The sequence below is a fragment of the Anomaloglossus baeobatrachus genome, chromosome 5 (genome assembly GCF_048569485.1).
Source record: "Anomaloglossus baeobatrachus isolate aAnoBae1 chromosome 5, aAnoBae1.hap1, whole genome shotgun sequence".
Taxonomy (NCBI): Eukaryota; Metazoa; Chordata; class Amphibia; order Anura; family Aromobatidae; genus Anomaloglossus; species Anomaloglossus baeobatrachus.
The window spans coordinates 24,382,684-24,526,862 of record NC_134357.1 but is presented as its reverse complement, the minus strand read 5'-3'; the positions used below and the strand labels follow the sequence as shown (position 1 = coordinate 24,526,862).

Below are 144,179 nucleotides of genomic sequence, written 5' to 3'. Positions count from 1 at the left end.
AACTGAGAGGGAAGATCCCTGCATGCAAATAAACTGAAAATAACAACAGTAAATGACAAACTCAGATAAGAGCAAAAAGAACCAAACAACAAATAAAGAGCCAAGCACTTATCTGGGGTAGATGTGGTCTGGAGCAGGATGAAGCAGGCTGGTGTACAAAGAACAACTGACATCCGGCATAGCCTGCTAGCAGACCAGGGTTTAAATAGGCAGAGAGTTAGCAATGGAAACACCCATTGCTCAACACACCTGGTCTCTGTCCAAACCATTCCTGGCCACAAGAGGAAGCCTCACAGCAGCAAAAGCATAACTGACATTCACAACACCAGTCACCTCCCCGGCACCCGTACCGGCTCCCCGCCAGACCAGTGTGCGGAAGGTGCCCCGTCCCGGCGTGGATCCGACAGCGATCCCGAAGTGACCGCGCCAAAGATGACGACGGCCCCGGCAATCTGCCTGGCCAAAGCAGAGGCGGTTCCTGACTGGAAGCCAGCCCAGCGGGCAATGCTGGCCGATCCTAGGTTCCAGGCCTCGGCTGAGGCGCCGCGGGGTTGCAGCTGCCAAGCAGGCCATGACACAGCGGGGTCCCCTGTTGCCAAAGGTGCCGGTCATAGCCGGCATGGAGGGACTCCAGCTGGGCCCAGCCCCCGAGCACAGAGAACCGGAGCAGGCCGTAGATGCTCCGTACTGGGAGCGGCAGCAGCACCAGCTGGGCAAGGAGATCGCCGCCCGGGAAAAGAGGAAGGCGGAGGTCCTGTCCCGGACCTACACCGAGAAGGACAACCTGAGGAACGCCACGTTCCGGGTGAGGGGCCCAACGTACGAAGGCCAGGTCCGGCACTTCAACCCCCAAAAGGGATGAGGGTTCATCTTCGTGTCCCGGAGGGACATGGCCCCTCATCTGCACGTTGGCCATCCTGACCGGGACCTGGAACCCGGAGAACTGGTGACCTACATGAGGCACTGCGGCAGAGGGGGTGGTTTGCCCTGGACGTCAGAAGGAGGGTGAGAATGGGGGCCCAGCTGCACGTCCACCCCTCTCCGCCATTCTCCGGTCCAGAATTTGAGGAAGAAGATGATTAGATAGCGGAACCCGGCTAGCCACAGTTCATTCCCCGTTGGGACCATCAAATGTCCCGTTTTACAGTTTCCAGTTTTAAAAAAAAGTTAATAATAAAGACAATGGCTTAGAACTTGTGAGCCAGCCCATAAACTATTGGGCCTTGTAAATAGCCCCAGACCGACCTTTTCACAAACCGCAGTCTCTGGAGAGGCTGGTTGGAGGATGGGCCTGTGGTAGAGTAGGCTGAGGCCCTGTCACCAGCAAAACCGGTGACGACCCTCCGGGTCAGGGGTCCCCTGGACATTGGGCCCTTGAGAGGACTGCCGGGTAAGGAACTTTTTACCCGGCCCGTTTGGGCAACACCCGGACCTAGCCTGGACTTGGGCAAGGGGTTCTGGCCTGTGTTTTAGTGTCGGCACCAGGGCTAGGTTGTTTTGGGTGGGTGAAGTGAGGAGGTCCCGGTCCGTCCCGGTCCGTCCCTTCCCGGTTTTACATGTGTAACGTTTAAGTAATGTGCCTCCCGTAAGGGAAGAAGCCACAAATATTCGTGAATGTACAAATGTTATTATACTTGTAAAATGTTTTATTCCTTTTTTTTCTTTCAGTAAAAATAAACTAGTGGTGGTCGGACAGCCCGCGGACGGTCTGTGCTTAACCAAGGGGGAGTGTGACACCCTGGCAAAACCAGGTAGTCACAAATAGGCCCTTGCATAACACCTTCCCTCAAAAGAAAACACACAGCCAACCATTAACCCCTGCGGTGCCAGGGTAGGAGCCCTGGTGCCTTTGGCTAGGAGGCAGACGGTGGTCTCCATCAGCAGAAGATGGGAAGACGGCTCGGCAGAACCGAGGTGGACCGGGACACGGTTGTAGCCCGCGGGTATTAACACTGGGGACCCGACCGGAAACCGTGCACAAAGGGGGGTACTCAGACCCTGAAGCCAGCACCAGAACCTACTGGAACTGGTTAATTAACCGATTGAGGCCAGGACTAGAGGTCCTGTGCCACTCAAAGTCCCTCATAGAAGACAACAGCCCACCGAATAGGGATAAGAGGTCCCAGCCAAGGCCCAGAGATCCCACGAGCCAGCATCTGCGGGCACGGCTCCTTAGGCCACATCCAGCCGGGAGCGGACTCCTGAGTTTCATACCGGGAAGATCCAATCTACACAAAAGGTGCAGGAAAAGGATAGAGACCACCAGCCGGGTGGGGGATCCCGAACACAATCGGCCGCGGCACCGGCCACCACCACCTTGGTTTACCAGAGACTTTCGTGTTTTACTACTGACAGTGAGTACACCTACATTCCCCCCTGCGGCCGCCATCACTCACTGCACCAGATCCACCGGGTCCTGGGGCCACCATCCCTGCCCACGGAGGGCTTAACAACATGCTGCACAACATCTCCCCCGAGTGCCCCGTAACAGCAGCGGTGGTGTCCCACCTCACCACACACCGTAGGTGGCGTCACGAACTTGCTACGGCCCAGCCCGTACATCTACGTCCCCCCATTTATTCGGCGTGTCCGTGAGACCCCCGGGTCCGGAGACCCTCGAGCCACCACCCCTGAAGGCCTGGATCCAAGTAGCGACTGGCTACTGGCACGGGGGCGGCACACCCCCATAACCAGATCCAGACAGTGCCCCCATAACCAGATCCAGGTAGTGCCCCTATGACTGGATCCAGACAGTGCCTCCATAATCAAATCCAGACAGTGCCCCCATAACCAGATCCAGACTGTGCCCCCATAACCAGATCCTGACAGTGCCCCTATAATCATATCCAGACAGTGCCCCCATAACCATTGCTAGTCTGTAACTGTAGTCACTGATTGAAAATGACTATGGGGGGCACTGTCTGGATGGAAGTGCGATGGAGCTTTCACTGACTGACAATGGTTACGGGGGCACTGTCTAGCTACTAGTGTCATTGGGGAGATCAGAGCTTGTCACTGGTGATGGAGACACAGTATGGTTGGCAGTGTCACTAGAGGCGGATACTGTCTGGCTGTTTGTGTCACTGGGGTAACCAATGCCTGACACTGATTATGGGGGCACAGTCTCATTGTCTGGCACTGGTTGTGTAGGCACTGTCTGGCTGCTTGTATCTGAAACTGATTGGAGGGGCATTAACTGGAAAAGATACTGAAACTATTACACTGACACTGGTTATGGGTGCACTGTCTGGCTGGTAGTCACATTGCAAACAAGACAGTGTCTTTATATCCAATGTCAGATAGTGAAATAGCAGCCAGACAGTGCCCCCATAACTGGTGACTACTCCAGTGTCAGGGTGACTCAGTGCCCCTATAACCAGTTTCAGTAGTGACATAAATAGATAAAATAGATAGAAATCCTACCAATTAATAACACCCTTTAGTGAATTTCATGTGGCACTAAAGGTTGTTTAGTCTTTTTTAGCCTAATAAATAAATTGTAAAAAAAAAACGTTGTGGGGTCCCCCCTATTTTTGATAACCAGCCAAGGTAAACCAGACAGCTGGGGGCTGGCAATATCAGGCTGGGGAGGCCCATGGTTATTAGACCCTTCCCGGCCTAAAAATAGCAGCCTGCAGCCACCCAGAAGTGGCACATCTATTAGATGTTACAATTCAGGCTCTTTGCCCTGCTATTCCTAATTGTCCTAGTAAGGTGGCAATCAGGGTAGTGGTTTATGGCAAAAATTGAAGAAAAATCCAGCACCAGCGTATAAAATTTAGAAATGTATTAGTATAAAATGAAAAAGCCCATAATAAAAATATATTAGGGCATGTACAGAGCAAAGAAACATCAATGCGTTTCAAGCGAAAAAAGCTCTTTTGCTTGAAACGCGTTAACGTTTCTTTGCTCTGTACATGCCCTAATAATTTTTTATTATGGGCTTTTTCATTTTATACTAATACATTTCTAAATTTTATATGCTGGTGCTGGATTTTTTTCATCTTCAATTTTTTCCATTTACCTGTGAGCCGGATTAGGTTATCCGTGTACGACTACTCCTAACATTTCCTCTGGTGAGCTGTTTCTTCTCCTTTGCATAGTAGTTTATGGGGTTGATGTCAGCTGTAAATTCACAGCTGACATCAAGCTCTGGTGTTAGTAATGGAGAGGCATCTATCCGACACCCCCATTACTAACCCAGTAAGTAAAAAAAAAAAACAACAACCCACAGACATAAAAAATAGTTTATTTTAACAAACACTTCCAGACTCTCCCTGATCACCAATTTATTTGAAAAAACAAAACAAAACAAAAAACTTGCAAATCTAAAATAGTCCAGGGAATCCAATGTAGTCCACAAATGGAAACCTGAAAAACATAGCAGAGTTCCCAGGTCCAACGTAGTCAGCGGTTCCCACGATGTTCCTCAATTACAGAGATCAAAGGATATTGACCATCAGAATGAGGCTCCAGAAACTTTGAGCAGCAGCCACTCAAGGTTCACGCTGCGCTTGGCGTGACCTAGTGATTGCCACCACACCAGAGCAATCAGGTACAGTGCCAGAATTGATACATCTAATGGATGTACCACTTCTGGTGCGGCTGCGCGCTGCTATTTTTAGGCTGGGAAGGGCCAAATAACCATGGACCTCCCAGGCTGATAATAGCAGCCCCCAGCTGTCTGCACTGGTTATCAAAACTAGGGGGGATCCCACAATGTTTTTTTTAGATTTATTAGGATAAATAAGGTTAAACACCCTTTAGTGCCACGTGAAAGGCATTAAAATGGCAAGTGTATACTATGTAGGGGGGCTGTGAAATTATATATTTGCACAATATCTATCATCAATTTTTCTATCTATCTATTTATGTCTAGATAGTTTTTATTTTTATTATTGGTTGCCAGGATGGTTCTGGCTGTGAAGTGTGCATAAAAATCGGATGGTCGGTGTGCCGTACACAGTTGAGCACTGCCCCATTGAATAACATGAGCCAACGTGCAGAATGATAATTTCTCACATTGCACTCCTCCGTAATAGATAGTGTATAGTAATTATCTAACATTTCCAGCAGGTGGCAGCAGTGGAGCACTCAATATATTTATGGGGCGCATAGTGTATAAATGTATTTCTATACGTCGTCTATGTACAACACCTTTATGTTTGTTTCTAGCAAAGACAAAGGATGAGATATAAAATGTATCCAGTAAATCCCTGCGTTGTTATATCTTTTGGTGATCACTCTTACTCCCCCTTTCTGTCCTTTGCTTATGCGTTTGTCCCCATTTCTCATGGCTGAAGTCTATGGAGGTGGTTTGGGTTTGGATGAGAAACACAATTATTCCCTTATAGAGAAATGACCATGTGCCATTGATCTGTTTGAGAGACAGTGACTGGACTGTAATACTAGAAACACTATTTTATTATGTATGTTCTTCCACGTTGCAGACAAATATGTGGGTACTGGGGCTTTAAAGATACAGTTTTGAAAAAAAAAATATTTTGCAACTTTTATTTTTTTAAGAATTTTGTCCAGAATCGAAATCTTCACAAATCATTTTATTATTGATTTGTATTCACTTCTGTAAAAAAGAAAATTGCATGGAGAAGCCGCCAGGTATCTTCTTTCTGACTAGTCCCCTGTGCAGCTCAGGCAGCATTTATCAGCTGTCAGTGCCTGTTTCCTGGTTGGAGCTGTATACCTAGTGTGCTGGAGACAGCCTGCGGACGGCTGTGCGAGCAGACCTGGAGTGTGGAAGAGAGCCTACCAATTGCTGTGCAAGCAGAGGGCACGCAGCTGCGTGTCAGTGTATATAAACGGCTGCAAGAGAGTGAACTGTAAGCGGAGCAGTTTGTCCTGGTGAACCGTACCTGAGGACTTCCTACCGGACGTGAGACCTTCCTATCAGACTGTGACTTCTACTGTGATCTGTCCCCGTGATTGCCGAGCCCTGAGAGAACTTCTGAGGTGCCGAAAGTGGAGTGGATACCTCTTTGTACCAGAGATCTTTCTGGATAAATACGGTGGAACAGTAAGTCCTGAGCTTAGGCCTGGCCTATATATTTTTGTTGTTGCGGACAAGTGTGCACACTGGCTCAGTAGTGGTTTTGGCACCAAAACAGGTCTAATATATACTACGTAGCAGCTCCTGCTGCAGTACTGAATCTTACTGTTTGTGTATCTCTGCTAGCAGATGTTTAACCCTGGGGTACTTTCCTGTCTTGCTTATATGTGTGGGGGAAGGGTGGGGAATTAGAGGTTCTGCTAAGATTGTTAATTGGTGTGCTGGCCCAGGGACAGCTCCCAGTGATTTACATCTTCTTGTTTTTCCAGAAGTTCCTGGTTAGGTAAATTGTTCCTCGTGGTTCCTGTACTATTGGAACCAGTCCCTAGTCCAGCACGCCTATTCCTGGTTTAGTAACCGACGGTCTGTACATTCCTTTGTGCTGATATTTGCTTTCTACACTAGTTTCACTTCCCGTTTCCCATAACGGGTTATAAACTGTTTGCGTTTAAACCTAGTCTGGTCTCGTTCCTCAATCGTGGCTGTCACGGTGTCCTTCTTCAATATCACACAATCAAAAGAGCGAGAGATGGATGAACAATCCAAAAAACATGTATTCAAAGCAAAAGAGAAGGTCCATAACATAATCCACCATACAGAGGGTAAAATAGTCCAGTAATGGTATAAATGTCCTGGGGATGAATCACACTCCTCCAGCAGTCCTTCTCCAGGGAAATTGGGGTTTCTCACAGTCTCTCTGGGGTGTCAGCTTTTCCCTCCGAGGATCAATCTTACTTCTTCTCTCTTGTAAGTCTCACCCAGAATGAACAATCCCCCAGGTAAGCAGAGAGTTTAGGTGGATCCCAGGCCCCCCTCCCCCAGACCTAGGGACAGAAACACTACAGGGGGTGATTACCTACAGACAATACAATGTACAAACAAGGAATACACAGTGGACATAACACCATGCCTAAAATACAAACCTACACAACATAATACACAAGCCCTCATATTCCACCATCACAGTGACCCTCTGTATCCTGGGAGTAACCTCTCAATTTGACATGAGAGCAAACATTTGCACTGTTTCTAGTGTGATAGGTTGGAAGCTGTGCCTAATATTATATTTCTGCTATGCTGCGCCTTCGGCAATAACCTACACACTCTTCAGCTATCCAATGTGTAACCATCATGCTCTGTGCCACCATACAGTATGGAACCAACAAGCTCTGTGCCACTTTTCCCTGTGTAACCATCCAAGGCTTAGCAACAATCCAGTGTATAATGATTAAACTATCAGAATCTATAACGTCTGTAACCACCAGCTGTATGCAACTATCCAGTGTGTACCACCACCAAGCTCTGTGCAACTGTCCAACATGTCACACCAAACTGTGCAACTGTTCATTGGTAACTATCAGGCCCTGCTAAAATATAAAGTGTAACCATCAAGCTCTGTGATGAATGTCAAATATGTAACCAAACTCTATGCAACTATCTACTCTGTAACCTTGGAGCTTTGTACCACTACCCAGTGTGAAACCATCACGCTCAGTGCCACTATCCTGTATGTAACCACCAAGCTCTGTGCCACTATCCTGTATGTAACCACCAAGCTCTGTGCCACTATTCTGTATGTAACCACCAAGCTCTGTGCCACTATTCTGTATGTAACCACCAAGCTCTGTGCCACTATTCTGTATGTAACCACCAAGCTCTGTGCCACTGTCCTGCATGTAACCACCAAGCTCCGTGCCTCTCTCCTGCATGTAACTACCAAGCTCTGTGCCACTGTCCTGCATGTAACCACCAAGCTTTGTGCCTCTGTCCTGCATGTAACCACTAAAGTCTGTGCCACTGTGCTGCATGTAAACAAACCACTAAGCTCTGTGCCACTGTGCTGCATGCAACCACCAAGCTTTGTGCCACTGTCCTGCATGTAACCACCAAGCTCTGTGCCACTGTCCTGCATGTAACCACTAAGCTCAGTGCCACTGTCCTGCATGTAACCACCAAGCTCTGTGCCACTGTTCTGCATGTAACCACTAAGCTCTGTTCCACTATCCTGCAACTAACCACTAAGCTCTGTGCCTCTGTCCTGCATGTAACCACTAAGCTCAGTGCCACTATCCTGCATGTAACCACTAAGCTCAGTGCCACTGTCCTGCATGACACCACCAAGCTCTGTGCCACTATTCTGTATGTAACCACCAAGCTCTGTGCCACTATTCTGTATGTAACCACCAAGCTCTGTGCCACTATCCTGTATGTAACCACCATGCTCTGTGCCACTATTCTATATGTAACCACCAAGCTCTGTGCCACTATTCTGTATGTAACCACCAAGCTCTGTGCCACTATTCTGTATGTAACCACCAAGCTCTGTGCCACTATTCTGTATGTAACCACCAAGCTCTGTGCCACTGTCCTGCATGTAACCACCAAGCTCCGTGCCTCTCTCCTGCATGTAACCACCAAGCTCTGTGCCACTGTCCTGCATGTAACCACCAAGCTTTGTGCCACTATTCTGTATGTAACCACCAAGCTCTGTGCCACTATTCTGTATGTAACCACCAAGCTCTGTGCCACTATTCTGTATGTAACCACCAAGCTCTGTGCCACTGTCCTTCATGTAACCACCAAGCTCCGTGCCTCTCTCCTGCATGTAACCACCAAGCTCTGTGCCACTGTCCTGCATGTAACCACCAAGCTTTGTGCCTCTGTCCTGCATGTAACCACTAAAGTCTGTGCCACTGTGCTGCATGTAAACAAACCACTAAGCTCTGTACCACTGTGCTGCATGCAACCACCAAGCTTTGTGCCACTGTCCTGCATGTAACCACCAAGCTCTGTGCCACTGTCCTGCATGTAACCACCAAGCTCTGTGCCACTGTTCTGCATGTAACCACTAAGCTCTGTGCCACTGTTCTGCATGTAACCACTAAGCTCTGTTCCACTATCCTGCAACTAACCACTAAGCTCTGTGCCACTATCCTGCATGTAACCACTAAGCTCAGTGCCACTATACTGCATGTAACCACTAAGCTCAGTGCCACTGTCCTGCATGTAACCACCAAGCTCTGTGCCACTGTTCTGCATGTAACCACTAAGCTCTGTTCCACTATCCTGCAACTAACCACTAAGCTCTGTGCCACTATCCTGTATGTAACCACCATGCTCTGTGCCACTATTCTGTATGTAACCACCAAGCTCTGTGCCACTATTCTGTATGTAACCACCAAGCTCTGTGCCACTATTCTGTATGTAACCACCAAGCTCTGTGCCACTATTCTGTATGTAACCACCAAGCTCTGTGCCACTGTCCTGCATGTAACCACTAAGCTCCGTGCCTCTCTCCTGCATGTAACCACCAAGCTCTGTGCCACTGTCCTGCATGTAACCACCAAGCTTTGTGCCACTATTCTGTATGTAACCACCAAGCTCTGTGCCACTATTCTGTATGTAACCACCAAGCTCTGTGCCACTATTCTGTATGTAACCACCAAGCTCTGTGCCACTGTCCTGCATGTAACCACCAAGCTCCGTGCCTCTCTCCTGCATGTAACCACCAAGCTCTGTGCCACTGTCCTGCATGTAACCACCAAGCTTTGTGCCTCTGTCCTGCATGTAACCACTAAAGTCTGTGCCACTGTGCTGCATGTAAACAAACCACTAAGCTCTGTACCACTGTGCTGCATGCAACCACCAAGCTTTGTGCCACTGTCCTGCATGTAACCACCAAGCTCTGTGCCACTGTCCTGCATGTAACCACCAAGCTCTGTGCCACTGTTCTGCATGTAACCACTAAGCTCTGTGCCACTGTTCTGCATGTAACCACTAAGCTCTGTTCCACTATCCTGCAACTAACCACTAAGCTCTGTGCCACTATCCTGCATGTAACCACTAAGCTCAGTGCCACTATACTGCATGTAACCACTAAGCTCAGTGCCACTGTCCTGCATGTAACCACCAAGCTCTGTGCCACTGTTCTGCATGTAACCACTAAGCTCTGTTCCACTATCCTGCAACTAACCACTAAGCTCTGTGCCACTATCCTGCATGTAACCACTAAGCTCAGTGCCACTATACTGCATGTAACCACTAAGCTCAGTGCCACTGTCCTGCATGACACTACCAAGCTCTGTGCCACTGTCCTGCATGTAACCACTAAGCTCTGTGCCACTGTCCTGCATGTAACCACCAAGCTCTGTGCCACTATCCTGTATGTAACCACCAAGCTCTGTGCCACTATCCTGTATGTAACCACCAAGCTCTGTGCCACTGTCTTGCATGTAACCACTAAGCTCTGTGCCAGTGTCCTGCATGTAACCACCAAGCTCTGTGCCACTATCCTGTATGTAACTATCAAGCTCTGTGCCACTGTCCTGCATGTAAACACCAAGCTTTGTTCCACTGTCCTGCATGTAACCACTAAGTTCTGTGCCTCTCTCCTGCATGTAACCACTAAGCTCTGTGCCACTATCCTGTATGTAACCACCAAGCTCTGTGCCACTATCCTGTATGTAACCACCAAGCTCTGTGCCACTATCCTGTATGTAACCACCAAGCTCTGTGCTACTATCCTGTATGTAACCACCAAACTCTGTTCCACTATCCTGTATGTAACCACCAAGCTCTGTGCCACTATCCTGTATGTAACCACCAAGCTCTGTGCCACTATCCTGTATGTAACCACCAAGCTCTGTGCTACTATCCTGTATGCAACCATGAAGCTCTGTGCCACTATCCTGCATGTAACCACTATGCTCAGTGCCACTATCCTGTATGTAACCACCAAGCTCTGTGCCACTATCCTGCATGTAACCACTATGCTCTGTTCCACTATCCTGCATGTAAACACCAAGCTCCTTGCCACTGTCCTGCATGTAACCACTACGCTCAGTGCCACTATCCTGCATGTAACCACCAAGCTCTGTGCCACTATCCTGCATGTAACCACTAAGCTCAGTGCCACTATCCTGTATGTAACCACTAAGCTCTGTGCCACTGTCCTGCATGTAACCACTAAGCTCCGTGCCACTGTCCTGCATGTAACCACTATGCTCTGTGCCACTGTCCTGCATGTAACCACTAAGCTCAGTGCCACTATCCTGCATGTAACCACTAAGCTCTGTGCCACTGTCCTGCATGTAACCACTAAGCTCCGTGCCACTGTCCTGCATGTAACCACTATGCTCTGTTCCACTATCCTGCATGTAACCACTAAGCTCAGTGCCACTATCCTGTAAGTAACCCCAAGCTCAGTGCCATTATCCTGTATGTAACCACCAAGCTCTGTGCCACTGTCCTGCATGTAACCACTAAGCTCTGTGCCACTGTCCTGCATGTAACCACTAAGCTCAGTGCCACTGTCCTGCATGTAACCACTAAGCTCAGTGCCACTATCCTGCATGTAACCACTAAGCTCTGTGCTACTATCCTGTATGTAACCATGAAGCTCAGTGCCACTATCTTGTATGTAACCACTAAGCTCAGTGCCACTGTCCTGCATGTAACCACTAAGCTCAGTGCCACTATCCTGCATGTAACCACTAAGCTCTGTGCTACTATCCTGTATGTAACCATGAAGCTCAGTGCCACTATCTTGTATGTAACCACTAAGCTCTGTGCCACTATCCTGCATGTAACATCCATGCTCTGCCATTGTAACAGTTGAATCTGCTCTCTTTGAGACTTTGTAACACATGCGCTTTCCTTTCTGGAGTTACGTAAGATTAGTGTCAGTTACACCCTGCGGTGTCAGTGCTCCTCGCTACACCATCCTGGCGTGGGAGGTCGTATTTTTCGGTCAAGAAAGAAACACTGAAAACTGACCCACTTACATACGCCCTTGTTGGCAGATTGATATCCGGCAGACGGCTCTACAAGTCAGCGGTGCTGAACCACATAAATGATACACATTAATACTAATGGGCAAACAGTGGGCAGTTGTGACATATAGACCATGCATTGTGCCGTGGCCTCCATCTGTGTGTTCTGCAGAACAAGGGCGTCAATGCAGACAGTGAGAGCCGATGCCTATTTAGTGTGGATACGGAGCACCGGCCCAGGGACCTAAACTCGAGAAGGTGCCATCCCCCAGAAAAACAATAAAAAAATACAATTAGCTTAAAAACCTGATGACAATGTGCGATGACGCCCTCCTTTTGCACCACACAATCTCGTACTCTATGGCTCGGTTTTCATTTATCAGTTGTGTTCTATTATTTTTTTTAAAGCTTGAGCCTGACACAACTGATGCAAAGTTGTGCACTTTGTGCACCGATCGATCAGAAATCGCTGCACGTAGAGGCGCTAAAACCAATCCAGCACAATAACTGATAGACAGGGGATGAATGAGAATGATCTAATAGAAAGTAATATATAAGATCTGTCCCCACATCAGTTTCCCTGTTTTTGAATAACACATCAGGGAAAAAGCACTGGAAATGAGAACTAACTTATCATCCAAGTAGTTAATCTTTATCAGCATTCTTCAGCACTATAGGCACTGGAGCTTCCTCCACTTACTTCTGTAGCGCCCCTGAGACACTCAGGGTACTACAAGGAACTGCATCCTCTTGGGGATGCAGGACCTACCCCCTGGGACCTGGAGTACCAGTGCCGATACCACCAAAGCACAACTAAAATCCTAGTTCTCCACTCCACACCGGGCATAGAGGGTTAACCATGTGAGGGGATGGTCGCCATGGAGTCCCAGGGATTAGCCAGCCTGGTGAGAGGGGTCAGCAGTCAGTCGAGGGAAGTGTGGCACACAGGAGAGGTGTACGGATGTGCCTGAGCTGAGTTTGTGCAACGGTGACCAAAGGGGCACAGTAGAGAGGTCGCCAGGGCGGGTACCGGAGATACCGCTGGGACCGGAGCACACACGGGGCACAGGGCCCTAGATCAGGTGCCAGTTCTACACGGCTTGATAAATACCTGCCCGGTGAGGACACCTTCATGGACTTCATCGAACCAAATAATCCAGGGGCATCAGCAGTAAACTAGGATCGGGGTTCGGACACTTACCTCCCCGCAGGGTCCGCACTGCCCCCATACGGAGAAGGAGACTGTACCCCACAAGGGACAGTCGGGCACCAAACGCTCCACGCTACGAGGTCCCAACCAACAGAGAGTGCCGGGGACAGAGTAACCTGGGTCACTACATTGGCACTGATACTCCAAGGGACCTGAACCAGCAACTCCAGGGTCCAAGTGAGTAGAGACTGTTAAAGACAACCTGGTGTGGTCTCAGTTATTATCCCTCATCATCTCCCAGGCACGGCCCTACCTGTGGAGGGCATAACACCATTGCTGCCACCACCACCAGCTCTGGGAGTACCAACATTTAGCAGCGGCGGTTCACAATCCTTAACCGCATCCCGCAGGTGGTGTCACATGACATTGACTCTATTCACCCCTGTAAATACCCCCTTTTACAAAAGAAGCCACAGGGCACGGGATCGGGCAACGGCCACCAGAGTGACATTCCCATTTGCAACCGCCCGGGACCGAGTACCCTCTTCCCTGGGCGTGACACTTCCTTATCCCCTTCACTCCTGGGCGATTTTCCATTTTTCATGTTTAGTTTTTCCTCCCCTTCTTCCGAGACTCGTAACTGTTTTTTTTTCAGTCAATCTTGCCATATGAGGGCCTGTTTTTGTGGAACAAGTTGTACTTTTAAATAAAACCATGAGTTTTACCAGATAGTATACTGGAAAACGGAAAAAAATTCCAATTGCGTAAAAATTGCAAAAACAAAAAGTGCGATTGAACGATGGTTTTTGGGATATTTTATTCACCGTGTTCACTATATGGTAAAACTGATGTGTGGGTGTGATGCCTCAGGTCGGTACGGGTTCTTAGACACCAAACATGTATAGGTTTACTTTTATCTAAGGGGTTAAAAAAATTCAGATGTTTGTCTCAAAAAAGTGGCGCCAGCGTTCTCACTTTTTGGGATGTGGGTCTCAGTGATGGCTTATTTTTTGTGCCTGGAGCTGATGTTTTTAATGTTGCGATTTTGTGCAAAATTTGCGATGAACAAAAAAATTTTCTTTTGGCGTTTGGAATTTTTTTTTGCTGCTATGCTGTTTACTGATCAGATTAACTCATTTTATATTTTAATAGATCGGGCATTTCTGAACACCAAATGTGTGTGTACTTTTTAATTTTTTAACCCTTTAATTTTCAATGGGGCGAATGGGAGTAATTTGAACTTTTAGTTTTTTTTTATTTTTTGAAAACTGTTTTTTTTTTTTACTTTTTTTAAATTTTACTAGCTTTCCCCAGGAGACTATAAGGATCAGCAGTCTGATCGCTCATTCATTTCTGCTGATCACAGCTGCACAGCTCTGATCAGCAGAAATGCTGAGTTCCTGTTAGAGCCACTGCTCTGCCGGCTGTAACAGGACGTGAGTCATGGCAGTGACAGGAATCATCACATGACCCCTTGCTACCATGGCAACCATCAGCTCCCCGTTATTATGTAGGAGGGAGGCGAACTGCACCCTCTCCTACGAAAGTAGTGTCAATGTAATGTAATTGTAATGTATATGTAGAGCCGAACGAGAGCGCCGTTCGGCTCCACCTGGCGGTCATGGCTGGTCGTGTAGTTGGAAAAATGTGAATGTTTATGCGAATGTTTAGCGAACGGGCGGCAGGTCAACCTCAGACCGGTGGGACGTTGGGACTCAGAGACCCCAGCGGGACCTCGTACTGGCCAGGAGCGGCTGCGCGCCCGGACGGCGGCACAAGTGAGACACAGTAGACATTCCGGGGGAAAAGTTGCAATGGACTTAGCTGCTGGAGGACAGTGCTCAGGGCAAGTTGGCCTGAAGCGGAGTTTTTCCCTCGAGGTTAGTTGGAAACAGCACGAGTAGTCCTAGGGTACCTGAAGTACGGATTCAGAGCGTGCCACAATAAAGGAGTTTCAGTTGTTTTTACTAGAGACTGTCGTGTGATTATTTCCGCCATTCCCCCCCCATCTAAGATGACTCTCTTCCATCAAAGAGAAATGGAGGCGATCCCGAAGGTAACGGCTGATGCCTACGGTCCAAATGGGAGCCGCACACACACATTCACAATATCTGAAGCAGGAGAACGACCTGTCGGCCATCACCTGACTCCCCTCTTTAATTGCGTCACGGGGCAATCCTTGTTGCCTTCCTCCAGGGGCTGATGATCACACCAGAGGGTGGGCCAGGTGGTTGGCTCCGCCCACCGAGGAGTTCACAGCCCTGGAGGCAGGAAAACCAGGCAGGTAGAGTTTGGAGTTTGAAGTAGAAGGAAAAACAGTGGAGTTGTAGTGAGAGAAGGAAGAAGTGACAGAGAAAAGTGACAGCAAGAAGCCTGAAGTTGGTCCGGGTGTGTGCCCCGGACTAAGACAGCAAGGTTGGCAGACGGCGGTGACCGTCTCCAGGAGAGATTGCTCGGAGGTTGCCGAAAGGACCGTGGGCGGGTGGCGACCCGGCGGTACCGGAGCGGTATACAAAGAACAGTCAGCACCAGGGCAGGGGCCTTTCAGATCCCGGCAAGGCTAGGAGTCGCCATAATTTGCCAAATCCGTCAGTGAAGGGGACCACTGGGTCTCCCAACAACCAAGTCCCGATTGAAGGCAACAGTCCGACCGTTAAGGGGAGACACCGCCACCGCCAAGGCACCAGTTTCCCAGGGCCAGCGCCTGCGGGCAAGAGAGGGGCTCCTCCGGCTCATATCCAGGTCGGGGAGCGGGTTACCGGTGGGAATCCATCGCTACCAAAGAACCGTACTTAGGTGCAGGAAAGTGACCGTCACCGCTAACTGCAGGGAACATCAGCACCGTAGCCGTCCGAGGGACCCGTCCAACCAGCCGTTTGTTTACTGAGAACTGTGTTGTGTTTACTGGCTGAGTGAGTACCTCCGTGCCATGCGGCACAGCGCTGCCCCTGCGCCCCTGCACCTCCACAGGCCCCATAACCCGACTGTCCACCATCCCAAACCCCATCACTGGGCCCCGGGACAACCAACCCCCTACCCACGGAGGGGAGAACTAACAACTTTGCTGCTTCCTGTTACCGCTCCCGGGATTCCCATACAGAGCAGCGGTGGTGCCCCTACAATCACCACAACCGTGGGTGGCGTCACGGACAATAAACTATCCCAACAACCAAACCCCTTTCACTCACGGGCGAGGAGCGCCGCGCGAGTCCCCGGGATCCGGCCCATCGCTCGAGCCACCGAGCAGCAGCAGGCCGCAGCAGCAGCCAGACCCGAGCAGTGGGAGAGCGCAGCGTCCCCTCCTCCGCCCGCGACAACTTGGCGTCACGAACAGGATCTTACCGCTCTGCCGTTGGGTAGAGGTGCGCCTTGTGACCGCCGGAGGTGTCCGGTCAGAAAATTTCAGAAGCCGCCATCTTTGGCGCGAAGAGTTCCCGCTCGAGCGTCTTCTCGAGTAGCAGAGGCGCGAAGGCCAAAACCCCGCCCCGAGAGAGGAGGAGCCGGAAAGAGCTAAGGGAGACGGAATGGCAGCTGGCTGCATGTGAACGCAGCTATAAAAGCAGGGACGCCAGGACCCTGCAACCATCTTGTTCCTGGAAGAAGCCGCCAGCAGCATGTGGATGCCGTCCCGAAGCACCGTAGCCCCCGCGCCGGGAACCGGACCGGACCGCGCAGCTCTACCAGCGGCTGCAGGTCAAGATGCAGCTCCTCATGGAGGAGTGGGAGGCCGACATGGCGGAAGTGATAGCAACCGTGCGGAGACGCGAGGAGGAAGCTGAGGAAGGGAGGGTGAGTGACCCACGCCCCGATGCCCTTGAAAGGCCGGTCATCGCGGCTGCGGGACCCGGTCTAAACCCTCTCGCCCTGTTACCTCCCGCGCCACCCGTCTCGGAAGCCGTGACCCCGCCACTAGGCCCGCTGCCACCGCAACCGGTAGCGATACCCAGCATGCCCGCCCCGGCGGACCGACCTGTAGCCGGAGCCAGTAGCAAACCGGAGGTGCTGCCCTGGAAGACCCCGAAGTCTGAACCGGAGGCATCCCCTGAGAAGTCCCCCGAGCCGGAGCTGATCACCCGTTCCGGTCCGAAGGCCCAACCGCGGAAAGCCCCTGTGCCCATCCCCCACACCTCGGCTGAGGTTGCGCCGGGTTGCCACTGCAAGGCGGCGTCCAAGGCCAAGAAGCCGCGGGACCTGCTGCCCAGATCCCTAACAGTGGACAGCGTCCAAGATGTCCCGCGGGGCCCGACCAGTGTGCCAGAGCTCGCAGTAGCGCCGTACTAGGACAGGGAGCTGGTACCGTTGGGCCTGGAGATTGAAGAGAGGGAAAGGAAGAAGGCGGAGCTGGTGGCCCGTGCAATTAGAGAAAAAGAGAGTGTGAGACAAGCGACTTTCCGTGTCCGGGGCCCTCTGTATGAGGGACAGGTGAGGCGGTTTGATGTCCGCCGGGGCTATGGATTTATATATGAACCGGGCCTGGAGGCCGAAGTGTTTATAGCCCGGCGGGATGTGAACGCTCATCTGCCAGAGGAGCACCCCGGTCGGAACCTGATGCCGGGTGACTTGGTCCAGTACACCCGGCACTGTGGGGAGAGGGGGTGGTTCGCCCTCGATGCAAAGTTGAGGGGCAGCCAGGAGTCCCGTGTAAGTGCTGCACCTCCTCCCCCAGAAGAAGTCGAGGACTCTGAGTAGGGCAGCGGGACCCCGTTGTCCAGTCCCCGTTGGGACCACCAGTGTGTCTGTTTGCAAGTTGTTGAAAATGATGAAAATGAACAATTAATGGAAAAGTAACCTGATTGTCTACCATGATTGGGAAAACCGGCCGTTGCCGGCACCCTTGTCCCTGTGGGGACTGATTGAAATTGTTTTGCATAAGGAACTCCTTATGGACAAGCCCGTGAACTTGCAGGGCAACCACAGACGTTAGTGGCTTGTAAATAAGTTGTATTACCGTTACCGTTTCCGCAATTGCCGCCTCCGGAGAGGCAGGTTGGAGGGAGAGCCCGCAGTAGAGCAGGCTGGGGCCCAGCCGCCACAGGAACCGGTGGCTACCCTCTGGAGGGGAAGGACAGATCCCGCTCGGGTAACTTGGTTCAGGACTGGGGTCAAGGGGTGCTGCCTGTTTCTTAGGGGCAGCATCAGGGCCAGGTTGCTTGGGTGGGAGAGAGCGGAGACCGTAACCGTTAACCGTTTAAAACCGTAACGTTTAAGAAATGTGCCTCCCGCTGTGGGATGATGTTAGTATACCTGTATATATGTTACCGTTTTTTATCTTTTCAGAAAAACAAAAGGAAAATAAAACCGGTGTTGGACGGGCAGCCCGAGGACGGTCTGCGTTTTGCTAAGGGGGAATGTGACGCCCTGGGCAAGCCAGGGGTCACAGGTCACAACACCACATGCACCTCACATTCCCTGCAGGAACACCAAAGTCAAAACACAAATCCTTGTTGCCTTCCTCCAGGGGCTGATGATCACACCAGGGGGTGGGCCAGGCGGTTGGCTCCGCCCACCGAGGAGTTCACAGCCCTGGAGGCGGGAAAACCAGGCATATAGAGTTTGGAGTTTGAAGTAGAAGGAAAAACAGTGGAGTTGTAGTGAGAGAAGGAAGAAGTGACAGAGAAAAGTGACAGCAAGAAGCCTGAAGTTGGTCCGGGTGTGTGCCCCGGACTAAGACAGCAAGGTTGGCAGACGGCGGTGACCGTCTGCAGGAGAGATTGCTCGGAGGTTGCCGAAAAGGACCGTGGGCGGGTGGTGACCCGGCGGTGACTCGCCCACCCCAGGGCTATGGGACACCCGGTGCCGGGCCGGACTAGTCCGGTGGTAGTCAGTGGTGGCTGGGCCCGGCTCCGTGGCCCTGGTGGGTGTCAGTAGAATATGTGGCTTGGTGAATAAAGTTTGTATTCGTGACGCCACCTGTGGTATGCGGCTAATAGGCCGCCGCTGCTGTATGAGGCCTCCGGGGGATGATATGGCAGCAATGGTGGTACTACTCCCCACAGGTGGAGCAATGCCCCGGGGCACAGTTGGTGCTTGTGAGTGTCTATGCAGATGAAATAACAGAGGCAACTTCAAGGGTACAGTTTCAAGTTCTTTACTCACAATTCTTGTCACAGTCCTGCAGGGACCCTTGGACTGCTGGGACCACTGTCAGGGACCTCCGCCGTTTCTGGGTGATTCTGAGAGTAAAAGCCGGTACCCTTCTCTTAAGTGTCTCTGCCTTCAGCTGTCTTCCTTAGCCTTGCCTTGGTAGGTTGAACCTGGCTTGGCCTCCACAACAGCCTCCAGGCTGGGGAGTCACCTGTCGGCTGATTATCCCTTTTCTAGAGGTACTGCTGTGGGCTGTGGCCCGGGGAGTTTACAACATTCCCTGGGCCTCGGTTTTTACTGTCTGGAGATGATTTTGCACTCCTCCGGTTTCTAGGGACCGTCCCCTGTTGCAGCTTGATCCTTCCACCGATGTTCTTGTGGAACAGGCCACCGCAGCTCTACAGCTACCCGTGGCCCTGGGACCCCTTCTGTTCTCTGCTTGGTGTCACCTGGACCCTCTGAGTCCCAGGATCTTCACCAGGAAGCGTCTCTTTCTTTCCTTTCAGCTCCTGACTGACTTGGAGCTTTCTTTCCTTTCTCTTCTACTCCTTGCCTGCCTCCAGCAGGTCTCCTCCTCCTTCCCCACTCTCTCTCGTTCTCCTTCTTCAACTACATGCTGGCTCCTCACTCTCTCACTCTCTGAGGTAAAACTCCAACTAACTTGACCTTCCTTCCTCTATCTGCTCTCTGGTGGCTCCTCCCACCTCCCCAGTTGCTCTGTTCTACCCTATAGGAGCAGGGATGGGTCTTACGACCCCTCTCAGCATGCAGCATGGGAAGGTTTTCTGCCACTTTCCCTGGTCCCAGTGTGTTCCTAGCAATGGGTGTAGTGTGGATTTACCAGGGGACCGGAGTTCACTCCCTTCCTCTCCCAGAATGGGGCATCACACCGCTGGATGGGGTGCAATGACCTGTGGCGACGGAAGCCTCAGGGGCGCCACAGCGGTACCGGAGCGGTATACAAAGAACAGTCAGCACCAGGGCAGGGGCCTTTCGGATCCCGGCAAGGCTAGGAGTCGCCATAATTTGCCAAATCCGTCAGTGAAGGGGACCACTGGGTCTCCCAACAACCAAGTCCCGATTGAAGGCAACAGTCCGACCGTTAAGGGGAGACACCGCCACCGCCAAGGCACCAGTTTCCCAGGGCCAGCGCCTGCGGGCAAGAGAGGGGCTCCTCCGGCTCATATCCAGGTCGGGGAGCGGGTTACCGGTGGGAATCCATCGCTACCAAAGAACCGTACTTAGGTGCAGGAAAGTGACCGTCACCGCTAACTGCAGGGAACATCAGCACCGTAGCCGTCCGAGGGACCCGTCCAACCAGCCGTTTGTTTACCGAGAACTGTGTTGTGTTTACTGGCTGAGTGAGTACCTCCGTGCCATGCGGCACAGCGCTGCCCCTGCGCCCCTGCACCTCCACAGGCCCCATAACCCGACTGTCCACCATCCCAAACCCCATCACTGGGCCCCGGGACAACCAACCCCCTACCCACGGAGGGGAGAACTAACAACTTTGCTGCTTCCTGTTACCGCTCCCGGGATTCCCATACAGAGCAGCGGTGGTGCCCCTACAATCACCACAACCGTGGGTGGCGTCACGGACAATAAACTATCCCAACAACCAAACCCCTTTCACTCACGGGCGAGGAGCGCCGCGCGAGTCCCCGGGATCCGGCCCATCGCTCGAGCCACCGAGCAGCAGCAGGCCGCAGCGGCAGCCAGACCCGAGCAGTGGGAGAGCGCAGCGTCCCCTCCTCCGCCCGCGACAACTTGGCGTCACGAACAGGATCTTACCGCTCTGCCGTTGGGTAGAGGTGCGCCTTGTGACCGCCGGAGGTGTCCGGCCGGAAAATTTCAGAAGCCGCCATCTTTGGCGCGAAGAGTTCCCGCTCGAGCGTCTTCTCGAGTAGCAGAGGCGCGAAGGCCAAAACCCCGCCCCGAGAGAGGAGGAGCCGGAAAGAGCTAAGGGAGACGGAATGGCAGCTGGCTGCATGTGAACGCAGCTATAAAAGCAGGGACGCCAGGACCCTGCAACCATCTTGTTCCTGGAAGAAGCCGCCAGCAGCATGTGGATGCCGTCCCGAAGCACCGTAGCCCCCGCGCCGGGAACCGGACCGGACCGCGCAGCTCTACCAGCGGCTGCAGGTCAAGATGCAGCTCCTCATGGAGGAGTGGGAGGCCGACATGGCGGAAGTGATAGCAACCGTGCGGAGACGCGAGGAGGAAGCTGAGGAAGGGAGGGTGAGTGACCCACGCCCCGATGCCCTTGAAAGGCCGGTCATCGCGGCTGCGGGACCCGGTCTAAACCCTCTCTCCCTGTTACCTCCCGCGCCACCCGTCTCGGAAGCCGTGACCCCGCCACTAGGCCCGCTGCCACCGCAACCGGTAGCGATACCCAGCATGCCCGCCCCGGCGGACCGACCTGTAGCCGGAGCCAGTAGCAAACCGGAGGTGCTGCCCTGGAAGACCCCGAAGTCTGAACCGGAGGCAACCCCTGAGAAGTCCCCCGAGCCGGAGCTGATCACCCGTTCCGGTCCGAAGGCCCAACCGCGGAAAGCCCCTGTGCCCATCCCCCACACCTCGGCTGAGGTTGCGCCGGGTTGCCACTGCAAGGCGGCGTCCAAGGCCAAGAAGCCGCGGGACCTGCTGCCCAGATCCCTAACAGTGGACAGCGTCCAAGATGTCCCGCGGGGCCCGACCAGTGTGCCGGAGCTCGCAGTAGCGCCGTACTAGGACAGGGAGCTGGTACCGTTGGGCCTGGAGATTGAAGAGAGGGAAAGGAAGAAGGCGGAGCTGGTGGCCCGTGCAATTAGAGAAAAAGAGAGTGTGAGACAAGCGACTTTCCGTGTCCGGGGCCCGCTGTATGAGGGACAGGTGAGGCGGTTTGATGTCCGCCGGGGCTATGGATTTATATATGAACCGGGCCTGGAGGCCGAAGTGTTTATAGCCCGGCGGGATGTGAACGCTCATCTGCCAGAGGAGCACCCCGGTCGGAACCTGATGCCGGGTGACTTGGTCCAGTACACCCGGCACTGTGGGGAGAGGGGGTGGTTCGCCCTCGATGCAAAGTTGAGGGGCAGCCAGGAGTCCCGTGTAAGTGCTGCACCTCCTCCCCCAGAAGAAGTCGAGGACTCTGAGTAGGGCAGCGGGACCCCGTTGTCCAGTCCCCGTTGGGACCACCAGTGTGTCTGTTTGCAAGTTGTTGAAAATGATGAAAATGAACAATTAATGGAAAAGTAACCTGATTGTCTACCGTGATTGGGAAAACCGGCCGTTGCCGGCACCCTTGTCCCTGTGGGGACTGATTGAAATTGTTTTGCATAAGGAACTCCTTATGGACAAGCCCGTGAACTTGCAGGGCAACCACAGACGTTAGTGGCTTGTAAATAAGTTGTGTTACCGTTACCGTTTCCGCAATTGCCGCCTCCGGAGAGGCAGGTTGGAGGGAGAGCCCGCAGTAGAGCAGGCTGGGGCCCAGCCGCCACAGGAACCGGTGGCTACCCTCTGGAGGGGAAGGACAGATCCCGCTCGGGTAACTTGGTTCAGGACTGGGGTCAAGGGGTGCTGCCTGTTTCTTAGGGGCAGCATCAGGGCCAGGTTGCTTGGGTGGGAGAGAGCGGAGACCGTAACCGTTAACCGTTTAAAACCGTAACGTTTAAGAAATGTGCCTCCCGCTGTGGGATGATGTTAGTATACCTGTATATATGTTACCGTTTTTTATCTTTTCAGAAAAACAAAAGGAAAATAAAACCGGTGTTGGACGGGCAGCCCGAGGACGGTCTGCGTTTTGCTAAGGGGGAATGTGACGCCCTGGGCAAGCCAGGGGTCACAGGTCACAACACCACATGCACCTCACATTCCCTGCAGGAACACCAAAGTCAAAACACAAATCCTTGTTGCCTTCCTCCAGGGGCTGATGATCACACCAGGGGGTGGGCCAGGCGGTTGGCTCCGCCCACCGAGGAGTTCACAGCCCTGGAGGCGGGAAAACCAGGCATATAGAGTTTGGAGTTTGAAGTAGAAGGAAAACCAGTGGAGTTGTAGTGAGAGAAGGAAGAAGTGACAGAGAAAAGTGACAGCAAGAAGCCTGAAGTTGGTCCGGGTGTGTGCCCCGGACTAAGACAGCAAGGTTGGCAGACGGCGGTGACCATCTGCAGGAGAGATTGCTCGGAGGTTGCCGAAAAGGACCGTGGGCGGGTGGTGACCCGGCGGTGACTCGCCCACCCCAGGGCTATGGGACACCCAGTGCCGGGCCGGACTAGTCCGGTGGTAGTCAGTGGTGGCTGGGCCCGGCTCCGTGGCCCTGGTGGGTGTCAGTAGAATATGTGGCTTGGTGAATAAAGTTTGTATTCGTGACGCCACCTGTGGTATGCGGCTAATAGGCCGCCGCTGCTGTATGAGGCCTCCGGGGGATGATATGGCAGCAATGGTGGTACTACTCCCCACAGGTGGAGCAATGCCCCGGGGCACAGTTGGTGCTTGTGAGTGTCTATGCAGATGAAATAACAGAGGCAACTTCAAGGGTACAGTTTCAAGTTCTTTACTCACAATTCTTGTCACAGTCCTGCAGGGACCCTTGGACTGCTGGGACCACTGTCAGGGACCTCCGCCGTTTCTGGGTGATTCTGAGAGTAAAAGCCGGTACCCTTCTCTTAAGTGTCTCTGCCTTCAGCTGTCTTCCTTAGCCTTGCCTTGGTAGGTTGAACCTGGCTTGGCCTCCACAACAGCCTCCAGGCTGGGGAGTCACCTGTCGGCTGATTATCCCTTTTCTAGAGGTACTGCTGTGGGCTGTGGCCCGGGGAGTTTACAACATTCCCTGGGCCTCGGTTTTTACTGTCTGGAGATGATTTTGCACTCCTCCGGTTTCTAGGGACCGTCCCCTGTTGCAGCTTGATCCTTCCACCGATGTTCTTGTGGAACAGGCCACCGCAGCTCTACAGCTACCCGTGGCCCTGGGACCCCTTCTGTTCTCTGCTTGGTGTCACCTGGACCCTCTGAGTCCCAGGATCTTCACCAGGAAGCGTCTCTTTCTTTCCTTTCAGCTCCTGACTGACTTGGAGCTTTCTTTCCTTTCTCTTCTACTCCTTGCCTGCCTCCAGCAGGTCTCCTCCTCCTTCCCCACTCTCTCTCGTTCTCCTTCTTCAACTACATGCTGGCTCCTCACTCTCTCACTCTCTGAGGTAAAACTCCAACTAACTTGACCTTCCTTCCTCTATCTGCTCTCTGGTGGCTCCTCCCACCTCCCCAGTTGCTCTGTTCTACCCTATAGGAGCAGGGATGGGTCTTACGACCCCTCTCAGCATGCAGCATGGGAGGGTTTTCTGCCACTTTCCCTGGTCCCAGTGTGTTCCTAGCAATGGGTGTAGTGTGGATTTACCAGGGGACCGGAGTTCACTCCCTTCCTCTCCCAGAATGGGGCATCACACCGCTGGATGGGGTGCAATGACCTGTGGCGACGGAAGCCTCAGGGGCGCCACAGCGGTACCGGAGCGGTATACAAAGAACAGTCAGCACCAGGGCAGGGGCCTTTCGGATCCCGGCAAGGCTAGGAGTCGCCATAATTTGCCAAATCCGTCAGTGAAGGGGACCACTGGGTCTCCCAACAACCAAGTCCCGATTGAAGGCAACAGTCCGACCGTTAAGGGGAGACACCGCCACCGCCAAGGCACCAGTTTCCCAGGGCCAGCGCCTGCGGGCAAGAGAGGGGCTCCTCCGGCTCATATCCAGGTCGGGGAGCGGGTTACCGGTGGGAATCCATCGCTACCAAAGAACCGTACTTAGGTGCAGGAAAGTGACCGTCACCGCTAACTGCAGGGAACATCAGCACCGTAGCCGTCCGAGGGACCCGTCCAACCAGCTGTTTGTTTACCGAGAACTGTGTCGTGTTTACTGGCTGAGTGAGTACCTCCGTGCCGTGCGGCACAGCGCTGCCCCTGCGCCCCTGCACCTCCACAGGCCCCATAACCCGCCTGTCCACCATCCCAAACCCCATCACTGGGCCCCGGGACAACCAACCCCCTACCCACGGAGGGGAGAACTAACAACTTTGCTGCTTCCTGTTACCGCTCCCGGGATTCCCATACAGAGCAGCAGTGGTGCCCCTACAATCACCACAACCGTGGGTGGCGTCACGGACAATAAACTATCCCAACAACCAAACCCCTTTCACTCACGGGCGAGGAGCGCCGCGCGAGTCCCCGGGATCCGGCCCATCGCTCGAGCCACCAAGCAGCAGCAGGCCGCAGCCGCAGCGGCAGCTGGACCCGAGCAGTGGGAGAGCGCAGCGTCCCCTCCTCCGCCCGCGACACATGTACCGGAGACACGGGCACACGTAAACCCATTAAAATCAATGGGTTTATGTGCACACACGTGTGCAGCCATTGGCCCGTGCCTCCATGTGGAGCAGACGTGAGCCCGTGTGCTCCACACGGATGCATGTCCGTTTTTCTCCGGCCTGCACGGATGTAGTGTGGATGCGGTCCCGTGTGACACGCGCCGGAGAAAACTCAAGTATCAGAGAAAAAAATAACAAATCTTTACTCACCTTCTCCTGCCCTCCTGTCTCTGCTGTCACTTGCTGCCGACCGCCGCTCATTATGCTCATTTAATATGCACTTCACTGCAGCGGAAGCAGCAGCAGCGGAGAGTCTGCAGTGCTGGAGACCGAAGATCAGCACCACGGACAGCGACGCCAGGGACAGGTGAGTTGAAAGTTCTCAGTCTCCGTGTGTTATCACGGATAACACACGGAGGGCAAAACGCACCTCAGACATGTCCGTGCGTGATTTTCACAGACATGTGAAGGGGGCCTAAGGCTGGCACCACATGGGGATTACTGCGATCCTCTCGCATGCCACTCGGCTCATGCTGGCAGTACAGCAGAGCAGAGTGTCATGCAAGTGTCCCTGCGACTGAGGTCCGATCATGCAAGTGGACCTCAGCTGCGGAGGGGCGGGCCGGCTTCTGAGGAGGGGCGGGCCAGTGCTGAGGAGGGGCAGGCCGGCACTGAGGAGGGGAGGGAGGGATTTATCTCCTCTCTCCTCCGTAGCCGGCTATTGCCATTGTCGCCCTGCACTCGCAGTACACCGGTGTACCGCGAGTGCAGTGCGATTTTTCTCTTGCCCCATTTACTTGAATGGGTGCGACAGAAACAATGATCGCATTACACCCGCAGCATGCTGCGACTGTTTTCTCGGTCCGATTAGGGTTGAAAAAATAATCGCTCATGTGCACTGACACACAGTAGATTTTTTATCGCACTCTGTTCGCACCGTTTTTCTCGACGTGTGTCTTATCCCTAACGCTATCTCCGGTGCCATCTTAGTGAAGGCTCTCTCTTCTTTCATTGGACTGACGGATGCGCGATGCAAGGGAGGCGTATGCACCCTCACATCCTCTGTGTGACTGTGGCAGCACATGCGGTCACAAAAGAAGTGGAGACCACTCACCAAATCCCATGGAAGGATAAAAATAACACAAAAAACACAAACAAAATCCCCAAAAACATAAAAATCTAACAAAATCCATAAATGTATAAAAAAAAACCACAAACAACAAATGCTTACAACTTGCTAATAAAGTATTTGCTTCTCGGAAGATGGTGGTTCCAGTATGGATCATGATTTCGGGAATCTGGTCGGTGACTACCGCCGTCTCCGCAGCATAGGCCCCGGTTTTGGAGGTATTTTTGGCCCATGACCTTATTTCTCTCTGGGTTACAGTCAGGCAGAGGTAATGTACGTGCGTGTAGATATTTCCCTTCCCTCGCTCGGCGCTGACTTCATGCTCTTGATGATTTCATACGTGATTTGATGGCCCCAGATCAGCGGCTTCCTGTACACAATGGGAGGAGAAACGAGATCTTCACCCAAAGGAGAAGATACCACCAGGAGCGACACATCTGCGCCCCACATCCTGCAGGTAAGAAGCAAAACACTTTACTTTTACAAACTTTTTTTTAGTCTTCTAAACTTTTTGTTACATACAATTCTTCAAATGAAAATAAAAAAAAGCAAAAAAGAAACAGAAACCAAATTAAAAAAAAAATATTTTACAGTTGATAGAACGGACCAAATGGGAGTAAATGTAATCCCACCCGTCTTGCACATTTCTTAATTTCTTACTAAATGGATTTTATTTATTTTTATAGTCCTGATCTCACGTAGGATTTAGTTGTACTAGTCAAAAAAAACAATCGGCACCGACTAAAACCACCGAGGGTATAGATCAGAAGCAGAAAGTGTTATTTCACTAACAATAGTAGAGAAGAATAGTGAAAAAAATCACCAGTAGTAAAATAGATTAAAATAAGGCTAAAATACTTAATTTTCATGTATAAGAATAAATAATAATATAACTATAATATAAACACATAAATAATGAAAAAAATGATAATATTTATTATATATATATATATATATATATATCTTGTTTTCTACTTTTATAAAATCTAAGGCTTTTATATATACAGTATATATATAAATTTTATATATATATATATATATAATTATATATATATATATATATATATATATATATATATATATATATATATATATATATATATATATATTATATGAAACAACCAGTGCAGACCAGCTCTCTCTAGTGAGTCACCTTAAACCTCAGCTGACCTGGTTAACTCCGTTATACCCGGATCAGGATTGGGAGTCCATCCATATCAATGTGAACAACAGCAAGGCTATATCCAGCAATGACGTGAGCAATCCAGGGCGCTGTTAAAAATTTCTTGACTTTATTCATGAATCCATAAAAATGCAGTGGTCCAAGCGATTCAGAACAGCAAATTAATGCAGGAAATTAATGCAGACAGGATTACGCGTTTCGGCGGTTGTTTTCCGCATTCTTCACGGTCCAAAATCTGATCTATATACATATAGATAGATAGATAGAGATTATATATATATATATATATATATATATATATATATAGTTAGTTAGACTGTGTGTGTGTATATATATATTTATTTATTATATATATATTTATATAGCAATCATTACGTGCATATGTGTATGTATATACAGTATATGTATGTATATGTACATATACCGCATATATAATATTTTGTGTTTTTTTCAGTTTTTGTTTTTGATATCGTTAGTTTATTTTAAAAATAAATTAAAAAAAAATATATATATATATATATATATATACATAAAAGCTTTATATTTTATAAAGGTAGAAAAGAAAAAAAAGAATAAAATGTATTTAAAAATAAAATATAAACTAATGATACAGAAAAGAACAAAATAATTAAAAAACATAAAATAATAATAATGTGTGTGTATATATATATATATTTCTACTTTTAGAACATTTAAAGCTTTATATATATTTTTATTTATTTTTAAAATAAACTAACGATATCAAAAATAAAAACTGAAAGACAAAATATTATATATACGGTATATGTACATATACATACATATATTGTATATACATACACATATGCACGTAATGATTGCTATATAAATATATAAATATATATATATACACACACACAGTCTAACTATACATATATATATATATATAGTTTTTGTCTTTTTCTATATGATCACTTTTGTTTATACCTTTTTATTTCTACTTTTCTAACATATATTGGGCCCCAGTAGATTAGTAGATTTCATATATATATATATATATATATATACATATATATATATATCTACATATATATATATATATAGAGAGAGAGAGAGAGAGAGAGAGAGATAGATAGATGGATAGATATTATATTGTATTGTTTCTTTTATTAATGTGTTTGTCCTTTTCTATTTCATTAGATTTTTTTTTGTAAGTAAGTTCTTCTTTTCTACTTTTGTAACAGTATATATATATATATATATATATATATATATATATATATATATATATAGTGGATGGATGTAAGTATGGAGAGGATAGATTCCCCCGTCACTATGTGTCATTTGGAGGCAAATTAATGGAAACTTTAAGTCTCATTTAGACTAATTTTAATTGATATGGGTAGTAGTAGTTGTGGTGCTAGTAAAATACTAATTATTTATTTTTATTCTTATTATTTTTCATGATTTCTCTATACATTTGCTGTTACGAAGCTGTTTTGTACTTTTGTACCTCGGTTCAGAGATGTTTTTCTATTTTAAGGAAATCCAGACAGAAAACGAGCTTCAGTAGATGTGATATGTGATGTGTAATTGCAGTTTGAGTATTAAGTTGTTTGGAAAGTTCAAACGAGCATTTACCCCTGAAAGTGACCAAAAAGTCACTTTGAAATTGGGAAAAAAATTCAGCTAATTTTTTTTAATTTTTTTGAGAAATTAGAAAAGCCATTATCGAGGTCTATGGGATCTAGGACAATAAACCTAAACATAGTTTTCGGAGAATGTTTTTTTTTTTTAATTTTTTTTGCTATATATAATTAAAGTAGGCCAGGGGCGCCCACGCCTACACTATATATATGGGGAGGGGGGTTTTAGTGTTACAGCTACTTTGAATGCAGAGGTAACCGACATAACCTGTCCCTGGTGTCGAAGGGGATCCATAAAGACAATGCATTACACATGGCAGATAAAGGGGGGGCCTGCTCTTGATTTTGTATTGGGACACAGTAGATTATAGATACACCTCTGGGGGAGGGGTGGTGGGGTTGCATGGACCCCCAAATGGCCAATTTGTTGTAATTCTTCCCCTTCTTTCACTATTTTGTTATATAACCAGGATGTTGGAGCAAAAAAAGTTGCAAAATAAATAAATAATAATAAATAAATATATAAATAATAAATACATTAAAAAAATACATTTTTACGGCAATTTAGAGTAACATAATTACAAACTAATTTTCTAGAAATAACATTTTTTTTTGTCCCTAAATACATAAACCCCAAGAATGGCCACGTGACCTGAGCTTGGTCTCAAAAAGTCGTCCCGGTTTTTTTGTATTATTTTTTTTTTTTGTGACACCTCAAACGTGATGTGTAAATGACGATCCTAATATAAAGTAAGGATAAAGCAGAGTTAAAATTGTTATTTTTTTTAAGGATATGAAATGCCAATAAGTTTACCTGCAGTCCTATGTAAAATTGAAAACGCAGCATAATATAGTGCGCCACGCAACTGACTAAACTCCGTGGCACCAATAAAATGATCTCCATTCTGGCAATTGATGGGGGTCCTGATGCCTCAGTTATTTACCCTGGACCATTAACCCTTAAGCAAGGAAATGAAATAGACGCGCTAATTTTAGTGGACCTCATAAAGTGCGCTATATGTAATACATGTATTATACGACAGTAGTCTACTGATATTTATTCCCTTTAAATGTTTTTTTTTTTCTAAATATAATAGGTAATTTTTGCAGGTTTTTTTTTCAAATAAAAATACACATAAAAATGAGTAATAAATAATTTAAAATAAAAACACTGATGTTCAGTACAATAATACAGTACAATATTACCGTAGCAGATATATATACACAGTCACAATTAACATTTTTCATCTGCGTTTTGATTTCTTAATATAATTAAAGGGAACCTTAAGGGGATCTGGATATAGGCGAAGTTTGCAAAATTTAAAATGTAAAACTTGGGGATGGCTTTGGTGGAAGCCTACCGCAGTCATGAGCTTCTATATAAGCACGTGCACGGACACACTGACCCACCGGAGGATCCTTCAGTCTCCAAGGCTTGGACAGACTGACCCACCGGAGGATCCTCCAGTCTCCAAGGCTTGGACAGACTGACCCTCAGGAGGATCCTCCATTCTCCAAGGTTCGGACAGATTGACCCACTGGAGGATCCTCCATTCTCCAAGGCTCAGACAGACTGACCCACCGGAGGATTCTCCAGTTTCCAAGACTCGGACAGACTGACGTACCCAAGGATCCTTCAGTCTCCTAGGCTTGGATAGACAGACCCACCGGAGAATCCTCCAGTCTCCAAGCCTCGGATAGACACACTCACCAAAGGATCCTCCAGTCTCAAAGACTCAGACAGACTGACCCACCAGAGGATCCTCCAGTCTTCAAGGCTCAGACAGACTGACCCACCAAAGGATCCTCCAGTCTCCAAAGCTCAGACAGATTGGCCCACTGGAGGATCCTCCAGTCTTCAAGGCTCTGACAAAATAACAGGCCCCTGAGGTCGAGCAGAAGACAACCCCAGTTGGACTTTGGAGTAATCACAACCAGGTTCTGTTTCCTATTGGATGATCACATGTAACCTAATGATCTTAGTGCGTACAATGATAAAAGTAAGATTAAGATGCAAATAGTGGCTTCAATGCAAAACCACCAAAAGAACCATGACCTTTTAGTGTAGGGGCCAAGCAGGATTTTTGGGCCCTCCTAGGCTTCAAAGTCTTGTGGAACCATAACCATGGCTCCCTCTATCATTATGACCTTGGACAGTACATGTTCTGTATTGATGGAGGCTGGTCCTCAAGTGGGCCCAAGACCCCCAGTCCCAAACTATCTCTATTACGTAGGTATTCTCCCGCAGATGTAATGCTTCAAGGGTACATGGGTTGAAAAAAGACCTATGTCAATCTCGTTCAACCTTCCTCCACCAATTATATATTTTGTCACTAAATCATTCATAACCAACAATGCTGAGGAAATCATCCAGCCCTTTCCTCTTATCAAGACATGTCACAAATGCCTCTATGCCTCCATATTTACAGAGAGGTATGGAGATACACAGTGTTTCTTCTGGTGGTTTAAAGTCATGATAAGGTCAGTGAGTCTTGTCCATATGGAGGGTCTGGTGGAGTATGATCCTGGGTGCTCAATGCCAGGCAGCTGCCAACAATCCTCTCCCTACCTACATATGGAAAGTCTGGTGAAGAATGATCTTGGGTGCTCAATGCCAGGCAGCTGCCAACAATCTTCTCTACCTACATATGGAGAGTCTGGTGGAGCATGATCTGGGTGCTCAATGCCAGGCAGCTGCCAACAATCCTCTCTGCCTATGACAGGGCGTTTCAAACCAAGACGAAGTCCGTAAATTCAATCTTTGCTCCCGGTTAAGAAAAGTCTAGCTATAGCTGTGTCCATATCTATGATATATATATAGGACCTATGGAAACAAACATTTCTTACCCGCTCCCACGATCTGTAAGATCTGTGATCAGCAAACAACATAAGAACAAAAATTAAATTTGAGAGTCCTCAGTGGTTGATACCTTTTTTATTACGAAACAGATGGTGATAAATAGCAGCTTTCGAGACTTCTCAGATCTCTTCATCAGGATCAGTGTCACCGAAGAAGTCTCGAAAGCTGCTATTTATCAATATCTTTTCTGTTAGCCATTAAAAGATATCAACCAACGAGGACTCTCAAATGTTGCTTTTTCTATCTAGTGACTACATGGTATAAAGATATATTTTACCTTTAGAAAATGAAAAGTAATATCTGTTCCAGAACGTGTAGAAAAGCGCTATCCAAGATGGACACAATGGCCAAAATATTTCATCCACTCGCCTTTATAGGGTCTTACAAACTAAAACTGTGAGGCTCCACTGACAATGTTTCCCTCCCTGAATGCTATGTTATTTGCTCTTTATCTTATACAACGACGGGTGCACTTATTTTTAGTTTAGAGGTTGTCAATTAAAAAGTAAAACTGATTTTTTTCTTTGGTGATAAAAGCACAAAAAACATCGTCTGTGGCATTAACGTTCTTCTACTTGCACTGTTATGTGTTCTTTCTCCTTTCTGTTTTTGTTGGGGGTTTTTCTACGCTCTTGATCTGACCTTTTGGTGATTTGTACCAGGTTTTTGACATTTACGCTCTCGGGGTCTCCAGATCAGCATGAGCTTGTCGGTGCTGAAGACATCCCTTCAGAACATTTTTAGTTCCGTTGTGTTGACCTTCTTAGTCGCGAGGCGAGAGCTACCGTTCCCCCTGATTCTGCATCTGCTCTTTGGCCAATGGAAAGAGCTAAGGTTGACCTCATCCTGCCGATGCGAAGAATAAACTTACACAGGGCTCCAACTTTTTTTAAAAAAACGCCAGTCTAATATTTTTGAGGTCCGACCTCCGACAACACAAAAACTAATTAACAAAAAACAACGTACAGCGTTGGGGGCTCTTATTGTGATCCCCTCTTACGCAATCTGCAAGAACCAAAAAGTTATCTTTTATTCTTCCATTTCTTTTCATGGAGACATTTTCTCTCTCTCTTCTTCCCTTGTTCCATAAACTTTATTTTTGGGGATAGGGGTCAGGTTAAGACTGATCTGTCTTCATCCCGAAATGCTCTGGCTGCAATGGGCACCAAGCACAGCTATACCCTGCCCTTTTGGGTAAGCCCCACCCTTAGATCCCTTTAAATAAATACTTATTGTACTAAGATTGGAATTTATAAGTGATGGACGGATCCGGATTGTAAATGACTGGATGCGCGTGGTTTCAAAAGTATCCACGCGGATACTCCGGTTAACTCGAGCTAATAATCTGGGTTTGGCAACTCGGGAAATAAAAAAAATAAAACATAAAAATAAAGCAAGAGCTCTATATACTTACCAAGACCTGGCGCAGCTGTAACTGCTTCCGACCTGCTCACTCTTCTTCCAGGGCCTCTCATTATTGCTTATCAATATTCACTGCTTCCCCCGCCCAACGGCAGTCCTGGTGTGGCGCCCTGGACTAGCCAGGTCGTCACAGGTACTGCAACACTCACCCCCCACCCTCAGATAGGCACATCAGCCAGACACCAAATCATTGTTGCCTCCCTCCAGGGGCTGATGTCCACACCAGGTGGGGTGGAGCCAGGCGGTTGGCCCCACCCACTGAGGAGTTCACAGTCCTGGATGCGGGAGAAGGAAGTCAGTCAGTAGAGAACAGTTAGGGAAGTGAAAGAGTGAGGAGTAAAGTGGTAGTAGAGGAGCAAACTGACTGTGTCCGGGTACGTGGCCCGGGCACCGAGAGCAAGGTTGGCAGACTGTGGTGGCCGTCTGCAGGAGAGGCAGATCAACGCGGAACCGTAGGACCGGGGACGGGCGGTGGCCCGCCGGTACCGAACCGGGGAGCGAATTGAAGCCAGCACAAACCGGCAGGGCCTGCGGACCCCGACCAGGCTTGGAGTCGCCGTTAAACAGGTCAAATCTGTTAGTGACCGGAACCCCAGGGGTTTACAAACAGCCAAGACCCGATTGAAGGCAACCGTCCAACCAGCACAAGGGAAATACAGCTACCGCCACAGCTAGAGTTCCCAGGGCCAGAGCTTGCGGGCAAAAGGGCTCCTCCAGCCCATATATACGCTGGGGAGCGGGTTACCGGTGGGAAGCCATCGGGACCGAAGATACACAAAAGGTGCAGGGAAAGGCAGCCACCACCAACCGTCCGGGAGAAACCACAGCAGCCGGCTGCGGGACCCGTCCATCCAGCCGTTTGTTTTACCAGAGACTTTGCATCCATTTGTGGCTGAGTGAGTACAACCGTGCCGTCCGGCACCGCACTGCGCAGTCCAAGCAACCCTGCACCTTGCCCGACCCTGCCTCCCCGTCACCTCACCGGGCCCCGGGACCACCAACCCCCCTACGCACAGAGGGGAGAGAAACATCCCAGCTGCTCCCTGCCATCGTTCCCGGGATCCCCGTCAACAGCAGCGGTGGTGCCCCAACCTCACCACAAACCGTGGGTGGCGTCACGGACCAAATCCCCCAAACCACACTACCCCCTTTCACTCACGGTCGAGGAGCGCTGCTCGAGTCCCCGGATCTGGCCCACTGCTCGAGCCACCGAGTAGCAGCAGCGCCGGACCCGAGCGTGGTGAGCGCAGCGCTCTCCCCGCCTGCGACATTGGCATCTGTGATTGGTTGCAGTCAGACGTACCCCCAGCATTTGTGACAATGTCTGGCTGTTTGCAATCACAGACGCTGTCTGTGGGTCACTATTGTAGTACATAAATAAATTGGCGTAGGGTTCCCCTATATTATGATACCTGTTGTGAATACTGTCTGGTGGAGTTCCGCTCTTGGACTCCCTCCTGTGGTCACTGAGGTTAGTGGTTAGATTCTGTTCCCCAGTTCTACACACCTGGTTTGCAGCTCAAACCTTGATTTTGGCTATAGGTGTGTGCTGGCTGTTTATCTCTGCCAGTTGTCTCAAATTCCAGAGACTATAGGAGTCTGTCTCTTGTCCCTCTGGCTTTCCCGCTACCAAGCTAAGCTAAGTTCATGGTTTAGCTTCATACTTTTCTTGTGTTATTTGCTTATGCTTTTGTGAATTATCTCTGAAGGTTTTTTTGTAGTCCTCCGGCTGAGTTTGGGGCATCTAGGATTGTCAGGTATGCTGCCCGGCTACTTCTAGTGTGGTGTTAAGTTCAGGGCTTGCGGTCGGTATGTTATTACCTACGACTCTGGTGGATTGTGCTCATTGTAGTCATTGAAGATCGGACCATAACAGATACCCAGCACAGATAAAGCATACATCTACAGGCTGCAGTCCACAATCGTGCGCTTATTTTGGTTGTGTATCAAACTAAGAGGAACCACATGTGGCATTTTTTAAAATTATTTAAATTAATAATTTTAAAAAACAGCGTGCGGTCTCCCCCAATTTTGATACCCAGTCATGATAAAGCCGCTGGGGGCTGGCATTCTCTGGCTGAGGAGACACATGCTTATTGGGCCACCAGCCTAAAAATAGTAGCCTGCAGCCATCCAGGATTGCCGCACCCATTTCATGTGACAATCACAGAAATGTACTCGGCTCATCCAATTGCCCTGGTGCGGTGGTAATCGGGGTTAAGCTGCCACTAAGCTCTAGATTAGTAATGAGAGGCGTCTATGAGACCGACCCATTACTAATCTGTAAGTGAAAAAAATATAAACACAAACATCAAAAAAACAAATACAGAAACCCCCCTCTTTTCCCCCTTTATTAACCCCCAAAAGACCCTGGTCCAACGTCATCCACATGAGGTCACACGACGATTCTCGCTCTGCTACATCTGAAGGCACAGCGAGCGGCCATAGAACCTGACTGCATGCTGTGAGCCTCAGGCAGAGACTGAGCCTCAGCAATCAGCGGTGACGTCACTCAGGTTATTGGCAATCACAGCTGGAGGTTCCCACGGTCCTCTACCTGTGATCACAGATAACCTGACCTCAGGTGACCTCAGTAAAGTCAGTGAGCTCACCTGCATCTCCTGGCAGAAAACAGCTGTTTTTTTGCCAACAAATGCAGATTTGGTGCTGAAATTTTACACTATATTCCTGCAAACCATTCTACACCTCCTGGCAAAAAAATTGCTCATCCCTGCGGCTCAATCTCTGTCTGAAGCTCTCAGTTGGCAGTCCTTGTTCTATGTCCATGCGCCGTGCCTTCAGATGTAGCAGAGCTAGAATTTTCATGGAACCTCGTGCGGATTACGTCAGACCTGGGTGTTTTTGGGGTTAACAAATCGGTAAAAGAGTGTTTTTTGTATTTTATTTCAAATAAAGGATTCTTTCAGTGTTTGTGTTTATTTCTTTTCCCTTACAGATTAGTAAAGGGGGTCTCATAGATGCCTCCCATTACTAATCTAGGGCTTAGTAGCAGCTGAGAGCTGCCATTAACCCCTTATTACCCCAATTGCCACCACACCAGGGCAATCGAGAAGAGCCCGGTAAAGTGCTGGGATTGTACCATCTAATGCATGTGCCATAAAAAGATGGGAATACCCCTAGAAAACTGCATCTAATTCCGGGAAAGTAGTGGTAGGAGGACAGCGGTGCCTGCATGACTTATCCCAGTACAAATCCTTCCTGTGATCTAATGCAGAACAATAAGAATACAAACTCTCACAAAGGTTCCTACCATGAGTGATTCCCCTATTATTAGACCTCACCAGTGACAACGGTCTGTGGGAGTCTGTGACTCACAGAGTAAAATGATGAATGTGGAGAATCCCTGCCTGACAGTGATGGCTGAACCCACAGATCCACACATCATATATGTAGAGATGCTGGAGCTCAATTCATTCATGAATGTGATGTCAACATCATGGTGAATCCTCCGCACAACTAATCATTCAAAGAATTCACACTTAAAGGGCAGGTACTGTAAATAGTGTTACAATGCTGCCTGGCTGCTGTACTGAAAGTGTGGCTACCAGGAGAAAACAATCTTATTTCCTCCCAGGAGCAACCGGCTTTCAGTCAAAAGACTGTGTATGGAGCGATTATAGTCACCACTCACAGCACTACTCACTAAAGTGTGAGCACAGTCTCTAAGCAGAACTGTGCAGTGTGATCTGTCAATCAATGTGCTCCAGGCATGCTTAATTATAGTTATATTCTTGTACATAGGGGCAGTATTATAGTAGTTATATTCTTGTACATATGGAGTACTATTATAGTAGTTATATTCTTGTACATAGGAACAGTATTATAGTAGTTATATTCTTGTACAAAGGGGGCAGTATTATAGTAGTTATATTCTTGTACATATAAGTGAAAACTGTGGAAAAAGAAAGCGCAATAGGGTCTTACCCCAATATATATAGGGTGAAGCAAAGAATAATCCTACTCACCAATTCGGGTTGTGACAGTCACAACACCTATAGCAGCATGTAACACCAAGTCCCGGCAGCGGTCCCCAAGAGGCAGATAACAGAGAGTAGTAGAGAATGGGTTTCACAGCCGCGCGGCTGTGAAACCCATTCTCTACTACTCTCTGTTATTCTTGTACATATGGAGCAGTATTATAGTAGTTATATTCTTGTACATAGGAGCAGTATTATAGTAGTTATATTCTTGTACATAGGAGCAGTATTATAGTAGTTATATTCTTGTACATAGGAGCAGTATTATAGTAGTTATATTCTTGTACATAGGGGCAGTATTATAGCAGTTATATTCTTGTACATAGGAGCAGTATTATAGTAGTTATATTCTTGTACATAGGGGCAGTATTATAGTAGTTATATTCTTGTACATAGGGGCAGTATTATAGCAGTTATATTCTTGTACATAGGGGCAGTATTATAGTAGTTATATTCTTGTACATAGGGAGCAGTATTATAGCAGTTATATTGTTGTACATAGGGAGCAGTATTATAGTTGTTATATTCTTGTACATAGGGGCAGTATTATAGTAGTTATATTCTTGAACATAGGAGCAGTATTATAGCAGTTATATTCTTGAATATAGGGGGCTGTATTATAGTAGTTATATTCTTGAACATAGGAGCAGTATTATAGCAGTTATATTCTTGAATATAGGGGGCTGTATTATAGTAGTTATATTCTTGAACATAGGAGCAGTATTATAGCAGTTATATTCTTGAATATAGGGGGCTGTATTATAGTAGTTATATTCTTGTACATAGGGGCAGTATTATAGTAGTTATATTCTTCTACATAGGGAGCAGTATTATAGTAATTATATTCTTGTACATAGGGGCAGTATTATAGTAGTTATATTTTTGTACATAAGGTTAGTATTATAGTAGTTATATTCTTGTACATAGGGAGCAGTATTATAGTAATTATATTCTTGTACATAGGGGCAGTATTATAGTAGTTATATTCTTGTACATAGGGGCAGTATTATAGTAGTTATATTCTTGCACATAGGGGCAGTATTATAGTAATTATATTCTTGTACATAGGAGGCAGTATTATAGTAGTTATATTCTTGTACATAGGGGGCAGTATTATAGTAGTTATATTCTTGTACATAGGAGCAGTATTATAGTAGTTATATTCTTGTACATAGGGGCAGTATTATAGTAGTTATATTCTTGCACATAGGGGCAGTATTATAGTAATTATATTCTTGTACATAGGAGGCAGTATTATAGTAGTTATATTCTTGTACATAGGGGGCAGTATTATAGTAGTTATATTCTTGTACATAGGAGCAGTATTATAGTAGTTATATTCTTGTACATAGGGGCAGTATTATAGTAGTTATATTCTTGTACATAGAGGCAGTATTATAGTAGTTATATTCTTGTACATAGAGGCAGTATTATAGTAGTTATATTCTTGTACATAGGAGTAGTATTATAGTAGTTATATTCTTGTACATAGGAGCAGTATTATAGTAGTTATATTCTTGTACATAGGAGCAGTATTATAGTAGTTATATTCTTGTATATAGAGGCAGTATTATAGTAGTTATATTCTTGTACATAGAGGCAGTATTATAGTAGTTATATTCTTGTACATAGGAGTAGTATTATAGTAGTTATATTCTTGTACATAGGAGCAGTATTATAGTAGTTATATTCTTGTACATAGGGGCAGTATTATAGTAGTTATATTCTTGTACATAGGGGCAGTATTATAGTAGTTATATTCGTGTACATAGGAGCAGTATTATAGTAGTTATATTCTTGCACATAGGGGCGGTATTTTCATAGTTTGGCAGTCTAATACTTGACGGCTATATTTATTAGTTACTGCGGGTATAATGTCATCTGTAATAGGTTTGGCAATGCTTCGGAGGACAGCTTCTACCGCTGGAGCATGATGGGGGTGACATTCAGAATACATAATGATATTTCAGGGACCCGTTTCCTTACATAAATGACAAGGCCATCGATTTTGAATATTTAAACAAAGTGAAATCGCTCGTTAAATGTAAAATCGGAAAAAAGTTAGAATGATATATGGAAGGTTATACGAGTGTCCTCCTGAGATGGGGAACAATATGGTAATATTATGGCCGCTGTCACTTCGGGCACCTTGTGAGTTTTAATGATCCAAAGATTACGTTCTCTCCGGCAGAAGAATGAAGAAATGACGCTCCACAATATATACAAGAGATATATAAAAACGTGTTATTTTCTGAAGGGTCTTCTGGATCAGGGGGAGGTTTGGAGAATCTGTCTCATCCACTTCTCTCCCACTCCTTCCTGCTGAGAAAGCGGCTTCTATCCAAGATATAAGGCGCCTTCTTTGGGTGCAGGATTAAAGGAAGGATCCTTTATGATGACGACTTATCTTACGAGGATCTAACTCACAAAAGCCTGGCATCAAAAACACCGAGCTGAGGATGTCATCTCCAGATTGTGCCTTGTGGAGCCTTCCTGCCTACACCCGAAATAATACAGGGCCTTGCAAAAGTATTCATACCCTGTGAACATCTCCATATTATTTCACATTACACCCACAAACTGGGTGTATGGGTATTGGGTGATCCCAATGTATTTTATTGGGATCTTATGTGATACCAAACACTAAATAGTATTTGTGAAGTGTAAAGGAAATTATACATAGATTTCTAAATATTTTAACAATATAAATCTGAAAATTGTGATGTGCATTTGTATTCAGCCCCGGAGTCTGTACTTTGTAGGACCACCTTTGGCTGCAAATACTGCTGCAAGTAATTTGGGATCTGACTCTTCAGCTGATTGGGCACGGAGCTCTGATTTTGGGGAGAGGGAAGTCAGTGCTGATTGGGCACGGAGCTCTGACTTTGGGGAGAGGGAAGTCAGTGCTGATTGGGCACGGAGCTATTACTTTGGGGAGAGGGAAGTCAGTGCTGATTGGGCACGGAGCTCTGACTTTGGGGAGAGGGAAGTCAGTGCTGATTGGGCACGGAGCTCTGATTTTGGGGAGAGGGAAGTCAGTGCTGATTGGGCACAGAGCTCTGATTTTGGGGAGAGGGAAGTCAGTGCTGATTGGGCACGGAGCTCTGACTTTAGGGGGATGAAAGTCAGTGCTGATTGGGCACGGAGCTCTGACTTTGGGGAGAGGAAAGTTAGTGCTGATTGGGAACGGAGCTCAGAATTTGGGGAGATGAAAGTCAGTGCTGATTGGGCACGGAGCTCTGACTTTGGGGAGAGGGAAGTCAGTGCTGATTGGGCACGGAGCTCTGACTTTGGGGAGAGGGAAGTCAGTGCTGATTGGGCACGGAGCTCTGATTTTGGGGAGAGGGAAGTCAGTGCTGATTGGGCACAGAGCTCTGATTTTGGGGAGAGGAACGTTAGTGCTGATTGGGCACGGAGCTCTGATTTTGGGGAGAGGGAAGTCAGTGCTGATTGGGCACAGAGCTCTGATTTTGGGGAGAGGGAAGTCAGTGCTGATTGGGCACGGAGCTCTGATTTTGGGGAAAGGGAAGTCAGTGCTGATTGGGCACGGAGCTCTGACTTTAGGGGCATGAAAGTCAGTGCTGATTGGGCACGGAGCTCTGACTTTGGGGAGAGGAACGTTAGTGCTGATTGGGCACGGAGCTCTGACTTTGGGGAGAGGAACGTTAGTGCTGATTGGGCACGGAGCTCTGACTTTGGGGAGAGGAACGTTAGTGCTGATTGGGCACGGAGCTCTGACTTTGGGGAGAGGAACGTTAGTGCTGATTGGGCACGGAGCTCTGATTTTGGGGAGAGGGAAGTCAGTGCTGATTGGGCACGGAGCTCTGACTTTGGGGAGAGGAACGTTAGTGCTGATTGGGCACGGAGCTCTGACAACAGAAAATCAAAGCCAACTTATTGTTTCGCCTTATAATATATCTCTAGCCGCTTTCTTGCAGTCCCATGTACATTTAAAAAAAAAAAACACTTTGAAAAACAGGAACAGGAAGACCAGATGACAGGTTCCCTTTGAGCATCCACTCGTCCCATTAATATGAAGTGTGAGGTTTTACTAGTGACTGTTTTATGTCTGTAGGGTGACTGGCGCCAGTGTACAGCAGGTACACACATAGCGGAATACACTGGCATTGAGCTGTCTTTCACGCCCGTGTGGGTGGATGAGAAGATTTCTTCTGGAGGGATGTGGTGGGCTTCTAGCAGGTTTGAGGTTTGCCAAAGCTTCGCTCTGATTTACCCATCGCTTCCAAAAATCACAGGTTTCGTCACAACCGAGACCCCTCGAGTCAAAAATAAGATCTCAACAAAGAATCGGGTATAAATTAAGAAATAAGGAGCAAAAAACACATTAATTTCCTCCTCATTGATGATGCTCCATCTAAATATAGTTTCTCCGCTCACATCATAGTATATGAATCAAGCAAGGAAAGGGAAAAGCGTGCCATAATGGCTAGACCTACTGTCACGATCGTCTCCCTGCATGTTAAGACCAGTGAGTCTTTGGACTGCAGCCTCTCATCTGGCTCTTTTCATTTCTGTTGGCACTGAAGTGGTTAAGTGACAGTTTTGCTATTGCAGCTTTTCCAAAGCAGTTCCTTGCTGAGTGATCAGCTGCACTTACTAAGTAGTCACGCCCTTCAGCTTTAAATAGTGGTGTATCCCACCATTCCCTGCTGAAGATACAAAGTTATGTCCTGGCCACTTTTGAGGAAGGTTCTGCTAGTCTAGTTCCTGTGCTCAGGCTATATCCTTTGGTTGTTATTTTACCCCTGTTTGTCTTTACTTCCCTGGTGTGTTGTTAGTGCAGCGATGAGGTCTAGTGAACCCCACCTGCCCCTCACTAGTCAGGGTTACTATAGGGTCTTCCGAGGGTCCCAGGTTCCTGTTCAGCGGCAGTTGCGGAGACTGTATAGGGACTGGTGAGGAGCGAAGGTACAGTTGCAGGTGAAATTGGGAGTTGCCCACCTACCCCTCTCACTAATTCCAGGGCATCCCTTTGTTTTTGTGTCCCCTTTTCGTGTGTTTTTTGTTGTGCATCAGATGCCCAGAGGTCTTAATGCACCTTGTCATGCTTGTGTGAAGCCCCGCGAACGCTGTGTCGGTGCATTACCTTCAGGGACTCCACTCGGCTGGATCTCCGTCACTGGTAGGAAATCTTCTGTTTGATCGTGACGCCACTCTCAGTATTGCGGTCAGTGGGGACCGCCACTGCAGGTTAGGGGTGCCTGGGGCTGATGATATGTGCAGTCAGATGTAGTAGCCTCCTGAGAGTGAGGCATGCCCCAGGGTCCAGTGTAGATGCGTAGTACTACAAGTCGCAGAATGACTCACACAGGCAGAACTGTCTTTCAAGGGCTTTACTCACATTTGATGGCAGGGTGAGTAGCCCGGGCGTAGCTGAGATGAACCAGGTTGGAACCAGGTATCCTTCAGGCTGACTTTATGAGGGTGACTACCAACTCGCCTTCCTTAGCCCTTGGTGGTTTGGGGTGACCCCGACTTTTAGTCCCTATGGGGGTCACCCAGGGAAGTTGCTGAAGCCTCACTCCCCTTCGTTTGCCGTGTGCTTGTCGCCTGGGCCAGATCACTCCAGCTTCTTGCCTCCTGTGAGCTATGGGCCCTAACTGTGGCTACGTGGCTGCGGCTTTTTGTGGTGTTGTGGCGTGGGCTTTGAGAGCCCCACACCGGCAGGTTTAGCAAAAGAAAGCTGGATCTATCTCCGCTTCGGGATCTGCCGCCCGTTTGGGCCTGGTACTCTCTAGCAGTCTCCTTACTTCCCACTCCGTGCTCTCTCTTTAGCTGAAGATGGATTTCGGGTAGCACTCCTAGTTGACCGTTCTCCCCCGTCAGTAGCCACTGCGCGGGCGCTGTTAGACAGCAACAGCCCCACAGGTCTGCTCCTCACTGAGCCCTATGGAGTTCTGCTCTAACTGACTCACTGCCCCTCCTCTCCTGTTCTTGCCTACGCCACCTAGCAACCAGACTCTCTTACCACACCCCTTGAGAGGAGATGGAGGCTTTTGGCCCCCTCCACTATTCCAGTGAAGGTCAAGGCTTTTCCCCCTCCTGGGATCCCCAGGGGTCCTCTCATGGGTACATGTGTGAGAGCTGATTACTATGCGCCTGTGTTCCACACCCCTGTCAGCCTTCTGGATTACCTGTATTGTACTGTCCCCAGCATGGGTGCAGTACTCAGTGGTGCCTGACCAAGTCAGGGGCGCCACATTCCCCCTTAGTTATCACCAGCACGTCCTCGGGCTGCAAGACAACATTTTTTAAAAATGCATAAAACATTAAAACATGTAAAACATTTTAAAAGCACCAGGTACCATACATCACCACCCTCCACCCACAAGTCCGTTAACCCACCCAAACCCCTTTCACGTTGGCCGCGGCTTCAGCCACTTCTGGCAGGATGTAGAGGCGGCTTACATGGGCTGGTGGTCTTCAGGGCATACCTGGCCTGGTGAAGCCGCGCCTTCAGCCACTTCTGGCAGGATGCAGAGGCGGCCTCCACAGTTGGTGCTGACCAGGTACCCTCTTTGTGGTGGAGAGCCAGGCCCCATAAACAGGCATGCTCTCTGGTCGCAGGTGAGCCAAGGCCCTATATACGGACGGGCTCCTCCTGGTTGCAGACGAGCCAAGCCCCTAAACAGGCTGACTCTGGTGGCGGTGGTGCCCTTTTGGTGTAACTATTTACACTGCGAGAGTTTGTGGCTATAGCCAGTTCATAGCCTTAAGGTTTATGGTTTTTCTCACAATAGTTTTTGTGGGCACATTACTTGAACTTGAGAACGTTGCAAAACAAACTTTTTAAAACTTTAACTGGTAACTTCTTTCTTTACTTTACTCCTCCATTTCACCAGGGCTTGGGCCTGTTGGGCTGCGGCACCTGCTGCTTTCTTGCTCTTTGTCGTCGTCTGAGGTAGTTTCATCTGTAGGTTCCTTGTCTTTTCTTTCTTGATCTTCATCTGTTTCCTTTGTTGCATCTGTTTCTTTATCTCTGTCTTTTCTTTCTTCTTTGGGACATGGTGCTACATCAAGCGCATACAATCCTCTTTCGCCTTCATGCATAGTGAATTGTACTGTATTTCCCATCTTTAAGTTTCTGCCAGGGTGTCCTCTAGGCAGATGAGCGTTCACATCTCTTCTGTTGACAAATATCCCTTCTTTGATACCAGGGGCTACAATGAATCCATATCCACTTCTCAAATTGAAATCCTCCACTACTCCTCTGCAAAGGGGTCCTCTGACCTGGGCTTTGGCTCTTCTGAGGGACCGTTTTTCTTGTAGGTCTCTGGCTGTGACTTCTCTCTGCTCTGGAGACTGTGGTGCAGGGGACAGCGTTGTTCTGTTGCGACGCCTTGTCTTGCGGGCTGGGTTTTGCCGGGCTGTTACTTCAATGCCTGCAGGGCCCCAGGTGAGGTTTCTGGGCTGATCTTCGTCAGCAGACGGTGTCAAGTCCTCCTCATCCCAACGTGAATAGGGTAACATCTCCGGCTCTGAATATTGCTCCACTGCCGGTGGCTCCGGAGTCAGCTCCTCAGCTTCCTGGCCTCCTCTCCCCTTTAGTTCTTCGCTGCACTCTGGTTGTGGTAGCGCTGGAGATGAGTGGTCCTCAGCTGGTCTGGGCGGTGGACTCTCTGGCGCGGCTGCAGGGGTTGCCTGAATCTCCTTGGGGGTATGCGGAGGGAGCAGATACCGATCCACCATCTCTTGTGGGAACTGGGCCTCTAGGTCAGCCTTCAGCTTCCAGTATTCGGGGTCCTCTCCTATCAGGGTCTTCCTAGCAGGGACCTCTTTGGACTGGGGAGCGGTGTCTGCTCTGGCCTTGCAGGCCGGGGTAAATGATGAGGTAATCTCTTCTTGGCGGGCCGCGCCTGGCATGGCGGCGGCCTGGTCTTGGCGGGCCGCGCCTGGCATGGCGGCGGCCTGGTCTTGGCGGGCCGCGCCTGGCATGGCGGCGGCCTGGTCTTGGCGGGCCGCGCCTGGCATGGCGGCGGCCTGGTCTTGGCGGGCCGCGCCTGGCATGGCGGCGGCCTGGTCTTGGCGGGCCGGGCCTGGCATGGCGGCGGCCTGGATCAGTGTCGCTGTTGCAGGGGGCTCTGTGCAGGCTGGGCTGGACGTCGCTGCAGCAGTCTGGGCTTGGCGGGCCGCGCCTGGCGTGGCTGCGGCCTGGTTCAGCACCTCACTTGCGGCGCGGACGAGCGTTGCTGCGGCGGTGGGGTCTCGGCGGGCCGGGCCTAGCAGGGCGGCGGCCTGGGTCAGCGTTACGCCTGCGGCGCGGATGAGGGTCGCGGTGGCAGCCGGTTCTTTACGGGCCGGACTGGGCGTTGCTGCAGGGACCGGGCCTTGGTGGGCCGAGCAGGGCATCGCTGCGGCCGCTGGGGCTTGGAAGGCCGCACCTGGCGTGGCTGCGGCCTGCTTCAGCGTCGCCGCACCGGACGCCTCTTCGGGGACCGCGGGCGTGGCAGCAGGGGTCGGGGCACTTGCGCTGGCCGGGGCATCACTCGACTCACCCACCGGTGGCAGCATCGGGGTCTGCGTCATCGCCGTCCTGTCTGGCACTCGGCGCGCGGCTCTCCTTTCATAGGCCCGAACCGCCGCGGTCATCTCCAGCATTTCCATTCGTTCTTCCCGGATCTGCTCCACAACCCGGGTCTCCAGTCGGTCGCAGAACTGGGCCAGCTCCCGATACCACCAGGCAGCGGAGCCCGGTTCTGGATTCCTGCGGTCAGACGCCATTTCTTCTGCGCCGTCTTCTGCACGATCTCCCAGCCGTGGACTCGCCGTTGCCTCTGATAGCAAGCTGTTCAGTTTCTGCTCTGCCTCTTTCAGCAGCTCCTCTCCCAGCAGCAGGCTTGTGGCTCTCTTTCCTTCCCGCCGTCTCTGGACGCTTCCACTCTCATAGCTGGCAAGGTCAGAACTCTGCAGGGGATCTCTGGGTAGCCACACCTCTTCGTGGGCGGTAACTTCTTCCAGCGCGGGCTGCTGTTGTTTTTCAGCGCGCTTTTCATGGTGGCAATATGGCGGCGCTTCCAATTTTTCAAGCGGACCGCCCAGGCACATGGTCACCTGTCTGAACAGGTCTAGTCCTTATCCTGTTCGTGACGCCAGATGTGAAGCCCCGCGAACGCTGTGTCGGTGCATTACCTTCAGGGACTCCACTCGGCTGGATCTCCGTCACTGGTAGGAAATCTTCTGTTTGATCGTGACGCCACTCTCAGTATTGCGGTCAGTGGGGACCGCCACTGCAGGTTAGGGGTGCCTGGGGCTGATGATATGTGCAGTCAGATGTAGTAGCCTCCTGAGAGTGAGGCATGCCCCAGGGTCCAGTGTAGATGCGTAGTACTACAAGTCGCAGAATGACTCACACAGGCAGAACTGTCTTTCAAGGGCTTTACTCACATTTGATGGCAGGGTGAGTAGCCCGGGCGTAGCTGAGATGAACCAGGTTGGAACCAGGTATCCTTCAGGCTGACTTTATGAGGGTGACTACCAACTCGCCTTCCTTAGCCCTTGGTGGTTTGGGGTGACCCCGACTTTTAGTCCCTATGGGGGTCACCCAGGGAAGTTGCTGAAGCCTCACTCCCCTTCGTTTGCCGTGTGCTTGTCGCCTGGGCCAGATCACTCCAGCTTCTTGCCTCCTGTGAGCTATGGGCCCTAACTGTGGCTACGTGGCTGCGGCTTTTTGTGGTGTTGTGGCGTGGGCTTTGAGAGCCCCACACCGGCAGGTTTAGCAAAAGAAAGCTGGATCTATCTCCGCTTCGGGATCTGCCGCCCGTTTGGGCCTGGTACTCTCTAGCAGTCTCCTTACTTCCCACTCCGTGCTCTCTCTTTAGCTGAAGATGGATTTCGGGTAGCACTCCTAGTTGACCGTTCTCCCCCGTCAGTAGCCACTGCGTGGGCGCTGTTAGACAGCAACAGCCCCACAGGTCTGCTCCTCACTGAGCCCTATGGAGTTCTGCTCTAACTGACTCACTGCCCCTCCTCTCCTGTTCTTGCCTACGCCACCTAGCAACCAGACTCTCTTACCACACCCCTTGAGAGGAGATGGAGGCTTTTGGCCCCCTCCACTATTCCAGTGAAGGTCAAGGCTTTTCCCCCTCCTGGGATCCCCAGGGGTCCTCTCATGGGTACATGTGTGAGAGCTGATTACTATGCGCCTGTGTTCCACACCCCTGTCAGCCTTCTGGATTACCTGTATTGTACTGTCCCCAGCATGGGTGCAGTACTCAGTGGTGCCTGACCAAGTCAGGGGCGCCACACTTGCTACACCCGACGAGCCACGTACACTGAGAATAAAGGGACCCAAAGTAAAGACAAATTTGGGTCCTTGTCCTAGGTCTTCAGACAAGACCTCGGTCACCCAATAAACCTCTGTCTCCAAAATGTGCAGTTCTGCACGGTGCTCCATTTTTTTTGCAGAGATCTGGAACAGATGTTGAGGGATATCTTGCCAAAGGCATCCTTGACTATCATCCGATTCTTCCTCGTGTCTTTAGTTGGCACAGTTGTCACCTGTAAGCCAACTCTGGAAGAAATTGAAATCTATTTTCACCAGTTAAGAAGACTTTTACAAACTTATTCAGAAGCCCTGATTGGTGAGCAGGATATAAATTGTTTTATATAATTATTGATCAGGATTTGCAAGGTTATGATCTTTGTAATATACTCCATTACCTTATTTTGCTTCCTTTTGCCCCAATCTCAATGCTGAGTGTGCTGTTTTATATTCCTTGCTTATGCACTTAGTGCAGCTGATTTGAACTGTAGTTGTTCCAAAATTCCATACTTCAGTGTGAGCTCCTCTGCTCCCTCCTATCATGCTAGGTACAGGGAAGTACCAAGCGAGCAACGAAGGGAAAGGAAACCCTGTGTCTAGGGAAGGGGGAGATGGTGACCCCTGACCAAACCTACCGCTGGTCCCTGGGGTCCCTCACCAGGGGGATCAGCATATTTAGGAGGATAATTAAATGGAACCAAGAAGTGAAATACTTGTTTACGTGAGAACATACATTCTTCATCCTAGCCGTACACATATAAATGCACACGTGAAGCGAGGCAGAGGTACACCATGAATTCCCTCTATACAAGATGGAGAAGGAGATACATGGGCTGATGTGGTTTGTGGCTTCTTCTGCCCCCACCTTCCGCAGTCAGGGTCCTATGTCTCCATATACAGGGGCTTCACAGCAAGTGTAAATTTCCTGCACAAGCGAGGAGACCACAAGAGAAAGGAGCGGAGAATGTAAGAAATGAGCACAAAAAAGTGACTTAATATCTGTAAAACAGCATACGGTTTTATTCTTACCCGTTTATAGTTTATAAATCCTGGTGTCTTGTTTTGACCATTCTCTAAAAGCCAAAATGGGGCCGAATACTTTCGCAAGGCACTGTATATAAATATATTCTATGCAATAAAACCAGAGGTGTATATACAGTACCATACGCTCACTGTGAGTTCCCCCAATAACTAGCCGTCACCTTATCCGTCAATCAGCGGTCAATGCGTTTGCGGCAATTGGTGGCAGCGGTGGGATATCTGTGTGACCTCCTGGGCTGCCTCTTTGACTTCCCTTCCAAACTCATATGTTTTACACAAGGGCAGCATTTACAGTCATTGGCCTAGGCCAGATGATAGTATGAAGAGCTAATATCAAGTATCTTATCTACTAATCTCTTATCTACAGACTGGGACTTCTCCGGACACATTATAGATCAACAGGAAAAGTTTGCAAAGTCATTTCAGCTTTTTGCCATGAAGGAGAAATTCTATGGATTCTGCTTAACCTTCCTATGTTTCCAAACGTGTAAGTAAAGTAAAGTAGATGTTGTCACGTTGTATATAACTCCCTGTCATTGGATAGTAAGGTGGGCCTCCTGTGTACCCCATTCTCAGGTTTGCCCGATGCTTCTAATAGATTAGCTGTCATGATCCAGGACCGGTATTCCCCACTCCAGAGTTTCCCAGACCCGGTCTGGTCATGTCAGGGGTTAACTCCCATCAGCCTTGTTCTGGTTTCAGGAGACACTATATCTGGGCGCTGCACCAGCATTTCAGTGCTGGTTATAGTTTTGCTCTGCAGGCTATGACTGGCTCTGGTGAGATTTTCTGTTTGATCTGACTCCTTGTTACCATGCCCTGACCTGTACCCTCCCCCGTTTTGACGTCTGTCCCAGTCCCTGACTTCCCACTCTTGTCAGTTGTTTACCCATCCTGGTTCATCCTCCTTCCCTGATTTGTGTCTCCTCACCCTCTTGTCTTCTGTTTCCTGGACCCTTTGTGGTCCCTCTGCATACCTGATCTCCCGACATCTGACCTCGGTTCTGTTTTCTGACCTGATCTTGATCCTCCCTCTGGACTGACTTGACTGTCCCAGCTAGACCCTGACTGCTTGACTACTCTATTGCCCCCTGGTGGTTCGCCTGTGAACTGCCTACTGAAGTTACTCTGCTGTACTTCAGCCTCCTTTCTGTTACAGTATTACTTTAACTCTCCTTCACTACTCTGCTGCCACCTAGTGGGGAATACGCTGTACTACGTCTTACCAGCCCTTTGTACAGCGTGACAATAGCAAAATGAAATAGTAACTTATTGCTATTTTGTTTCAGGTCTCTCGTCAGCGCTCGGTGATAAAATCCTGGCTGAGATTGGAAATACAGTGTCTCTCCCATGTAATAAACCATCCGAAGGGGATGTCGAGTGGTTAAAGGGGGGAAAGACCGTTATTAAATATAGAGGCAGCAGAAAAACATTTGGTTCAGCGGCAAAAGGTAAAAGTAATATAGAAACCGCAGCACAGAAATATAAACGCATGTCCAGGTGTATACAGACAATATTCTGTTTTTTTGTTGTTTTTTTTTTTGCTTTTTTCACTTTTGTTTTATATCCCATATTCCAAAAACATTCACTTCTTTTACTTTTGTGGTGAAGTAGCCGGTGAGAAAAAAAAGATTATTTGTTGTGGGGTATAATGAAGAAAAAAAACTGAATTTCTTCACTAAAATGTAAATATTTCCGTTATTTCAAGTATGATTACAGTTGTTTATTTTGCTTTTTTTATTAGTTGCGCTGTGGAATATTTTGGCGCTATAGAAATAAAGATTATTATTATTATTAGTTTTACTTTTTTTTTACAGTGTTTATCACAAAGAATAAATAATTTATTTAAAATGTTTTGATTTTTATGGATGCAGTGATCTCAAATATCTTTATTGTATTATTTTTCTTTTTTCTTTGTATTTATTTATAGAATGAGAACAAGGAAGGATTAGAATTGTAATGTTTTTATTTTGAAAAGATTGTTAATTACTTTTAAACAATTTTTTTTCACAAAGAACTTCAACTTGTGATTAATTGATTTCAAGTATAATACATAGCAAAAATTTTGCATTGCCATTTAAGTTGAGTTGTCATTATCTTGCCCAATTTTCATCATTATGAAATGACTCTGCCCATCCTGTCTCAGTCTATACAGCAAAGCTGAGAAGTGGGGTGTTTGAAACACCGAAGCAACCACCTAATTTATGTGAAAATGGGAATATTGGAACATTTTTGTGTGGATAATAAAGAAAGTTGGTATTTTATAGTGAGTGATGTAGAACAATCATAGTTCCAAGACATCAGAATGTGTTAAAAAGACTTAGGTATATACTAATAGATCACCACAGACTGAACATGAGTCAACAGGGTGATGCAGCAGCAAAAAAGGCAAACACCGTACCGTATTAACAGAAGCATAGAGTCTAGATCATGTGAAGTCATTATCCCCCTTTACTCCTCTTTGGTCAGACCTCATCTGGAATATTGTGTCCAGTTTTGGGCACCACATTTTAAAAAAGACATCAACAAACTGGAGCAAGTTCACAGAAGAGTGACCAGAATGGTGACTGGTCTGCAAACCATGTCCTATGAGGAATGGTTACAGGATTTAGGATTGTTTATCTTGCAAAAGAGAAGACTGAGAGGAGACTTAACAGCGGTCTACAAATATCTTAAAGGCTGTCACTCTGTAGAGGGATCAGTTTTATTCTCATATTCACAAGGAAAGACTAGAAGGAATGGGATGAAACTAATGGGGAGGAGAAGAGGTTGGACGGACATCTGTCTGGGATGATTTAGCGAATCTTGCTTTGAGCAGGGGGTTGGACTAAATGATCCGGAGGTCCGTTCCAAATCTACCATTCTATGATTCTATGATCAGTTAGAAGCTGTTGAATAAAACTTTTTCCAAACTTGACGTACAGAATATGGACAATATTTACACATTTTTTGCACTTTACAATCTTGTTAATTTCAGATGCAAAAAGTTACAGCATCTTATCTGACAAAACCAACGACCTAACGGTGATGGACGTTAATCTCAAGGATTCAGGCACTTACACTTGTAAAATTCAAAATACTGAGATCAGAACGGTGGAACTCTTCGTCTTTGAAGGTGGGTTATGGTAGAAAAATACATCAGTTATTGGGACGGGAGTTCTCAGCAGAATATTTATACAGGAGATGTGGAAATCCACCCAAAAGTAAAGACATCTGTGAGTGAGGAACAGGCTCGGACTGGCCCATAGGTGTCCTGCTAGGTAGAGGGAAATACCAAGCAAATGGAGAAAGGGAAAGGAAACCTTATGTTTTGGGAAAGGGGAGATGGACCTCTAACCAAAGCTACCGCTGGACTCTGGCTTCCCTCACCATCCTAGATAGGTTCCGCACCTATGCGCCGAGATACCCGACCCTGGCTGACCCTGAAATAGGCCTAAATAGGGATTGGATGGGATGAGCGCTTAGTCAACCCCACTAAGCTCTAAAGAAGACACAGGGATAACAAATAGGGGGGAACTGAATTAATAACTTATCTCCAGATGACTCAGGGAGAGGAACTGCAACAACAACGTTCCTCCAGATGAATACAAGCCGACTGCTTGCACTGAAGACTTGTCAAGGGTATTTGACCTATCACCAGCACAGAGTAAGGTGGAATGAGGGTTTTTAAGGACACCAAGGAAAGTGCTTGATGAAAGCAGCTGAAAGGGTGAGGAACTCCGCAGGGTCCTAAAGGGAAAGGGATAAACTACAAGCAGAGGACATACATAAGATAACATATACAACAAGCAGGAATAATAGAAGGTTAGGGTACAGTTTATGCATCCAAACACTGTGACCTTCTATAGTCGGACACCACAGGACTGTTTGTCACCTCGTGATAGCAGGAGAGCCGGAGAATCTTCCGGTGGGCCCCTTGATAGAAATACAGTACATCCCTTACCGTCAAAACATAATCAGTATTTGACACAATACACTTGTTTCACTATTTACTGACAAAGGAACCATCTCATTATTCATTTTACAATCTACCCAGTATATTATTATATAGAAGCATAGGTACATTTGTGAATGTAATATTTACAGAGTCATTGTTACTGGTGGGCCCCTGCTGCCCCAGTCTGACAGTGGCAGGGAGTGTAGCAGGTATGGTCTGGGGTCTGAAATTTATTAGCTCACTGATTGGCAACCATACTGTCAAAGGAACATCAGTCAATCCCAGGAGCAGCACAATTGGACATTGGACCAAGGGATGGTGAGCACAGCACAGTTTGTTTCTTTATAATAACCTTCAGCTGGGGGCCAACATTTACTGAAAGGGAACAACTCCCCTAAACCTAGGGCTTTGGGTGTGGATATATTTTTAGGGTCTAGATTGGGTTATGTTGGGTTTGTTATGGCATCTGAATTAATTTATGGGATCGGGTGGGAATTATTTTGAGGTTCTTGAATCCATTAATCAGACTGGTTTGGGGTCAGAATTCTTTTTGAGGCCTCATTAATTTTGGAGACGGATATAGGGTTTGGATTTATTTGATGCCCACCATTTTTTAAGTATATGGCAGATACTGTGGGCGGTACGATTGCCCCGTCCGGCTCTGATCATCTAGCTGCTGTTGGATTTGGACCTTCATAAAAGATGTGTTTGGGTTTTTCTAGAGCAAGTTTGTTTACCCTACGTTCCTTCTCATCCAACTTTTTTGTTGTTTTTTCCCCGGCAGTCTCCGTATTCCCTTCTGACAATCTTCTCCCATCAGAAGACCTGGTGTTGGATCTGACACCATCATCGATTCCAGGACTCCAAGTGTCGTGGGAGAAGAATGGGATTGTGATGTCGAATAGTCCTAAACTGGAGGAGAACAATGTGCAACTGAACGGCGATTACGTGTGCCGCCTTACGATGGATGGTGGAAACAAACTCAACATCACCACACGTATCAGAGTTTCTGGTATTAGACTCTACCATCTCTATCCATGATCTGTGCCCGGGTGACCACAGTGTAATGCTCGCTGCCGGGGATGGTACTGCGGCGAGCAGAAGTGGACCCACTGGACCAAATGGTGGACCTGGGCTTACCCTTTGGTGGGAGGTGCAACACTAAGCGCCCACTGTGAAGCCGACGCCAGGTGCCACTCCCAGGGCAGTGACCGGGACTGTGGCAGCTGACCCTCAGGGCAAGGACGGATACAGGTGCAGGACACCTGAGGCTGATAGTTCAGCCAGGATGGACGGACAGAGTCACTAGTGTAGCAGATGCAGTGGGGATGGCTGAGGCTGATAGCACGCCAGGACGGGCAGTTACAGTCACTAGTGTAGACGGGGACCACCGAGACGGCTGAGGTAGATAGCATGACCAAAACGGACAGGTAGAGTCACTAGTATAGCCAGGGACCACCAAGGCGGCAGAGGCAGATAGCATGGGCAGAACGGACAGGTACAGTGTAACTAGTATAGACAGAGACCACCGGGAGGCTACGGCAGGTAGCATGGCTAGGACGGAGAGGTATAGTCACTAGTATAGACAGGGACCACCAAGACGGCTGAGGCAGATAGCATGGCCAGATCGGACAGGTACAGTTACTAGTATAGACAGAGACCACCGGGATGGCTGAGGCAGATAGCATGGCCAGGACAGACAGATACAGTCATGAGTATAGACAAAGACCATGGGGATGTTTGAGGCCGATAGCACGACCAGGATGGACAGTCATCAGGGTACCGGCAGGGCAAGGATACAGGAATGTACACTGGCTCGGACATAGACAGTGGACAAGGGGACCTGACAACTAGCTAGCTAGGGAACTGAACTCTAGCTAACTAACAACGTTGACCAGGCACCTCCTCTAGAGGGAGAGTGCCTTAACTATCCAGTGCCTCTCAGCGATAGGCTGAGAGGCACTTCCAGAAAATGACGCCCTGGTCTTGTAATAGAAAGGCAGCTGTGCGCGCACGCCCCAGGAGCACCTCCTGAGGACCTGTGTGGCATGCCCAGACTCCGGGAGGGGGAAACAGAGGAGGCCCATGTGGAGCAAAGCGAGGAAGCCAATCAGGCCTTTGCGGGTCAGCCATGGCAGTGAGTCGGTATCTCTGCATGGAGGAGAGCGAGCAGTGTAAGGGTGCTGGCGCTACACACAGTGTGCAGAGCTGTAATATCTCAGCTCTATACACCATATAGTGGCTAGTGTTGGTACTGCAGCTCAGCACCTATTGAAATAAATGCAGTACCGATAATGGCCACTAGGTAGTATGCGGAGCTCTATAGACTGAGTACATCTGACAAGATAACAGCTGATTGGTGGATGACCACCACCAATCTATTATGGATGACCTGTCCTGAGGATAGGATGAGTGTGCATGTCTACTCCAGGCAAATGTTGAGTTTCAGAATCCACATTCACAACCAACCAAAGCCCACACGCCCACCTACCCTCAAAATTGGCAAAAATCCCCTATTTACCATTTATACTCACTTTGGCAACTTTATATACGTGCTAGACAAAACTTTTTTTTTTTTTAATTGGATAATTAAAGGGTTATTTGTCATATTCCTATAGTATTCCTGTTGGTCTAGAGTGTTTTAAGTGGGTGATCCTTAATTTCTCTGGTGGTCTTGATTAATCAAAGGGTTAATATTGCCACCGGTGTTGATATAGAATAGTAATGGGTTAATATTTATTATCCCTGGAGATCTGGGGTGATTTATATTCGATACTCAGGTAAATAATAAAATTCTCGCTGCCTGTGACCACCACTAGAGGGAGCTCTAAGCAGCTCCCATTGAACTCACTGCCCGGTACCAGAAAGCCCCTTTCCCAAATTTTACCAATAATAAGAAGATCACCCTTCGATCTCCTTTTGATGATTTTTGCAGGATTCCAGGATTTTCCTTCCATAGTCTACGCCTCAAACAAAAGTCCGGTCACCATCCTGTGGATCTTCACCTTTGAAATTCGGAAAGGTCCCATGTCCTCCGATACCCACGTAGAAGAAGGGTCCATCAGTTACTCGTCCCAGATCCTCAATCAGCTCAGTGTCACGGAGGGTGCCGCCAGCTGGCCCGAAAAGAAAGAGGCGAAGGAAGCCTCCGAGAAACCCAATGACCTGAGTGTTCAGCTTCTCAACCCTAAACATGGCAGATACCAGCTGGAGATCCTGCTAAAGATCGGGGACAGAAGGAAGAAGCTGACGAGGGAGGTGTGTGTGGCCGGGCTCACAGGTAAGGCACATCCAGATATCTCTCCAGGAACGGATGTGGAGGGTTTGAGATCATGTGTTGGGGTCTCATTCTTCCTAACAACAGAAATATTCTTTTCAAGCTCTGCTTTATTATCTCACAACCCTGACTTATTATCTCACAGCCCTGACTTATAATTTTAAAACCATGACTTATTATCTCAGAGCCCTGACTTATTATCTCAGAGCCCTGACTTATTATCTCACAGCCCTGACTTATTATCTCACAGCCCTGATGTATTTGTCTCAGAGCCCTGACTTATTATCTCAGTGCACTTAGTTATTATCTGAAAGCCTTGACTTATTATCTCAGAGCCCTAGTGTAGAATCTCAGAGCCCTGATTTATTATCTCAATGCCCTCACTTATTATCTCAGAGCTCTGATTTATTATCTTAGAGCCCTGATTTATTATCTCAGAGACCTGACTTATTATCTAAGAGCCTTGACTTAACATCTCAAAGCCATAACTTATTATCTCACAGCCTTGATTTATTATCTCAGAGCCATGACTTATTATCTCAAAGTCTGAGTGTTGAATCTCAGAGCCCTGCTTTATTATCTTGGTGTCCTGACTTATTATCTCAGATCCCTGACTTATTATCTCAGTGCCCTGACTTATTATATCATTGGAGCCCTGGTATAGTATATCTGTATATGTAGTATCTCAGTCTTGATTTATTATCTCAGTGACCTTGCTTATTATCTCAGATCGCTGATTTATTATCTCAGAGCCCTGATTTATTATCTCAGAGCCTTGATTTATTATCTCATTTCCCTTGCTTATTATCTCAGATCCCTGAGTTATTATCTCAGAGCCCTGATTTATTATCTCAGTGCCCTTGCTTATTATCACGGATCCCTGATTTATTATCTCAGATCCCTGATTTATCTCAGAGCCCTGATTTATTAAGTGCCCTTACCTATTATTTCAGAGTCCTGACTTATTATCTCAAACCTCTGAATTATTATCTTAGAGCGCTGACGTCATTTTTTTGTTTTTTTTAGTTCATTAAAAAAAATGCGTGGGCTCCTGCTGCATTTTCTATTGCTAGCTAAGGGTAAGCCAAGCAGCTACTGGCTGCTAACCCCCACTGCTTAGTGTTACCTTCACTGGCAATGGAAAATCCAGGGAAGCCCTTTTTTTATCTTTTTTTAATTTTTTTGCCCAAAAACTAAAAAAAAAAGACATGGGCTTCGCCATATTTTTGTATGCTAGCAAGGTACAGCAGGCAGGTACTGGCTGCCCTATAATCCCCAGCTGCCTATTTGTACCTGGCTGGGAACCAAAAATATAGGGAAGCCCTTTATTTAATTATTTCATGAATTTTATGAAATAAGTAAAAAAAAACCCAAACAAACAAAAAAAAAGGACGTGGGCTTCGCCCAATCTTTATATCCAGCCGGGTACAACTAAGCAGCTGGGGACTGGAATCTTCAGTGCAGGGTGGCCCAAGCTTTCTGAACCCCTCCACTGAGAATTGCAGTCCGTAGCTGACCAAGAAAATGGCGCTTTCAAAGAAATGCCATCTTCTGGCGCTGTATCCAACTCCTCCAGCGGCCCTGGTGGCGGGTGGCACGCTGGGTAATAAGGGGTTAATACCAGCTTTGTTTTACCTGCTGATCTAAAGACCGAGATTCTTAATGTCAGGCCAAGTTTGACCAGGCCATTAAGAATCTCCAATAAAGGGTTAAAAAAAAGACACCACACAGAGAAAAAATACTTTATTAGAAATAAATACACAGATACACTTAGGGACTCCATCTTTATTACTCTCTCTCACCCTTCCATGATCCTGTTCTCCTGTCTTCTTCAACCTGGCGCTGGCAAGGTGTCTTGGGGCTGCACAATTTCCTCCGATCAGCTGTTCTCCTCTTCTGTTGTGACCGTGCATGCTCCCGCGGTCACAACAGAGCAGAGGATGCGAAGGCATATGCACCGCCCTCTCAGTTTGAAGATTAGAACAGCAGGGGGTAAGGCGGGCTTTAGAAAGATGGCGCCGGAAATAAGCGCTATGTGCAGGCGCCAACTCCGACACCATGTTACTGAAAAGAAAAATTAGCATAGAGCCAGAGAGAGGGAAGAACAGGCGGTGGTCGGGTGGGGGGCAGGAATCATGTGCATAACCCGCCCGGATTTGATCTGCAGCGGTGCAACTGTCAATAAAAAAGCTGCCAAATTTATAAGCTTCACTTTCTTGGATTTGAAAGCCTAAACATCCGAGCTGCCCACTAATGGTATGTAGATAAGCAGCCTGATAGCGCCAGTACAGCACTGGCTTTCGGTTATATACGAAAATCCTGATGACTGGTTCCCTATAAAGCCGGCTTATTTTATCACAAAAACATCTACTATGCTACAATTAAACTTATCTCAAAGCCTGACTTATTCTCTTACTGCTCTCCAGGCCTGACTTATTATGGTAAACCTTCACTTATTATCACATAGCCCCTACTTATTTTCTTCCTGCCCTCACTTTCTTTCTCAGGGCCTGACTTTTTATCCCAGTCTTCACTTATTATCTCAGAACCCTATCTTATTATCTCAAAATCCTGATTTCTTTCAGAGCCATAACTTATTTTTTCAAAGAGTTATCTTGAAACCTTTACTTACAATCACAGAGCCCTCACTTATTATCTCACAGCCTTCACTTATTATCTCAATATTTTGCTTATTATCCCAAAGTCTTATTATTTCAGAGTCCTGACTTATTATCTCAGAGGCTTCACTTATTATCTCAGAGGCTTCATTTATTTCACAGCCATCACCTATTATCTCAGAGTTTGACTTATTATCTCAAAGTCCTGACTTATTATCTCAGAGCCCTCACTTATTAGCTCAGACTTTTCACTTATTATCTCAGAGTCTTCACTTATTATCTCAATCTTTGCTTTTAATATCAGTCTTCATTTATTATTTCAGAGTCCTGACTTATTATCTCAGAGCCTTCACTTATTATCTCAGAGGCTTCATTTATTATTTCACTGCCATCACATATTATCTCAGAGTTTGACTTACTATCTTAAAGTCCTGATTTATTATCTCAGAGTCTTTGCTTATCTCAGAGCCCTCACTTATTATCTCAGAGCCTTCACTTATTATCTCAGAGCCCTCACTTATTATCTCAATCTTTGCTTTTAATATCAGTCTTCATTTATTATTTCAGAGTCCTGACTTATTATCTCAAAGCCTTCACTTATTATCTCTGAGGCTTCATTTATTATTTCACTGCCATCACCTATTATCTCAGAGTTTGACTTACTATCTCAAAGTCCTGACTTATTATCTCAGAGTCTTTGCTTATCTCAGAGCCCTCTTGTATTATCTCAGACTTTTCACTTATTATCTCAGAGCCCTCACTTATTATCTCAGAGTCTTCACTTATTATCTCAATGTTTGCTTTTAATATCAGTCTTCATTTATTATTTCAGAGTCCTGACTTATTATCCCAGAGCCTTCACTTATTATCTCAGAGGCTTCATTTATTATTTCACTGCCATCACCTATTATATCAGAGTTTGACTTACTATCTCAAAGTCCTGACTTATTATCTCAGAGTCTTTGCTTATCTCAGAGCCCTCTTGTATTATCTCAGACTTCTCACTTATTATCTCAGAGCCCTCACTTATTATCTCAGAGTCTTCACTTATTATCTCAGTCTTTGCTTTTAAAATCAGTCTTCATTTATTATTTCAGAGCCCTCACTTATTATCTCAGAGCCCTCACTTATTATCTCAGAGTCTTCACTTATTATCTCAGAGTCTTCACTTAATATCTCAGAGTCTTCACTTATTATCTCAGAGTCTTCACTTATTATCTCAGAGTCTTCACTTATTATCTCAGAGTCTTCACTTTTTATCTTAATCTTTGCTTTTAATATCAGTCTTCATTTATTATTTCAGAGCCCTCACTTATTATCTCAGAGCCCTCACTTATTGTCTTGCAGCCATCACCTACTATCTCAAAGTTTGACTTATTATTTTAGTTTTTGCTTATAATATGAGTTTTCACTTATTATCTCAGTGTCTTGACTGATTATCTCAGAATCCTGGCTTATTATCTCACAGGCCCACTTAAATATCTAAAAGCTATACCAATGATCTCAGAGATCTGATTTATTGTCTCAGAATACAGAAAATCCTTTTGAGTTTAAGAAAGTAGCCTTTAATGTCAGAGGACCTGACTTATTATCTCAGAACCTTACCTATTATCTTTGAGATAAGGGATATATAAAAAAAAGCAATTGTATCAGAGCTTAATCTATAATTTAAGAAAAAAATCCAATACTTTCTCCTGCTGTGACCACTGTCAGGCATCTGGCTTCTTCTTCTTCCTGACCACTGCAGCCAATCAGCAGCTGCTGATCAGCTGCAGCCTTGACGTTTCCTCTGAACTAGAAGAAGCAGAGTGATTGGCTGCAGCGGTTAAAACAGCAAAATAGAGCAGTGGTGTAAGCAGGTAAGTGAATAAACTCCATTAATGTATAAAATAACTTTATGAAAAGTGAAAACTATAATTCAAAATGTCACAATAACTTTCAATGAAAATCATCTGAACAATAGAAAAGCACAATTCTTACCTGAGCCGCAAAAATAAGTGTATGAAGTGCATAAGACGTTTCCATGAAATGATGGGATGCTGCCTATCGTTACCATGGTTACCAGAAAGAGATAATTAATAACAGCAGATCTGATCTCTCCCATGTCACGGTGAGGTTACCAAGGATGCAGCCGTCACTTTCCGACAGAAATTCTATTTCTAGAATCAATTCTCTTACATCTGCCATAATTGGGGAACTGAGAAGACGACGGGGAGAAAAATGTTCTCGTTATTGTAAAACCCAGAATGAATGAGAACATCAAACACTCGGGGCATGTTCACACCAAGGAATGTTCAAATGGATTTTTAGAAATATTCTGCATGAAATATTCCTGCCGCTTCCACTAGATGGTGCTAAAGAGCTATATGTATGCGAAGAGCTCCCTCTAGTGGTGGCCGCAGGTGATCAGAATTCCATCTTTTCTTATGTTTTGCTTATTTTCTAAAGTCACCATCCTTTTTCACAGTGTCCGATTCAGAAAGTGACGTCCCGGTGGACACCAATGTCCCTCTCCACTGTAACATCAACTGCATAGAAAGCAACCAGAAACTTTGTTGGCATCAAACAAATACCAATCGTGAGACGTGTGGACAAGAGGGGAAGGGATCTCTGATCGAAGAAGTCACAGTTGGAGATGAGGCTGAGAACACCTGGATCTGCAGTGTCAATGATGGGAAAAAGCGGATAATCAGTGCCAACGTGACACTAAGTAAGGGGGCCCTAAATATGTCTTAAGGGGTTTTGTCAAGTCCTGATTTTTGCAAATAGAGACAGTATTATAGTAATTACATTCTTATACATAGTGGCAGTATTATAGTAATTATATTCTTATACATAGGGGCAGTATTATAGTAGATATATTCTTGTACATAGGGGCAGTATTATAGTAATTACATTCTTATACATAGTGGCAGTATTATAGTAATTATATTTTTGTACATAGGAGCAGTATTATAGTAGTTATATTCTTGTACATAGGGGCAGTATTATAGTAGTTATATTCTTGTATATAGGGGCAGTATTATAGTAGTTATATTCTTGTACATAGGGGCAGTATTATAGTAGTTATATTCTTGTACATATGGGCAGTATTATAGTAGTTATATTCTTGTACAGATGGGCAGTATTGTAGTAATTATATTCTTGTACATAGGGGCAGTATTATAGTAGTTATATTCTTGTACATAGGGGGAGTATTATAGTAGTTATATTCTTGTACATAGGGGTAGTATTATAGTAGTTATATTCTTGTACATAGGAGCAGTATTATAGTAGTTATATTCTTGTACATAGGGGGCAGTATTATAGTAGTTATATTCCTGTACATAGGAGCAGTATTATAGTAGTTATATTCTTGTACATAGGGGGAGTATTATAGTAGTTATATTCTTGTACATAGGGGTAGTATTATAGTAGTTATATTCTTGTACATAGGAGCAGTATTATAGTAGTTATATTCTTGTACATAGGGGGCAGTATTATAGTAGTTATATTCCTGTACATAGGAGCAGTATTATAGTAGTTATATTCTTGTACATAGGGGCAGTATTATAGTAGTTATATTCTTGTACATAGGAGCAGTACTATAGTAGTTATATTCTTGTACATAGGAGCAGTATTATAGTAGTTATATTCTTGTACATAGGGGACAGTATTATAGTAGTTATATTCTTGTACATATGGGCAGTATTATAGTAGTTATATTCTTGTACATAGGAGCAGTATTATCAATCATCTGAATTGATAAAACTTTTTTTTATAGCGTTGCAGACAGATTTCTTGGACCTGTCTAACTCTCTGTTTTGGGTGACGGTTGGAGTGGGAATCTTCATACTTATATTAATTGTGGTCATCATAACTCTTATAATTGCTCGGAATCGCAGGATGGTAAGAATCACTGAAAATCATTTCTATTGTGTGAGAATACATTTCCATATTAAAAGGCATCATATCTACAATCTTTTCACCTTGCTGACAGTGACATCTCTCCCTCTTTTTATGGCGCTCTTGGTACATTCCAGGAGGAAAGGTAACATTCACTCCCAGTCTCAATTTGTCTTATTACTCAGAGTTTTCAAACAATCATTTTCTAATAATTATAATAACGATTTTCTAATAATACTTTATAACCTATTTAAAGTATTAAGATTGTATTATTTTGTAACCTCTTCTTATACTTGTGAGGAATGAATTGCTCAGTGGACAGACCCTTTAATATTTTCTTATGTTTTAAAGTGAAGCAACACTAATGGTACATCATGGTCATCAACATGGCCCCATCCCCAGTCCCACTCATTAACATCCATCACCCCTGCCTTGGAGCTATATGGTAAAAAATGTTGGCACAATCCATGCAAATTTAGGAATGTTGGCAGTAAGGGACAATGTTAGGCCTGCGACACACATCCGTGCCGCCGGTACGTTTGTCATTGTTTACACGTACCGGCGGCACGGAGACACGTTAAGCAATGCTACCCTATTGTAGCAGGCACACACACGTAAAACCACATGGAACGTGTGTCCGTGTGCGTTTGTACGTGTGTGCGCTTTTCACGTGAATGTGGCAGAGGCCTTAGGAAGTGTTGGGGAGGTAAAATGGGCAGTTGCCCCCCACATCCCCCCAAAAAGTACAACTTGTCCCGCAAACAACACGCCCTCATACAACTATGTGGAAGCAAAAATAAAAAAAATAAGTCAAAAACAAACGGAAAATCGTGCGTAAGGGTTAAAATCCTGCACCCGCCGGCTTGATTCCTCACATGTTCATGAAGGATTTACTAACAAACAAAAAAAAATAATCATCTCTATAAAATGTTATTAGGGTTGGGTGCCTCCTTAATTCCTACATTTGTAGCCAGTTATCAGACAGGGAGTACAAGGCACATTTTCAGTAGTGACCACATAACAGCACCAGGCAGGAAGTGTTGTCATAGCGATTTCGGAACACCGGAATGGAACTTAATAATTCAAATTTAACTTTTTTTGTGTGTAAAAATAGATTTTACTGTGAAGTACTGTATATATATATATATATATATATATATATATATATATATGTGATGACATGTATATATATGTGCTCTGTATAAATGTGTGTGTATACCTATGTGAGATCGGTGTATACATGTGTGCATGCATTTGTGTTTGGTTGTATGTGCAGTGTGTGCTTGGTGTATACATGCGTGTTACATACAGTGCTTGTGTCACATACTGTGTGTATGCCACATCCTCATTTATAAATCCCGGCAGCACATAGAGTTCCTAGGTGTAAACATGGCGGAAAACACCCAACGAATGACCACAATGCTGCTCATCATTGGGTGATTGGATTGTTTATGGCGGAACAGTCATCCGTGTTCTCAGCAGCACGTCGCCCGTTGCAGATTGCAGATGTGCTGCCGATAAGATGATCCTGTAGGGGACAGATTGATCCATAGTGATCGTTCTTTGTCCTCATTTTTCATCATTCTGTGTAAAGAGGCCGGAAACAAACACTGAAGAACTTGCATATTGTCGCTCGCGCTCATTTACCAGTCTGAACTCAGCGCATGTGAATATAACCTAAATGTGTGAGTGTGATGGAGCAATGTGTGAGCATTTAGCACCCCCACTTTAAACTTTTGCCCAGGGCCCCATCTTCTCTAAAACCGGCCCTGTTGGCAGCGATCATAGATGATAGCAGTGCCTGTCCGGGCCGAGCATTTTATAGACCAGTCCTGCCTAAAATGTGTCTGTTTGGAAGTTGTGCCATCCACACATACATTGTGACACTCGCTGCTTGTGTTTGCAGAGGCGGGCACGGCACCGGGCATGGCTGCTGGAGAACCTACACCAGAAGAGAAGATGTGAGTGTAAGGGGTAAGTGGTGCAGGAGGACGGGGAGGACGGGTGCTCTGCAGCGCTGGGGTCCAGGGTTCAAATCCCATCAAGGACTATGGTTGCAAGACATTTGTGTGCACTTGCTCGGGTTTCCTCCCATAGATATACTGAAAGGGAATTAAGTTCCTGAGCCACAAAGGGGTCAATAATAACAATTTTAGTGCATGGAGGATGAAGAGACAGATGTAAAGGAAGGACCAGATTTTAAGGAAAAATTAGAAGAGGGAACAAGGGAGAGTTAGATAGGGAAGTGAGGTGGGAAGCCGGTCTAATGAGGTGTGGAGGTTAAGTACCAGTTGGATAGTCCGGGGTAGTGGATTCTGGAGGTGTAAAGAAGTCTTAATGATGGAAGTGGGAGGATTGGATTATGGAGGATGTTACTCGTAGAGGACGTGTAGGTTGATAAATAAAGATGAAGGAGAACATGTAGGGTGGTGCAGAACTGTGGAGAGCTGTGTGCTTGAGAGAGATATGTTTATATTGTATATATGTTTATATTGATATGTTTATAATGAATGGGTAACCAGTGTAATGACTGGCACAGGGTGGAGGCATCGGTGTAGCGGCCGCATTCAGGAAGGATTGTAGATGGGAAGGTTTAGTAAGAGGGAATCCAATGAGTAGAGAGTTGCAGTAATCCAGACAAGGATGAATAGGAGCAATGGTAAGAGTCTTTGCAGTTTCAAAGGTGAGAAAAGGTCAGATTCTGGAGATGCTTTAAGGTGCAGATGCCATGAGCAAGTTAGTGATTGGATATAGGGAATAAAGGAAACATTTGTGAAAATATGACCCCGAGATAGGGACAGCGCTGCTGGGTAGGGGTGGGGCGTTATGGTTAAACCACCCAAGGAAATTGCAATATAAGGTATAGGGGTATATTTACGTTAGTGGAGGGTGGAACATGAGAACCATTTTGGAGAGATTCTGCTTCAGATAGAGGGAAGACATGATGATAGAGACAGAGGAAAAACAATCCTTGGTATTTTGTATTATGGAGGGTGTGATGTCAGGAGACTGCAAAGCGCCACAGAATATGTATGCGCTGTCTCGCAAATTCTAATCTCTAGTTTTGCTTCCCGCAGATTTGCACCCCAGCGGCTCCGAGACAACGTCTGATTACGTCTAACATCCTTCAGACCACATTGCACAGATCTCGACTGTCATTCACTTGCAGAGCGTTTTGCAATTCCTCGATGGAGGCCTGCAGAGGATCACTTACACGCAATGTTTGCAGGATGTCATATTCATCCCAATAATTTGGGTTTTTTCGGTGTGAGCTGCATGGCTGCAACGTGGCGTGAAACTGCTTGGTGCAAATCGGACGCAAGTCAGCAATGGAAACAATAAAGATCCAAACTGGTGATATTGCAGTTTTTTCTCTCCAGCATTGAGAAGAATGGATTCATCAGATTGTCGCGAGATTTCACCTTGAATTTGGTGCGGAAACCACCCTGAACTTTGTATCAAATCCAGTGTGTACAGATCCAGTGTGAACAGAGCCTTGCTGATGCTTCTAATTATCACTACATGAAGCTTTGTGCATTATATAAACCTGCAGAATATTTCACATTTATCCTGTGTGATTATAATATCCATCATGGATTGTCAGTGATTAAATACATTTATTGTGTGGCCTGTTTTTATTGTCTCTATTAATACAGTTAAATAAGAAATAAAACTGAAATGTCAGAAACAAAGAGGTTTTCTAACATAAAAAAATTGTTTAAAATGTAGCAAAAAATAGCACAACTCCTAGCTGAGCAACAATGTAGCAAATGTTGCAATTTGTGGCAACTGTTTTATAAAAGGACAAAGAGTGCCCAGGAGGGGGTGGTAAAGCAGACCAGACAGATTCACCATAATTTATGGCATAAAAGTGGTGAACACGGCTACAGAAATGAACTGAAGTCCCTGACCGGTGCACATTTTTTAAAGTGGCACATGGCAGCCGAAAGATGCACTAAAATTATTAGGAGGTTCATGGTGAATTTGGCGAATCTTATTCCAGCGCACCCTTCTTCATCCTTTCTCCAGCACATCTTTCTTCATCCTTACTCCAATACACCATACTTCTTCCCTTCTTCATCCTTTCTCCAGCACATCTTTCTTCATGCTTACTCCAATACACCATATTTCTTCCCTTCTTCAGCGCACCCTTGTTCATTCTAACTTCAGCGCAGTCTTCTGCATCCTCACTCCAGCGCACTGTTCTTCATCTTTCCTCCAGCGCACCCTTCTTCATCCTTACACCAGCGCACCCTTCTTCATCTTTCCTCCAGCGCACCCTTCTTCATCTTTCCTCCAGCGCACCCTTCTTCATCCTTACTCCAGCACACCCTTCTTCATCTTTCCTCCAGCGCACCCTTCTTCATCCTTACTCCAGCACACCCTTCTTCATCTTTCCTCCAGCGCACCCTTCTTCATCCTTACTCCAACGACAAATTCTTCATCCTTAATCCAGCGCACTCTTCTTAATCTTTCCTCCAGCGCACCCTTCTTCATCCTTAGTCCAATGCACCCTTCTTCATCCTTACTCCAATGTACCCTTCTTCAACCTTACTCCAGCGCACCCTTCTTCATCCTTACTCCAGCGCATCCTTCTTCATCCTTACTCCAGCGCACCCTTCTTCTTCCTTACTCCAGCGCACCTTTCTTCATCCTTACTCCAGCGCACCCTTCTTCATCCTTACTCCAGCGCACCCTTCTTCATCCTTACTCCAGCGCACCCTTCTTCATTCTTACTCCAGCGCACCCTTCTTCATCCTTACTCCAGCGCACCCTTCTTCATCCTTACTCCAGCGCACCCTTCTTCATTCTTACTCCAGCGCACCCTTCTTCTTCCTTACTCCAGCGCACCCTTCTTCATCCTTACTCCAGCGCACCCTTCTTCATCCTTAGTCCAGCGCATCCTTCTTTTTCCTTACTCCAGCGCACCCTTCTTCATCCTTACTCCAGCGCACCCTTCTTCTTCCTTACTCCAGCGCACCCTTCTTCATCCTTAGTCCAGTGCACCCGTCTTCATCATTACTCCAGCACACCCTTCTTCATCCTTACTCCAGCGCACCCTTCTTCTTTCTTACTCCAGCGCACCCCTTCTTCATCCTTAGTCCAGCGCACCCTTCTTCATCCTTACTCCAGCGCACCCTTCTTCATCCTTACTCCAGCACTCCCTTCTTCATCATTACTCCAGCACACCCGTCTTCATTCTTACTCCAGCGCACCCTTCTTCATCCTAACTCCAGCACACCCGTCTTCATGTTTACACCAGCACACTCTTCTTTATCCTTCTCCCAGCTCACCCTTCTTCATCCTTCTTCCAGCACACTATACTTCATCCTTTTTCCAGAGCACCATACTTCACCCTTACTCCAGTACATTCATCTTCATCCTTCCTCCACTTAACAATTCTTCATCCTTCCCTCAGTGCACCCTTCTTCATCTTTACTCCAGGACATCCATCTTCATGCATCATCCTTCCTCTGGCGCACCCTTCTTCATCCTTCCTCCGTCACACCCTTCTTCATCCTTCCTCCAGCGCACTCTTCTTCATCCTTCCTCCGGCTCACCCTTCTTCATCCTTCCTCCGTCGCACCCTTCTTCATCCTTCCTCCGGCTCACCCTTCTTCATCCTTCCTCCGTCACACCCTTCTTCATCCTTCCTCCGGTGCACCATTCTTCATCCTTCCTCCGGCTCCCCTTCTTCATCCTTCCTCCATCGCACCCTTCTTCATCCTTCCTCCGGCTCACCCTTCTTCATCCTTTCCTCCGTCGCATCCTTCTTCATCCTTCCTCCGGCTCACCCTTCTTCATCCTTTCTCCGGCTCACCCTTCTTCATCCTTCCTCCGTCACACCCTTCTTCATCCTTCCTCCGGTGCACCCTTCTTCATCCTTCCTCCGGCTCACCCTTCTTCATCCTTCCTCCGGCTCACCCTTCTTCATCCTTCCTCCGGCTCACCCTTCTTCATCCTTCCTCCGGCTCACCCTTCTTCATCCTTCCTCCGGCTCACCCTTCTTCATCCTTCCTCCGTCGCACCCTTCTTCATCCTTCCTCCGTCGCACCCTTCTTCATCCTTCCTCCAGTGCACCATTCTTCATCCATACTCCAGCTCACCCTTCTTCATCCTTCCTCCGGCTCACCCTTCTTCATCCTTCCTCCGTCACACCCTTCTTCATCCTTCCTCCGGCTCACCCTTCTTCATCCTTCCTCCGGCTCAACCTTCTTCATCTTTCCTCCGTCACACCCTTCTTCATCCTCCCTCCGTCGCACCCTTCTTCATCCTTCCTCCGGCTCACCCTTCTTCATCCTTCCTCCGTCACACCCTTCTTCATCCTTCCTCCGTCACACCCTTCTTCATCCTTCCTCCGGCACACCATTCTTCATCCTTCCTCCGGCTCACCCTTCTTCATCCTTCCTTCAGCGCACCCTTCTTCATCCTTCCTCTGTCACACCCTTCTTCATCCTTCCTCCAGTGCACTCTGCTTGAGGTCTTGAACTGTGAAAATGTGGTCAGAAGCCACTCACTGTATCATGGGCACTCACCGTAGCAGGTCCAATATACATAGCTATCTAAAGCAGGTTTTGGGGAGTGCAGAGAGGACCACCATCATTCCGTTGGCTTACAAAGTCACTACTCCTTTTGACATGGACAATCACAGAATCTCTAACTGTACAAACTATTGTGTGCAATAGTTGTGCCGCACACCAAAATATATAACAAGGAGCAGCTTCTTTTTATATATTCTGATCCCATCTAGGGAAGAGTCTACACTGTAAAGTGCACGCCGGTCACCTCAGGCAGCCTGCATTCCCAGTATGCACAAAGCTCGTCAAACTTACAAGTGATGCTCCATGTCCTGATCACAAGATCTGCAGTATCGCACATCGTTGTTTTACCAATATACATGCAGTGCATTTTCTCCCCTCTCAGACTCCTTACTGTGTGCACGTTTGATCTCTCGGCCTCCTTACTCTGTGCACTTTTGGTCTCTCTGCCTCCTTACTCTGTGTACTTTTGGTCTCTCTGCCTCCTTACTCTATGTACTTTTGGTCTCTCTGCCTCCTTACCCTGTGCACTTTTGGTCTCTCGGCCTCCTTACTCTGTGCACTTTTGGTCTCTCGGCCTCCTTACTCTGTGCTCTTTTGGTCTCTCTGCCTCCTTACTCTGTGCTCTTTTGGTCTCTCTGCCTCCTTACTCTGTGCACTTTTGGTCTCTCGGCCTCCTTACTCTGTGCTCTTTTGGTCTCTCTGCCTCCTTACTCTGTGCTCTTTTGGTCTCTCTGCCTCCTTACTCTGTGTACTTTTGGTCTCTCGGCCTCCTTACTCTGTGCTCTTTTGGTCTCTCTGCCTCCTTACTTTGTGCTCTTTTGGTCTCTCTGCCTCTTTACTCTGTGCTCTTTTGGTCTCTCTGCCTCCTTACTCTGTGCTCTTTTGGTCTCTCTGCCTCCTTACTCTGTGCACTTTTGGTCTCTCTGCCTCTTTACTCTGTGCTCTTTTGGTCTCTCTGCCTCTTTACTCTGTGCACTTTTGGTCTCTCGGCCTCCTTACTCTTTGCTCTTTTGGTCTCTCTGCCTCTTTACTCTGTGCTCTTTTGGTCTCTCTGCCTCCTTACTCTGTGCTCTTTTGGTCTCTCGGCCTCCTTACTTTGTGCTCTTTTGGTCTCTCTGCCTCCTTACTCTGTGCTCTTTTGGTCTCTCTGCCTCCTTACTCTGTGCACTTTTGGTCTCTCTGCCTCCTTACTCTGTGCACTTTTGGTCTCTCGGCCTCCTTACTCTTTGCTCTTTTGGTCTCTCTGCCTCTTTACTCTGTGCTCTTTTGGTCTCTCTGCCTCCTTACTCTGTGCTCTTTTGGTCTCTCGGCCTCCTTACTTTGTGCTCTTTTGGTCTCTCTGCCTCCTTACTCTGTGCTCTTTTGGTCTCTCTGCCTCCTTACTCTGTGCTCTTTTGGTCTCTCTGCCTCCTTACTCTGTGCACTTTTGGTCTCTCGGCCTCCTTACTCTGTGCTCTTTTGGTCTCTCTGCCTCCTTACTCTGTGCTCTTTTGGTCTCTCTGCCTCCTTACTGTCTTCGTCTGGAGGACGGATGTAAATATTGCTTTACTTTCGGCAGTAATGTAACGGTCTGTATTACACCTCACATTTACTGAAACCACCACCAGCAGCAGCAGCAGCAGCAGCGCTCTCCCAGAAACCTCGCGTCTCACCTCACTGTGCACTGATGAGTAACAACCTGAATTTCACTTTGACGTAAGGGAGGAATCCACTGTGCACCGGGGATCCGCCACCGACTGCAGCAACGTGAGCTCAAGGAGATCCCTGCACACATCACCTTCACTAACTCACACGAAACTTTCTTTTTGATACGCTATTGAAATTTGGCCCCCTGCGGTGAGAGCTTATGTGTGCGAGCCACAGGCCCTTATCACTATGAGCGCTGTAAATAATCAATCTACATAAAAAGTTTAAACACTTACATATATTACATTACTGCTACTGAGTTACATTCTGTATTATACTCCAGAGCTGCACTCATTATTCTGCTGATGCAGTCACTGTGGACATACATTACATTACTGATCCTGAGTTACATTCTGTATTATACTCCAGAGCTGCACTCACTATTCTGCTGGAGCAGTCACTGTGTACATACATTACATTACTGATCCTGAATTACCTCCTGTATTATACTCCAGAGCTGCACTCACTATTCTGCTGGTTCAGTCACTGTGTACATACATTACATTACTGATCCTGTACTGATCCTGAGTTACCTCCTGTATTATACTCCAGAGCTGCACTCACTATTCTGCTGGTGCAGTCACTGTGTACATACATTACATTGCTGATCCTGTACTGATCCTGAGTTACCCCCTGTATTATACTCCAGAGCTGCACTCATTATTCTGCTGATGCAGTCACTGTGGACATACATTACATTACTGATCCTGAGTTACATTCTGTATTATACTCCAGAGCTGCACTCACTATTCTGCTGGAGCAGTCACTGTGTGCATATATTACATTACTGATCCTGAGTTACCTCCTGTGTTATACTCCAGAGCTGCACTCACTATTCTGCTGGTTCAGTCACTGTGTACATACATTACATTACTGATACTGTGTTACATCCTGTATTATACTCCAGAGCTGCACTCACTATTCTGCTGGTTCAGTCACTGTGTACATACATTACATTACTGATCCTGAGTTACCTCCTGTATTATACTCCAGAGCTGTGCTTCCCATTTGGAATTTATTTGTTCTAATATGTCAATGACCTATAGAGTTACAAATCATTTCTCAAAGAGGATAATAAAGGTAATGCACTGTGCCCTGTGCATCATGCTAATATGTTAATACATTCAATGGATTTTTTGCTGTTTTCATATACCGTATTCAGCCATCCTTATGATAAAGGCCAGGATAACACTTTGATATTAGTAATTATCTGCAGTTATGGATAGTCCATCATCATGTTAAAATAATTAGGGAATGACCTTCCCTATGGTAAAGTTTTCAAAACTGAATCTCTTGTAGTTCTATTTATGGCCACTGGGGGCAGCAACACTTCTCAATTAAAACATTTGCAAGAAAAAGAATTAGATAAAGTCAAGCGTCGGAGGAATTGTAAGAACATTGTCAAGAGATTATTAGATGACTTTATTGTTAACAGATTAAAAAAAACAAACAATAAAGTATAATAAGAATAAACTTCAGAGACTGAGTGATACTGTGAGAGAGGTCCAGGGAAGGGGCCGGCGGGTGAGGGCGGCTGCTGGCTATACTGGTTATATACTGGTTATATACTGAGGGATCAGATGAGGGCAGAGATGCACATTATCTATCAGAGCACTGTACTGCACTATTGTCAGGACCCAGCATGGCCCGAGTTATCAGGGTGAGGTATCACATCATTTATTTGGGCACCTTATGGCGCTGTACGGTATTTTTTTGTGCTGGATTGTACTTTTTATCTGCATTCTGAATACTGTATGGCTCTAAAAACCATAGGATTCGTTCAGAAATGTGTGAACCCCAACGAGTTGCTGTATTTTTTATGCCTGGAACAGCCATTACTAGGAGGGCCATGGGTGTGTACGGTATAGATGATCGGCTTCTCATAGTAGTGTAATGATCAGAGATCCGAATGAGATCCAGCAAGTCACAAACTGAGGCCCAGGCAGAAATGTCCCAGCACTGTATTTGTGATGCCCCTGGCCTATCGGGTCGTCACAGGGTATTGTGCAATCTGCCCTCCCATGCAATATCCACCTCCTTCTTGGTTATGGGTCCCCAACTACATGGTGTTGCCTACATCAGCTAATCAAAACCCTAGGAACACTCTGTACCACACCCACTAGACACACCAGTGGACGGCCTGAGTGGAATAGGGTCGTCCACTTGGGAGGGTTGGAGAGGGGAGGTCAGGAGTGTCAGGAGTAGAGAGTTGAGTGTTGGAAGTGAAGGAGAGAGGAGGTCAGGAGCTGGGCTCCTAGGAAGCTATCTAGGTGGCAGACGGTGGTCTGGGCCTAGAGGAGCTGGACCCCCGGTCGCAGGGGATCATGGCAAGGGGCACGGATCTGTCGAGGAGGACAGCCGGTGGCCTTGCACCATCACCAGGCTGGGACCAGGGCACGACGGGGTACGTGGACCCTAGATCAGGGAGTAGCTTCAGGCAACCTGACAATTTACCCGACGAGAACGGAGCCTTCAAGATCCGCTCTCCACCTGCTCCAAAATCGGGGAACTAGCGCAACGAGGGGGATAGGACTTTCCACTAAACGGTCCAGAAAATCCCAAGTGTGAACCCTGAGAGCAAGCTCCCACACTTAGCGACAGTGGGGAGCGGGGCCCGACTAGTTTCATTCCACCGGGACCAACAGAGAAGTAAACTTAGTGCCAGGAGGAAGGTCACGGATCACCAAGCAGCACCATTGGGGACGGGACCCGAACTAAGCTCCCCTCAGCGGCAGCGGTGTCCAGAACTTTGGTTTACCAGGTGTCGGTGTCAGCTAATGGACTGAGTGAGTACGAAAGTGACCCAAGTGCACCCAACGGCACTCCCCCACCATCACCGAGCCCCGGGGCATCCCCCCTACCTGTGGAGGGTCACAACACCTGGCTGCCCCACTCCATCATCCCCGGGTACTCTCAACTGCAGCGGTAGTACTCTAATTACCACATATCACGGGTGGCATCACAAACTTTAATGCAATCCCCTGTAAATACCCCCTTCATTTGAGTGGCCGCACGACCCCCGGGTCCGAAGACCCCTCGAGCCACTGTGGATCCGGATCCGAGCGGCTCAGCTGCTGGCACGGGGGCGGCACATATTTACTGGAATAGGGGAGAGGCTCAAAGGGAAAATACGTTTACAATCTCTCCCCAGTTCCTGCTATATTTATACACAGAAAGGCTATACGCCGCGGTCAGGGTGTTGGCTCCAGAGATCTTTCCAATGTGTATCACCAACTGCAGGCACAAATTTACCTACGGACCGTACGTGGCACAAATAGACTCCCTAATCATTCAGCAGACAGGGTGTAAATTCAATGGGTGCAACTTAGTGTAGGTCTCTAGAATTAACACACCGGCTTACGATTTACAAACACTAAACGTCACAACTGCAAGCGCAACCTATGTAAGCTTCAACTGTTGGATACCTGGGTATCGTTAGTGGTACCGTGTTACTGACGGAATCCAATACAGTCCTGTGGTATATCCCACCTGCAATGGATCCGGATGGTCTTTGGCGCCAAAACCCACGAGGAGGAATCACAAGTCGCACAAAAAGAGTCCGTGTCTCTGCCTGCAGCGGGGCCCTGCACATTCCCATTCACCGTCCACTCTGTCAGTCCTGCAAGATTCAAAACACTGCTCAGGGTGTCACAAATGCTCTGCTCCGAGCGCCTTATTCCCAGGCAATGATTCACTTGGTGGCTCAGGGTCCCGGCCGCTCGGCCCAGTCAGCGTCCGCTCTCTGCAGCCTCAACCACCGACCTCCATAAAGCTCTCACCTCCTCACAAACTTGCTAGAAATCCATCTCCTCTGCTTCCTGCGTTTCTCTCCTCACGGCACGCACTGTCCTTCCTCACAAACAGACCCCCACCTTTGGCAGAGAGGAGTTCTCCAGGTCCTGCTGCTCTCACAGATCTCTCCACACACAGTAATGACAGCGTCCCCAAACTTTGCAGCCTGTTAGACTATGCTGATCCAGATGAGGATGGTGAATTATACAAACTCTGATAAAGGAGTTCTCTTAAGGCTATCACGCTGCACAGCCATTTTCACACAAAAATAGGGAAGTCAAAATGGAGCTCATACAACAGCTTTTGCTCTGTAATGCTTGATGAATGTTTATAGAGATGACCCCAACACCTTAGAGATGGGATGAAGATGGATCTAACAGACTGTGACAGGTGTGCATGTGCAGAGAACCTTCTTTATTGGAGCAGAAAATAATGACAACTTACTAGTGATGAGCGAGCACTGCCATACTCAGGTGCTCGGTGTTGCACAGCTTCTAGCTTCCCAGTTGCAGAAGAAAGTTCACAGAGCAGATTACATGGGATAACAAACTCTTTACTTCTGGAAGAACATGAGATAATGATAAGTACAGTCATACAGCATTGCATCAGACAGAGAAATTGAAACCAGAAAGAAAAAACAAAAGACTTCTTACAATTCAGTGAGTAAGGAAACTTTACACAACATCGTCATCTACTGTTAGATCATATACACAGTCAAAGAAGTCCTTGTCTGCTGCATATACCAAAACCCTTTCTCAACAGTAAGGACTTATTCAGTTAAGCCTAATTTCTTCATTAGTCTCTGATGTCTTTCAGAATTCAATGCTTTTGTGAAAATATCTGCAGTTATTTCTTCAGTTGGACAATATTCTAATTTCAGGATTCCTTGTTCCTGGTGATCCCTCAAGAAATGATACTTAACATTTACCAAGTCTTTGATCCTGAAATGTTGATTCAGAATTCTTAGTATATCCTCTTTGCCCCTTTCTTTTTCAAAACAAACTAAAATATTATCAACATATATGAGTACATAGATCCATCTGTCCATCAGTTTTTTTGTGTATAGGCAAGGATCAACTTTGCTTTTTTGACATTTTTCATTTGTGAGCACTTCTGTGATTTTATCATTCCACGCTTTAGCAGCTTGTTTTAAACCGTATAAACTTTTCTGTAGTTTACAAATCTTGTTCGGGTTACTTGTATCTTTGAATCTGGAGGTTGTTCCATGTAAATATCTTCTGTTAAATCTCCATTCAAAAATGCTGTCTTTACATCCAGATGCTTCAACTCCATTTGTTTCATTGCTGCAACTGCAAACAAAGTTCTTATTGTAGTATATTTGACAACTGGAGCAAAAGTTTCATCATAGTCTTCTTTATATTTTTGAGAATAACCTTTAGCTATGAGTCTTGCTCGGTATCATTCAGCTTTGCCATCTGTTTGGTATTTTACTTTAAAAACCCATTTACATTCTATAGCTTTTCTTCCTTTTGGTAATTCTGTCAGTGTCCATGTGTTTGAGTCATGCTTGGATTTTATTTCTGTTTCTGTTGCCTTTATCCATTTATTAGCTTTTTCTTCAGGAAGTCGAGATATGTCTTCCTAAGAGGTAGGCTCATACATTTTGCTTGTACTTGCCTTGTATAAAAGACATATTGGTGGTTTTCCTTTGTTTTTTCTTATTGAACGTCTTGGTTCTGTGTCTGTAGTTGTATCTCTTCACTTTCAGTATTCTGTTTTTCATGAATTTCAACTTCTTTTTCATCAGATGTTCTTTCAGCTATATCACTGATGTTTTTCTCATTTTTTGTTTCTAGTGAAATCATAGTGTCTTCATTTAGATCCTCAATGAATGTCACACTGTTACTCACCGTAACTCTGTCTTTTTTGGGCTCTAGGATTCTATATCCTTTGCAATTTTCACTATATCCAACAAATATTCCTTCTATGGATCTAGTTTGGAATGTTTTTCTGTTGGAATAAATACAAAAACTTTACATCCAAAAACTCTTAAATGATTCACACTTGGATTCTTACCCTACCACAGTTCATATGTTTTTGGTTGTTTTTTTCAGTTTTGTAGAAAAAAGTCGATTTTGTAGGTAAGTAGCTGTCATTGCTGTTTCACCCCATTATTTCTCTGGTAGTTTGGAATCTGTTAGCATACATTATACCATTTCAGTCAGAGTTCTGTTTTTCCTTTCTGCTACCCCATTTTGTTCAGGTGTGTATGGAACAGTCTTTTGATGCTCTATATCATTTTGTCTTAAGTAGTTTTCTATTTCGTGTCCTGTGAATTCACCTCCATTATCACTTCTAATGACAATTGGCTTCCTCTGCAACTTGTTATTCGACTTTGTCAGGTAGTCTACTAATTTATTGAAAACTTCACTTTTGTTCTTGATCAAGTATGTGACTGCTATTGCCTCCTGATGTAGTCCCTTTCTTGGGTCCACATACGTCAGTATGCACCAAATCAAGTGGTCTTGTGCTTTTCGTCTCACTTTCTTTAGGTATAGATATTCTTGTAGCTTTAGATTTTATACAACATTCACATCTTACAGTAATTGAGCAATCAGATAACAATAGATCCTTTGTCAATTCTTTCTTTTGTAGCTCCATTATACTTTCAGGATGTCTGTGTCCTAGACGTCTATGCCACATGTGACTACAATTCTTGTGATCATGTGTACACAACATCATCTGTTCCTTTAATATGTCTAGATGAAATAATTGTTCATCTGCCTTGACATTGGTTATTATTTTATTTCCCACTAGGATTGTACATTCATCATCTTTGAATTTTACAGTAAGTCCTTTAGCTGCTCCCATCTGAAAGATAAATGGCTTCCTTCTTATTTAAATCAAGTTCAGTAAAGAAACTTTTATTACTTGTCATATGACTTGTTGCTCCTGAGTCAATAAACCAACCTGATGACGATTTCTTATCAGTTACTTTAAATGTGCTATTCCAATCATTTACACATGAATCAGAAATTGTGTTTTTCACCTTCTGTGTATTCTCTTTATGGTGTAATTTCTATTGTTCTGCTTTCCATATAGTAATGTCTTTCTTTAAATGTCCCTTTTTTATACATCTGAAACAGTCTTTTATCTCTTTATTATAGGGTCTCTTTGATTCTGTAGATTTAAGAGCATTTCCAGCATCTTTTTCAGTAGAATCATTTGTTTGCTGTTTCCTTCTTTGATATTCATCTATGAGTCTGGTCTTCACAAACTCTAATGTAATGTCTGTTTTAGGTATTGTCTCTAGGGCATTTATTAAAGCAGTGTATGAATCCGATAAACTGCACAATAATATTGCTGCTATGTGACTATCTTCACCAATTGATCTCAGCTGTGATGTCACTTCCATCATAGAGAATATATGCTCATGCATGTCATTGTCTGCACTCAGTCTCATACTGTAAAGCTTTCTTAGTAGAAATAACTTGTAATTTAAGCTGGAACTTTCATGTAGCTTTCTTAATGCCTCCCACATTCCCTGTGCTGTATCCTCATTCCTTATGTGGATTAATTGAGTTGAGAATATTACACTAATAGGCTGATAGTAGCTCTTGATTGTCTATTTTTCTTATTCCATGTCTGATTATTATCATTGGGTCTATCTGTAGTGATTACTTCGCATAAATCATCTTCAGACAATACCATCTCCACTTTGAACTTCCATAACTGATAGTTCCTATTATTCAGCTTAGCTACTGTGAGTTTTAGCTCTGTGCTATTCATTATTATTAACGTGTCTTACTTGTTTGGAGAGAATTGTTCTAAATAATTCTTCTGCATTCAGCAGGGTCTTGCTGAGCTTCTGGTGTCCTGGATGTCTGGGATCTTGGGTGTCTGGGATCTTTGGTGCCCGGAATCTTTGGTGCCTGGTATCCTGGGTGCCTGGGATCTTTGTGTGCCTGGAAATCTTTGGTGTCTGGTCTCCTGGGATCTTGGGGTGCCTGGGCCCATAACCTGTTGCACAGCACAGCTTCTAGCTTCCTAGTTGCAGAAGAAAGTTCACAGAGCAGATTACATGTGATAACAAACTCTTTACTTCTGGAATAACATAAGGTAATGATAAGCACAGTTATACAGCATTGCATCAGAAAGAGAAAGTGAAACCAGAAAGAAAAAAACAGAAGACTTTTTACAATTCAGTGAGTAAGGAAATGTTACACAACATCACCATCTACTGTTAGATCAGTATAAAGTCCTCCTTCACACAGTCAAAGAAGTCCTTGTCTGTTGCATATACCAACACTCGATACTCGAAACTAGTGATGAGCAGACACTACCATGCTCGGGTGCTCGGTACTCATAACTAGTGATGAGTGAGCACTACCATGCTTGGGTGCTCGGTACTCGTAAATAGTGATGAGTGAGCACTACCATGCTCGGGGGCTTGGTACGATGGGGAACTACCATGCTTGAGTGCTCGGTACTCATAACTAATAATGTCTGGGCACTACCAGGCTCAGGTGCTCAGTAGTCATAACTAATAATGACCGGGCACTACCATGCTTGGGTGCTTGTCACTAGTTACCAGCTCTGAGATGTCTTCATGGAGGTTGGAAGATGATCCAGCGGCTTTTGTGAAGCTCTAGTGACCTTCATGTCCAAGAGAGTTAAGGCCGTGCTGGAAAATAATGTGGCCACACAAAATATTGACAATATTGACAGCAGCAAGAGCAGTAAAAGACACTTTAATTAGAAGAAGTCAGCCTTTATGGGGCTTTTAACAATGAAGAATCTTCAGAAAGGAAGATAGATTTTTTTTTTCACCAAATCCGACACCCTGCATCTCCGCCAATCAGCTATTCACGGTGCCGCCGGCGGTAGCAGGCAGCCGGAAATGCTCAGTTCGGAAGCTGCTCTGTCTTCTGGTAGTGGAGAAGGACAGGTACTGCACATCCGCCTCCCATTCAAATCAGTAAGAGGTGAATTTGCAGTACCTGGCCGCGGCCGATATTAGTTCATCGGGTTGCTCCAGAACTGAGCATTTCCGGTCGTCTGCTACCACCACCGGCAATGTGGTCCACTCCATCCGCCTCTTGAGTTCATGTAAGCCTATTGTGTGATACCGTTTGCTGAGTCAGTGGATCTAAAGTGATACTTTCTCAGAGAAGAGAAAACAAAAAGTTTATATTTACTTTTTGAAAACTTTTTAAAAACTTTTTCAAGTATTTTTAATCTTACAAGTCCACAGGTTCCTCGCTTCCACGGATGGCAGAGTAGCCGTGTGACTTGTCGTTGAGCGTGTTTACGTCTTGTCATCGCTCATGTCTCAGCTGTTCTGAGTCTGTCACCGAATGATTTGATGCTGCCCCAGATCAGAAGCTTCCTGTGTGCGGTAGGAGGAGGATACGAGGTCTTAACCCAAGGAGAACACACCGCGCCGGGAGCAGAGACATCTGTGCCCCAGATCCTACAGGTAACAAGCAAAAACACTGACAGTTACTTTATATCAAATTTACTACCTGTTTTGTTTGTTGTTTTTCAAGCTGCAAATTCTTTTTCTTTCATTTTATTTATTTTTTTATTTATTTAACTTTTTTCTTATTGCTTCATCATTTTCTGGTTTTATTTTTATTCTATATTTTATTTTAATAAACCTTTCAATTTGTATATTCATTTTAAAAAATGTAGAAAGTATCTGATAATTGTTGTATATGAACATTTGTTGCAGTTTTTGTTAAAGTTTTGAAATTTTAAGCAAAATATCAGGTTTATTGTTTACGGTATTTTTTAAGAATTCACATTGAATAATTTAATTGTTTATTAGTATAAGGAAATTGCGCCAGATAAGTGAGAAGTAATCAAAGGAGATTTCGAGCATAAGAAGTGAGGGTGAGAAATAAGAGATTATCCCCCCAAAAAGCAATGTTACTTTGTAACTGACAAAATTGACAGATCTGGCCTATGTCGTGGATTGAAAAATATGTACAGAGCACAAATTACAGTCATAATCTGGCTCCAGGAACACGTATGAGCCTAGAAAAGTAATTTGCCCAAATTGAGGACTCCATGATGATAGGTCACAAGGAGCCCAATATTGTATGGAGGCCAAAAAGCTTCATATTATTTGTATAACTAGCCTAAAAAAAGAAAAACCTCTTCGATTTCGTTTTACTTGATCAATAAAATTATTAACATATAAATTGTAGAATAAAATCATTAAATTTGTAAAGGAAATAACGCAAATTTGATTTGACATCGCGGGTGACCTCCCTCACGTACAGGCCGATGTCACATTGTAAAATAAAGACGTGTACAGTGGATTTTACAAGTATGAAATGTACCCACTAATAATAATAATTAATTATTATTACCATAAAAATAATAAATATTTAAAATATTTATATTTTGTGCCGCCACCATATTACATAACGCTTCTGGTCCGTTTGATAATTTGGTGGGTGCAAGGCCGCTGTCCAGCCTGGTCATGTAAATGTGGATAATATAAATGTATTATGTTTTATGATATTTTAAGAAAAAAAAATTAAAAATGTAGAATATATCAGAACTAAGCCCCGACCACTATAGAAACTACATGGAAGTACTGAATATATTTTGGAACAATTACACACTTCTCTATATATATATTTTTTTTTATAAATTTCCTCAAAAGTAAGTGATGTTTACAAGTTTTTTTAAATTAAATATTTTGCAAAACAAAAAATTAAAACTAAATAATAGTAATAAAATAATAATAATAAAAAATTATAATAAAAATAATAATATAATAAAATATAATAATAAAGAAAGGATTATAAAATAAATAAATAGTAAAATAATAATAAATGAAATATAATAACAAAAAACCCCTAATATATATATATATATATATATATATATATATATATATATATATATATATATTTTTTTTTTTTTTTTATTATTATGTTTTATTATTTTATTATTATATTTATAGCAAAAATAAAAAAGAAAGGATTAAAAAAAATCAAATATACCCAAAAATAAGTCAATAAGCAACCACAGAGGAGACGATAATAAAGTAGTATAACACAACACGTATTAAAATCATCAACTGTCAGTTCTTTTATTTTATGCAGCAACGTAGGACTCTTGGTTTATATATATATATATATATATATATAAACCAAGAGTCCTACGTTGCTGCATAAAATAAAAGAACTGACAGTTGATGATTTTAATACGTGTTGTGTTATACTACTTTATTATCGTCTCCTCTGTGGTTGCTTATTGACTTATTTTTGGGTATATTTGATTTTTTTTAATCCTTTCTTTTTTATTTTTGCTATAAATATAATAATAAAATAATAAAACATAATAATAAAAAAAAAAAAAAAAAATATATATATATATATATATATATATATATATATATATATATATATATATATATATATATTAGGGGTTTTTTGTTATTATATTTCATTTATTATTATTTTACTATTTATTTATTTTATAATCCTTTCTTTATTATTATATTTTATTATATTATTATTTTTATTATAATTTTTTATTATTATTATTTTATTACTATTATTTAGTTTTAATTTTTTGTTTTGCAAAATATTTAATTTAAAAAAACTTGTAAACATCACTTACTTACACAGACATGGATATAATTCTTAATATTTATAAAGCACCTTTGATTCCAGTTATATATATATGTATATATATATATATATATATATATATATATATATATATATATATACATATCTATATTAGGTATTTTCAAATTGTAATGCTAATTACATAATTAGATATAAAATGTAATATTTCTAAGTTATAATAAGATTAAATCACCTTTGTATTGTACAAAGCAACCGATATATTTTTTGTCCATGTGGCAGCATTAGAATTCAGCATGGAGAGTAAAAGGAAATCATCTCCATGTTGTATTTAACACATTCTCTGCACATTTAAAATGACTGATGTAAACTTCTTCCCAAAGTAAATGTAAAAAAAGCAAAGAATCATTCAAAAGAAAATGTAAAAAAGTTCTCAATTATTTAGAATTGTCCAAAGATATTCAGAAATTGTCTATGGAGTAAGATGAGGCTCGTTCCCTCTTTCTATGGATGAGCGGACAACAAATGCCCATTGTTATGGGTATGGGCGGCTTCACATCCAGAGCCAATACTTGGAGCTCATGCGTCCCAATGTGAATCCGGCCCTGTGTAGCACCCTCACGTTTTGGCCCCGTCACTCTCCGGCGTTCCGGTGTATTTGTTTCCTCCCCGGTCAGGGAGCTCTACCGTATCGTATGGGGATACCGGGATTGAGACGCCTTTATTTTTGGTTATTTTTCTTTACACGATTGAATGTAAAAGTGAAACAGATGAATGTCCGCTTCCTGATACTTCAATAAGTCGTCACATGATTTGTCTATAATCGTCTTTTTGTTTTTTGTTTTTTTTTTATTCTTTTTCATTTCTTTTGACCTTCTTTTGATATTTTTATTTCACGCTCTTCACTTTTTACGTTATTGATTGTGTTGAGTGAGATGGATTGAAGAGCGGGGGAGGGTGGAAAGTGTTACATAGAAAGGAGGGAAATTCATTCAGAAACTGCCGGGTTTTCCTCACAGATTCTCTTTAGGTTTATAAAAACAAAAAATAAAAGGCCTTTTTTTTTTAGTTATTTTGCTTGCGCCATCATATTCCTTAGTGCTTTACATTCATCATCATCACTGTCCCCATTGGGGCTCATAATCTACATTCCCTATCAGTCTGTATAGTGTGAGAGGAACTGAAATACCTGGAGGAAACCCACACAAACACGGGGAGAACATACAAACTCCTTGCAGATGTTGTCCTTGGTGGGCTATGAACCCAGGACCCCAGTGGTGCAAGACTGCAGTGCTAACCACTGAGCCACCATACAGTGCTACCCACTGAGCTACCGTATAGTGCTAACCACTGAGCTACCGTACAGTGCTAATTATGGAGCCACTATATAGTGCTAACTACTGAGCCACCGTACAGTGCCAAACACTGAGCCACTGTACAGTGCTAACCACTGAGCAACCATACAGTGCAAACTACTGAGCTACCATAAAGTGCTAACCAATGAGCCACTGTAAAATGCTAACCACTGAGCCACCATACAATTCTAACTACTGAGCTACCATACAGTGCTAACCAATGAGCCACCGTACAGTGCTAACTACTGAGTTACTGTACAATGCTAACCACTGAGCCACCTTACAGTGCTAACTACTGAGCTACTGTACAGTGCTAACCAATGAGCCACCGTACAGTGCTAACTAGTGAGCCACTGTAGTGCTAACCACTGAGCCACCATACAGTGCTAACTACTGAGTTACCATACAGTGCTAACCAATGAGCCACCGTATAGTGCTAACTACTGAGCCACTGTAAAATGCTAACCACTGAGCCACCATACAGTACTAACCACTGAGCTACCATACAGTGCTAACCAATGAGCCACAATACAGTGCTAACCAAAGAGCCACCGTACAGTGCTAACCACTGAGCCACTGTACAATATTAACCACTGAGCCATTGTACAATACTAACCACTCAGCTACCATACAGTGCAATCCAGTGAGCCACTGAACAGTGTAAAAGTGCTAACCACTGAGCCATCGTGCAATATAATAATAATAATATAATATTAGGAGAAAAACGTCTGAAAAATTTACAGGGGTCCTCGTCGGTATTTTAAGACAAGTAGCTTGATACTTTGAATTTTGGAAAGGAACAGATTGGTATTGAGTGTGAGTCAAGGTGAGCAATTGCCAAGGATCACTTCTAATGGTTCTAACAAATGTTGGATAATGGCCGCAGCATGATGAGGTCTGTCTACATCGTGTACATGGAGCCGCGGTGATGCCACGGCTATGTGTACACTTGTGTTTAGTGCGGGGTTGCATTCTCTACTCTCTCCTTTTTTGAGTATCGACAGACAACATTTTGGGGAGTCACATCGGCTGTCCTCGAGAAGGTCCAGGGTCACAGCTCTTATATCTCTGGTAGCTTGGGGTGTCACCATCTCTGAAGGGACTCTATCTGAAAATTGGGAGCAGCTGGTGAAGCCCCTCCGGACGGTAACCGGTGGGTGTCCACATGTCCGGTCATGATATTGTAAAGAGAGCACAGAACTATCGGAGTGGATTTTGGGTTCAGTTCATACATTAGTACATTTTGTATTATTAATCCTCCATTTGTACATTTTTGGGAATTGTGACCAAATTGCCATACATATTCCAATAAATCTCCCATAGAAGAGGGAATGTTCGAAAATCAATAATCGGCCATTACCTTTGTGTTGCCACTCTAGTAGTCCCTGCCGGTCATGCCGTGATGATGTCCCGTCCATAATTCATGGGACCTCTGCAGTCGATAACTGTACTTGGTGATATCTGCATAAACAGCTTGTGATTGCTGACACCAGTGATTGTCTGCAGTGGTCATGTTACTGATGGACAGGATATCATGACTATCGTACCAGTATGGACCACAGTGCTGGAGAGGTGAGGATTGACTGTGTGAGTTTTATTTCTTTACTTTATAACATTCCCTCCCTTAGGGCCAATTTTGTAAAATTTCGTAAAACTTTTAACTCGTAGGAAATGTTATCAATGGTCATCGCCGAGGAGTAATAGACTATAGGAACTTCATCTTTGCTGTTATACTAGTGTAAGAATGACCCAAAAGACATCAGTCCTGGAGGAAACATCTGATGTTACATAAAAAAATCTAAAAAATAAAGTGCCCGTCTCCCTCCAATCCCAGTTTTTTCTTATAAATTAATATTAAATTGTTAATGTTCCCTCCCAAATTACATAGATTTTTGTAAGAAAAGCTTCTAGGGAAAAATATTGCTACGTGCTGCCATATAGTTCCTCCGTATGACACCGTAATAGTGCTGTAATACAGTGCTGTCCCGAGGCTCTATATACTGACACATGAGTGCTTAGTGTCCTATAATATGGGGCCGTATTGGAGCACTATATGGCAGCACACAGAGTGTGTATAGTTTTATGATTGGCGCTGTTTGGAGGCTTTATATGATAGAATGACTGTGGTTCTGTCACTTGCTTATTATCGGTCATAATGAGGAGTAGGTGCATTAATGGGGTAAGGAGACCATAGATAACACAGGGGTGAAGACTCTACATTGGTGACTGTGAACTTCATGATGGGTGATCTCATAAATAACATGGTCATAATGTGCCGAGTGGATCTTTTTTGGCATGTTTGGATCCTTTTTAAAGGGGACATGTTTGTATTAAAGGGGCATAAGCTCCTTCTGCTCCTCATGTGTCCCTGATATTATACGTTGGCTTCCACTTTTATTCCATATGGATCTGGCAGAATAAAACCCATCATGGCGGCTTTATGTGTCTCCGTGCATACCTGGGTAATCCCAGTGTTGGCTCTCGATGTAGCTGTGCGGCTTTACACTATGGAGGTTCTTCGCATTGTGCACCGGTCCTATGATTGCTTTTAAACAGTCGCAATTTTGGTAAATTTGGTAACTTTTTCCAAAATTGAAGTAGATATTAAAACAGTAAAGCCTTTCTTTTTCTAAAATGATGGGATCTGCTCTCATTTTTGGCCAAATGATAACTATTGGACTGTAATAGAGCTGCAGGTATTGGGTGGTCTTGTAGGGTCAGGATTGTTAACCGCCGAAAATATTCGAGCACCGTGGGACCAAATCATCCTACATAAAGTTTAGGTCACCCTATATTTAAAGGGATTTAAATGGGTGCCGATCAATGTTATATCAGCGATTAACACTCGTGGGAAGAAATCTGCAGAAAGCGATTAAAGGATGTGGGGGTGAAGCTCGGCAGCTCGGACAATAAGACATAGTTTTCATTATTAAGGCGGCCACTAATGGCAGCTGAACCTGGGAGAAGCCGACCATCCAATGTGTATAAGGCTGTCCTGATTTCAGCCAATGACATATGTTCCAAAAAGAGAAGGATCAGGCAGTTGGTTTTCAATCTCAGGCAGTTGGTTTTTAATATTAGGCAGTTGGTTTCTAATATCAGGCAGTTGTTTTTTTAATATTAGGCAGTTGGTTTCTAATATCAGGCAGTTGATTTTTAATATTAGGCAGTTGGTTTCTAATATGAGGCAGTTGGTTTTTAATATTAGGCAGTTGGTTTCTAATATCAGGCAGTTGGTTTTCAATATGTCCAATCCTTTTGTTTTCAAGGGAGAAAATACTGTTAGCTGCCATATCCCCTCTTATGGTTGAGAACACATGCACATTAGGTCAGAAGGAACAGCTGTCCGCTAAATGAGGGCTGTACCATTCTTAAGTAGACCCCTTAAGGAACTTGAACCCATGACCACTTGCTTGTCCATTGGTGGACACAAGCAGAAAAGGGCGCCTATGCAAGGACAGTATATGGGCCTTTTTCAAGCCAATAATTCCTCAGATTGCACAATTCTACCTGCTTTGGAGGTAGAAAAGGGCCCCTTACCTCTTGGGCCCCTGTGCGGCTCCATCAATGATATGTCTGCCCCTGTGCTTGCCTATGTAACACACTGCAATACTAAAATAGTGCAGTGTATTGTGACTTTGACGATCTCTTCATAGATAAAATAACATGGCAGAACCAGGGACGTTCAGCAGGACAATCGGCAAACCGCACATCACACCGATGACCGACAAAAAATGGTCGTCTGCCCTCCATTTCCCAAAAATAAATAGCTACTAAATAAAAGGTCAAAAAATAACATACTTGTTATTGGCTCACATGTAATTGGCTGAACTAATAAAATATCAAAATATTTATCCCATACGATAAAAGCCGAAACCACTCAATAAGAATCAAAGTGGCAAATTAAACAATCTAAAATGCTATCAATAAAGATTACAGCTATCGTGAAAAAACATTGTCCCGGGTACAACTCTATCAAAAGGTAAAAGAAAAAAAAATCCAATTATTTATATATATATATATATATATATATATAGGTCTCAGAGTATGACGAACAAAACCAAATTTTTCTTTGTAAGTCTTTTGAATTTTTTTTAGTAGTTGAAAAAAATAAAAAATATATTTAGAGACAGCATAGCTGTACTGACCTGTAGAATAAAGTTACCAGGTCATATTTACTGGAAAGTAAAGCTGTAAAAACAAAACGTAAAAAAGGAATGTCAACAATTTTTTTTTCTTTTTTTTTTAAACACACCTGGATTTTTTTTTCCATTTTTAAGTAAAATGAGAGGTGTCATTCAAAAATGTCAACTCGCCCTGCACAAAAAAACAAAGAAGCCCTCATATGTCTACATTGACAGAAAAATACAAAAAGGTGATGAATAAACTAAAGTGAAATAAAAAAGAATAAATAACGACTGCATCTCCAAGAGGCTAAAGAAATAGATTTCTTTGAAGATAGTGCCCCTTTACTAACCCCCCATCCGCTTTGAAAGCCCTAGTTCGGAACGGCTGTAAAGGCTTATTTCAAATTTATCAAAAAGTGCAACTTTTTTTTACGTTTATGATGATGGAACTGATTGCACAGAATTTGAATAGGATTGTTCCCGTTTGTCTGACTAGACTGGGATCAGAAAACGTTACATGTGGGTACGGCTGCTAAACGGGCGCACAAACCTAAACAAGTCAGGGTTCTACTGGGTTTATGGAGATTACAGTTTGGCTTTGTAGATTGTAATGATCAGTAAATACTCTAGAGTAAAAATATTTATTGTTCTTCCAGATGTAACTGATTGTGTAATTTAATTTTTGGAGGACATAATTATTTTTTGTCTTAGGCTGCTTTTTAGCACCTGTATTAGAGCCCCATCAATAGACTTCCAAGTGTTATTCTTAGCCTGACACAGAGTAAGATGATCTGAGGTCAGTTTGTAATTTACTTACATTCCAAAGACATTCCAATGGGGAATGTAGAGTGTTAGCCTCAATGGGGACAGTGATAATGATGTCTGGAAAATGCTGTGGAACATGATGGTGCTGTATAAGAGAGAAAAATAATATAATAAATATATATATATATATATATATATATATATATATATATATATATATATATATATATATATACTGCCCGTAACTTCCATACTAAACTTGTTGAGATAATAAGAATATTTTTTAAGGTTACCCTTATCCCATTCAGAGCAATAAGTTTTATATCAGTATCGTCTTGTTTTTGCGAGATGAGCTGTGTTTTTTAGGTGCCATTTGGTCATACACATGTAAGAGCTTCGTTGCTTTAAATCTTTATGATGAGTTAAATGGTAAAAAAATAAGTAATTGTTTCATTTTAAATTTCTCACATTTACCAATCACCATGAAGACCAGTTACAGCTTCATGACATCTGTCTATTATCACTTTGCATGTTTATTTAATATAGCAAATTATAGGTGTGTGTATATTGCAATTGTTTTTACAATTATTTTTGCAATTTACCAAAATTTTGCCAGTATTTTTAAGTAACTGTACTGAACAAAAAATTCTAACATACTTTTCAGCTTTTTTTGTCCTACTTTTATCAAGCTGTCATATATAGCTATATCTGTATGTCACATTAAAAAGATGTCTATTGAGACTTTTAGATAGCGAAAATCCTACCATAGACAGTAGTGAAGCCTGCGGTTTACTGTTAGTTTTTCAGTTTCAATTTACAATGTGGACCTAACGGTGGTCATGATAGAGAGCAGCTAAAAGAAGTAATGTAATTTTATATATATATATATATATATATATATATATATAAAATATATATAAATAAATAAATATATAAATGTATATATATATATATATATATATAAATTTATTATATTATATTATATATTATACAAATAATTATATATAGAGGCTCCCCTGGATCTCTGTAAAGAAACAGAAGTGTGAGACTTCCCGCAGACACAATATATCACACACAATGTAGGAACATGGGCCGCTTCTGTAAAGTTTCTTTTGCTGTTTTATTTATGAGAAACTACCAAACACAGTAATTGCAGAGAGCAGTAGTGAACCCTCCACAAGCCAGGGGACCCCCGACCAGGGGTGTAAATAGAAATAATGGGGTTCCATTACAAAAGTTCTAATTGGGTCCCCCTCCCCTAAAAAAATATTTTGCTGGGTCACTAAGAGCATATGTAACTTATTAGCACTTTCAAACTAATTCACCTTCTATTGAAGCCTCTAGACTCCCCTCTCATTGCAGCCATAAAGTATGATGCTAACAAAAGGGCCCCCCAAACACTGTATGATCCCCCACACTGAGTTCCTCCACAGTATCCTCCCCACGCACAGTATGAAGACTCTTCCCTACCCCCCCCCCTGCAAAGAATGGTGATCCCAACACAGTATAATCCCAAACTGTGACAGACCCCCCCCACAGCCCTCCATGCAGAATAACGGCCTCCAGACCTCTCCATACTACTGTATATAAAGGCTCCCACTAGCCCTCCAAACAGTATAATGGTCCCCACACAGCCCTCCATGCAGTATAACGGGATTAGATACAGTATAATGTTCCCCACACAGCCCTCCATGCAATATAATGGGATTAGATACAGTATAATGGTCCCCACACAGCCCTCCATGCAGTATAATGGGATTAGATACAGTATAATGGTCCCCACACAGCCCTCCATGCAGTATAATGGGATTAGATACAGTATAATGGTCCCCACACAGCCCTCCATGCAGTATAATGGGATTAGATACAGTATAATGGCCCCCACACAGCCCTCCATGCAGTATAATGGTATTAGATACAGTATAATGGCCCCCACACAGCCCTCCATGCAGTATAATGGTATTAGATACAGTATAATGGTCCCCACACAGTCCTCCATGCAGTATAATGGGATTAGATACAGTATAATGGTCCCCACACAGCCCTCCATGCAGTATAATGGTATTAGATACAGTATAATGGTCCCCACACAGCCCTCCATGCAGTATAATGGGATTAGATACAGTATAATGGCCCCCACACAGCCCTCCATGCAGTATAATGGGATTAGATACAGTATAATGGCCCCCACACAGCCCTCCATGCAGTATAATGGGATTAGATACAGTATAATGGCCCCCACACAGCCCTGCATGCAGTATAATAGGCCTATATACAGTATAATGGCCTCCACACATCTCTGCATTGTATAAAGGCTCCCACTAGCCCTTCAATAAGTATAATGTCCCCCAAACACACAGTATGACGGACCCCACACAATCCTTCACACTGTATAATTGCTTGTATATAGTCTAATGGTCCTCAAATAGCCCTCCCTAAAGTATAAAGGCTTCCACATAGCTATTCAAATATTATATTGGTCCCCACACAGCCCTCCAAACAGTATAATGGCCCCCACACAGACCACCATGCAGTATAATGGGCTTAAATAGAGTATAATGGCCCCCACACCTCTCCACACCGTATAATGGCCACTACTACCCTTCCAAACAGTATAATTGCCCACACAAACCCTCCATGCAGTATAGTGGGTCTTCACACAATTTAAAGGCCACCAGACCTCTCCACACTGTATAATGGCTCCCACTAGCCATTAATTGTTTGGAAATATAATTAATATTTAGTGAAAATTGCGAAACTCTAATCAAAAGCCTCCAATTTAGAAAATATAAAAAAAATTTCCGCTTTCTCCTCCACTTCCAGCGCAATTCTTGTTAAATATAATTGCGTTACGATTCTGGTTGTAAACATTATTTAATGCCCTGATGAAAAAAGAACATTTGTTTATCGCTCGTGGAACCCGTAATCAGCTCCACCGCAACAAATAATGTTCATGAAGCAATTAGCACAGCGGGATCTCATCAGAGGCTCATACGGGGAGCGGGAGCAGCTGGATCCCTCATCACCAAGGTCAAGATACTAAACAGCGCTGATTTATATATATATAGAGTCAGACTAGATTATAACAAGACATAAAATAAACGTCATTTTATTATTATTATTATTATTATAAACAAAATAAAAGAGATAAAACAGAGCCTTGCAAAGGTACTTGACTCCCTTGAATTTTTCAACCTTTTCCCACATTTCAGGCTTCAAACATAAAGGTAAAAATGTTAATGTTCTGGCGAAGAATCAACAACAAGTGACACAATTGTGAAGTTGAACGAAATTTCTTGCTTACTTTAAATTTAAAAAAAAAAATAACTGAGAATTGGGGCGTGCAATATTATTCATCCCCTGTAAGTTAATACTTTGTAGCGCCCCCTTTTGCTGCGATTACAGCTGCAGTCTCTTGGGGTATGTGTCTATCAGTTCTGCACATGGAGAGACTGAAATTCTCGCCCATTCTTCCTTTGTAAACAGCTGGAGCTGAGTGAGGTTGGATGGAGGCGTTTGTGAACAGCAGTTTTCAGCTCTTTCCACAGATTCTCGATTGGGTTCAGGTCTGGACTGTGACTTGGCCATTCTAACACCTGGATACGTTTATTTGTGAACCATTCCATTGTAGATTTTGCTTTATGTTTGGGATCATTGTCTTGTTGGAAGACAAATCACCGTCCCAGTCTCAGGTCTTTTGCAGACTCCAACAGGTTTTCTTCAAGAATGGTCCTATATTTGGCTCCATCCATCTTCCCATCAATTTTACCCATCTTCCCTGTCCTTGCTGAAGAAAAGCAGGCCCAAACCATGATGCTGCCACCACCATGTTTGACAGTGGGGATGGTGTGTTCAGGGTGATGAGCTATGTTGCTTTTACGCCAAACATATCGTTTGGCATTGTGCCCAAATAGTTTGATTTTGGTTTCATCTGAGCAGAGCACCTTCTTCCACATGTTTGGTGTCTCCCGGTGGCTTGTGGCAAACTGTAAACGACACTTTTTATGGATATCTTTGAGAAATGGCTTTCTTGCCACTCTTCCATAAAGGCAAGATTTGTGCAGTGTACGACTGATTGTTGTCCTATGGACAGACTCTCCCACCTCAGCTGTAGATCTCTGCAGATCATCCAGAGTGATCATGGGCCTCTTGGCTGCATCTCTGATCAGTCTTCTTTTTGTCTGAGATGATAGTTTGGATGGACGGCCGGGTCTTGGTAGATTTGCAGTGGTATGATACTCCTTCCATTTCAATATGATCGCTTGTACAGGGCTTCTTGGGATGTTTAAAGTTTTGGAAATCTTTTTGTAAATAAATCCGGCTTTAAACTTCTCCACAACAGTATCATGGACCTGCCTGTTGTGTTCCTTGGTCTTCATGATGCTCTCTGCACTTTACACAGAACCCTGAGACTATCACAGAGCAGGGGCATTTATACGGAGACTTCATTACACACAGGGGGATTATATTTATCATCAGTCATTAGGACAACATTGGATCATTCAGAGATCCTCATTGAACTTCTGGAGTGAATTTGCTGCACTGAAATTAAAGGGGATGAATAATATTGCACGCCACAATTTTCAGTTATTTATCTTTTAAAAAAGTTTAAAATAAGCAATAAGTTTCGTTCACCTTCACAATCGTGTCCCACTTGTTGATTCTTCACCAGAACATTACATTTTTTAGCTTTATGTTTGAAGCCTGAAATGTGGGAAAAGGTTGAAAAATTCAAGGGAGACGAATACTTTCGCAAGGCACTGTATATATGCATAAAAAAATTATAATAAAATGATAGAAAAATACATAAAAATATAATTAATAACTATAATATAACAATTTAATAAAATATTATTTCACATAAAATAAAAAGGTGTAAAACATTTCCATAAAATAGTATGCTAAAAGTGTCCTGATGGTTCCCTACTGATATATGTTGTATTCTAAAATGTTAAATAAAGAATTAAAAAAAAAAAATAAAAAAATAGTATGCAAAATTATTATGGTAAAAAGCAAAGAAAAATGGAATGTTTAAAGTTTTAAATAATAGTATATTAATAATGCTAATAATGATGATAATAATAATAATAATAATAATAATAATAATAATAATATAATTTTTAAAAATTATTTTGTAAGGGAATTTTGGTTTTTATATCCCGGCACGGACCTGCACAGATGGGACCCTGCAGTAATATCTAAGTGCCCCCTGTAGATAAACAAATAAAATATCCTTATGCAATGATTTAGAAAAATGATATAATGTTCTGGATATTATTTAGTATTATTGGAAATATTCTAAAAAAGAAAAGAAAATAGAAAGAAGTATCTAAAATATTTGCATCGTCAAGTACAAATAGTTCCTGATTTTTGATGGTGCAGACGTCTTAAGGGGGTTTTCAGACTGTGCAAAAAGAAGAAGTTGGTAACAAAGTGACTTAAATATGAGGAAGAAATTCTTCATTTTATTTATTGGTTGCAAATTTTGAGACTTTATGTAGCCAAATAACTAAAGTTGCATCATAGTTATCATCACTGATGTCCTGCAGATCTGTGACCACCGCCGACCCTAAAGGTTAGGTCAAGGCGTCTCATAGTAATTAATTTAGCCTTAAGGTCATTAATGGAAAAAAAAGTAACTTCTATAAAAACTAATTTAAAAAAAATCCAACATCGAGATGTAGCAGAGCTGAGCCGATTTTTCACCTTTTTAATTCATGCATCGAGAAAACTCAAGTATGTCAATGATTTTTATAGGGGCATAAAACACTGGATATTTAACAGGTTAAATTTTTTTTTTACCGTGGAATAGGTGAGCAACATGCACTTGAAGGGTGTTAATACTTTTGAATTTGCCCTTTTTTTCCCCACTAATGTTCACTTAAAATATCAAAATGAAGCATATAACGGATACTTTCAAAGTAAGAAACAAAATAAGGGATCATTTTTGAAAGTTGCAAAAGTTTACACAACCTTTAAAGATGTAGATGATTTTTAAAGAGGCATAAAACACTGAATATCCAACAGGTTCAGAAACCATTTTACCTTGGAATAGGTGAGCAACATGCACTTGAAGGGTGTTAATACTTTTGCATTTGCCTTTTTTTCCACTAATGTTCATTTAAAATATCAAAATGAAGCATATAACAGATACTTTCGAAGTATGAAACAAGATAAGGGATCATTTTTTAAAAGTTTACACACCCTTTAAAGATGTAGATGATTTTTAAAGAGGCATAAAACACTGAATATCCAACAGGTTCAGAAACCATTTTACCTTGGAATAGGTGAGCAACATGCACTTGAAGGGTGTTAATACTTTTGCATTTGCCTTTTTTCCACTAATGTTCATTTAAAATATCAAAATGAAGCATATAACGGATACTTTCGAAGTACGAAACAAGATAAGAGATCATTTTTGAAAGTTGCAAAAGTTTACACAACCTTTAAAGATGTAGATGATTTTTAAAGAGGCATAAAACACTGAATATCCAACAGGTTCAGAAACTATTTAATCTTGGAATAGGTGAGCAACATGCACTTGAAGGGTGGTAATACTTTTGCATTTGCCTTTTTTCCACTAATGTTCATTCATTTCAAATATCAAAATGAAGCATATAACGGATACTTTCGAAGTATGAAACAAGATAAGGGATAATTTTTTAAAAGTTTACACACCCTTTAAAGATGTAGATGATTTTTAAAGAGGCATAAAACACTGAATATCCAACAGGTTCAGAAACCATTTTACCTTGGAATAGGTGAGCAACATGCACTTGAAGGGTGTTAATACTTTTGCATTTGCCTTTTTTCCACTAATGTTCATTTAAAATATCAAAATGAAGCATATAACGGATACTTTCGAAGTACGAAACAAGATAAGGGATCATTTTTGAAAGTTGCAAAAGTTTACACAACCTTTAAAGATGTAGATGATTTTTAAAGAGGCATAAAACACTGAATAGCCAACAGGTTCAGAAACTATTTAATCTTGGAATAGGTGAGAAACATGCACTTGATGGGTGTTAATACTTTTGCATTTGCCTTTTTTTCCCACTAATGTTCATTTAAAATATCAAAATGAAGTATATGACAGATACTTTCGAAGTATGAAACAAGATAAGGGATCATTTTTTTAAAAGTTTACACACCCTTTAAAGATGTAGATGATTTTTAAAGGGGCATAAAACACTGAATATCCAACATGTTCAGAAACTATTTAATCTTGGAATAGGTAAGGAACATGCACTTGAAGGGTGGTAATACTTTTGCATTTGCCCTTTTTTCCCTCACTAATGTTCATTTAAAATATCACAATGAAGCACATAACATAACAGATACCGTCGAAATAGGAAACAAGATAAGGCATTATTTGAAATAGTTGCAAAAGTTTACACACCCTTTAAAGATGTAGAATCTATTAATAGTTATCAATATAAGGGAAATTGTGCCGTTATGAATGTTTTGCTGCGTGACAATCCCAGCTCTGCTATATCTGAGTATCTCAGTCAGTTGTGGATGCAGATGACTCTTAGGTCCTCTTATGTCTCATGATTTGGGGAGCTCTTTGCAAAATCCTAAATTGTGATATGAAAGGTGATCCAGTGCCGATCTATGGGGTCCTTAGATTTAGGGGTCCAGCCTTGGTTTCTCCCTTTTCTACTGGATGTGCGGAAATGAGAAGGTGTAAAGTCGTCTTGGCCCAATTAGACCTAATGTCTTGGAGGTAGAAACAAATGTGCAGAGCAAAGAAGTATAAAACTTAAGACTCTAAGTGCAAATGTTACAAAGTATCAGTTTCTTGATGACGTGATGGTGAGATTTCCCTTTGCTTATTTCTCTTATGACGATGAGTAATTATTAATCAGAGGATGTGAGTAGGTTCTCGGGGAACAGAAGGAGATCCCTGCGAGCGGAAGCCGGCGCCGGCTCATGTGCGGGGACACAAGCGCCACAGAGAGAAGAGATCCTTCCAACTAGTGACAGGTTCTCGTCCCATCACGTCACACGTTGTTCTCTTCAGTTTATTCCTTCATTTTAATTACAATTCTCACTCCACAACTAAACACAACTTTTAGTTTTTTCCCTTCCCCCATAAACCTTCTTTTCACGCTGTTTCTTTAAACATTATCTGATCATTCTTCCTCCTTGCTTCCTTTTAACACTGAGAAGCAAAAGGGTAACAATGTTTTGCACTTTTGACTTTCAGGCTCCATATCTCACCGTCCTCTACAGCTTTGAGCGTGAGACGACCTTCATTTTATAGACAATCACCTTGGATATCTCATACATAAATGTGACTTGCAGATATTTAGCATATGATTAGTTATGCAGATTCTTGTCATGTCACTGCATTGTTACCGTTTTGCTCCTAAAAATATAAATTGTAATTTTTTATTATTTTGTTAGTATTTTGTAAATCCTCCTTTGGCTTTAACCTCTGCCTGAATCCTTCTCTCCATCAGATTCAAGCATGTCTCCAACGAAATTTTCTCCCAGGTCTCTTCTACACGTTCACAATGTTGGTGTATACTAGTCAGGTCTCTTTTCCACGTTCCCAATGTTGGTGTATACTGGTCAGGTCTCTTCTTCCCGTTTCCAGTGTTGGTGTATACTGGTCGGGTCACTTGGGGATGTATACAGCTTTTTATTCACCCACAAGTGCTGGATTGGGTTGAGGTCTGGGGACTGTGAGGACAATCCAGCTCCTCTACTTCATTGTCATTGACCCATTTCTTCCCCAATCTCGCCGTATGCTTCGGGTCGTTCTCCTGCTGGAACACTATGTCGTCCTTTTCATATCCATAGTACTCGAGTGTATGAAGTAGCTTGTCTTGTAGGATCCTCACTTATATCTCGGCATTGAGACCACCATTGATCCTGGTCAAGTATCCAACACCTTTGGCAGTAAACACCCCCATATCATCAGACTTCCTCCACCCAACTTGACAGTTCCTTCAATTTCTCGATCCATTAGCCCTTTCTTTCCTTGTTTCTTCCAGACACATTTCCCCCCATCAGAGCCATCTATTGACTTTCGTCTCATCGCTCCAAATCACCTGTTTCCAATCTTCTACTTTTCGTACTTCTTTAGAAACTCAAGCCAATGCTTCTTATGATGATATTGAAGTTGAGGTTTCTTCACCTTTTTTTGGGCCACCATTCCAGACTTGTGTAACGCGCGTCGCCTGGTGCCTACATGGACATCTGTGATCTCACTATTATGGAGCAGACGAGCCGCCTCCACTGCCGGGTGTCTCCAGAACTGATAGACCTTGTGATGAGCGACTTGTTGACGTCGATATTTTGCCTGGACGTCACCTCTTGGCTTTTGAATGGACGGACAGACTTAATTTCTTATTCTTCCAGCTCTCATGGCCTCACATGATGCAGTTTGCCATTTTTCTTGGCCAAGAGACCGCTATCGTTGAGATGGATGACGCTGTTTCTCTTTTCTTGGGAAATCTTCATCATGGCGGCTCCTCAATTTGAACCGGTGATTTTTGCTTGGGAATCCACCTAATTGTCTATAAAATGAAGGTCGTCTCACGCTCAAAGCTGCAGAGGATGGTGAGATATGGAGCCTGAAAGTAAAAAAAAAAATGCAAAACATTGTTACCCTTTTGCTTGTGAGTGTATATTTTTTTAACCCCTTTTATTTTGCTTCTCTTTATTGACTATCCCACTTCCTCTGCATCTTCACTTTTTTTGTCTGTCCCCCTCCTCCTTAAAGGGCGTTTCTCTTAATTATTACCACCCCTTTAACCTTTATAAAGCTTGTAGCTGCTGCATCCTGCTCATTTGGGTTTTTTGACCTTGAGAAAGAGACCGAAACGGGTTGGTGCGAATATAAACCTTATTTGAAGCTCTAAGTCTCCTCATTTTTGGCAGCACAGCCCACCTAACAGGATTCTCGTCATTCTGGTCAATGCCCTTCTAGAAGATATCTACTCCAGCCACGGGGCAGCAACAACACCATCAGGTGAGCGCAGCCACCACCCCAATGGTGCTCTTTATAAATGTACAGCCCTATGCCTATTGTGGTCGCTTTAGTCCCTCTCTAGAACTCTTCATTAAAAATAAGGAAAATTTGCCAATACGTTGTTTAATTTACCTTGTATCCAATACTCCTAAATCCATCAAAAGCTGCTGTCAAAATTCTGCTTCTCAATAGCACAGAGCCGAGCAGCCGGGTGATCAGAAGACAAGTATATTCGCTAACAGGGTTTTCTGGGATTTAAATATTGATGTTCTTTGGATAGTGAACAATGTAAGATTAGAAGGGGCCGTGGTTGCCCCCAAACTGGCACGGCTCCATGCATTCAGTAGTAGCCGTCAATGGTATTCAAGCTAACAATCACAACTTCTGACACCCTCAATCAACTGATTGTGGCGGTGATGGGTGTCGGACCCCAACAAATCTGATTATGATGATCTAGCCATCGATATTGTTACTTATTATTATTATTTAACGGCCTTCAGCTCAATCTCAACCCATGGCGACTTTATGGATGAACATTTTGTAGGTAGATCGATCTTGTGCAGCCTAAATAGGTTCCCCAGGATCTTCTCTGCCTAGATAGAACCATCAGGGTCTTCTCTGCATAGATAGGTCGACCAGGGTCTTCTCTGCCTAGATAGAACCATAAGGATCTTCTCTGCATAGATAGGTCCACCAGGGTCTTCTCTGCCTAGATAGAACCAACAGGGTCTTTTCTGCATAGATAGGTCCACCAGGGTCTTCTCTGCCTAGATAGAACCATCAGGGTCTTCTCTGCATAGATAGGTCGACCAGGGTCTTCACCGCCTAAGTAGGTCCAACAGAGTCTTCTCAGCCTAAGTAGGTCCACCAGGGTCTTCTCCGCCTAGATAGGTCCATCAGGGTCTTCTATGCCTAGATAGGTCCACCAGGGTCTTCTTCATCTGGATAGGTAAACGGGTCTTCTCTGCCTAGATAGGTTCTCCAGGTTCTTCTCTGCCTAAATAGCCCACCAGGGTCTTCTTCTTCTAGATATGCCCCTAGGGTCTTCTCTGCCTAGACTGGTCCACAAGGTCCTTCTCTGCCTGGATAAATCTACCAGGGTATTCTCCGCCTAGATAAGTCCGCCAGGGTCTTCCTTGCCTGGATAGGTCCACAGGTCTTCTCTGCCTAGGCAGGTCCTCCAGGGTCTTCTCCGCCTAGATAGGTCCACCAGATATTCTCTGCCATTATCTTGATTGTATCATGCCATAGGGTTGCTGAACTTCCACTTCACCTTATTCCTTTTATTCTTTTGACCATGATGTCCTTCTCCAGTGGTTGCTCTCTTCGTATGTTGTGTCCAAAGTGGGCAATTCGTAGCTGGGTGATCCTTGATTCAAGCGACAGGTCTGTCTTGATTTGTTCCAAAATTGATTTTTTTTTTGTGCCATCCGTGGTATTCCAGTAAAACCCCTCATGTCTAGGTCTCATGTCTGACAGCCAGGAAAGCTAGACTGGGCTTGACTCGAGTACCGGGTATAATGGAAGTTAATGGGGAACTTGAGCATTTTTCCAGAAGATCGCCCAAGTGTTTGACCTGCTTGTTTCGAGTACTGAGCACTTGAGCATGGCAATGCTCGCTCATCACTATCATCTATTGCAACTACCCCTAAACCCTGCAAAAATCCTTGAAAATTCCCACATGGAACAATGCAAATATTCCATAGGACTGAATATTGCAAAGATTGGAAGGGATTTCTATAAAAAGGAGGTAGAACTGGGGATCATTATCACTGCGAATTAGGATTATGCAGTGGGTTTACCTGCAGTTCTATGTAAAAACATTAAGTAAGGGTAAGCTGGGCTCAACTGCTTCAATCCTGGTGCTCGGGAGAAAAAATAGTCCATATAAAGATAAAGAACCCCGGCACACAGTATGGAAGGAGGATAAACAGTCAATAGTTTTTGTAGTATGTTCGAGTTTTATTCAAAAGAAGTTTTCACAACAATTGGAAGTTGCAATACAGTCCTTTCACAACAACAAGGAGTTGCAATATAGTCCGACGTTTCGGCTCTTAAACGAGCCTTCACCAGGGACATAAAGGTACCGTACTGATGTTGTACAGAGTGGGTCCTGTGCACAACACTAGGAGATGAGAAACTGGAGAATTCAATAGATTACATTCAATAGATTAAGGGTCCTCGTGGCTCCAAGTGAAAGGAATATAGTAGCTGGATGTAGGTAAGTGCTATAGGAGGCAATGAGAATCGACGTACTATATGAATGGGTAGAGGCTCATATATAGTAAAGATGCAAGGTGTGCTTGGGGCACTTATGTGATGCGCACTATGTAGAGGGGTTGCTTCAGGAGTAAAGCATAGGTCTAAATTCCATAACCAGGCAGTGAGATGACTGCCCCATAGGTTATAAGAAGAAGGGGGCTACAATGGCAATGAGACGGTTAATTGACCAAGGAAAAGCCTGAATGCCCTAGAAAAGCCTGTGGTTCGATTTGTGGGAGCCCGTACGGGCGCATCACATAAGTGCCCCAAGCACACCTTGCATCTTTACTATATATGAGCCTCTGCCCATTCATATAGTACGTCGATTCTCATTGCCTCCTATAGCCCTTACCTACATCCAGCTACTATATTCCTTTCACTTGGAGCCACGAGGACCCTTAATCTATTGAATGTAATCTATTGAATTCTCCAGTTTCTCATCTCCTAGTGTTGTGCACAGGACCCACTCTGTACAACATCAGTACGGTACCTTTATGTCCCTGGTGAAGGCTCGTTTAATAGCCGAAACGTCGGACTATATTGCAACTCCTTGTTGTTGTGAAAGGATTGTATTGCAACTTCCAATTGTTGTGAAAACTTCTTTTGAATAAAACTCGAACATACTACAAAAACCATTGACTGTTTATCCTCCTTCCATACTGTGTGCCGGCCGGGGTTCTTTATCTTTATCTTTCTATGTAAAAACATTTCGTACCACATGGCAAACCTAGCTCTGCTACACCGGCGTGTTTATAAATAAGCATCCTGATAATAAATGACCTGATACTGGTTAATCTGGAGGCAGCTGAGAGGGAGGGGTCCTTATAATAATTTGTGTAACAGCAGCAGTGATGGCTTCAGATTCTGACATCTGTTGCCTCGATGGTGTCAGCCCAGCAGCATGCTTCTCCTAGTCTTTGATTGATTAGATCACGGCTGCTTGTGTGGGTCCCATGCCGCATTATTAGAACCTCACTGTCGTAAACGGGCTATCCACTCCTTAAATACTGATAATATAGCCTTAGAATAGACCATTAACCACTAACGGGAGCCACCAATTTTTATTTTGGGGCGTTCGTTTTTTTCTTCTTTCTCTTCCTCATTCTTTCCATCAACATAGACATAGAAGGTTTTGTTCATTTGTTAGGACGAGTTGTAGTTTTAAATAACAAAATTCACTTTATCATATAATGTGCTGCAAAAAAGTTCCAAAAGACCAAAGAAAAAAAAAACAAACAAAAAGGTCAAAATTGTTATAACTTCTATTAAATACATATAAGACAAAACAGTTGGCTGGAAAGATAGGGCGTCACAGACAATTGTATATAGCCTGGATAAACCACTTTATAATATCGAGTAGATAGGGGCTATTTATATAATAGGGCTATGTGCCCACAGGACAATGTACCCGCGGATTTTGTCGCAGAAAACCCGCGGATTTATATGGATTTTCTAGATAAATCCGCAGGTTTACGCAAGTACAGACACTCCCCATGTTACCCTATTGGATTTGGGGAGTGCTGTATAAGGCTTAGACCCCACTTTGCGTTCACCTACTTGCAGTTCTAAACGCACGTTTTTGCCTTAACTGATTTGTCCAAATTTGCCTTTTCCAGAAATTTAGCGCTAAAAACGCATGCGTATTTACCGCGTTTTAGATGCGTTTTCAGCGCTTTTTACCTGCTTTTTCACCTGCGTTTTGACAGATGTGTTTTGAACATCGAGGCACTCCTAAATAAAGTTTACACAGTCAAAGAAGAATGAAAAAAGAGAAAAAAAACCAATACATATATATTTTGAGATTTAATAAAGAAAAAAGTAATATTTCATGAAATTATAGCGGTTTTATAATAATGCTAAAATAGCAATAATATCATAATTTTCTTCAATTTAATTATCGGATTATGTGCGTGTGTGTAAAGGGACATATTATTCCATTAATTTAATGTTTAAAAAGCATGCGTTTTGGTAGTCCAAAACGCATGCTTTCTGCACCAAAAAAGCAGGTAAAACGCAGGAATTTTGAAGTTTCTTGGTTTTTGCCATTTCTCATTGACTTCAATGTTATCAAAACGTACCCAAAATGGCAAAAACAATTGACATGCTGCTTCTCTGAACGCATGGTTTTTGCCACAAAATATGCAAATTAAACGCAGCGTTTAGAAACGCAAAGTGCGGTCTGAAAATCACCATTTTACATAGACTATCATGGACAAACCAAATGCATGCCTTTTGGCATGAAAAAGGTGCAGTTCAAAACAGACCTAAAATGCACCTGAAACGCAAAGTGGGTTCATAGCCTAAATGCTGCGGTATGTGCGGCTGCGGAATACGCTGCGGATTTCCCGAAGCCGCGCGTAAATGCATGTCAATTATTCATACGGAAATATCTGCGGAATTCCCGCTCCTCCACTATGGAGATACAGGGCGGGAATTCTGCAGGTATTTCCGCACTTGTCTCGCAGGTTTACCGCAAAAAAAATGCTCGAAACCCGCAGCAATGGATAGCTGCGTACTCCGGGAGCAGCTGCGGGAAACCTGCGGACAAACATGTGGCAAAATCCGTGGGTACATTGTCCCGTGGGCACATAGCCTTACAGTAAAGGCGAGGTGCAGAATTAAATACAAAACACCCCTGACTAATCAAAAACCAATCTACAAATAGAGGGTAATAAATATAAAGTGTTAAGTGCGATGAGGCAGTTGTATGATTATCGTTCACAATATGTGCATGATTGTATATGTATCGTAGTTATACAAAAGGGGCGCACAATATCTCAAGAACATCAAAAACATCAAATGTGGTAGGTACAAAAAGGTTCTATCTAGGCCATGTGAACTGCATTAGTAGAAACATGGTACCAAAAAGCAGATCAATATATGCAAATAAAGGGTTAATCTCCAGATACGTAATAACAATATACAGATAGAGAGCACTAACCGCTATACAGCGGCTGAAATCACTCAATGTATATGTAAAGACACACAATGGCAGTATACAAGGCAAACAGCAGAAACCGCTCGAAGGCCTCGGTTCCACTGCGTCTGCGAGTGCAATCCAATAAAACGGATTGCGCTCGCACCAGTGCAAAACTATGGGGCAGCGTCCATCTGCGCTTGATTTCTCATGCCATAGCGGCATGTGGAATGAATTGCTGCATGCTGTGTTTGGCAGCGAGTCTCGGATCACGCACCCCCATACAAGTCTATGGGAGCGTGTGAGACATCGCACTGCACTCATATGTCATCCGACTTCAGTGCTGTGCCCGCAGGCACAGGCAGCGGAGGAGATGGGGAGACAGTGCTCCCTCCCTCTGCTCCGCAGCTGGGATACGATTGCAAGATCGTATCACAGTCTCATGACCCTCGGCTGACACATAAGAGGGTAATTAGCATACCGCTTCTGATGCTCTCGTATGGTAAACTATATGCTAGTGGAACCATACCCAAACTGTATATAGAGGTACATAGTGGCAGTGTACATCACAAGGGACATTAACCTTTGTGCAATAGCACAACCATTCAAGAAAATTATGGAGGTACGCATTGGCAGTATAGATATCCAAGAAATGTTCACCTAAGCACGATAGAAGCACCAGGTCAGTAACTGTGACACCCACCCCTACGCGCGTTTCGGTGCAACCTTTTTTTTAACATTTATGTGATACTGAAAAAAAATCCAAGTAAAGTGAATTGGTATAAAAAAAAAAATTAATAATAATAATAAAAAACAAAACAAAACACAATTCCTTCATTGTTTTTGGGGGGTTTGTGACAGCTAAAGGTGATAGCAAATTTATGCTATTTTGTTTTTCCGCTGTTGCTTAATTAATTTGTTTAAATACCTGATTCTTTAGGTTACTAAAATTACAGTGATGCCAAACTTGTATAATTTGTTTTGTTTTTTAATTCTAGTGTCTTAAAAAAAAATAGAACTTTGTAGAATAAAATCTTAAAAATTATTTTTAGAAACCCTTAACTTTTTCATTTTTCCACTGATAGCGCTGTGTAAGAGCTTATTTTTTGCACACTGAGCTGTCATTTTCATTGGTAACATTTTGGGGTACATGCAATATTTTGATCCTTTTATATTGCATTTTTTTGGAGAAGGTGCTGCAACCGGTGCCAACACCACACCCAGCACCCTCACCGATCTGGCACCGGTTGTTCTCAGACCAAATTCACTTAATCCGGATCTGGGCTGCAGTACCAGAGAATGGCCACCAGGCGGTGAGCGGAGCTGTTCTGGCTCCGTACACCGCGCACTTCTGGACACTCCCAAGCAGTAACCAGCGATAGTTCCCAGTGCCGGACCCCAGCAGACATGGTACCAATAGACCATAAATATTTAATTTGTTAACAACCCCTTTAATGCAACCAGGATTCCAGCAGAATTACGATTGCAGCTCTGGATGTGATCAGAATATAAGAACATACATTTACATTCTGTTGTAAGAAGGTTGTGTGTTGTCTCATCTTTATCCGCCACCGTCACTTATTGTAAAAAGACTGAACCTCACCTAAATCTGGCTAACAAGCATTTATAATGGCGCTGACGGCAAATCACATATTTCTCGGTTATTTGCTGCGTGGAAAGTGCTGATCTGTTTTTCTGGGGAAGCGACAAATAATATCGTGCGCAGTGAACTGAATCCGTCACCGTATAGGAAATAATGACCAGACGCTCGCAACTTGTCACAAAAAACTTCCCAACAACTGTTAAAGGGCTGAGCACCCCCGATTTGTCATTTATACTGCCCCTGATCTGTATAAAACCATGGCTGCATAATATATGTATATATATCATATAAGTATAAAAAGACATGAACCGCACTTCCAAAATCATACTGTGATCTAATGCCGCCAGACAAAAATGTATACACCTGAACATGAGGCTCTCGGTGTAACATTGTGATCAGACGGTATGAAGCAAGTGCCAGATCACGGAGAACCTCTGAGGGTCCAGAGCGGCATTAGATCAATGTATGATTTTTGAATGTGTGACCCATGTATTTTTCTACAGTTATGGCATAAAATATATATATATACATTCGATTACTTCTGTTTCTATTAAATTTGTGACTAACTATCCATTGTTGAACTCTTCTGTTAGACCCTTTGTTATCCCCATTGTCTCTTTAGTCTTTTATTGGGGACTTCTGCATGGGTTATTTAATCCTTTGGAAGCTTTGGGTCTGTTCCAGTTAACTCCTTCAGTGTCGGAATGAAATCTGAAGACGGTCCAATATCTTCATATTTCTATGTGCACAGGCACAATATGCTAGAATAGATTAAGTGGATTTTTTTTTTACGTATTCTGCAATGATGTGCATAGAGTTAGTAAAATAAAGTAATTATTTACTTTAATTTTGAAATTTATAAGATTAAAAAAAGTGTGCAAAAATTGTTTGGTACTAAAATAATAATAATAATAATAATAATAGCAATTTATTATCTATTTATTGTTATTGATTTATTATTTATGATACATTTGAAATCTAATAATAATAATAATAATAATAAATAGTAATTATTATTATTATTATTATTATTATTATTATTATGCAAGGAGTTTGTATGTTCTCCCTGTGTTTGCCAGGGTTTCCTGCGGGTTCTCCGGTTTCCTCCAACACTTCAAAGACACTGATAGGTAATTTAGATTCAGTGTCAGAATTAATTAAAAAAAAAAGTGTGCAAAAATTGGTTGGTACTAAAATAATAATAATAATAATAAAAAAAAATAATATTCATAATTTATTATCCATTTATTATTATTGATTTACTATACATTTGTAATATGTAATAATAATAATAATAAAAAATAATGATGATAAATAATAAATATTATTTTTTATTATTATTATCATTATTATTATTATTATTATTATTATTATGCAAGGAGTTTTTATGTTCTCCCTGTGCTTGCGTAGGTTTCCTCTGGGTTCTCCGGTTTCCTCCAACACTTCAAAGACAGTGATAGGTAATTTAGATTCAGTGTCAGAATGAAATCCGAAAACGGTCCAATATCTTCATATTTCTATGTGCACAGGCACAATATACTGGAATAGATTTAGTGGAATTTTTTTTATGTATTCTGCAATGATGTGCATAGAGTTAGTAAAAAAAAAGGAATTTAATTCCTTTAATTTTGAAATTTATAAGATTAAAAAAAAGTGTGCAAAAATAGTTTGGTAATAATCCTAATAATAATAATAATAATAATAATTTATTATCTATTTATTATTATAGATTTATTATTTATGATACATTTGTAATATATATTATTATTATTATTATTATTATTATTATTATTATTATTATGCAAGGAGTTTGTATGTTCTCCCCGTGTTTGCGTGGGTTTCCTCCGGGTTCTCCGGTTTCCTCCAACACTTCAAAGACAGTGATAGGTAATTTAGATTGTGAGCCCCAATGGGGACAGAGTTGCCAATGTATGTAAAGCGCTGTAGAATTAATGGCGCTATATAAATGAATAAATATTATTATTATATATTTTTTGTATTATTGGTATTAGATTTTTTTTTGTATTATTATTATTATTACCATCATTATATTTTTTGTATTACTGTTATTAGTGTTATTGTTATATTTTTTGTATTATTACTACTATTATTTTTATTATTATTGTACCAAACTATGTTTGCAGACTTTTTTTAATCTTAGAAATGTCAAATTAAATTAATTAATTACCGTAAATTTTCCAAAATGTGACATAATAAGGCCACACTTACAATCCATTAGAAATTATATTATAGACAATAAAAATGAACGAATGCCTGGAGCTACCATAAGTAATATGTAATTATTATTATTATTAATAATAATAATAATAATAATAATAATAATGACACATGGTAGCTCATGCATTCCATTATTGGTATTGTCTATTTTATATAATATAATTTCCAATGGAAATAGCTTGAAAGTGTGGCCTTATATGACCTCACATTTTGAAAGAGGCAATAATAAAAGAAATATCTGAAATATAAATTAAAGAATAAAAAATGAAATATGCTTTTTTTTAAAAAAAAAGATAAAAATGTCCATGTCTCCTGCGATGATTTTAGGTATTTTACAATGAGATTCTGCTACAATATCGAAGCTTCAATTTTACTTTCTGCTGAAAGTTACTAACTTGTATCTGGCGCCCTCTTCTGGTGAGTTGGGGTATAACAGCCCTCCCTGTGATGACACCAAAGTAGGGTAACTAAAAAAAACTAAATTTCATCAGAACATTTGAAGACGAAAGTAACAATGTTTTCATTTTGATATTTATGTTCAGACAAATCTATTTTATGCGGTTGTACTTTGCTTTGACCATTCACCCTATAAGGATATTCCAATTCATAGCAAGGATGAGGCCTCCTATGATAAGCAGGGATATATTAGGGTATGGAATAAAACATAAAACACTGAAGTATATAGCTAAAAACAGTATTATTTTATTAAATTCAATCAAATAAAAAAGAAAAGTACAAGCTGAACACAGAAATTCTGGGTAATTCTGATCCCCCTGAAAAAGCAATACCACAAACATGCGAAACGCACGTTGGGGCTTTTCTTTATTGATATCTGGGTCTGTTGCATTTTATAGGTAAGGTTTCATGTATGTATGCTAGACATTGTCTTATTGTACCTACTGTGGTCTTTAGTATTGAAATGAAGTCTCTGCTTATTGTAATCACAATTATTGGATTCTCTAAGTAATTTAATTGATTGATTTAATAAAATAATACTGTTTTTAGCCATATACTCCAGTCTTTTCTGTTATTTTGCATCTCTATTCATGGAGTGGCTCACGGATCCTTTTCTTTCTATTTTGATACTTTTGTGATCCTAATATTTTTTCACAATATGTACCAACTGGAATTTATATTTCTCATTTATTAGGGTATGTTGTATTAATAGGATCTGCTACTATTTATTAATAAGTCACCATTCAGGAAGTCTCACTCATTTTTTATTTTTTTCAGAAACAGCGCCATGCTTGTCAATAGGTTATCTCTGGTATTGCATCTTAGGCTTAATTAATTAAATGGGGTCATAGGGTGATACCAATCCCAGTAGTGGTGATGTGTGACTTGTAAGCCCTTTTACTGTGTAGACAATTATTATAATTCATAAAAAAGCACAGTTTTATGTGAGCCCAGCAGCCAGTGTCAAGGCGTATCTCATTTTGTGGGGTACCTACCTACTAAGAAGGTATCACTGGCTGCAGAACCTACAATCTACTGATACAAGAATTTCCCAAAGTAGGAGCAATGATTGACCCCATTTAGGCTCCCAAAGTCTTCTATGGTAACCGGTATATTAAATAAGGCCAGCAGCCAGCATCAAGGCGTATCTCATTTTGCTGCTAATGCCTCTACCTTGGCTAAAAAAGGCAAAACTTTTATGGGCAGGCAGATAGCTGCTAATAGAAAATTAGAATCACCTTAAGATGTTGGAAAGAAGTGTACTTAGTCAGAAGGCATGACCCTATAATCTAAAATGAAAAAACTGATGGCATTTCCTAACAGATAAATGTGAACAGGTGCAAACTGAACATGCAACATTTGTTAGAATATGTTGCATGTTGAGTTTGCACCTGTTCACAATTGTCTCTTAGGAAGTGCCATCAATTTTTTAGTTTCAGGTTATAGGGTCATGCCTTCTGACTGAGGACAATCCTTTCCATCAGTTTAAGGCGATTTTAATCCCCTATTAGCAGGTTCCTGTTTACCCTTAAAATTGTTTTTTTTCAGACCAGGTAGAGGCATTAGTAGGCAGGGACCCGACAAAATGAGATACGCCTTGATGCTGGCTGCTGGGTCACATAAAACTGGCATTATTTATTATAATGGTTACCATAGAAGAATTTGGGAGCCTAAATGGGGTCAATCATTACTCCTACTTCAGGGAATTCTTGTATCAGTAGATTGTAGTGGTACCTTCTGCCATCACTTGATTTTGGGTGTATAAACCAAGCCTATACTGTGAAGTAGAGATGTGTAGGTGGATGTAGACGTCACATTGTGCCGCTCTCGGGGGGATGTGGTGGGCTCCTGGCAGGTTTGATGTTCACCATAGATGTGCTCTGATTTACCACTCGCTTCCGAATATCACACAAGTTCTACTCATATCCCCCCTTATTTCTTCCCGAGACCCTCAGCCGCAGCGTCAGGTTGAAATACTTACGGAACGTAACTGGAAACACAAAGAACCAAAATGAATTGTTTCTTTAACCGACATACACAACTTTGCCTAATAGAAGCCTTTGTAGAATAGGTCGGATAACAATCTCCCCTATAACTTCTGGCCGCTCGATCACTATTCATGACGTTACCACTGTATGGCAGAACGTCAATGGAACACAAAGTGTCAATTTATTATACAAAAACAAAATACAATCTTGTAACAAAATTACATTTCCTGACTCCGAATGTTATTTTGTTTCACAAAAATCTATTTTATCATATACTAGCTGTAGTGGCCGGCAATGCCCGGAATAGACACTGTCCTTCTCCCACGCACGTACGTACGCACACACACGCATGTACGCACACACTCTCCCTCTCTGTCTGTCTCTCTGTCTGTCTCTCCCCCTGTTTATCTCTCTCTGTCTCTATGTCTGTTTGTCTCTGTCTGTCTCTCTGCTTCTGTTTCTCTCTCTCTTTCTCTCTGTCTTTCCGTCTCTCCACTGATATCATATTACCTCACACATCAGCTTCTTATACTAACAATGTCCTTCTTTGCCTTTAGCACCTGATTACAGTTCCTATTAATGACCTGTAGCTCCCAGCTCCATTCACTTTAATGGAGGCAGGTTTTTGGCGAATAACTGTAAAGCGCGGGGTTAAATTTTCCCCTCAAAACATAGTCTATGACGTTCCCTGAGTCACATGAGGTGTCTGTGCAAAATTTTGAGATTGCAAATGCGCCGGTGCGGATTCCTTTAGCGGACATACACACACATACATTGGGTATTGAAAAGTATTCAGACCCCTTTAAGTTTTTCACTCTTTCTTTCATTGCAGCCATTTGGTAAATTCAAAAATGTTCCTTTCTTTCTCATTAATGTGCACTCTGCGCCCCATCCCCCGTCTTGACAGAAGAAAAAAATAAATGTAGAAATTTTTGCAAATTTTTTAAACAAGAAAAACTGAAATATCACATGGTCATAAGTATTCAGTCCCTTTGCTCAGACCCTCATATGTACGTCCCATGCTGTCCATTTCCTTGTGATCCTCCTTGAGATGATTCTACTCCTTCATTGGAGTCCAGCTGTGTGTAATTACACTGAAAGGACTTGATTTGGAAAGGCGCATGACGCACCTCTCTATATAAGACCTCACCGCTCACACTGCATGTCACACCAAATGATGATCATGAGGGCAAAGGAACTGCCCAACGAGCTGAGAGACAGAATTGTCGCAAGGCACAGATCTGGCCAAGGTTACAAAAGTATGTCTGCAGTATTCAAGGGTCCTAAGAGCACAGTGGCCTCCATAATCCTTAAATAGAAGAAGTTTGAGACCACCAGAACTCTTCCTAGACCTGGCCGTCCAGCCAAACTGAGCAATCGTGGGAGAAGAGCCTTGGTGAGAGGTAAAGAAGAACCCCAACATCACTGTGGCTGAGCTCCAGAGATGCTGTAGGGACATGGGAGAAAGTTACACAAAGTCAACTATCACTGCAGCCTCCACCAGTCGGGCCTTTATGGCAGACTGGCCGACAGAAGCCTCTCCTCAGTGTAAGACATGAAAGCCGCATAGAGTTTGCAAAAAAGCACATGAAGGATTCCCAGACTATGAGAAATAAGATTCTCTGTTCTGGTGAGATGAAGATAAAACTTTTTGGGGATAATTCTAAGCGGTATGTGTGGAGAAAACCAGGCACTGCTCATCACCTGCCCAATACAATCCCCACAGTGAGACATGGTGGAGGCAGCATCATCCTATGGGGGCAGGGACAGGACGACTGGTTGCAATTGAAGGAAAGATGAATGCGGCCAAGTATAGAGCTATCCTGGAAGAAAACCTCTTCCAGAGTGCTCTGGACCTCAGACTTGGCCGAAGGTTCACCTTCCAACAAGACAACGACCCTAAGCACACAGCTAAAATAACAAAGGAGCGGCTTCAGAACAACTCTGTGACCATTCTTGACTGGCCCAACCAGAGCCCTGACCTAAACCCAATTGAGCATCTCTGGAGAGACTTGAAAATGGCGTCCACCAACGTTCACCATCCAACCTGACGGAACTGGAGAGGATCTGCAAGGAAGAATGGCAGAGGATCCCCAAATCCAGGATCCCAAGAAGACTCATGGCTGTACTAGCTCAAAAGGGAGGGTGCCTCTACTCAATACTGAGCAAAGGGGCTGAATACTTATGCCCATGTGATATTTCAGGTTTTCTTGTGTAATAAATTTGCAAAAATTTCTACATTTCAGTTTTTTTCTGTGAAGATGGGGAACGGGGCGCAGAGTGTACATTAATGAGAGAAAAATGAACTTTTTTGAATTTACCAAATGGCTGCAATGAAACAGAGTGAAAAATTTAAAGGGGTGGGAATACTTTCTGTACCCAGTGTACACTCAGTTTTGATTTTTTATATATATATAATTGTGACATTTAGCAGAACATTTTTGACTGAGACACATGGGATCACTTTGGCTGATGTAAGCACGCGGCCGGTAGAAATGCTGTATATTGTATATCGCACAATATTCACAACTTAGTGGCCATTCTGTGATATAAAAATTACATTTTTGTGATATAATTTCCAGTTGGCGACACAAAATAGGTGTTTTTGCTCTTCAGAATCACTGTAAAAAGCTGTTTCTTTCCCAGATACAATACATTGTGATTTGGGGTCTTCTGGATGGCGGGGAGATGTGAGACGTGTGATTTTCATGCACTATCCCTCCCACTCCTTCCTGTTGACAAAGCGGCTTTGATATAAGATGTGAGAAGTCTTCTTCGTATTCAGGAATGAGAGAAGGATCCTTTTATAAGGGCGTCTTATCTGGGGAGGATCTCACCGCAGAAGCCTCATAAACACTGATGTTCTCCAGGTGCGCGAACCACGCGGGGCCGGCGCCGCTCTGCGCTCGCTGCGTGACGTCACGAGTGCTGCAAGGCTCCGCAGGCCACAATCACTAAGGGGTTCTGGGGTCACATTGGATTTACCCCTAAATGTAAATTGATTCCCTTCAATGTTTAGCTCTGAGTCCGGAAAGCTCGTCACTTGTGATCCTAGTCTTATGCGTGGGTCACTTGTGCGGAGTGTGTGGGTATTATTATAGCACTGTCCGGTAGCATTAGTTGAGCACTATACAGTGGTATTACTGTATTACTATATAGTGGCATTGGTTGAGCACTATATGGTGGTATTGTAGCACTGTATGGTGGTATTACTGTATTACTATATAGTGGCATTGGTTGAGCACTATATGGTGGTATTGTAGCAGTGCATGGTGGTATTACTGTATTACTATATAGTGGTATTAGTTAAGCACCGTATGGTGGAATTATTGAATACGGCCTCCGGTCCGGTAGAATTAGTTGAGCGCTATAAAGTGGTATTACTGTACTACTGTGTTATAGTGGCATTAGTTGAGCATCGTATGGTGGTATTATTGTAGCACTGTATGGTGGTATTACTGTATTATTATATAATGGCATTAGTTGAGCATTGTATGGTGGTATTGTAACACTGTATGGTGGTATTACTGTATTGCTATATAGTGGTATTAGTTGAGCATGAGCAGTCTATGGTGGTATTATTGTAGCACTGCATGGTGGCATTAGTTGTGCACTATATGATAGTTTTATTGTAGCACTGTATAGTGGTATTACTGTATTACTATATAGTAGTATTAGTTAAGCACCGTATGGTGGTATTATTGTAGCACTGTATGGTGGTATTACTGTATTACTATATAGTGGCATTAGTTGAGCACTGTATGGTGACATTATTGTAGCACTCTATGGTGGTATTACTGTAATTCTATATAGTGGTATTAGTTAAGCACCGTATAGTGGTATTATTGTAGCACTCTATGGTGGTATTACTGTATAGTGGTATTAGTTGAGCACTGTATGGTGGTGTTATTGTAGCACTGTATGGTGGCATTAGTTGAGCACTATTTGACAGTTTTATTGTAGCACTGTATGGTGGTATTACTGTATTACTATATAGTGGCATTAGTTGCGCACTTTATGGTGGTATTATTGTAGCACTGTAAGGCGGTATTACTGTATTACTATATAGTGGTATTAGTTAAGCACCGTATGGTGGTATTATTGTAGCAATGTATGGTGGTATTAATGCATTACTGTATAGTGGTATTAGTTGAGCACTGTATGGTGGTGTTATTGTAGCACTGCTTGGTGGCATTAGTTGAGCACTATATGATAGTTTTATTGTAGCACTCTATGGTGGTATTACTGTATTACTATATAGTGGTATTAGTTAAGCACCGTATGGTGGTATTATTGTAGCACTGTATGGTGGTATTATTGTATTACTGTATATAGTGGCATATTGATAGTGGCACTATATGACAGTCATCTCATACTCCAGCTCACTTTTTTGATTTTATGTAGTTTTTTGTATTCAGTACAAACAGGGAGTGGCCCCCTTCTCAGCGAGCTGGACATTTCATTCTGTGAATCCCCCTGACTGTGTGTGTCCTGTTGGGACCCGGTCGCTCTCAGCCCTTAGCCACATTGAGGCCTATTTTAGACCCATGGTAAGGTTTTAATATTAGAGAGTGTAGGTACTATCCCAACTGGGTACACCTTGGCGTTGGTGGGATAGCTTTATGCTTTTTTTGATCAAAAAACAGTGTTTACTAAGTACCCTATGTTTATATGCACTATGCTTTTATTTAGTTACAGCAGGGTATGTTTTCACCATTTTTTTTCCTTGGTTTCTCTTTGTCTTATGGCCAGTGTGAACATGAGCTCACAAGCTCCATGTATACCATCTCATACTCTGGCTCACTTTTTTGTTTTTTTGTTTTTTTTGTTTTTGTTTTTTTGTTTTGTTTTTTTGTTTTTATATAGTGGCATTAGTTGAGCACTGTATGGTGACATTATTGTAGCACTCTATGGTGGTATTACTGTAATTCTATATAGTGGTATTAGTTAAGCACCGTATAGTGGTATTATTGTAGCACTCTATGGTGGTATTACTGTATAGTGGTATTAGTTGAGCACTGTATGGTGGTGTTATTGTAGCACTGTATGGTGGCATTAGTTGAGCACTATTTGACAGTTTTATTGTAGCACTGTATGGTGGTATTACTGTATTACTATATAGTGGCATTAGTTGCGCACTTTATGGTGGTATTATTGTAGCACTGTAAGGCGGTATTACTGTATTACTATATAGTGGTATTAGTTAAGCACCGTATGGTGGTATTATTGTAGCAATGTATGGTGGTATTAATGCATTACTGTATAGTGGTATTAGTTGAGCACTGTATGGTGGTGTTATTGTAGCACTGCTTGGTGGCATTAGTTGAGCACTATATGATAGTTTTATTGTAGCACTCTATGGTGGTATTACTGTATTACTATATAGTGGTATTAGTTAAGCACCGTATGGTGGTATTATTGTAGCACTGTATGGTGGTATTATTGTATTACTGTATATAGTGGCATATTGATAGTGGCACTATATGACAGTGTTATTATAGACCTGTTAGGTAGTATTATTGTATTACTATATAGCGGCATTAGTTGAACACCGTATGGTGGTATTATTGTATTACTATATAGCGGCATTAGTTGAGCACCGTATGGTGGTATTATTGTAGCACTGTATGGTTGTGTTAGTTGAGCGCTATATGATAGTAATGGCAGATACTATAACAGCTTTTATATCAGGGCTGGAGATATAAGCAGTGATATAAGCAGCAAACTGTACAGTGATAGTATTGCAGCACTATATGGTGGTATAAGCAGAGCACTGTACAGTGATAGTATTGCAGCACTATATGGTGGTATAAGCAGAGCACTTTACAGTGATAGTATTGCAGCACTATATGGTATAAGCAGAGCACTGTACAGTGATAGTATTGCAGCACTATATGGTGGTATAAGCAGAGCACTGTACAGTGATAGTATTGCAGCACTATATGGTGGTATAAGCAGAGCACTTTACAGTGATAGTATTGCAGCACTATATGGTATAAGCAGAGCACTGTACAGTGATAGTATTGCAGCACTATATGGTGGTATAAGCAGAGCACTGTACAGTGATATTATCGCAGCACTATATGGTGGTATAAGCAGAGCAGTACAGTGATAGTATTGCAGCACTATATGGTGGTATAAGCAGAGCACTGTACAGTGATAGTATTGCAGCACTATATGGTGGTATAAGCAGAGCACTGTACAGTGATAGTATTGCAGCACTATATGTTGGTATAAGCAGAGCAGTACAGTGATAGTATTGCAGCACTATATGGTGGTATAAGCAGAGCAGTACAGTGATAGTATTGCAGCACTATATGGTGGTATAAGCAGAGCAGTACAGTGATAGTATTGCAGCACTATATGGTGGTATAAGCAGAGCAGTACAGTGATAGTATTGCAGCACTATATGGTGGTATAAGCAGAGCACTTTATTGTCACATTAATTGAGCACTATTTGACAAGCAATATTTGGCCATCTTGGTGGTATTACTAAGGGGTGTCTAGTGAAATTGGTTGAACACTGCGTGGTAATTTTATTTAGCTACTTAGATACTTTTTTATAATGATATTTATTTCTGTTTTACTAGGGGGTGAATTATGCAAAAGTTTATTTGTAATTAAAAAAAACAACTTAGTATTTTTTCTTGAAATTTATAAAGATATAGGAAATGTACAAATGACGTCTATAATTCAGAAGGGTCTGGTAAATCAGAGCAGATCTCTGGTGAAGATCAAACCTGCCAGGAGCCCACCACATCCCCCCCAGAAAAAGAAAAGCATCCACCCACCCACAGATACGACTATACCGACATATCCCGGCATTGTGGTGATGTGCAATCCTCTATAGATACAGAATACGGTGGTTACTAAGAAGTGGCACTGTGCAAGAATATACACATAAAGCATGCACAATGCCAGGAGAAAGGTACTGCGCAGTTATGGTAAATGCTGTGTCCAGGGGTTTGGTACCGTCCATTCTTGTTATATATAGAATGCAGAATGGCCAGTATAAGTGGCACTGTGCAATTATCTACAGAAGAATGAAGACAGATACTAGGAACTATAACTGCAATCAAAATGATTCACTTTCCACTGCAAATTGGATTTATTGGCAAAACTTACCGGCTTTTTGCGATCTGCAGTAACCAATGAAAAAGCACAATGTAAATAGCTCAACACAACTAATATAACAAGTAGTGCTCCAAGCTCACCAGAATGTTCCAGTCTGGCTGTTATCACCTGCTGCCCCTCAGGCTGCTATCACCTGAAGCTGGTGTCTGGCTATATATTACATTATCAGCAAGTCATAACAGCCAGAGGGGCAGCAGGTCATAACAGCCAGAGGGGCAGCAAGTCATAACAGCCAGAGGGGCAGCAAGTCATAACAGCCAGAGGGGCAGCAAATCATAACAGCCAGAGGGGCAGCAAGCCATAACAGCCAGAGGGGCAGCAGATCATAACAGCCAGAGGGGCAGCAAGTCATAACAGCCAGAGGGGCAGCAAATCATAACAGCCAGAGGGGCAGCAAGTCATAACAGCCAGAGGGGCAGCAAATCATAACAGCCAGAGGGGCAGCAAATCATAACAGCCAGAGGGGCAGAAAATCATAACAGCCAGAGGGGCAGCAAGTCATAACAGCCAGAGGGGCAGCAAATCATAACAGCCAGAGGGGCAGCAAGCCATAACAGCCAGAGGGGCAGCAAATCATAACAGCCAGAGGGGCAGCAAGTCATAACAGCCAGGGGGGCAGCAAATCATAACAGCCAGAGGGGCAGCAAGCCATAACAGCCAGAGGGGCAGCAAATCATAACAGCCAGAGGGGCAGCAAATCATAACAGCCAGAGGGGCAGCAAGTCATAACAGCCAGAGGGGCAGCAAATCATAACAGCCAGAGGGGCAGCAAATCATAACAGCCAGAGGGGCAGCAAGCCATAACAGCCAGAGGGGCAGCAAGTCATAACAGCCAGAGGGGCAGCAAATCATAACAGCCAGAGGGGCAGCAAATCATAACAGCCGATTATGTAGTAAGTCATAACAGCCAAAGAGGCAGCAGGTAATAACAGCCAAAGAGGCAGCAGGTAATAACAGCCAAAGAGGTAGCAGGTAATAACAGCCAAAGAGGTAGCAGGTCATAACGGCCACATTGGAAGCAGGTCATAATAGCCAGAGGGTCAGCAAGTCATAAAAGCCAGAGGGGTAGCAGGTCATAATAGCCAGAGGGGTAGCAGGTCATAACAGCTGAAGAGGTAGTAGGTCATAACAGCCAGAGGGGCAGCAAGTTATAACAACCAGAGGGGCATCAGGTCATAACAGACAGTGGGGCAACAGGTCATAACAGCTGAAGAGGCAGCAGGTCATAACAACCAGAGGGGCATCAGGTCATAACAGACAGTGGAGCAGCAGGTCATAACGGCTGAAGAGGCAGCAGGTTATAACAGCCAGAGGGGCATCAAGTCATAAGAGACAGAGGAGAAACAGGCCATAGCAGCCGAAGAGGCAGCAGGTCATAACCGTCGAAGAGGAAGCAGACCATAACAGCCAGAAGCAACTCTTGACTAAGACTCAGGCGGGGTCGAAACGTCGAATGACTTCACAGTCGCCTCAATAAATTTGAACATTTTTTGGCATCACAATCTATGAGTGCAGTGAATTTATTTATTATCATAACAGCCAGAAGGGCAGCAGGTCATAACAGCCACAGGGGCAGCAGGTCATAACAGCCAGAGGGGCAGCAGGTCATAACAGCCAGAGGGGCAGCAGATCATAACAGCCAGAGGGGCAGCAGATCATAACAGCCAGAGGGGCAGCAGATCATAACAGCCAGAGGGGCAGCAGGTCATAACAGCCAGAGGGGCAGCAGATCATAACAGCCAGGGGGGCAGCAGATCATAACAGCCAGAGGGTCAGCAGATCATGACAGCCAGAGGGGCAGCAGATCATAACAGCCAGAGGGGCAGCAGATCATAACAGCCAGAGGGGCAGCAGATCATAACAGCCAGGGGGGCAGCAGATCATAACAGCCAGAGGGTCAGCAGATCATAACAGCCAGAGGGGCAGCAGGTCATAACAGCCAGAGGGGCAGCAGATCATAACAGCCAGAGGGGCAGCGGGTCATAACAACCAGAGGGGTAGCAGGTCATAACAGCCAGAGGGGCAGCAGGTCATAATAGCCAGAGGGGCAGCAGGTCATAACAGCCAGGGGGGCAGCAGATCATAACAGCCAGAGGGGCAGCAGATCATAACAGCCAGAGGGGCAGCAGGTCATAACAGCCAGAGGGGCAGCAGATCATAACAGCCAGAGGGGCAGCGGGTCATAACAACCAGAGGGGCAGCAGGTCATAACAGCCAGAGGGGCAGCAGGTCATAACAGCCAGAGGGGCAGCAGGTCATAACAGCCAGAGGGGCAGCAGATCATAACAGCCAGAGGGGCGGCAGGTCATAACAGCCAGAGGGGCGGCAGGTCATAACAGCCAGAGGGGCAGCAGGTCATAACAGTCAAAGAGGCTCCACTAAGCACTATAGACACCAGTCATGAAATGGTGAATAATTCTGAGACTGCAGGAGTCAGTAAAAGTGACAGTTTGTGGTGAATTTGGAGAAACCACTTGTTATATTGGTCTTATCCAGTTATTTACATTATTCTAATTTCAATGATTTAATGCAAACAGCAAAATTTTGCAATGTGAGGATGAATAGTTATGATTTACACTTCTCTTTCATTCTGGTTTGTGTCACTGTGAGTGGTGTATATTCTGCGCCCCCTTCCCCCGTTTTCCTGTGGTCTCCCCGCAGCAGCAGGAAACATATAATGGTTTTCATATATGCCTACTGGGAAATAGGATCATACTAGGTGTGGGTACGGCGCCCGCAAACCACTTCAGACCCCTCTGCTCCAACTCACCCTGCTCAAATCACATCCTCTGTGTATGCAGCAGAATCAGACGCCTGCGGTCAGTGCGCAGGATATTTCAGAACTATGGAACCAGATCTGTAAATATTAACATGACCAGACGGCCAGAAAGTCCATCAATCTCAGCTCGGGGACCCAAAATAACAGGAGTGACAACCCATATACCATGTCCAGTCTGTGTGTCAGTGTTTACTGTATCCCTGGAATTATATTCATGAACCAGGAGGCTCAGGATGGCAACACTATTTGCTCATGGTCTCCTCCATGCTGATGGTCTCCATGTAGCAATTAAATATTTATAGATAAAAATGAATGGAATGCACCATAATAATACAGTATGTGATGATGATACACTTATACTGATACGTCTGCGTCAATGTATCTTAATTGCAGCATTGAATATAACACCCGTCTATGTACAACAATTAGGAAGATTTAAAGAGACAAGACAATATCTGGAAATGAGCAAGAAACTGCAAAGATTCAGCCTCTACCTTCTTGTTTTCCAGACAGGTAAGTGATTGCTAAACATTAGAGGAACACTCCAGGTGAGGATGGTACAGGGCAAGATGGTCGGAGCATGACCCGTCTCTTTCAGGTTTTTTAAAGGAAATGTATCATGCATTTCACCAATCAAAAACAGATATTGATACATTTTTCGAGAGAGAGTGTTGTGGGGATATTTTGTAACCTGTGCTTGGAGAGAAGGTGAGCTGTGACATCAACTATTGTAATCTACTGTATATCCAGGTGTTGTCAGTCATTGTATAGGAGGAGGAGGTGAGCTGTGATATCACCTATTGTAATCTACTGTATATCCAGGTGTTGTCAGTCATTGTATAGGAGGAGGAGGTGAGCTGTGATATCACCTATTGTGAATGGTGGATTCTGTGTTACCTACTGTATACAGAGGTGGCATCTGTACGACTATTGTACGGAAGGAGGAGGAGGTGAGCTGTGACATCACCTATTGTGAATGGTGGATCCTGTATTATGTACTGTTTATAGTGGTGTTATCAGTCATTGTACAGGAGGGGGAGTAGGTGAGCTGTGATATCACCTATTGAGAATGGTGGATCCTGTGTAATCTATTGTATACAGAGGTGTTATCAGTCATTGTACAGGAGGATTAGAAGATGAGGTGTAACATAACTGATTGTGAATGATGGATCCTGTGTTATGCTGATGTATATAAAGCGCTGTGGAATTAATAGCGCTATATAAATGAATAAATTATTATTATGTACTGCATATAGAGGGGTTATCAGTCATTGTACAGGAGGAGGAGTAGGTGAGCTGTGATATTACCTATTGTGAATGGTGGATCCTGTGTTATCTACTATATACAGAAGTGTTATCAGTCATTATACGGAAGGAGGAAGAGGTGAGCTGTGACATCACCGATTGTGAATGATGGATCCTCTGTTATGTACTGTATATAGACGGGTTATCAGTAATTGTACAGGAGGAGGAGGTGAGCTGTGACTTCACCTATTGTGAGTGGTGGATCCTGTTATGTACTGTATATAGAGGGGTTATCAGTCTTTATATAGAAGGAGGAAGAGGTGAGCTGTAACATCACCTATTATGAATGTTGCTTCCTGTGTTATCAGCTGTAAATAGTGGTGTTATCAGTCATTGTACAGGAGGAGGAGGAGGTGAGCTGTGACATCACCTATTGTGAATGGTGGATCCTGTGTTATCAGCTGTAAATAGAGGTGTTATCAGTCATTACTATCGTGCCTGTGATGATATGACTGGTGAGAATTAATTTCTGCAGAACAATAGGTGCCAGTGACAACTGACATTTCTGGAGTGTGTTTTCTTCTAAAATGTCTATATGACATATAGAAATATTTCTCTCGATGGAGCTCCCCTTTAAGGATTGTGACTATGTGAGTGAATAAACTCAAAGCTCCCCCCATCTTGGGATCTATTCAAGGAAAGCAGTCGCCATACGTCATGTCAGTGACGCCTTTACTATTATCTGAAGGTCTTTCTCTGGCATCCAATGAAAAGATCCTGGCTGAGGTTGGGAAGAAGATTTCTCTGCCGTGTGGAGACTCCAACGGGGTCAAGCAAGAGATTCAATGGAACAAAGACGGAAGCCTGTTTGTGAAATACAACAAGCACAACATGAAAACAGTCAGCAAGACCGTCCCAGGTAAGGGGGCTGTACACGGAGGTCTTCATAGACGGCTCCGGGGTCCCACCATAATGCTATTGCAAGGCTTGTCTGGCTGGAGGTACCCCGTGTTTGTTTGTTATTCCACCTGAGACCCCTCCCCACGATTAGCGGAGGAACAGAATGATTATTTTTTTATACGTTGGTCACCAGTTTTCTAAGTAAATATATTTATAGAGGTGCTATTAATATGAAATTCTGACCAGATGTTGGTAATAACCCGTTCAATCCACACAGGCAAAGAAATCAAACCATAAATATTCAGAAATTTAGTAATGTGTAATAATGAGAAATGACAAAGAGAAAAAGTATTGAACACGTTACTGAAATGTATTTAAAAAGCCTGTGTTGATGATGAAGCCTCCAGATGCCTCCTGTATGGAGACACTCATCACCTGCATTGCTCAGGTGGGGTTTGGCCCATTCTTCCACACAAACACTCTTCACATCCTGCAGATCCCGGGTTTCTTCTATGACCTCTGAGCTTTAGTTCCTTCCAGACATTTTCTATTGGGTTCAGCTCTGGTGATCGGCTCGGCCATTCTAGCAGATTTATTATCTTTCTGTGAAACCAATTGAGAGATTCCTTGGCCGTGTGTTTGGGTCATTGTCTTGCTGAAATCTCCACCCTTGAATCATCTTCATCATCCCGGTAGATGGCAGCAGATTTTTATCCGGATTGTCCAGTACATTTGTCCATTCATCCTTCCTTTTATTATATGAAGTTTGCCAGTATCGTCTGCTGAAAAACAGCCCCACACCATGATGTTCCCACCTCCGCACTCCACTGGTGTTGGTGTTGTTGGGGTGATTTGCCTTTTGGCCTCCAGACATGGTGGAGTTCAATTTTGCTCTCATCTGACCAGACAATATTCTCTCAGTATTTGACAGACTTGTATAAATGTTGCTGAGCAAACTTTAAATGCACTTGAATATGATCTTTGTTCAGCAATGAAGTCCTGTGTGGTGAGCGTGCATACAGGAGCGTGCATACAGGCCATGGAGGGGGAGTGCATTACTGTCAAGCTGCCACCAGGGGGAGCCGGAGCTCTGCAGCAGAAGACACTGAACGGTGCAACGAGAACCAGGAAGTAGATACACAGTGTTCTCGTACACTGCCTCACAGCACACCTGGGGAGCAGAGCTGCAGGGCGTGCGAGGAATAGTCAGGCGAGCCGGGTCAAGCACAGTATGGGCAGAAGGAGGACCAGAGGAAAGAGCAGAAGCAGAGTCAAGGTCAGTACCAGAGGAAGCAACCGAGTGGGGAGGTAGGAGAGGGGACAGAGGACTGGAGGGACGACCAGGGGACGGAACACAGACAAGGGCACGGGGGTACAGGAACAGACAGATCAGGATATCACTCACAGGACCAGCAATCATGGTCAAAGCAGCGCTAAGCTTATAGCCGGCACTGGGTCACTGGAAGTGTCAGCTTTTAAGGCATCCAGGCTCTGGAAGTGAGGCCCAGGAGAAGGCTCTGCCCCCTTGCTATGTGGATGGGGAGGCGAACCATGACAATTACTTACGGTTTTCTTTGGAACAATTGTACCTGCTGATTCCAGATATTTCTGTAGCTCTCTGCAGTTGTATCTTGGCTCTTGGACAACTCTTGTGATAATTCTTTTCACTCCTTTGTCTAAAATCTTTCAGGGAGCACCAGGTCGTGGCCGGTTTATGGTGAAATTATGTTCTTTCCACTTCCAGATTATGGCTCTAACAGTGCTCATTGGGGCCTTCAGTAATTTAGAAATTTTTCTGTAACCAATTCCATCAGTATGTTTTGCAACAAGAAGGCTGTGAAGGTCTTGAGACAGCTCCCTGGTTTTACTCATCATGAGATGTTTTTTGTGTAGCTCCTTGGTAATGAGACACCATTTTATAGGCCATTACTTTAACCAGCTGATATTATTTTTCACTAATTGGCAGGCTGGCTTTCTAATTACTGGTCTCATGATTTTCCATGGCTTTTTATGCCTCTCTTTATTCATCTGTTCAATACTTTTGCCTATGTCATTTTCATTATTGCACAAAACCTAATGGACATTTATGGTTTGATTTTTTCCCTGTCTGGATTGGATGGGTTGTTACTGACATCTGGTCAGAGTTTCATGTCAATAGCACCTTTATAAATATATTTACTCAGAATATTGGTGACATGTTCAATACTTGTTTTGCACTCCATGTGTATATACTATAATATATATATATATATTTATATATATATATATATTTTATTTATTTATTTTTAGCAGTATTTTATTCTCATTATTCTTCATTTTAGCTGTGATTATCATTATACCGATCCTCTTCATTACTGTAATGTATGTTCTGCAGGCAGCGATCGATTTTCTATGCAGCCCGACATCACACATAACTTGGAGACGACTGCCGTGCAGCTGATAGACGCCGGCACATTCACATGCAGAAAAGCTGGTCTGGATGTTAAAACAGTGGAACTCATTGTTTTTGAAGGTAAGTCGTTTTTATTTGCCTTTACAACCTACATTTCCTGGCTGGAGGTTAAAGGAGTTTTCCATTTTTTTTGGTTAATCCTTTTTGTTAGAAGGGTCTATAGAAAAAAGGGATGACAAGGAGACCCTCAGTGATTGCCTGTGACTGCCGGCAGGCGGAGAGCTCCCATATAGTGGCCGACCACCACTTTATCCCCTGAAATAAGGCGCAGACAACATTCTATCTTTTGCTGGATACATTTTTTTTTAATATATCTTTTAAATCATGAAGCGGCAAATGGAGAAACAAAAATGGACTAAATAGGGGACAAAATAAACTATTACCACCCTGCAGGTGAACACCAGGAAAAAAAGGGAAGGGGTAAATAATGGGGTGGGGGTGGGGGAGTTAGGATCCATGAATATTAGGCTTCAGTGTATTTTTATTTTTCATATTACTATCTATTTAAAAAAAACAAAACCAAAAAACTCCAAAAATCTCGGAATGTTCATTCTGGCCTAATACTAGATTCCTCCTTCCTACTCTGTTCAGATGAGTTCTCAGCAGTCTCATTATCATCACAGACACAAATACAAAGACTGGTAACACCTCTATATACAGTAGATAACACAGGATCCACTATTCACAATATGTGACGTCACAGCTCACCTCCTCCTCCTCCTTCTGTACAATGACTGATAACACTTCTGTATACAGCAGATAACACAGGATCCTCTATTCACAATAGATTATGTCACAGCTCACCTCCTCTTCCTGTGCAATGACTGATAACATCTCTATATACAGAAGATAACACAGGATCCACCATTCACAATAGATTATGTCACAGCTCACCTCCTCCTCCTCCTGTGTAAGAGCAAGGTCAAGATGCAGTGTACAGAGAAGGAAGACACAGTGGTGACATAACCAACAGTTTATTAATACACAAGCAGGGGTTGGAAGATACAGAAGAAGCTTATCACAAGGGAAAAATTACAATTTTTAGTTCTCAACAACAGCAATCACTAAAGATCCAAACTTCAGGGAAAGAACGCTCTTTCTACTAACTTGTGGCCCACATTAACTACTAGGGAACAGGATATGGACCAATCAGGGCCTATGTCCGTAGTCTCAAGCTACTTCACCTACGTCTCTATAGGTTACACTACACTAAGCTCAAACCACTATCAACACAGTCCCCCACATCAAGAACCGCACGGCCGGGCAGGAGGCAACAGCCGGCGTATTTGGGTCACCCACGGCTGGCTATCATGCATGGCCACGTCTGTGGCTTGACCATGTAGTCTTCACTGAAGGTCTTGACCGGCGTAGTGAGAGTCTCGGGGGTCTTGACCGGTGTAGCAGTGGCGTTAGGGGCCTGGCATAGCGATTGGCCTTGAGGGTCTGGAGGGTCTTGCTGGATGGTGAGGGGGTCTTGAGAGCTGTCTTCAGGGACTGGCTGGACGTTGCAGGGGGTCTTGAGGGGTTGCTGGGTGGTGCCAGGGCTCTTGAGGGCTTGCTGGGTGGTGTTGGGGCTCTTGGAGGTCTTGAGGGCTTGCTGGGTGGTGCCGGGACTCTTGGGGGTCTTGAGGGCTTGCTGGGTGGTGTTGGGGGTCTTGAGGGCTTGCTGGGTGGTGCCGGGACTCTTGGGGGTCTTGAGGGCTTGCTGGGTGGTGTTGGGGGTCTTGGGGGTCTTGAGGGCTTGCTGGGTGGTGCCGGGACTCTTGGGGGTCTTGAGGGCTTGCTGGGTGGTGTTGAGGGTCTTGGGGGTCTTGAGGGCTTGCTGGGTGGTGCCGGGACTCTTGGGGGTCTTGAGGGCTTGCTGGGTGGTGTTGGGGGTCTTGGGGGTCTTGAGGGCTTGCTGGGTGGTGCCGGGACTCTTGGGGGTCTTGAGGGCTTGCTGGGTGGTGTTGGGGCTCTTGGGGTTCTTGAGTGCTTGCTGGGTGGTGCCGGGACTCTTGGGGGTCTTGAGGGCTTGCTGGGCGGTGCGAGGGCTCGGGACTTGCAGACTATTTGCTTCAGTCTGTTCCAGATCCATCTCTCTGCTGCATGAATTTTGCTGCTGGTGAGGCTTCCTCCTTCCCCTCAGCCTGCACGTCCTCGCCCTGCTCCCTCTTCACGCCAAAAGACTTCTTCCGGTCCCTCCTCCGGCTCTTCATTCCTGTTCCTCTTCCCTTGTCTGCTGCTGAACAGGTCAGTCTCTCTAAAACCTTCCTCCGGGAACCAATCCTACAATTTTGGATTCCTAGGTTACTAATTGCCTTGCTCCTATTCTGTCTTCGACCAGCAGAGGGCAGTGTTGAACCATTAATCTCATAAGGCTGCACGGATCGCTGTGCCCATATTCCTACACCTGTACAATAACTTATAACACCTCTATATACAGCAGATAACACAGGATCCACCATTCACAATAGGTGATGTCACAGCTCACCTCCTCCTTCTCCTGTACAATGACTGATAACACCTCTATATACAGCAAATAACACAGGTTTCACCATTCACAATAGGTGATGTAACAGCTCACCTCCTCCTTCTCCTGTACAATGACTGATAACACCTCTATATACAGCAAATAACACAGGATCCACCATTCACAATAGGTGATGTCACAGCTCACCTCCTCCTTCTCCTGTACAATGACTGATAACACCTCTATATACAGCAAATAACACAGGATCCACCATTCACAATAGGTGATGTAACAGCTCACCTCCTCCTTCTCCTGTACAATGACTGATAACACCTCTATATACAGCAAATAACACAGGATCCACCATTCACAATAGGTGATGTCACAGCTCACCTCCTCCTTCTCCTGTACAATAACTTATAACACCTCTATATACAGCAGATAACTCAGGATACACCCTTCACAATAGGTGATGTCACAGCTCACCTCCTCCTTCTCCTGTACAATAACTTATAACACCTCTATATACAGCAGATAACACAGGATCCACCATTCACAATAGGTGATGTCACAGCTCACCTCCTCCTTCTCCTGTACAATGACTGATAACACCTCTATATACAGCAGATAACACAGGATCCACCATTCACAATAGGTGATGTCACAGCTCACCTCCTCCTCCTCCTGTACAATGACTGATAACACCTCTATATACAGCAGATATAATAGGTGATGATTCACAATAGGTGATGTTAATTCTCTGATCTTTCTTTTAGTCTCGGCAGAACCTTCCGATATCCTCCTGATGTCTGAAAACCTGAAACTGAGCATCAGGTCCTCCCCTGTAATGAATGCAGGGGTATCTTGGCTAAAAGACGACAAAAAGATGACAGACGGGCCGAATCTGGAGCTGAAGAACATAACAATAGAGCAAAGTGGGGATTACAACTGCTGTATAAAGATGAATGATGGAGCTAAAACTTGCTTTTCTAAAGCCATTAGTGTAAAAGGTACGAAGATGGTCATAGGAATCTGTGCTGTCCATCCCCCATGCTTTACACTGCAGCTGTACTTGTGCTATCAGAATTGATGACCAATATCCATTTCTTTGGTTTGCAGGCTTTAAACCCTCCGCAGCCGTGGTGTACATGTCCGGGAAGAAGCCGATCACTCTCCCCTTGTTCTTTAATTTCAAAGTTCGCGATTCTCCTCTGGAGGACGATGCCAGAGCTGTAGAGGGAAACATCAAGTATTTATCCAGCACCATACAAACGCTCACAGTCACGTCGGGGGCCTGCTGGCCCCAAAAATGCCAGCCGAAGTCTGACCCCGAGGATCTGAGCCCCTCCATCCGCAGTCCTCAGAGCGGCCTTTATCAGATGGAGATTGTGCTACAGATCGGCAAAAGGGAGAAGAAGCTGCAAAGAGAAGTGTGTGTGGCCAACCTGACGGGTAAGGCGGTCAGGAGGGGGGAGGGGCGTGTCAGCTGGGAGTTGTAGTTCTCCATCAGATTCCGAAGCTTTGATTTTGGAGTTTATGCTATATTCTCTTTTTCCAGCGTCCACGTCCCACAATAATATTGTTATCGAGTCCAACATCACTCTCCTGTGTAGTATCAACTGCATCGACAAAGGTGGCCGACTTTGCTGGCGTCATGAAAACAGTAGCTACGAGCTCTGCGGACCTCCCGGGAAAGAAAAACTGGCCAAAGAAATCACTATAGCACCGGAGACGAGCGGAAACTGGACCTGTGGTGTCTTCATTGGGGAAAAAAGACTCGCCAGCATCAACCTGACACTGGGTATGTGACTGTATAAAGCATCTCTAACCGAAAAACATAATGGAGCCCCAATACAACCTCCGCACCCTGGCCCCCCAACTACAGGCACCACTTAGGATGTCTTATGTGGCAGTCGGGGCCTTTGAAACCCCCCAGGAGAAAGGGGTAGGCAATGACCTCTGTGTCACGAGTGTGTCATGGCCTAATGTGATCTTGGGGGATCAGAAGGTCACAGCATATTAGAATTGCAGATCCGCTTTAGTGCCCACTCGTTGTTTACCCTCGTTGCAGCATATTTAATTTCATGTGGTATTGAAGAGGTTAAGGTTCATTTCTATCCTGCAGTGATCTTACAGGTAGTTGTATCCTCAGCTGCACCCACTCCCTCCTGCTATACATATTCGCTTCTCATTCCTCCCTATGCCGGCTATAGCTCATACCTATGCTGTCCGTGTTGAAGGAGCTTGTGGTGTTGTTTCTGTTGCAGCTGTAAAGTTTCCTGCTGAAAAAAACTTTTGAGTGTTATTTATTGTGTCTTTCCATATCCATTTGTTATTCGCGTCGTCTTATTGCAGTGGCGAGACTAGTGCCTCACTAGCCTTTACTAGTCGGGGTGAGTTCAGCACCAGCGAGGGCCTAGGCACGTGACGGCACATGTGGACACATTTAGGAATGTTAGATGCAGGGATCAGCCTCAGGTGAGTGTTAGGAGGTGACCCCGCTCCCCTCTCCCTAGCACCAGGGTCTTCTGTTATATTGCTACCCTGGTGTTCCCTGCAGTCACATTGTGGCACTCTGCTTCCTCTGCGCTCAATATAGCCACAACAGTTTCTAGAAACTTACCTTTCAACTATAGTTCCCTTTTCCCTGTCTGCGCTACAAGACCACCCCAAAAAGTCTGTAAAAAGTGACTAACAAACAGGAGGAAAAAAATTCCCTGCAGATTCTCTCTTTTTCTGAGACTGCATGCTGTGAGAGGGGAAGAGGGCGCAACTGCAGTTTTCCTCTCTTTATGAAACTGCATGCTCAGTCAGTGGAGAAAGTAATGTAACTGTATTTTCTCTTGTTTTGTTAGAGACTAAATTATTATATAAGAGGAAAAGGAGATGCAGCTGTAGTTTCTGCCTCATACTCTATGAGGCTACAAGTCTGAGAGGGGATGCAGCTGCAGTTTTCTCTCTATCTGAGACTGCGTGTTGTGAGAGGGATAAGGAGGGTGCAGCTGCAGTTTTTCTTCCATGCTGGGCCCTGGTTTCCCTCACCGCCCTAGATAGCGTCCGCACCTATGCACCGAACTGGATCCGTGGCCCAGGGTTGACCCTGATCTGGGCCCTAGATAGGGAATGGATGGGATGAGCGCTTAGTCAACCCCACTAAACTCTAAAGAAGATACAGGGATGACAAACAGGGGGAAAGTGAACTAATAACATCTCCAGATGCCTCAGGGAGAAGAACTGCAACCAACAACCAGGTTACACCAGAAGAATGCGAGCAGACTGCTTGCACTGAAGAATTGCTAAGGACAGAGGACTTATCACCAGCACTGAGTATGGGGAAATGAGGGTATATATAGATACCAAAAAAGTGCTGATAAAAAGCAGCTGAAAGGGTGAGGAACTCCGCAGGGTCCTAAAAGGAAAGGGACGAACACAAAGCTGAGGAGATACATAGGATACCAAATACATCAAGCAGGAATGATAGAAGGTCAGGGAGCAGTTTGCGAAGCCAAGTGCTATAACTATCTATTGTCGGACACCACATTACTGTCTGTCACCCCCCGTGACACCCCCGAGACGGTCGCCAACCAAACCAAAGACCCCACTGGAGAGATTACTTCCCACCCCTCAATGACTACAATCACCACCAAAAGACTTCAATCCCAATTACTCCAGACCCTACTAGATATATAAACATTGTGTTACACCCGTGTCTGAACATCCTCCTACAAATTCTGCTTTTGGCACCAAGCGGCAGCACAGTTCAGCCGAGCGTATGGACCGGGCCCAGCCACTGATTTGGGGAATGCAATTCAAATGTGCATAAACCATCTTAATTGTCTGTAGTCCGAATTAGGAGTCAAATATCTGCATGCAAAGTATCCACGGGGAAGACTATTCTCCTTGAGGAGACTGACAAACCAGTCTGGCTGCCAGTGAGGGGACTTATAGCTGCAATGCGCCTCTGAGAATTATTCAAATTGCCCCTCCAGTGAGGAAGGAAACAAACTCTAGCGCCACCTATTGGAAGTAACAATCCTAGTCAAAAGTGGCTTTTTAAACAAGACTTTTCATAAGGCCCCCTTCACACGTCCGTGAGACACGTGCGTGTTTGTTCCGTATATACCGGAGACACGGCCAAACGTGCACCAATGTTAATCTATGATTGTGGTCACACGTGCGTTATTTCATTATGTCCGTGTGTGCGTGTCCGTGATCCGTATGTGTTTGCGTTTGGCACGGATGCATGTCCGTTATCTGCACGGAGCACGCACACGTGGACACAATGAAAGTCTATGGGTATGTGCACACACGTTAGTAAACACGTATGCATATACCTATAGTCCGTGTCCGTTTGGTGTTTTTATTTCTAGTGATGTCGGCCATTCTTTCTATTTCTGTGTATGTCGGTCAATCTCCCTGAGTCCGTCGGTCAGTCTCTCTGTCTCTCTGTCCCTCTCTCACAGTCTGTCGGTCAGTTTCCCCCCCTCTCTCATACTTACCATTCCCCGATCTCCGGCGCGGCTCTGCACGGCATTCACACCGCTGCGGCGGCTTTTACTATTTTGAAAAAGCCGGCCGCTCATTAAACAATCTCCTATTCCCTGCTTTCCCCGCCCACCGGCGCCTATGATTGGTTACAGTGAGACACGCCCCCACACTGAGTGACAGGTGCCTCACTGCACCCAATCACAGCAGCCGGTGGGCGTGTCTATACTGTGCAGTAAAATAAATAAATAAATAAAAAAAAAACGGCGTGCGGTCCCCCCCAATTTTAATGCCAGCCAGATAAAGCCATACGGCTGAAGGCTGGTATTCTCAGGATGGGGAGCTCCACGTTATGGGGAGCCCCCCACCCTAACAATATCAGTCAGCAGCCGCCCAGAATTGCCGCATACATTATATGCGACAGTTCTGGGGCTGTACCCGGCTCTTCCCGATTTGCCCTGGTGCTTTGGCAAATCGGGGTAATAAGGAGTTAAGAGTAGCTAATCATCAGCTTTTGGTGGAGCTCTTGAGTTTGCTGGGGGTTGGTATTTATACATATATTTATAATGTTCTGGTTCCCTGTTATACCGTGGTACCAGACTGAAATTCTTGAAAACCATTGCTGAACCTGTTCGGAATTAACCCTCTACTTACTTGTCGCTCCTGCCTCTGACTCTGTTCTGACCTTGCCAATGGCTTCTGACTTTGTCCAACATTTCTGGTTTTGACCCGGGTTGTCAAGTGTCCTTGCTCCACTGACCGGCAGCCAGTCAGTGGACGTAGTAGCCCTGGTGACCCTGTGGTAAGTCCAGATCCCTGTATATTTATTAAAAGTTGAAGGGCAGAGTTCCTCTGCGACCTGCCAAGTAAATAGGCTGTAGGAAAGTTGCTCCATGGAAGCCCCATTAAAAAAGCCAGGTTTTCATGTACAGATATTCTTCACATTGCGTAAAAAGATGCCAATTAGTATGGAGCTTTATAAGAGACCATATAAAAGAGAATAAATATGTTATCCGCTATCAACAGAGTTACCGCAAGGTTTCCTATCAAGCCCCCTCTTCTGGGTGACGGTGGTGCTCGGGGTGATTGTGTTTCTCCTATGTGTGACCATCCTGACGATTATGATCGCCCGGCATCGTAGAGTGGTAAGTGATTAATTATCCTGTATGACATGTTTCCTATATACAGTTAGGTCCAGAAATATTTGGACAGTGACACAAGTTTTGTTATTTTAGCTGTTTACAAAAACATGTTCAGAAATACAATTATATATATAATAAGGGCTGAAAGTGCACACTCCCAGCTGCAATATGAGAGTTTTCACATCCAAATCGGAGAAAGGGTTTAGGAATCATAGCTCTGTAATGCATAGCCTCCTCTTTTTCAAGGGACCAAAAGTAATTGGACAAGGGACTCTAAGGGCTGCAATTAACTCTGAAGGCGTCTCCCTCATTAACCTGTAATCAATGAAGTAGTTAAAACGTCTGGGGTTGATTACAGGTGTGTGGTTTTGCCGCATACTTTCTTTGGTGAAGAAGAACCCGTTCACAACATCAACTGAAGTCCAGAACACTCTCAGTGAAGTAGGTGTATCTGTCTCTAAGTCAACAGTAAAGAGAAGACTCCATGAAAGTAAATACAAAGGGTTCACATCTAGATGCAAACCATTCATCAATTCCAAAAATAGACAGGCCAGAGTTAAATTTGCTGAAAAACACCTCATGAAGCCAGCTCAGTTCTGGAAAAGTATTCTATGGACAGATGAGACAAAGATCAACCTGTACCAGAATGATGGGAAGAAAAAAGTTTGGAGAAGAAAGGGAACGGCACATGATCCAAGGCACACCACATCCTCTGTAAAACATGGTGGAGGCAACGTGATGGCATGGGCATGCATGGCTTTCAATGGCACCGGGTCACTTGTGTTTATTGATGACATAACAGCAGACAAGAGTAGCCGGATGAATTCTGAAGTGTACCGGGATATACTTTCAGCCCAGATTCAGCCAAATGCCGCAAAGTTGATCGGACGGCGCTTCATAGTACAGATGGACAATGACCCCAAGCATACAGCCAAAGCTACCCAGGAGTTCATGAGTGCAAAAAAGTGGAACATTCTGCAATGGCCAAGTCAATCACCAGATCTTAACCCAATTGAGCATGCATTTCACTTGCTTAAATCCAGACTTAAGACGTAAAGACCCACAAACAAGCAAGACCTGAAGGCTGCGGCTGTAAAGGCCTGGCAAAGCATTAAGAAGGAGGAAACCCAGCGTTTGGTGATGTCCATGGGTTCCAGACTTAAGGCAGTGATTGCCTCCAAAGGATTCGCAACAAAATATTGAAAATAAAAATATTTTGTTTGGGTTTGGTTTATTTGTCCAATTACTTTTGACCTCCTTAAAATGTGGAGTGTTTGTAAAGAAATGTGACAATTCCTACAATTTCTATCAGATATTTTTGTTCAAACCTTCAAATTAAACGTTACAATCTGCACTTGAATTCTGTTGTAGAGGTTTCATTTCAAATCCAATGTGGTGGCATGCAGAGCCCAACTCGCGAAAATTGTGTCACTGGCCAAAGATTTCTGGACCTAACTGTAATGACACATTATTCATCGGACGGGAAGAATGTCTATATAGACTGCGGTGTCCGTCCGAGCATGGGCCCAGAGGTGTCCGTCCAAACACGCTCTGCCTTCCTATCGGATTATATCGGCCTAAATGAGGCTGGGAAAGAAGCAGATTTGTTTGTTACTCAACTCCTCACTTCGGCTGCAGACAATGAACTGCACAAGACTGAGTCATTCTACATTAATGACCTTAAAGACAAACTCCTGATAGCACAAGAAATAGTCATTATCACATGAAGTATTGGCCCTGACTCACAGAATGGGCGCAGTGTAAATGTACAGTACGGTACGGTATTAATTGACTGTTTCATCCTTAAATTTCATTTCCATCATTTTCATTCAGAGGCGAGCAAGATACAGGGCCTGGATACTGGAAAACCTACACCATGACAGAAGATGTGAATGTAATTATAAAGGGTAAGTGTTATCTATAAACTTGTACATAATACTGCCCCTATATACAATAATATATCATAATACTGCCCCTATGTACAAGAATATAACTACTATAATATTGCTCCTATGTACAAGAATATAACTACTATAATACTGCCACCTATGTACAAGAATATAACTACTATAATACTGCCCCTATGTACAAGAATATAACTACTATAATATTGCTCCTATGTACAAGAATATAACTACTATAATACTGCCACCTATGTACAAGAATATAACTACTATAATATTGCTCCTATGTACAAGAATATAACTACTATAATACTGCCACCTATGTACAAGAATATAACTACTATATTACTGCTCCTATGTACAAGAATATAACTACTATAATACTGCCACCTATGTACAAGAATATAACTACTATAATACTGCTCCTATGTACAAGAATATAACTACTATAATACTGCCACCTATGTACAAGAATATAACTACTATAATACTGCCCCCTATGTACAAGAATATAACTACTATAATACTGTCCCTATGTACAAGAATATAACTACTATAATACTGCCTCTATTCTCAAGAATATAACTACTATAATACTGCCCCTATGTACAAGAATATAACTACTATAATACTGCCCCTATGTACAAGAATATAACTACTATAATATTGCTCCTATGTACAAGAATATAACTACTATAATACTGCCACCTATGTACAAGAATATAACTACTATAATACTGCTCCTATGTACAAGAATATAACTACTATAATACTGCCACCTATGTACAAGAATATAACTACTATAATACTGCTCCTATGTACAAGAATATAACTACTATAATACTGCCCCTATGTACAAGAATATAACTACTATAATACTGCCCCCTATGTACAAGAATATAACTACTATAATACTGCCCCTATGTACAAGAATATAACTACTATAATACTGCCTCTATTCTCAAGAATATAACTACTATAATACTGCCACCTATGTACAAGAATATAACTACTATAATACTGCTCCTATGTACAAGAATATAACTACTATAATACTGCCCCTATGTACAAGAATATAACTACTATAATACTGCCTCTATTCTCAAGAATATAACTACTATAATACTGCCCCTATGTACAAGAATATAACTACTATAATAATGCCCCTATGTACAAGAATATAACTACTATAATACTGCCCCTATGTACAAGAATATAACTACTACAATACTGCCCCTATATACAAAAATATAACTACTATAATACTGCACTTATGTATAAGAATATAACTACTATAATACTGTCCCCTATGTAGAAGAATATAACTACTATAATACTACCCCCTATGTACAACAGTATAACTACTATAATACTGCCCCTATGTACAACAGTATAACTACTATAATACTGCCCCTATGTACAAGAATATAACTACTATAATACTGCCCCTATGTAGAAGAATATAACTACTATAATACTGTACCCTATGTACAAGAATATAACTACTATAATACTACCCCCTATGTACAACAGTATAACTACTATAATACTGCCCCTATGTACAACAGTATAACTACTATAATACTGCCCCTATATACAAGAATATAATTACTATAATACTGCCCCTATGTAGAAGAATATAACTACTATAATACTGTACCCTATGTACAAGAATAAAACTGCTATAATACTCCCCCTATGTACAAGAATATAACTACTATAATACTGCCCCTATGTACAAGAATATAACTACTATAATACTGCCCACTATGTACAAGAATATAACTACTATAATACTGTCCCTATGTACAAGAATATAACTACTATAATACTACTCCATATGTACAAGAATATAGCTACTATAATACTGCCCCTATGTACAAGAATATAACCACTATAATACTACTCCTATGTACAAGAATATAACTACTATAATACTGCTCCTATGTACAAGAATATAACTACTATAATACTGCTCCCTATACACAAGAATATAACTACTATAATACTGCCCATATGTACAAGAATATAACTACTATAATACTGCCCCCTATGTACAAGAATATAACTACTATAATACTGCCCCTATGTATAAGAATATAACTACTATAATACTGCTCCTATGTATAAGAATATAACTACTATAATACTGCCCCTATGTATAAGAATATAACTACTATAATACTGCTCCTATGTATAAGAATATAAGTACTATAATACTGCTCCTATGTATAAGAATATAACTACTATAATACTGCCCATATGTAAAAGAATATAACTACTATAATACTGCCCCTATATACAAAAATATAACTACTATAATACTGCACTTATGTATAAGAATATAACTACTATAATAATGTCCCCTATGTAGAAGAATATAACTACTATAATACTACCCCCTATGTACAACAGTATAACTACTATAATACTGCCCCCTATATACAAGAATATAACTACTATAATACTCCCCCTTTGTACAAGAATATAACTACTATAATACTGCCCCTATGTACAAGAATATAACTACTATAATACTGCCCCTATGTACAAGAATATAACTACTATAATAATGCCCCTATGTACAAGAATATAACTACTATAATACTGCCCCTATGTACAAGAATATAACTACTATAATACTGCCCCTATGTACAAGAATATAACTACTATAATACTGCCCCTATGTACAAGAATATAACTACTATAATACTGCCCCCTATGTACAAGAATATAACTACTATAATACTGACCCTATGTACAAGAATATAACTACTATAATACTGCCCCTATGTATAAGAATATAACTACTATAATAATGCCCCTATGTACAAGAATATAACTACTATAATACTGCTCCTATGTGCAAGAATATAACTACTATAATACTGCTCCTATGTACAAGAGTATAACTACTATAATACTGCCCTTATGTATAAGAATATAACTACTATAATACTGTCCCCTATGTAGAAGAATATAACTACTATAATACTGCCCCCTATATACAAGAATATAACTACTATAATACTGACCCTATGTACAAGAATATAACTACTATAATACTGACCCTATGTATAAGAATATAACTACTATAATACTGTTCCTATGTGCAAGAATATAACTACTATAATACTGCCCCTATATACAAAAATATAAATACTATAATACTGCCCTTATGTATAAGAATATAACTACTATAATACTGTCCCCTATGTAGAAGAATATAACTACTATAATACTGCCCCCTATATACAAGAATATAACTACTATAATACTGACCATATGTACAAGAATATAACTACTATAATACTGACCCTATGTATAAGAATATAACTACTATAATACTGTTCCTATGTGCAAGAATATAACTACTATAATACTGCCCCTATATACAAAAATATAAATACTATAATACTGCCCTTATGTATAAGAATATAACTACTATAATACTGTCCCCTATGTAGAAGAATATAACTACTATAATACTGCCCCCTATATACAAGAATATAACTACTATAATACTGACCATATGTACAAGAATATAACTACTATAATACTGACCCTATGTATAAGAATATAACTACTATAATACTGTTCCTATGTGCAAGAATATAACTACTATAATACTGCCCCTATATACAAAAATATAAATACTATAATACTGCCCTTATGTATAAGAATATAACTACTATAATACTGTCCCCTATGTAGAAGAATATAACTACTATAATACTGCCCCCTATATACAAGAATATAACTACTATAATACTGACCCTATGTACAAGAATATAACTACTATAATACTGACCCTATGTATAAGAATATAACTACTATAATACTGTTCCTATGTGCAAGAATCTAACTACTATAATACTGCCCCTATATACAAAAATATAAATACTATAATACTGCCCTTATGTATAAGAATATAACTACTATAATACTGTCCCCTATGTACAAGAATATAACTACTATAATACTGCCCCCTATATACAAGAATATAACTACTATAATACTGTACCCTATGTAGAAGAATATAACTGCTATAATACTGCCCCTATGGTCTAGTCTCGCTTGTATGACTATATTATATTGTGATGGTTACATTTTCTGGTTGCAGGTTTGCCCCACAGCGGCTCAGACAGAACATATGATCGGTCCTGCAGGACATTACACTATTATGGACGTTGCTGTACATTGCTGGATTTTCTATCTGACTTTTGCTGGATGCATGGACAGGTTGCACAAGTTTTTCTCCTCAAAATAATTGTCTAAATATTGCTGTTTGTGAATTCTGCTGCCCATGGTGTTCATGTTCCTCATCCTCCTGTGTATAGTGATTTACGACTTGTATTTAAAAAAATAAATCTTACTTTGTGAGTCCGACTCCACTTTCTTTTTCATCTTTATAGTAAATGAGTATTTTAGTCTCAGCCTCAGATCCTTGGGCCGAACCAGGGGAGATAATTTGGAGGGTCCCTTTGTCTACACTGAACATGTGACGTTCCCGTTCTCATTGTATGCAGGACCGATCATTAATAAGATCTTACAGGTTACTTATTACTGAACTGTTCACACTATGTTTTTTAACTTCAGTGAAAAACAATGAGTTTTTGAAGGGAAAATGTAGTAAAATGTACAGCAGTCCTGGCTGGCGGGCAGCAACTGGAAGATGCACCAAATTCATTAAGGCTACTTTCACACATCCGGTTTTTGCTCTGCGGCACAATATGGCGCTCTGCAGAAAAACCGCAACCGTTTTTTTTTGCCGCCGGTTGCGGGTTTTTTTGCATAGACTTACATTAGTGCCGTATTGTGCCGCATGGGCTTGCGTTCGGTCCGGTTTTTGCCGCATGCGGCAGATTTAGCCGATGCCGCAACCGGATGGAACGTTCCCTGGCACGTTTTTTGCTCCAGCAAAAAAACAGCATCGCGCCGTATCCGGCCGCTGCGGCGCATTTTTCAATGCATGCCTATGGACGCCGGATGCGGCGCGATGCGGAAAAAACGCATCCGGCCGCCGCATGCGGTTTCTTCCACTGCGCATGCTCAGTAGCATGCCGCAACCGGAAAAAAACGGACGGGCCGCATGTAAAAACTTATGCAAAGGATGCGGTGTTTTCGCCGCATCCATTGCATAGGTTTCACAGCCGGATGAGTGCAAAAACCGGATGTGTGAAAGTAGCCTTAGATGCACCAAATTCATTAAGATGCGCTCACCCCTTGGGTATGGATTTTAATTAATTAGGATCATCTTATTTCAGCACATGATTCAGCAACTGGTGTCTTGATAAATCGGAGCCAAAATTGTATCATCAGAATTCTTATGGAATGTAAAAATCATATATAATATTATGGCGCGTACGTAAAATACAGCCTTGGATTCCGGTGAGGTTTTCAATCCCGCGTGATATTAGGTCAGAGGGCCTGGCAATGTTTGAGGGTAAAGAGATTTTGCAGGTTTTCAGGATTCTTATGGGGGTTTTTTCATATAAATATTGGGCTAAATGTTAAAATATGTCTGTAAAGGACGCAACAATTGTTGTTACTTTAAGCAGAAAGGGACGAAACTGATGCAACGTAGCAAACAAAAGCCGTGATGACGAATATGTACAGAAAGCAGAAATTACTTCTGAGACCTCTGTGAGCGTTTGCTCACTCATGTCAGGTACGACGACGCTCTGCAGACAGGTGGAGACCCCCGATGAGGATGACGAGCAGCAGATGAGCCTCCCCGAGACGGGCTCTGACAGTTTGGGCAGAAAGTCTTTGGTTTGCACTGATTGCTGCAGCCGCTGTCCGGGGGCCGGTGTCAGACGCTCCTGGAGGTGAAGACGCTGGATGTGGAGGCTGCTGTGGTTACACGTGGTCTGTGGTTGTGAGGCCGGTTGGATGTTCTGCCAAATTATCTGAAATACCTTTGGAGATAACTTATGGTAGAGGAATGAACATTCATTTCACAGGCATCAGCTCTGGTGGCTATTCCGGCGGTCAGCATGCCAATTGCACACTGTCTCAAAACTTGTGACATCTGTGGCATTGTGCTGTGCAATAAAACTGCACATTTTAAAATGACCTTTTATTTTGGTCAGCCTAAGGCGCACCTGTGCAAAAATAAAAGCAGAAATTTCCAGCGGATCACAGGCAAAGGTAGATTAAAATTTCCTCTTCATTTTCAGATTAAAAATGACAGACGGTATCGACAGAGATACATAACTTCATCCAACGCATTTCGACACAACGCAGTGTCCTAGATTCTTATTCATTTTATTTTATTTCCATGAATAAGAATCTACGACACTGCGTTATGGCGAAACACGTTGGATGAAGTTATGTATCTCTGTGGATACCGTCTGTCATTTTTAATCTGAAAATAAAGAGGACATTTTAATCTACCTTTGCCTGTGATCCGAAATTTCTGCTTTTAATTTGGATCTTTATACCTGGGACGTCCGTGCAGGATCAAGTGGTCTACTCCTTTAAGCTTTGAACCAAGAGTGGTGAGCTGGAAATACGTTTTCTGCATTGTGAAAAATAAGGCGCACCTGTGCAATAATAAGGCACACCTGTGCAATAATAAGGCACACCTGTGCAATAATAAGGCACACCTGTGCAATAATCATGCTGTCTAATCAGCATCTTGATATGTCACACCTGTGAGGTTCTCACTAACACAGATTTAACAAATCTGTGAACAATATTTGAGAGAAAAAAGCCTTTTGTGTACATAGAAAGAGTCTTAGATCTTTAAGTTCAGCTATGAAAAATGGGAGGAAAAACAAAAGTGTTAAGTTTATATTTTTGTTCCATGTATATGGCTGTCCAGTGCTGTTTAGCCACATGGCAGAGCTAGTTAAGATTTTTTTTTTTACAGAGTATACTGTGATAGGATATTCCGGACACAGTAATACCAATCGTGTGTATTATTTTTTTCCTTTTTTTTTTTTTTTTTTTTTATCATTTTACACTTTTTTACTTAGTTACTTTATGGGACTTATACAGTAAATGGTCAGATCGTTGATCTACTACACTGCAGTACTCATGTCATCGGCACCCTGCCATCTTGTCGAGGTGAAAGTGGGAGCCCCCTCCTCATAACCATCTAAATGCCGCAGTCGCTACTGAGAGTGGCACAGAGATGGTTAAACAGCCGGAGCCGGTGCTGCCGGGGCTCAGCTGTTAGATTACTCAAGCTCTCGTTGGGATCGAGTGGGCACAAGCTCCATGTGTTTCCGGAGGATAGAATTTTAATTTCTATACTTTTTAAACCAGTTATTATAAAAGTAATTTTTGTGGAAGCTGAAACCTATAAATCCTCTGCATTATTTTGTTCAGGTCTAAAAACCATAAAGAAGAGGAAAAAGTTGTAGGGTGAGCAGCGAGGACCATTCAGCTGCTTCTGAAGAAGAGATGGAGAGACCAACAAAGTGAGGACCACCAGTGAGCTGAGCCCCTAAAAGAGATGCCACAAAACTGCAACATCAGTGAAGATGTGATACAGGGCATTAAATATAGTCCATTACTACTGTGTGGGGGAACCTACCCTCCTGGACCATTAATAGGCCGCTACAGTACTTATGTCCCCACTTGCCACCATAATCTAACAACATATGTTCATCATAATGTCTTCCGTCATGGCCCCTTTCTGTAATATCATCCTTCATCATGGGCCCTTTCCTGTAATGATGTCCTCCATCCTGGGTCCCTTCCTGTAATAATGTCCCTCACCTTGAGCCTCTTTATTTAAAAATGTTCCCCATCCTGGCTTCTTTGTTTAACCATTTCTCCCATCCTGGACCCCTATGTCATCCGTCCTGGCCCTTTTCTGTAATAATGTCCTCCATTATTGTCCCCTTCTTGTAACAATATCCTCCATCCTAGGCCCCAACCTGTAATAATGTCTCTGACCTTGAGCCTCTTTATTTAATAATGTTCCCCATCCTGGCCCCTTTGTTTAATGATTTCCCCCATCCTGGACCCCTATGTCATCCGTCCTGGCCCTTTTCTGTAATTATGTCCTCCATCATGGTCCCCTTATTGTAATAATATCTTCCATCCTAGGCCCCTTCCTATAATAATGTCCCCATCCTGGGCCTTTTCTGTAATGCCCCTTATCCTGGACCTCTTTACTTAATAACTTATCCAATTCTGGTCCCCTTATCTCCTCCATCCTGATTGCCATGTGTCCTCCATCCTGGTCCCCATGTGTCCTCCAATCCTGGTCTCCATATGTTCTCCATTCTGGTCCCCATATGTCTCTCATACTGGTCCCCATAGCTCCCCCATCCTGGTACCCATATGTTCTCCATCCCAGCCCCTTTCTGTGATAATGATCTCCATCATCATGGGCCCCTTCCTGTAATAATGTTCTATGTCCTGAGCCCTTATTGTAATAATGTCCCCACCCTGGGAACTTCCTGTAATGTCTCACATTCTGGGCCTCTATATTTAACAATTTCCTCAATCCTGGTTTCCATATGTTCCCAATCCTGGTCCCCAGATGTCATCCATCTTGGTTCTCATAAGTCTTCCATCCTGCCACCCTTATGTAACAAAATTTATAAAAAGATTCTTCTTACCTGTCCATGGTCAAGCAATGTCTCTTCTTGCTCCATATGTGGCGTGGATGGGTTGGCGTATGGCAGTGACATCATATGCTAGTGATGTCAGTGCCGATGTCAACTGCCACCCTTTGATAGGCTGGCGGCTATTTTAACTATTGCAGTGAGAAAGCCATTCTCATCCGAGAACACACATTCAGTTGAAACCGGTGGGCTTCCAGTCAGTACCGTATCAGGACACTGGAACCACGACGGCCATGGAGGTGAGTATAGGCTTTCTTAATTTTACCTGGTGGAAACACATGGAATCAGAAGGGGATGTCCTAGTAGTGGACAACCCCTTTAAGGCTTTGAAAAAAACAAGTTTTGTAACAACTAAGTTTTAATTTGCTTATTTGGCATTTGTACCAAATAGATACTGTGAAATAAAAGACAATGAGGAGTATTTATGAATTGTTTTCTGCCTATTTTTTGGCACATTATATTGCAATTTTATGATTTAGGTACATTTATCAAATTCACGGGCTATTTTTCATACGTTTTGGGCCAAGCCCATCATTTTTATTTTGAGCTTCAGAACAAGAAATATTTAGTCTCTTGCATCAAAATTTGCAGATTGACCTCCGGAACGCTGGGTGTTGGGGGTTATGGGAATCAGACCATGGAGAATGAGCTCGGTAACATACAGATACCTAGCAGTACACTTTCATACCACAGGACATAATACCTAGCACCCAATAAGGCTTTGTTCAGAGGGAGGAAGACAAAGCTATGTTTAAAGCGCAGACTGGTTCTGAAAACATTTTTGGGGTGGAGTTTTGGAAAATGTCTTTCTTTTTGTAGGTGGGTTAGGGTTAGGCCCACCCCTGCATTTGTAGCTGTAACACTGATGGTCTGTGCAATAATTGTAAAATGTAAATGCCTCGTGTAGAATCACCACTAGGTGACAGTGTAGCAGTACAGTTGGCCTGGCACCTGGGTGGGCAGGAGGAGGAGGAGGAGAATAGGGGATATATATAAGGGAAAGCCAATGGGAAGGGGATAGGAGAGTCCCAGTGAAGAAGACAGTGTTAATACCCCCAATTGGAAGATCCTGACCCTAAGGGTCACCCCTGCGGCCGTGACATGCAGGATTCAGACTGGATTGTCCAACTGCGTCCCCAGGAAGAGGGGTTTAGTCTGACAGTCGTCTGTCATCC

At 43.7% G+C, this 144,179-nt stretch overlaps 2 protein-coding genes across 5 annotated transcripts; both read left to right on the top strand.

Moving 5' to 3' along the window:
* The first annotated feature begins 26,948 nt into the window (after window positions 1–26,948).
* LOC142313229 (T-cell surface glycoprotein CD4-like) lies at window positions 26,949–66,290 on the top strand. 2 transcript variants are annotated; one of them, XM_075352214.1, is made up of 10 exons: window positions 26,949–26,989; window positions 49,290–49,409; window positions 50,212–50,373; window positions 51,900–52,037; window positions 53,644–53,871; window positions 55,795–56,139; window positions 61,222–61,464; window positions 62,518–62,642; window positions 64,546–64,600; window positions 65,717–66,290. In XM_075352214.1, the coding sequence occupies exons 2-10, from the start codon at window positions 49,358–49,360 to the stop codon at window positions 65,758–65,760; spliced, it is 1,392 nt and encodes a 463-aa protein (XP_075208329.1). In that variant the 5' UTR covers window positions 26,949–26,989; window positions 49,290–49,357; the 3' UTR covers window positions 65,761–66,290. The 2 variants fall into 2 exon arrangements, with proteins under 2 accessions (XP_075208329.1, XP_075208328.1); XM_075352213.1 differs by having other exon boundaries at window positions 64,546–64,613.
* Window positions 66,291–80,030: 13,740 nt separating this feature from the next.
* Window positions 80,031–138,799, top strand: CD4 (CD4 molecule). 3 transcript variants are annotated; one of them, XM_075352211.1, is made up of 10 exons: window positions 80,031–80,099; window positions 120,230–120,349; window positions 121,830–122,000; window positions 124,356–124,493; window positions 127,662–127,895; window positions 128,005–128,337; window positions 128,444–128,686; window positions 132,397–132,515; window positions 134,346–134,419; window positions 138,540–138,799. In XM_075352211.1, exons 2-10 carry the CDS (start codon window positions 120,298–120,300, stop codon window positions 138,571–138,573), a joined length of 1,398 nt encoding a protein of 465 aa, XP_075208326.1. In that variant the 5' UTR covers window positions 80,031–80,099; window positions 120,230–120,297; the 3' UTR covers window positions 138,574–138,799. The 3 variants fall into 3 exon arrangements, with proteins under 3 accessions (XP_075208326.1, XP_075208324.1, XP_075208325.1); XM_075352209.1 differs by lacking the exon at window positions 80,031–80,099 and adding an exon at window positions 98,298–98,459; XM_075352210.1 differs by lacking the exon at window positions 80,031–80,099 and adding an exon at window positions 112,708–112,793.
* Window positions 138,800–144,179: the final 5,380 nt, after the last annotated feature.

What these genes read in the sequence shown, in the direction of transcription:
- LOC142313229 (XM_075352213.1), top strand. Translation starts at nt 49,358, where the DNA reads ATGAAGGAGAAATTCTATGGATTCTGCTTAACCTTCCTATGTTTCCAA. An exon ending in CTTCCTATGTTTCCAAACGT is followed by an intron (nt 49,410 to 50,211) that starts GTAAGTAAAGTA and finishes ATTTTGTTTCAG; the next exon opens with GTCTCTCGTCAGCGCTCGGT. An exon ending in GTGTGTGGCCGGGCTCACAG is followed by an intron (nt 56,140 to 61,221) that starts GTAAGGCACATC and finishes CCTTTTTCACAG; the next exon opens with TGTCCGATTCAGAAAGTGAC.
- CD4 (XM_075352211.1), top strand. Translation starts at nt 120,298, where the DNA reads ATGAGCAAGAAACTGCAAAGATTCAGCCTCTACCTTCTTGTTTTCCAG. An exon ending in AGTCAGCAAGACCGTCCCAG is followed by an intron (nt 122,001 to 124,355) that starts GTAAGGGGGCTG and finishes TATGTTCTGCAG; the next exon opens with GCAGCGATCGATTTTCTATG. An exon ending in CAGCATCAACCTGACACTGG is followed by an intron (nt 128,687 to 132,396) that starts GTATGTGACTGT and finishes CGCTATCAACAG; the next exon opens with AGTTACCGCAAGGTTTCCTA.